Source organism: Cricetulus griseus, chromosome X (assembly GCF_003668045.3).
Source record: "Cricetulus griseus strain 17A/GY chromosome X, alternate assembly CriGri-PICRH-1.0, whole genome shotgun sequence".
NCBI classification, from domain to species: domain Eukaryota; kingdom Metazoa; phylum Chordata; class Mammalia; order Rodentia; family Cricetidae; genus Cricetulus; species Cricetulus griseus.
The window spans coordinates 73,986,036-74,130,214 of record NC_048604.1 but is presented as its reverse complement, the minus strand read 5'-3'; the positions used below and the strand labels follow the sequence as shown (position 1 = coordinate 74,130,214).

At 41.6% G+C, this 144,179-nt stretch overlaps 2 protein-coding genes and 2 non-coding genes across 4 annotated transcripts; 2 read left to right on the top strand and 2 right to left on the bottom strand.

Moving 5' to 3' along the window:
- Nucleotides 1-13,930: 13,930 nt before the first annotated feature.
- Nucleotides 13,931-14,395, bottom strand: LOC100753142 (10 kDa heat shock protein, mitochondrial). The gene has a single exon (XM_027431899.2). The coding sequence runs from the start codon at nt 14,355-14,357 to the stop codon at nt 14,049-14,051; it is 309 nt and encodes a 102-aa protein (XP_027287700.1). The 5' UTR covers nt 14,358-14,395; the 3' UTR covers nt 13,931-14,048.
- Nucleotides 14,396-40,649: 26,254 nt separating this feature from the next.
- On the top strand, nt 40,650-40,759 carry LOC113837547. The gene has a single exon (XR_003488191.1). It is a non-coding gene; the product is annotated as a U6 spliceosomal RNA (small nuclear RNA).
- A 21,193-nt stretch (nt 40,760-61,952) lies between these two features.
- Msn (moesin) lies at nt 61,953-134,053 on the top strand. The gene is made up of 13 exons (XM_027431851.2): nt 61,953-62,168; nt 109,034-109,117; nt 117,170-117,265; nt 118,912-119,186; nt 120,572-120,655; nt 121,543-121,689; nt 123,448-123,544; nt 125,747-125,910; nt 128,280-128,410; nt 128,652-128,812; nt 129,832-129,924; nt 130,808-131,032; nt 131,984-134,053. The coding sequence occupies exons 1-13, from the start codon at nt 62,157-62,159 to the stop codon at nt 132,146-132,148; spliced, it is 1,734 nt and encodes a 577-aa protein (XP_027287652.1). The 5' UTR covers nt 61,953-62,156; the 3' UTR covers nt 132,149-134,053.
- LOC113837544 lies at nt 117,388-117,522 on the bottom strand. Its single transcript, XR_003488188.1, has one exon.
- Nucleotides 134,054-144,179: the final 10,126 nt, after the last annotated feature.

Genomic DNA, 144,179 nt, shown 5'->3' with positions numbered 1-144,179 from the left:
GGTCCCAAATGGATACTTCTGTTCACCAAGAACACCCATGAATCACCAGAAATGTTTTAGATGGGAAGCTATTTTTGGTCAGGTTCTAGGTTTGAGGAGGAAGTGACACACTGGTAGAATTGGGAGTGGCGGGGGGAAGGGAAACAAAGGAAGACATAGAAGACAAAGAGCCATATAAGAGGATCTGTATAAACCCTTCACCTTGGAGTTAATATCCAGAACAAAAGCAATCATTCAAATAAATCAAGGCAAGTGCAGTATTGAGAGTTGATCATTGTCTCATAGCAAGATGGTAGCAGCACCATGACTCAAATCCAGGACTAGAATAAAGGTAGTCCAAAACAAAATGGCTGGGTTGGGGAATTAGTTCAGTAACAAAATGTTTGCAAAGCATGTACAAGGCCCTGGATTCAATCCCCAGTACAATAAACTAAAAATGGCCTGGAGTTTGTTAGTGTGCCTTTTCAGGAAGAACACCAAACCAGTACATTGTCTGTCTCAGAGGAGGCATTAGCATCAGGGAATTCAGTCCTCCTCACATCAGCATTTCTTTGAGGACTAAAACACCCAGACTAGACTAGACTAGTGAGCTTGTCTAGAGTAAGTTAAAGTCTGCCTGTAACACGATTTTCAAGGTAGATTTTGGCAGCCTTCACAGACAAAGATACTTTTGGTGTGGGCCTTAACTGATGAAAATATTAAACAAAATTTCAATGGCAAAAATATAGTTATCCTTTTGGAGATGCAGCTTATTTGCTTGCCACAATACCTTAAAGCCCTGAATTCAGTCTATAGCAACACTTAAACTTGGGTGTGCTGGTGCATAATAATCTCAGCACTTAGAAGATGGAGGCAAGAGGGTCAGAAATTCAAGGCTATCCTCAACTAAGGATGATCTGGGATATATGGAATCCTGTCTCAAAAAAAATCTACATTGGGTAGAATTTTGAGAAATGGAGAAGGGGGTTATGTTTTCTCAAGGGACTACTACAGAAGGCAGAAAAGTATGGGATGGATATTGGTTGAGGATCTAGGCAAGGTTCAATCAGCCTGCTGAAAGACAAGGATATTAAGAAAGTTCACAGGGTGCTGGGTGTGGCGGCACACGCCTATAATCCCTCCCAGCACTTGGGAGGCAGAAATAGGTGGATCTCTGAGTTTGAGGTCCAGCCTGGTCTACAGAACTGGTCCCTGGACAGATGTCCCAAAAAGAAGAATGAGGAGGAGGAGACAGAAGAAGGAGGAAAGGAAGGAAGGAAGGAAGGAAGGAAGGTAGGAAGGAAGGAAGGAAGGAAGGACAAGGAAGCCCCAGGTTTTGGTCACCCCCATGAATGTCAGGTATCTGAGTTGGTTTATGCCAGCAGTAGGGAATAAAAGAAAGATGGAGAGGTGTTGAAATGATTTAGCATATGAAGCTGCCTGCCAGCAGTACTGATGGCCTGAGTTGTAGCTCTGGACCTGTATGGTTAAAAAGAGAGAGAATTGACTCTTGAATCCTGTCTTCTGACCTCCACAACTGAGCCACAGTTTGTATGCATACACAAATATTAAACAAACAAATAACTAAATAAATACATATGAAAACATTTTAAAAGGAGGATTTGGACCAGGAATGAAGCAAGAGCAAGGCTGAGTTTTAGAAACATTTCCACTGGTAGGCAGCTCCATGGGAGTTGGATTAGAGGGAAAATACTGCCACTGAAGAGCTCTGATAACAGATCTTTTCTATAGTCCAGGGAACAGACAGGTGAATGTCTGATATGGTGTGGTGGGGTAGATATCAATGTAGGAAGTGAGAGAGATAGCTTCTGTATAGAAAATGTTCTATAGTGTTTGTTAGGAACATTGGTAGAGGAGGAAGGAAAGAAATGAGTAGGGTACCCTAAAACACAGTCGACTGCCACCCCCATCCTTAGACTGCCAGACAGCTATCTATATTTTTTTCTAGCTTTCTATTGGATTGTGTTTGCTTCTGCTGCTGCTGCTGCTGCTGCTATTTCTGTGCTGCTGCTGCTGCTGCTGCTGCTGCTGCTGCTGCTGCTGCTGCTGTGTCTGTGTATATATACACATGCATGCCATTTTTTCTTTGTCTTCCAGTGTGCTCAGGTAGCCTGCTGCTGGTTAGGTTATTAGTCTGCATCTGAGTATGGATATCCTTTTTCAGGCATCTAAATGAGTCTATACCTTGCTCTGTGTGTGTTTCACCTAGTCCATGCTTTAATTGATTGGCTCAAGGAATTGGTTCAAATTGCCTTGTGCATCTTTGGCTGAAGAAATCTTTTTTCCCCAAAGATGCCTCCAGATTCTGTTTGCTCTTCTGGAGTGTGATGAATTTCATTGGTTATAAGAGATATTTCCAATTGTCTGTGCTCCATGGCACAGCTACAGCTTGAAATTCAATCATCGCTGGCTGCAGAAATTACCATAATACATTTGGCTCGATTTTCCACACAATAATTTAAGACTCTGCTGCCTCTTCTTTATGCAAATCTATCCAACTAAATGACACCAAACTGGGGAACATTTTTTCAAACCAATCTCTTCCAATGAGAACACTGTAATGCCTTGTGAGATGAGTAGGCAGGAGAGGCTAGAGTCACAAAAGACCCCACTTTGGAGTACAATTGGATTCTCACAGAGGACTGGTCTACACAGACTTCAGGTCTCATCGAATTCAGAGCATCATTTTCATTCCAACTTGTGGAATAGACAATGTTGAAGGCCAGAGGAATGGTTTAAGTGTTTAAAAGCACTTGTTCTTGCAGAGGACCTGGGTTGAGTTCCCAGCATCCACATGGCAGCTCAGAACTGTCCATCAGTTTAGTTCCAGGATTCATTTGATACACAGACATACATGGAGTTGTGGCACATGCCTTTAATACTAGCACTAGGGAGGCATAGGCAGGGAGATCTCTAAGATCAAGGCGAGCCTGATCTGCAGAGTGAGTTTCAGGACAGCCAGGGCTACACAATGAAACCCTGTCTCAAATTTAAAACAAGGGAATATTTTATTGTGACTACTCTTGTCTCCTATACCTACCAGCTCTACCAAGTATATCGGGCTCTCAATAATTACTTTTTTGCCTTGAATTTAGTTACATCAAGACCCAAGGAGATGAAATTATCTAAGTTCTACCAAAGGAATTAGAGTTCAAACTGTAGTTTCTCAGTTCTCTGTCAAGAACTCTTAGAACTATACTGCCCTACATTGGAAGAGTTAAGGTCCATATCTCTGTCAGCACAACTTAAACTGTTCTGACCACATGTGGGACTGAGTCCCCTTGTCCCTTCCCCTTGCTGGGCCTCACTGCTCTCATCTGCACCATGGAAATATTAGGCAACAGTTTTGTTTCTAGAAACATGTGAACGATCAGGGCATAAACCTGTGAGTCGTAAACTAGGATGAAGAGAGGAAGAAGCAGTTAGGGCTTGTCTCAGAAACTATGTGTCACAACCTCTTTTAACTCCAAGTCTCCATTAAAAGAAATAAAACTTTTCCGGTTTGGGAAATCTTGCTCTAACCCATAAGCCTTCAGGCCTCTGAGAAGTGGGACTACATATCCGCTTTGCAACCTCTAATGCCTTATACGGCTAGAAAGGCCTAAGTGACTGGCTAGGCAAGTGAGGGAATTGTTGGCCTGGAGAAATTTCCCAGTTCCGGAGGATCTAACTCTAGTGAGGAAGGGGGTGACTGCCACTCAGCCATGGGCAGATTGGCAGGCTGGGCTGAGCCTGCATGTTCTGGAAAGGCCAGTAATGATGTCATGGGACTCTTTGGGCTGCAACAACAGGAAACCACTGAATGTTTACATTGGCTCCCAGAACCCAGGCGGCCTGTTTTTTCTTCACTTCCTCAGTCTATCTGTTTCCTCTGATTCAAATACTATGAAGAGTGGCTCACTACCCAGGCTAGGAAAAGCGGAAGGGAGGCCAAAAAGAAAGCCTCCTTCCCAGTCTAGAGAGCCAGATGATTGGGAGGGGAAGGCTGGATTTACCCTATCTGGGGCTCTGCCAAGGGCAGAGCTTAGGGCAGGGGAAGCAAAGCAAATGGGATGTGCTCAGAGTACTCCATGAAAAGCAACTTCAGAATTCTCCTTAAGAACCAAGTTCTAAACTTGGATCCATTTTCTCTCTTCAAATCATGCCACTAAATCTTGCTTATACAAGTTACTTGAATCTATTCTAAGCAACTTGGGACTTGACTGCAAAGTGCTGCATTGTGCTATATGACTGTCTGCTTAGTGATGCGATGCAAAGGTGGAAAAATAGAGCTAGGATGTACCTGAGTTGTTACAGTGCTTTACTAGTGTTTGGGAAGCTCTGGAGTTAACCCCCAGTACCACAGAAAATGAAGTGTGGAGGTGCACGCTTGTGATCACAGAACTCAGCAGGTGGAGGCAGGAGGATCAAGAGTTCACAGTCATTCTTGGCTACATAGTGACTTCAGCTTGAGCCACACGAGAACTTGTCACCCTGTAAAAAAGATGGGAAACATAATTCTTGCCTTCAAGGAATTGACAAGACCTCTATAGAGTGGAAGTGGGCATTGTGTCTCCTGACTGTTCTGTTCATCCCCAGTGTTGTTGTCCCAGTTCAAGATCCCCCATTTTCATACAACACTGTCCCTGCAAACAAAGTATTTAATGGGGCTTCAGTTCCAGAGAATTAGAGTCCATGATGGCATGGCAACAGGAACAGCTGAGAGCTCACATCTCAAGCTACATTCAGGAGGCAGAGAGCACACTGGGAAAGACATGAGTCTTTGAAACCTAGTGCCTGTCTTCAGGGACACATCACCTTCAACAAATCCACATCTCTTTGCAGGCTAGTTTCGTGTGAACTTGATACAAGCTTGAGTCATCTCAGTGGAAGAAACCTCAATTGACGGAAAAGTCCTCTCCCAGGGAAGTACTTCTTCCAACAAGGCTACGCCCCCTAATCCTTCCTAGACAGTTTTACTGAGGATCGAGTATTCTAATATATTAATCTAAGAGGGCAGCCTTGTTCAGAACACCAGAGACCATTTCATTCTGTAGATTGCACAGGCTGACAAAGTGAAAACTATCTGCTTTACTGCAAAGAACTTTTGGATGTAATTCCAAGTGTCAGTTCTTGTTTGCTCTGCTTTGTGAAGTGTTATCTAGAAAATCTACCTGTGTCAATAGCCTCAAGTGTTTTCCTCATGTCTTATTTTGGCTTCAATAGAGTTTTGATTGGTCTCCATGGCTACTTGAGGTCTTTTGTGCTCTCAAATGAATTTTGAGATATTTTCTCCAGTTATGCAAAGCTAATCTTGGTATTAAACGTCCCCCACTGCTACTCTGAGGCTGTTCAACAGTCTCTTAATGATTCTTCCTGTTTCCAGTTTCCCCCCCATGCCTCTTCCATATTATACTATAGCTATTCTTATTCACTCTTCCAGCTTCATACTATCCAATCAAGTCTTACAAACAGTAGAAGGGAGGTTGGAGTATAGTTTTGGGTTTATATGCATATGTTACCACTCACCTTTGACCATGTAACACTTGGCTGCAACCTCATCTTTTCAAATCCTTATGTCTCTAGTCTCATCTTCTTCATTGGCAAAATGATAAAATGAAAAGCAATAATGTATGTATAAATGTATGATAATACATACCAGCACTCAGAACACAGAAGAATTATGACTTCGGTGCTATCCTGAATTGCATGACAAGGCTCTGTCTCAAAAAAACAAAACAAAACAAAACAAAACAAAAATGTATCACATTTCCCAGGCCAGTGTCAGCATTTTGATGAATGACCATTTGAATTTATATCCCCCCATATCTACCTGGTTATTTTCTATAACTGTTCAATGCCATTTGAAACATCTCTTTTACCTTAAATGCTACTGTAACTGGTAAGAACCCGAGTCTACAGGTGAATCCATCATCCTACTGAGGCCACTTAAGGGAAACAGTATGCTTAAAATTACACAGAAAATGAATGCCAGAGCCATAACTATGATTTATACGTATAAACTTACTTCACTCACACAACAAATCTTGAAGGTAGATACTATTTTTGGACTCATTTAATAGATGGACAGACAGACTCAGGTAGAATATATATATATATATATATATAATATATATATATGTGTGTGTGTGTGTGTGTGTGTGTGTGTATATATATATACATATATATATTATATATATATATATATATATATATATATATTCTAGTTCATGCAGCTAGAAACAACAAATCCAGCATATGAATCTAAATAAACTGACCCCCAAGCTCATTGCTTCTATTTCTCTTTATTATCCAATTTCTACCTTCCTCCATCCTCACATGCTGATTGGCCTTGAGAAAGTAGTTCTCATGTCCAAGACTAAGAAATTTCCTATGTGTCACTGTCACAGCAGGCTACAATCCTCTTTAAGCTCAGGTTCAGTGACTGGTATGATCAACAATTTAATAACTAGATTTTAGCTTCATGAGGACAGATATTGTCTATCTTAGAACTGTCTCATATGTCTAACCCACTTTCTTGAATATTGTTCTAATTTATTTTTTCCATTCATTTGCACAAAAATTTAAAACACAATTTTTCAGCCACTATATAAGGATCATGAAGTTCCCAAAAAGAATTAGGAGCCCTTCTCTTACCAGGCATCAAATGCTTGCATTCTCAGCACTCAAAAGGCTGAGTCAGGAGGATCACTAAGAATCAAATGCCATCCTGGGCTACATAAGGAATTCAATGACAACCTGAGTTATATAGCTATACCCTCTCTCAAAAAGAGCAAAAAAAAAAAAACAAAAATTGAAAAAGTGCCAGACCCTCATCTCTCCTCTCTCTCTCTCTCTCTCTCTCTCTCTCTCTCTCTCTCTCTCTCTCTCTCTCTCTCTCCTTCTTGGCTGCCTTCATAATATAACAGCTGCTTCACACTCCAACCACCACAGTTCCATACCATAATGGACTGTATCCCTTAAAACCACAAGCATAAATAATCCTGCCCCACCTAAAAAATTCCCCTCTCTTGAAACATTTACCTTCTAATGAGACACATACTGAGTATGAACCTAAGCTGTATTGAGCAGTTCACTCATTTGTTCAACAAGCACCTATTGAATATTTTCATAGGATAAGGTGCATGCTTCCTTTTCTCTGAAACAACTCTGTGTAAGACATACCACCACCAGCTTCACTTTTCTAAGACCAACATTAAAGTTTAATCAGTGGCTTATTTTTTGTCAGGGAGCTAACAAGGAGTTAAGTTCATGTAGTTTGACCAGAAAGTCTGCCAATTTACTCATCATACTATAACATAATGCTTTTGATAGGCCCTAAAATATTACACAGAAACTCCTGCAGGGTTACTAACTTAGAAGAAAATGTTAGAAAAATACAGCCACTCAGGCAGCTCCCAAACTAGATCAAATCTGATACAGCCTGTTTGCACTCTCAATCCCTTATGGTGATAGACTAGACTGCATATCTGATTTCTCCTTTATAGATGAGACCAGGGACATGGAATAACCTAAAGGCACATTGACAGTGAAGAATGATCCTGATGCCTTCATATTCAAAGGACCATAAATAGTGTAGTGATGGTTAACCCTATGAAGGGAGAGTGCAGTGGTGGCCACAGAAGAAATGACCACTTGTTACTATTAAACTTGGAATCCTAGGGAAGGTCTCACATTTATACCTTATCTAGCCACAGGGGAGTCTTTGTCTTTCCCTTACTTCTAATTATTCTTTACTGTGGGCAGAATATCTTGAAAACAGGAGGCATGGTAGAAGGTTTTGTGGCTAAACTATTCCTATTATATAACTAGATATAACAATCTGAAAATAAAAATTAGACATAAAGCCTGGTGGTGGTGGTGCATGTCTTTAATCCCAGCACTCAGGAGGCAGAGGCAGGAGGACCTCTGTGAGTTCGAGACCAGCCTGGTCTACAAGAGCTAGTTCCAGGACAGCCTCCAAAGCCACAGAGAAACCCTGCCTCACCCCCCCCCAAAAAAAGAAATAAAAATAAAAAACACAGGACGCCTAACAATGAAGTAGAAGCAGGATACAAAGGCAAGTGGAAAGGAATGTAGCCCTCACAGACTGAGTTTACTTGAAGTACATCGCAGGGCTTTTCCTGCATAAGCACCTCTGCTCAGTGGTTCCAGATACCACAGTATAGAGGAGACAGATAAGAGAATAGGAGGATTATCAATATTTGGTTATAATCTATCTGAGGCCTGTCAGTGGGAACAAGACTGTGTAGTATCTGTTTATGAGTGGAATAAAGACAGGTTGGCATGGAAACAGGACAGGCTTGGGGGAAGAAGAGACAAGGAGAATCTAACAGATTGAGTGAGGAATTACTATTCCCATTGTGTTGTTAGACCATAGCTGTGATTGTATATTTCTAAGAGGTTGTTTTTTTCTTGAATGGGTGGGCAAAAATACGTGGATTTTTCATAAGCATGTCCAGGGGAATATGTATGAGTATGTATGTGTGTGTGCATGAAGTGATGGAGTGTATCTAGATGTACATGCCAGTTTCTTTTTGTTTGGGTGGGTTTTGTTTTTCAGTGTTCTTTCTTTTTTCTGAGACAGACTCTCACATGACTCAAGCTAGCATCAAGCTCTCTATATAGCTGATGCTAGTCTTGAACTCCTGACCCAAGTGGTTCTACCTCTGGAGTGCTGGAATTACACATATATGTTACCATGTCCTGCTTTGTATTTTCTGTTTCTGAGACACTCTCTAAGTATGTCTTTGTTGGGTCAGATTTTCCTGTCTCAAACTCTCAAGTGTTGGTATTACAGATTTATGTAACCAAGTTCAGCTTTTCATTTCAGTTTATTTGATGGGTGCAAAGAACATAAAATAAAGGTACTTTTTGTGAGGAAATAATAAATATGAGATAGACAATAGGAATGTGGAAGTGAAGTCCGGCTATGGAGTGTGTACAGGAACTATGGGATGGACTAGGGCTTCCTGGGATCCTCTGTGACCTTAGCCATGTCTAAATCTCAACTTCTCTGATGAAAAATGGCTATAAACCTTACCCATACATAGAACTATGTCAACATCCAGTAAGTTGATCTTGGAAAATGTTGTTTTTCTTTTTATGTTTTTCCCCCTTTGGGGAATATTTGAGGCAGAATCTTAGGTAGCCCATGTTGGCTCTGAACTTCTGTTTCTTCTACATTCACCTCCTAGCATTCTATGTCTCTCTTTCTCTCTTTCTCTGTATGCATATCTGTGTGTAGCACAGTGTTGATTAATCAACTTTGAATTTCATTCATTCTCTATTGATCATGTGGTCTCTACTTTATCTAAATTGCAGCCTTTGCTATATACATCCTTCTGTCCATCAAAGTGTAAAATCAACCTATTCATTTGGTATCTCTTGTCTTTTTGCTTTTCTTTTTAAAATTTGGTGATCTCTCTTTGTGGTCAAGAAATTCACTATGTAGATTAGGATGGCCTTGAACTCACAGCATTTGTCCTACCTGAGCCTGCAAAGTGTTAGAAATATAAGCATGTCTCACCTCAAACAGCTCATTCCATATATAAATATGGATATATAAATATATTTCTCTTTTATTACTATCTTCATTTCATCTCCTAAACTTTGGTATAAATTGCATTTATCCCTACTGAAAAATATTAGTTCTTTGAGAATTTTGTGGAAAGAGTTTTGATTCTAGTCAGTTCCCTCCACCAAGTCTTCAAAGATCCACATCCTTCTCTATTTACCCAACTCAGTCTGGGTTTTTGTTTTGTTTTGCTTTGTTTTGTTTTGTTTTTTTTTTTGGTAAACCCCTCAAGAACAATTTGTGCTGACTAAATATTCTTTGATGTCAGGAGTGACAGACTAGAAGCTACATTCTTATGAAAAACTGACTCTTCCTCTCCCAGAAGCTAAAAACCCTCTGTAGCTTAGCAGCTAAGGGTAAGATTTAACACCCAACTCCCCTCTCCATGTTGAGATTTATTCTGGCATGAGCTTCTACAGCTCTTGTGTATGCTGTCACAAATCATGTGAGGTGGTCCTTGAAGTCATCACTACCTCTGACTCTTGTACTCTTCCCACTCCCTCTTCCACATGATCCCTGAACCTAGGGAGGAGGGGATGTGATATGAACGTTCCATTTAGGGATGAGCATTCTGTGATCTATTTTCTAAACCTTGGCCAGTTGTAGGTATTAAACATCACCTTCAAAAAGAAGCTTCTCCGAAGACAGTTGAGAGATATGTTAATCTATGAATATAGCATTAAGTCATTGAGTTTAGTACTATGATCATTTAGTAATTCTCCCCTAGGGCCTATGACCTGTCTAGCCATAGCACTGGACGCCCCAGAGTCTGTCAAATGTTGGTTTCATCTTGTGGAATGGGACTTAAATCCAATCAGAGAGTGATTGGTTATTCCCATGATGTTCGTGTCACTATTGCACCAGTGGGCATGTCTAACAAGACTGGTCATGAATGTAACTTTCAGGGCTCACAGCAGGTGATACTAATGATCATTTTTCTCCTCTAGTAACATGCATAGTATTTTCCAGCACTATGAAAGCTAGCCAGGAAGGATGAAGCTTCCAGGTAAACACCATTTTGTTTTCTCTCTGTTCTAGGACTGAAATGTGTGGTGTCTTCATCACTATGGTCTTAACTCTCAAGTTCTGGAGGGTGACCAAGAACATTGGCAATACCTGCATTATTTGGGAATCTGTGAAACATCATTGACTGAAAACTTCAAAAGAAGTAACTCATTCCTAGCTCTGGATTCTTTGTTAGGCTGTGATGTCTAGTAGGTGTATTTTTCCCCATTATATGGTAAATCCTTTTATACTCTTTATATATGAGTGTGTAGGTATAGTTTAGGAAGCTTCTACAATCGGAAGTTTCCACATGACTTTTGCAAAAGGTCTTTAGTGTTATCTTCCCCATATTCACTCCATTACCCTGCCCTCCCGTCACCCACCCAACTTAACCCTCCTTCTTCCATTATTGTCTTATAATACTTTATAACAGGGCAATCTATCTACCTGCATTGAGAGCCCCTCCACATGGACCCTTAGTAATTTCTTGACTTCTATGGCTAAAGCAAATGAAACATACATATATGAAGACTCAAAGCTAACATCAACAGATGAGAAAAAAACATGTGATGTTTGCCTTTCTGGGTCCGGGTGACCTCACTCAGAATGATTGTTTTCAGCTCCATGCATTTACCTGTGAATTTCACAATTTAATTGTTAATAGCTGAATAGCAATGTCAGTTCATAAGTTGATAGGCATATAGGCTGCTTCTAGTTCCTGATTATTGTGAATAGAACAAAAATGAACATGTCATTTCTATTCCTCGTTTTTCCATTGTTGGAGGATGTGTCAGACACAGGTTCTCTATATATAACCCCAGCTATTCTAGAACTCCCTATGTAGACCAGACTGGCTTTGGCTTTAAAACTGCAATTAGTCTCACATCACACACACACACACACACACACACACACACACACACACACACACACACGCACGCACGCACGCACGCACGCACGCGCACGCATGCACGCACGCGCACACAAACACACACACACACACACACACACACACACACACACACACACACACACATTTGGTTTCCACATATTTGCAAGTTCTTAGTTATTCTTTCATTATTGGTTCCTAGTATCATTTGCTGTGGTTGAAGGAGATACTTTATGTGATACAAATACTTAAAAAAAAATCCATGTAGGCATGTTTCATGGCCTCACATCTTTTACCCTAACTTGGAGAGAGTTGCTTTATTTTATTCTCCCTCCATGTATGTCTGTACACTATACAAATGCAGTGCTGGAGGATGTCAGAAGATGATACTGCATCCCCTGGATCTAGAATTCCAGCTGGTTGTGAGCTGAGCCACCATCTAGCCATTGGGTATCTACCCCTGCTCCTTTAGAAGAGCAGTCAGTACTCTTACTCACTGAGGCACCTCTCTACTCCCCAGGTTCTTGTGTTTATTTTAAAGATGTATTTTTATATTATGTGTAAGGGTGTCTTGCCTGGATGTATGCATACGTAGCACATATATACCTGGGGTCCATGGAGTCCAGATGTTCTGGAACTGAAGTTACAGACAGTTATAACCTGGCATGTGGGGGCTGCAGCCTAAACCTGGGCCATCTGGAAGGATAGCAAGTGCTCGTAACAGTTGAATCATCTCTCTGTCCCCTGTTTGTTGTTGTTGTTGTTTGTTTTGAGATAGAGTTTTACATAACCTGAGCTGGCCTTGAACTTTTGTATACCTGAAGAGACCTTGAGAAGACCCCTGCCTCTACCCACCATGTGCTGGGATCACGGACATACACCACCATGCCCTAGAAAATGTACTATGCACTCTTTTTTATGACAAATTGTTTATTATACACATACATACTTCTAATGTCAAGGAACAAAAGACAAAATGTCTTTTGGCCAGAGCATTTCATTTTTACAATTCAGAATTTTTCTAGCTGGTAAATTTTGATGTTTAAACTTTCCCAATAGGAGAAGATTCCCATTTTTTAAACAGGTTTATACTTTAATTTTTTATTTTTTTTATTTTTATTTTTTAGCTTATATATATGTATATATTTATATTTATATAAAAGAGCAATAATGGCAGTATGTTATGCATCAATAGCAGCAACAGCTTTTCCAGGTTCTGTAGTCCTTTGAACAAAATTGTAGAGACATCCAGCACACTCCATTTTTAAAAAAACAAAAACAAACAAAAACAACAAACAAACAAACAAACAACAACAAAGTAAAAAACAAAATCCCAGAAGACAGCACAGTTCTGTTACTCTTGTGGTACTTGGCACCATTTTTTTTAAAAAATTAGTTTCTCAGTCATCATCTGGGAGGAAACCATTCTGAGCAACATCATTGAAAACAGCTCTGATAAAGCATGGTCACTACTGTGTATCATAAAGCAGGTCCACATATGAGTGAGTATGTATCATGTTTGTCTTTTTGTGATTGGGTTACCTTGCTCATAATGGTTTCTTCGAGTTCCCTCCATTTTCCTGCAAATTTCAAGATTCCATTGTTTTTTTCTGCTGAGTAGTACTCCATTGTGTAAATGTACCACAATTTCTCTCTCTATCCATTTTTCGGTTGAGGGGCATCTAGGTTGCTTCCAGTTTCTGGCTATTACACTTAATGCTGCTATGAACATGGTTGAACAACTATGCACTCTTAACAAGGCTATGTATTTTACTGTCATTAAGTGTAGTGATTTGTATATTTCTATTAGATTACCTGGTTTATGGTGCTATTCAAATCCTTTATTTACCCTGGATGTGGCAGCACATATCTGAAATCTTAGCAGTTTAGATATATAAGCATGATGATGGTAAATTTACCACCAGCCTTAGCTAAATTCCAGCCATACTGTAGAGAACCTACCTCCAAAAAAAATTATTTCCATATTTATTTTTTGTCTAGATGTTCTGTTATTGAAAGTAGGATATTGACTCTTCAGTATGATGAGGACAGGAAGTACCTGCCCTGCTAAGAATATCATCAGATCCTATTGACCTTTTCACCTTCTTTGACCCTTCAAGCTTCTGAATAAAATCATTTGACTTAAAAAAATAAAGTGATTTGAGTCTTCTGTTAATATAGCAGAACTGTGTGATTCTCTTCTCAGGTTTCTCATTTTTATACTTGGAGGATTCAGTTGTTTATTTAGATATGATTATAAATTCTATGTATTCTTTGGTTATTTCTTTTGAAAGATGGTCTCACATAGCTCGGCCTTGAACTCATTATATATCCTTGAAATCCCGATCTTACTGCCTTCAGCATACAAGTGTGAGAATTATAAGTGTGTAGGCACCATGGTTGGCTATTGTGTGTTATTTATGAATTTTACTTGCCCACATATAATTTTATTCTTTATCTTTTTTTAGGCATCATCAGTTTATTATAAAAGGGAGGCACAGAAATTATTTACATGATGAATAGTTCAGAATGTCGGCGGAATGGGCAGCTTCATGTGATACCATTTCAACAGTGATTTCAGTCCGTATATTTTCCAAGAATGTCAGCATCTCTAAATAAGAAATAATCCTTGCCGTCTAGAACTACTTTGGTGCCTCCATATTCTGGGAGAAGAACTTTGTCTCCAACTTTCACACTGACTGGCTGAATCTCTCCACCCTTTTCTTTCGAGCCTGATCCCACAGCCACTACTGTTGCTTGCAATACTTTTCTTTGAGACTTTTCTGGAAGCATAATGCCACCTTTGGTCACAGTTTTGGCGGCACTCCTTTCAACCAATACTCTGTCAAAGAGCGGTAGAAACTTTTTGAAAGCTTGTCCAGCCATGACTCGCGCCGCCGCAGCTCAGACTCTGCACTCGGGCCACCGCTGCAAGGAGAGTCTATTATTTATCTCTTATAGTAGGTTTTGATTTGTTTGTTGTAAATGGAGGGGGTGCTTTTGCTTCCCAGTTGCCCAGTCCCGAATAATCACACAAAAACTTAATATGAATTACAAACTGTTTGGGCTAATGCTCAGGCTTATTGCTAACTAGCTCCTACTTTTAATTTTCCATTAATTCTTATATTTCCAAGTGGCTTGTGGCTTTACCTGTGGTATAGTATATCTTGCTGCTCTGGCAGCTGACTGGTATCTGCCCCTGACTCTGCCTTTCTTCTTCCTTTATCCCTGCATGGATTTCCCACATAGCTATATTTTGCCTTGCTATAGGCCAAAGTAGCTTTTATTATCAACCAATGAGAGCAACATATATTCACAGCATACCAAGAAGGGTTATCCCACAACATTTTTGTTCTTTATCTCTCATAGTAGGTTTTGATCTCTTTATGTTTTTGAGGCAGGGGTTTACTTTGTAGCCTGTGCTAGAGTCAAACTCATAATATTCCTGTTTCAGCCTCCTAAGTGCAGGGATACAGTCATACCCCATCATATGCAGCCTTATCTTTTTATTAATACATTTATAGTATATCTTCTTGGCTTGGGAATGTATCTCACTGGTAGAATTTCTGAATTGTGTGATGATTAGTTTTAACTGTCAACTTGCCACAACCTAGAATCATTTAGGAAGAGAGTCTCCATGAAGGACTGTTTACATCAGGTAGTTTGTGGACATGTCTGTGAGGGATTGTCTTAAATGTCCTAAGTAATATAGGAGGACCCACCTTATATGTGGATGGCATCTTCTGCTAGTTTCTCAGATACAAGAACATGGAAATATGAGTTTTTAGCTTTTTTATTTTGTTTATTTGCTTCCTTATCTTTACTCTCACTGTCCAGTTCACCTTCATTTGCTGCTATTACTGATTACTTTGCTAATACCAAAACTCTCTTTTTTGGGTTTCCAACATCAACTGAAGACCAGCAGCTCTACAGGAACTGTTCAGGCCTTTGCCACAGATTGGGACAGCTGAGGTACCCAGCCTCACAAACTCAACAGCTACCAGATTCTCAGCCTCTCTGAAATAGCCACTGTTGTACCAGCTGTATCATTTCTTTTTCCTTTAAAGAACCCTTTCTAGGAGCCCAAGAGACTTTCAAAATGATATAGTTGTTGCCTTTGGTTGCCTGCCAGAGGCTGACGGTATGTCTTTGTTACTGAAGATGCCATGTGCTACAGACATAGGAGTTGGAGGAATCAAACTGGAACAGATCTGGAATCCTCCTCCCTGAGGACTAGCTCTCATAGTATTTGAAGAAGATATTCAAGAATACAAGAAAGAAAAGTAATCAATAGTATTACCCAGCTGTAGGGTCTATGAACCACAATGATGATCAGAATGGCAAATTATTCTGAATGGTGCAATAGTGGCACTCATCTCCTCGGGGTAACCAACAGCTACCTAATTGGACTCAAGGCCCACTCAATAGAAGGGAATTCAGTTCTGGTACTGTGACTCTCAGAGAACCTACTACTGCCACTTTATTAGACTATCAGAATTCTTCACTGAATTACAAATACTTATCCTTAATTCCACACGTAGGTGTAGTTTTCCCCTCATATCAAAGAAGCTTCTTTTTGAAGCATATGGAGACTAGTACCGAAAGTCACAACTGGTCAGAAAACAACTGAATATGGGAATGCTGAGCCCCAATTGATACATCTATAACACAACCCCTACATTTGAGGCTCAGAGAATATTGTGAAAAGTGGGGAGAAAGATTGTAAGAGTCAGAGGACCAAGACATCATATATACATCAGATATACACAGAGATATAGATATAGATAGTTTTCTATATATGACAGGAAAGTTTCAGTCATGAAATCTCAATAATACACTTGCCTAAATAAGACCTACACAATGACACCAGTTGACATATCTATGTGAATGGGAGAAGTCTCACAAGGTCCTACCCCTAGATGAAGAGCTACAAGAAATTAATAACTTGGGAGAGGGAGAATCTGTCTTCTACAGGACATGCTCCTTGATAGGTTATTTACTCTGTGTGTGTGTGTGTGTGTGTGTGTGTGTGTGTGTGTGTGTGTGTGCAACAATAATAAAGAAGAGGTCATAAATTTGAGACAAAGTGGAGAAGATATGAGGAATAGTTAGAGGGATAGGTGGTTGGGGATAAATGATGTAAATTCAGTACTCATGCACAAAATCCTCAAAATAAAAATTTAAGAATCTTAATACACCTAACATGTGGCTTCAATCTCCACTACTGTTAAGTAAAAAACAAACTATATATTCTTCCAGACTTGCTTCAGCTATTTTCCTGTTTTCTTTCTTTTTCTTTGTTAAAATTATATATCTTCATTCATTCATTCATTCATTGTGTCAGTGTGTATGTGTGGGTGAGTGAGTGAATGTACATATAGCATGATGTAATATAGAGGTCAGAGGGTAACTCTATGGAGTCTGTTCTCTCTCTCCACTAGTTAAGATCCAGAGATCACACTCATTGTTCAGGCTTGGTGGCAAGAGTATTTACCTGCCAAACCATCTGGTCAGTCCTATTTTTAAAAATATTTTTGGTGTGTATGTACGTGTGTGTGTGTGTGTGTGTGTGTGTGTGTGTGTGTGTGTGTGTGTGTGTTAATGGCAACTTTCAGGAGAAGGTATGCTCTTCCCATTATGTGGGTTCTGAGGCTTGAGCTAGTGTTGTCAGGCTTGACACCATGTAGCCTAACCCACCAAGCCATCTCACTGTCACACACGTTCTCATGTTTTTGTTTAGATCTTTAAAATGTGAAATACAGTACTTTTATAGACTTTTTCTAGGGAGTTTAATATTTGGATTTTTCTCAAAAATGATTGCGATGGATTTGTTGTTTCTTTTGTTTTGTGATAGTATATTTTGTTTTGCCTGGAATGGTCTCAAACTCCCTCTTGTGTTAAAAAAGTCCTCACGTCTCAGTCTCATATAGCTGGAAACACAAATATACAACATTGTGCTCACCTCAATTTAACTGATAAAATTAACCATAAAATTCAATCCCTTTTTATTTTCCTTTCTTTTTTTATGATACTAATACCTCAGGACTTTGAATAAGCTGAACAGTTACTCTAACAGTGAATACCTAGCTCTCTTTCGCCAGTCTATTTCTTTTTCCCTTGCTTTTTAAAAATTATATGTTTCAGCAGCTTTCAGTATATGCCCAGATTTCTATAACCATTACCAATATGTAAATTTGAAATAGTTTCATCACCCCAAGAAGCCCTGTTTATATTCATAAACTGGACATAATCATCTATACCTGTAATTCCATCACCTAGAGGATAGAGGCAAAAGTTTAAAGTTATCCTCAACTATATAACAAGTTCAAACTACCAATAATAAATACAGAAATAAAAAATACAACTGGAGAGCCAGGTATGGTGGCCTATGCTTATAATCCCCCAATCATGAGGTAGAAGCAGGGGGGGTGGGGGGGAAGGGAGGATATCAGGAGTCCAAAGCCCATTTGAGCTGCATGAGACTCTGCCTTAAACAAACACATAAAATTAAATGAAGCCAAGTGTAATGGGTCACATCAATAAGCCCAACACTTGGATCACCATAAGGTGGAGACCAAATGGGGCTATAAACTAAGCTCTAGCACAGCTGGGCTACAGAGCAAGACCCTGAGTCAGAAAACAGAAATAAGGCTGGGCATAGTGGCACATCCCTGTAATCCCAGCACTCAGAAGTTTGAGGCCAGTCTGGTGTACATAGTGAGCTCCAGGTTAGTCAGTCATATAGAGTGACATCCTTTCTTTCCAAATAATAATACTAAAGGCTAGACATCACTGTAGTGATTGCATATAATCTTAGCATATGGGAGATGGAGACAAAGAATCAGACATACAAGGTCATTGCATTTTCTACAGTGGTGTATCTACTACAAGTTTAGATACAAACTCCCACCTACACTCCTGTAAACAAGCCTAATGAAACCCATTGAGTCGCACATATACAAAAAAAAACATGAAAGAAAGTATAATGAAGCTAGTTGTGAAAATAAAGAGGTTAGTAAAAAATGGAAGGAGGCAAAAGAGAGTAATGGGGTGTTGTGATGAAAAAGGCATTATATACATGTATGAAAACATTATAATGAAGCACATTATTATGTATAATTGATTTACATTAGTAAACTCATTGAAAACAAAAAGTAAGTTCATTATCATCTTTGACTATCATGTGAAGCCAGCCCAGGCTATATGAGGCCCTGTCTCAAAATATAGGGTTCAATGAAAGGTGGGATATGTGTTGGAAACTAATCCCCAGTGCAACGTCATTAGGAGGTGAAGCCTAATGAGAATTGATTAAGCCATGTAAGCTCTGCCATCATGGATAGATTAATGACATCATTGTGGAAATGATTTTGCTATAATAGGAGGAGTTTTGGCATTCTTATCCTGTCTCCTTTGCCCTTCTTCCATGGGTAATATAATGACTCTTAATTTTGTATTTCACGGCCTCCTGAATCCACAAGTCAATAAAGTGTTGTTCATTATAAATTACCTGATCTGAGAATTCCAAAATAGGAACATGAAATGGACTAAAATAAGGTTGATAATACTCTAGTTGCAGTATAAGAAACTGTCAGAATGTGAGGGTACTTGCTTGCAATCCTATCACTTGGGAAGATGAGGCAGAAGAATCAAGAGTTCTAGGATAGCCTATGCTACATAGGGAGACTGTTTCAAAAAAGAGACAATAAAAGGAAGAAACCTCCATGGTGGGAGAGAGGTGGGGAGACAATGTAGAAAAGATAACTGTTAAACTATTTTATAATTAGTGTTTTATTATTGTACATTCACACTAAAGACCTACGAATGACTCTGTTTCTTTGTATTTTTGGTTTTATTTGTATTTTTCTTTTTATTTTAGCCACTCTGACAGATGTGTCGTGATGTCTACTGTGTAACCTGAATTATTTCAATGGGACTTGGGCTAAATTTCATATCACACAGTAAGACAAAAGTTAGTTATAATTATAAGTACATGAATTGAGATGACTATGACATAATGTAGTCCTGAAACTACTTACCATTTCACAAAAGACAAGACCTGGAAACAATGCCAATTAGTTTGCTTAGTGGAGGAGTCAAAGTCCTTAAATTATGGAATCTTAGAGTGGGGATGAAGGACGTTTAGGAAAGATTTCCCAGGAGTGATGATCCTTAGAAGAGCCATGAAGAACAAGTCAGTTTAGCAAGAGAAGGCAGATGTAGAAACATTTCAGGCAAAAGTACATATTGGTTTATTACAGTAGTCAGAAGAAGATTACAATGTCTGTAGGTTGAAGAGGTAGAGATAGGAAGAAACCAGACATCACACTGGGGAATAAGCAGTCATGAATCAAGCAAAGACTTGATGTGTTACCATAGCTATAAAATCCCTCAGATTCTTGGCCAAGGTGTAGCTTTTGGCAGCATCCCTCATCCTTCATGCTTTCTTGCTCCAAAGCCTGCTGACAAGATGTGAGCTCCTTCCTGGGTCCCTGGTAGAACACTTAACTTACCTTTTCCAGAAACTTCTGTTATAGTGTTTCTAACAGACATACTTCCTAATTCTTTGTAAACCATCACCAAAGCCCCAAACATAATTTCAAATAACCATGCCTCAGTTATTGTTGAATATTATCATTTATTTAATGTGTGTGTGTGTGTGTGTGTGTGTGTGTGTGTGTGTGTGTGAGAGAGAGAGAGAGAGAGAGAGAGAGAGAGAGAGAGAGAGAGAGAGAGAGAGAAGTCAAAAGATAGTATTTCAGAGTCTGCTCTCAGGCTTGGCGACAAGCACCTGTACCTTCGGAGCCATGTCTCCAACCCTCGTTTTGGTTTTTGAAACAGGGCACCCCCTTATGCAGCCTAGGCTTCCTTTGAATTTAAGATCCTCTGTCTCAGCCTCCTTAGTGCAAGGATTATAGGCACTCTATTCATTTCTTTTATCATTTAATTTATAATTTTTAGTTTAAATCTAATTACATTGCTTCTCCCCTCCTCTTGCTTCCCTCAACGCTTCCCAGGTCTCCTCTCTTTAGCCCCTCTTAGACTTCACACCTCCCTCTCATATTTCTGCCCTTTTTTCTTTGATTATTATTGTGATGAGCACTCTGTTCTTAACAGTCCATGCTAACAGTAAACTCAGTTCTCTAGTCTTGGATTTGGGGAGGGGATTGTTTATGAGACAGGGTCTCACACTGAAGCTCAGATTGGCCTGAAACTATGTACTCTGGCCTCACTATGAACTCATGCCAATCCTGCTTTAGCCTTCTGAGTGCTGGGTTTACAGGCCTGCACTACTACTATATCTATTTAAGGATTTGGATTTGAACACCAACAAAACAAACAAATCAAGCAAGTCCAAAATGGTGATGGTGATGCATACCTGTAATCTCAGCACTTAACTGCTCCATGTTTGGGACCAGTCTGCGCCACATAGTAAGTAAAGAGATAACTGGAGCTATACAGCAACACCATGTATCAAAAAGCAAATCAAAATACACCAAAGGCTTGTACACGCTAGGCAATTACTTTACCACTGAGCAACACTCCCAGCCCTATAGTGCTTTAGAACCCTTGTCTGTGTGTTTGTAGTATACCTACAGTTTTGTGTCAGTGACTGATGGTAGCATTAGGCAGATACAAGGGTTGCTTGGGTTTATGGCCATGTTTACCTTTTCGTCTGAAGATGGGGAACTATCAACATCCCTGGAGCACTGGACATTCAGGGCTCAGATTAGGACTTCACTCACAAACTGGCATCAAACTCACTATTCTCTAGCCACCACCTGAAATGCTGATAAACATTCACAACATTTCTGATTTGGTCTGTTGGCTTGATTCTAGGGTTTAGGATGGGCAAGGAATCGAACCTCCTTTTTTTTTCTAACTCTTTTGTTCCTACTCTCCCTTGCTCCCCTGTCTTTCCCTGATTATATCCCTCCCCCTTTTTCCTCTCTGATGTTTTCCTTTTGTATTTTTGAGGCAGAATTTTTTGCAGCTTGGGATGGTTATTAACTTGCTAGGTTGCGGAGGAAGATGATTTAGAACTCCTAATCCTCCTGCATTCATTTCTCTGATCCGTGGAATTACAGGTGGGCACCACCTACGTGGTACTGGGAATTGAATCAAGGGCATTGTGCATATTAGGCATGCACTCTCCCAACTAAACTACATCTCCAGATAATCTTTAAAATATTTTAAACATTTTATTTATTTATTTGTTTGTTTACATATATATGTGTGTGTGTGTGAGAGAGAGAGAGAAAGAGAGAGAGAGGAAGAGAGAGAGAGAGAGAGAGAGAGAGAGAGAGAGAGAGAGAGAGAGAGAGAGAGAGAGAGAGACTGCATGTGTGTGGAGGTCAGAGAATGACTATCGGGAGTCAGTTCTCGCCTTTTGCTTTGTGAGATCCAATGATCTAACGACAATCATCAGTCAGCCCTTTATTTTTGCTTTGGAGACAAAGCTTCACCTCTAAGACTGCCCTGTAGTTAACTATGCAGCCCATTCTCAAACTCATAGCAATCCTCCTGCCTCAGCCTCCCAAGTGCTGTGGTTACAAGCATGCACTATCATACCCAGCTCTAACTTATTCTTGTTCACTGCAGTATTGTGGACACTGTCATAGCAATTTTGTTTGTCTCCCTACCACTCTATCTTTTGTCTTGTACTTCAAATTCCATTGTCTGGTTTTTTGTTTGTTTGGTTGGTTGGTTTGTTCTGGACTTCTCTGTTCATGAGTATCTCAGCCTGTCTTTTCCCATCACAGAGTGCATAGGGACCATGAGAAGTGAACAGTTGAGGACTACAGAGATAGCTCATTCAGTAAAGCAGAAGGGCCTGAGTTTGATTCCCGGCACTCATGAGGAGAAAAAAAAAACCTGATAGAGTGGTGATATCTGTCTGTGTAGTCCTAGTGCCAGGGTGGGCAGAGACAGGAAGATCCCTGGAGCTGACAGGCTGGGTTAGTTCTCTGTTAAATCAGAGATTATTTATGAGAAACAAGGTGGAAGACTCCTGAATCATTTATTCCTGAGTTTGAACTCTAAAAGCAATCACACCCTCTTCAGCACACACACGGGGAGAGAGAGAGAGAGAGAGAGAGAGAGAGAGAGAGAGAGAGAGAGAGAGAGAGAGAGAGAGAAGAAAGAAGAAGAAGAAGAAGAAGAAGAAGAAGAAGAAGAAGAAGAAGAAGAAGAAGAAGAAGAAAAAGAGAGGAAGAAGAAAGACAGAGGAATGGAACGTGGGCGTGGTGACCTGCAATCCCACTTCTCTGAAGGTAGAGGCAGGACATTCAAGTTCATTCTCTGCTAAGTGGTGAGACTGAGACCAGCCTGGGCTACAAGAGACCAAGTCTCAAAACAAAGCAAAAAACCAAAAAAGGTAAGCTATTCTCTTTGTAGTGAACTTAAGGATGAGACTTAGAGCTAAATTTAAATGTTTCGGGCTTGGGTGTGGCTCCCCGGAAGACAATTAAGGAAAATCCAGGGAAAACTGGTTTGCTCAGTCATGGGATGGGAGCCTGGGTGGGAACTTGGCAGCCTGTGAGTTCCAACATTCAGTCTGTGTCCTGGCTCAGAACACTCTGACTGAGGCCTTGAGGCTATTTTTGGAAGCTTTCAAAATATCCCAGAAGGTGGGTCTGCCCCACCCCCATTCAGCTTGGGATGCCAGAGGATTCATTGAGCAGAGTAACTGAGGTCTGTCCCTGTACTTTTTCCTAAGTTCCCAGTGGCCACTGGGAAAAAAAACATGTTAACACTACCCTAGATTTGGGAACAATGGAGGTGTGGGAGGAGCAGATGTTGAACCAGAGTATGTGAAGGAGGTGAATAAGGTGCTTTAATTCCAAGAGCCGAGGGTATTTTCGAAGGAATCCTGGAGGTCAGATAGTCTCACTTCTTCAATATATTTTGCATTTTTAATTTTATTTGTTTTAGCTATTCATGCACGAACAGAGGACAACATGTGGGAGTCAGTGCTCTTCTTCCAACTTGTGGGTCCCAGGAATTGAACTCAGAAAATCAGGCTTAAGCAGCAATAACTCCTTCCTTCCCATTGAGTCTTCTCAAACAGCCTCATTTATTCATTTATTTAGTTACACACGCACGCGCGCGCGCGCACACACACACACACACACACACACACACACACACACACACACGATAGATGTGGTGGTGTATGCCTTTAATCCAAGCACTTGGGAGGCAGAGGCAAGTGGATCTCCATGAATTAGAGGTCAGCCTGGTTTTACAAAGGAAGTTCCAGGACAGCCAGTGCTGTTTTGAAAAACAAAACCAAAAAACATTCTAACAAACACACTCACATTTTGGTTTTTGAGAGAGGTTCCCATGTAGTCCTGACTGGCTTTGTATATGCTATGCATCCGAAGATAACCTCAATCCCCTGGTCCTTCTGCCTCAGGCACCCAGGTTCTAGGATTACAGGCATGCATTGAGAAGCCTGGAGGTAGAACTATTTATATCATTCTTTAGAGAAGGATAATAAGCCTAGCGTGGTAATTTCCACCTGTAATTCCAGTGTATGCAGGAGCTGAATCAGGAAGATCATGAATTCCAGGCTATCCTGGACTAAGGAGTGAAACTAGACTTGGAAATTGAGTATTAAGGTCAATGGTGGTGCACTCATGCTATTGGCAGAGAATTTGATTGGTGAGGGAAAAGCTTACCAAGATTCCTTCAACTCTCTCAACTCTGTCATAGTTTGCTGTCTCTGGTATAGAGAGCTAGATTATTCTAAGACCGACCTTGTTATTTCTGGTTTCCATATTGATCAGAAAGCCCTAACAATGTGAATACGGTGGGGGGAGGTGAGAGGTAAGTGTTACTCTTAAATCTGTCCCTAGCTCCCTTTACCTATTGTGTACAATCATCCTAATCAAGGCAGACACACAAATCTTGTGATTCAGTCGCCACATACCCTTTCTAACTGTACTTACTTGCTTTTCTCCTCGAAACCTTACATATTCCTGACCCACCTTGACATTCCCTAGCTGCCTCTCCCTCCTGCCACTTCCTCCTTGTCTTTTTCCACCCCCGCCTCTCTTAGGAAGGAGGTAGGAAGCAGGATATTCCCCTTTGCCACTGTCTGGAGGCAGCCTGGTTTACATTGCAACTTCCATCCCGGCAGAGCTACATAGCAAGATTCTGTCTGCAAAATACATAGTTAAGTTAATAGAATGCTTGACTAACATGAGCACAACTCCGAGTTCCGCCTCCAGCATTGCTGAAACTGGGTGTGGCAGTGAATTTCTGCAATCCCAGAACTTTGGAGATGGAGGTGGGAAGCAGATGGAGAATTGAAGGACATCCTTGGCTGTACAGCAAGTTCAAGACCATTCCAGGATACATGAAACCTGTCTCAAAAGGAAAAAGTCTTCACGCTTTCCAGTCCTTGCTCCCATCCAAAGATAACCACTTCCACTTCTCTGGCCTGATCCTTACCACTTGTCAAAGACTTCCTTGCTCTTGAAAAACATGGATCCCTATACTAGGACTTACCTTTGTTCAATACATTAGCTGAAAGCTCTTGTCCAGTTGCTTTAATTCTTTCCCTCAGTTCTTTCACATGCTACTTAGTTGTTGCCTTCTCAACCAAGTGCTTTTTGCTTTCTCTTACCTGAGTTTGTTACTGCTGTTACTTCTCTTAACTCCATCCTTGCTCTAGCATTAGTCACCAGCTAACTTATCACATAACAGATTATTTTATTTGTTTATTATCTGTCTCCCCTGTGAGACTATAAGTCCATGAGACTAGTTATTTTTCATTATGACAATTGCCCTAGTACATGTTGAGAACCTGCTACATCGTGTGTTTTTTTACAGATTTATTTTATTAATTTTAATTATGTATATATATTTGCATGAGGATGCGAGTGCTGGTACTTGCAGAGGCCAGAGGCCTTTGATCCTCTTGGATCGAGAGTTACAGGCTGCTATAAGCTGCCTGACACGAGTGCTGGGAATTGTACTAGGGTCTTCAGCAAGCACAATATGCACTCTTAACTACTAACCCATCTCTCTAACCCTTACGATGGTTTTTCTAAATAAACTGTTAATGAACATAATATAGTAATGTACTCTTTTCACTTATCCCTGTACTTGGCAAGTGGAGGGAAGACAATCACTTCAAGGCCAGACTTGGAGTTCTGGGTCACATAGGGAGTTGGAGGTCAGTAAGGGCTACATAAAATCCCGTCTCACACACAAAAAATGCAATAAAATGTCAAAATATTGACTGACTGAAATTGAATAGATAATAATTCAATAGATTATAACCAATTCTTTTTTGTTTTGTTTTTCGAGATAGGGTTTCTCTGTAGGTTTGGAGACTGTCCTGGAACTCTCTTTGAAGACCAGGCTGGCCTTGAACTCACAGAGTTCAGCCTGCCTCTGCCTCCCGGAGTGCTGGGATTAAGGCATGCTCCACCAATGTCCGGCCTGTCTAGCTTTTTTTTTTCTTTTTCAAAATAGGGTTTTTCTGTATAACTGTTCTGACTGTCCTGGAACTCTTTATGTAGAGCAGGTGGGCCTTGATCTGCCTGCTTTGCCTCCTGAGTGCTATGATTAAAGGCGTGTGCCACCACTGCCTATCAAAATATACCCTTTTATAGTTTATGTATTCTCATACTTCCAGTTTATGTAATATGCTGTTCCTTCTGTCTAGCAATTAATTTCTCCCATCTACACTGTATGTGGACAGTTCCACACCTTACATTTCAAGTCTTAGCTTAAAGGCTCTTGTTCCCTCTCTCTTTCCTCCACTTCCTCTCTGTGTGAAATTTTTGCTTCTTCAAGCTAGGTTATATGCCCCTTGCTTATTTGAGAATAGCATCACTACTGTTGTATTTATCATCCTATGCCTGAATTATCTATTTACATATTCAATTCTCCTGAACTGTAGTAAGTAACCTAAAGAACCAGGAATTATGGAACGTGACATTTCTGATGTCTACCATAGTACCAGTAACTGTAATTAAGCTGGAGACAGAATTGATTTCATTCCAGCTGTGCTATTTCTGATGTGTGTGACCTTGGTTAATTAAGTCTCTTTACCTCCTGGATTACTCTAGTTTGGTTTCAGTTGCTGTGATGAACACCATGACCAAGCTGTCAGCCAAATAAACACTTTCTTCTTCTAAGTTGCTTTGGTCATGATGTTCATTGCAGCAACTGAAACTAAGAGAAATCAAGGCAGGAACCTGGAATTGAGAACTGAAGCAGAGACCATAGACATAGGCTGCTTACTGGCTTAAAACAAAAATTAGGCAGTGCGTGAGTCCTAATTTAATGCCTTATAATATGGCCATCATAACACTTACCATATAGTGTGATGAGGAAACAATGAAATAACTGTATACAAGAAAATACTATGAAAAATACATAGACCTAGTGGAGCACTTGGGAGGCTGAGAAAAGAAGATCATGATTCATGTACCAGGCCAGCAAGAGCTACATACTGAGATGCTGTCTCAAACAACAATAAGCAAAATGAGAGGTTGATTGTTTTTGTCAACTTGAGACAAGCCAGGGTCATCTGGGAAGAGGAACCTCAACTAAGAAAATGCCTCCATCAGATGGTCCATGAGCAGTTCTAAGGGGATTTTTTGATTAATGGTCAATATGGGAAGGCCCAGCCAACTGGAGTGTGTGATCCTGAATAGTATAAGAAAGCAGGCTGAAAAAAACAACAGAGAGCTAGTCAGCAAGGAGTGTTCCTTCATGATCTCTCTTCAATTCCTGCTTCCAGGTTTCCTGCCTTGAGTTCCTGCCTGACTTGCTTTCATGATGGACTGTGATGGAATGTGTAAGTCAAATAAACCCTTTCCACCCCAAGTTGCTTTTGGTCATGTTCTGTCGCAGTAGAAACTTAACTAAAACAGAAATTGGTTACAGAATGTAGGTTATTGCTGTAGCAGTTCTGACCATATTGTTTCAGGGAGAACTGTGGAAATGTTTGACTTTGGGTTAGAAAAGCTGTTGAGTGCTTAAAGTTTTAATGAGACATTCATTCTGTGGCAGCTCAGAAGACAGGAATACTAAAAGAAATGCATGGCTTTTGAAAATGACAGAGGCTTGACTTGTGATGTTTCAGAGGGAAGTAAAGACTCTTTCAGGGACATTTGTGTGATATTTTCAATTAAGAATCTGTGGTTCTCGTCAGCTAGAACTGAAGAGAGACCAACATCACTAAACTGAAACATTTGCTTTACTAAGACAATTGCTGATGGTTGGTTGGAAGGGGGCTGAGAAACTAGTGGTCATTAAGATGAAACCAGCAACTGCATGTAGTGGTGAATGTCTTGAATTCCAGCACTTGAGAAGCAGAGGCAGTCAGATCCTTAAGTTCAAGGCTGGGTTGATGTATACATAGATAATTCATTCCATGACACTCAGGGATACTTAGCAAAACCCTGTCATGGAAAAAAAAGAGAGAGAGAAGGCCAGCATCATTGATATGAAAGGTTATGGAAGTATTTCCTCAGGGTCAACACCAAAAATTTGTAGCCCAAGATGGTCAACAATGCACCTCAACCTGGCAGACGAACTTGGTAATATGTAAGTTAACCTGGTGGTACTGGTTTTGAAGGCATGATAGGGTCACAAAGGGCAGCTGTGGGTCAGGACTGGAATCCCAGAAGAGAAGGCTTGGTGAGGTCACTGATGAGGGTGCATCCTCAAATGTAGTGGAGACCTCAGTATACTGTAGATACCAGTATCATGAAATGAGTGCCAAGTACAACAGCAGCTGTAGATTGGAGTCGCCCTGAACCTATGAGAAGTGTGTACTCTGAATGGCACAACCAGAGACGTGTAGCTGCCCAGGTCCTTTGGATCCCAGAAGACTTTGAACAGCTCCCAGATGTCAAGCACTAAACTTTTTACAATGTTGAAGTTTAGTTTTGCTTTGATCTGGTTGTGATTGTGCTCTGGTTCTTTCTCATGGAGTAAGAAAGTATGTAACTTATTTTATATTTTAAAGCAGCCCACAGTTAAGAGACTTCGGCTATTTTAAGCAGATTAAACTTTCAAAGTCAATTTTTAAAATACTACAGGACTTTTAAAAGATGGGGACTCAGTAAAATTTTATTTTATTTATGTTGTATGTCCATGGGTGTTTTGCCCACATATATGTCTGTGTACCATGTGTGTACAATGCTGACAGAATCCAGAAGGCTATGGCTGCTCTGTAGTTACAGGTGCTTATTAGACATCATATGGGTGCTGGAAATCAATAAGGTCCTCTGGAAAAGCAACCAGTGCTTTTATCCACTGAAACTGTCTTCATCCAGAAATAATGGGATAGTTCAACCTCTATAAATCTTAAAAAAATGTAATACACATAAATGGTCAAGTGCATGGTCTTCTTGTTCTGGGGAAGTCTTTTTAACAAAATCCAATACTACTTGGTGTCAAGACCAGGCTGGTGAAACCCACAAAAACAGCTGACCTGAACAAGGAGAAGCTCATGGTCCCCAGACTGATCACTGGGAAACCAGCATGGAACAAATCTAGACCCCATAAATGTGGGCGTCAGTGTGGAGGCCCCGGAAATCTATGGGGCCTCTTGTAGTAGATCAGTACTTATCCCTAGCATAGGAATGGACTTTGGGAGCCCATTCTACATAGAGGGTTACTCCCTCAGCCTAGACACACGGTTGGAGGAGGGCCTAGGCCCTATCCCAAAGGATATGACACTCTGAAGACCCCCCATAGAAGACCTCACTCTCCCTGGGGAGCAGAAATGGTATGGAATAGGTAGGGTGTTAGTGAGGGGCAGAGGAGGAGGGAAGAGAGAGGGAACTGGGTATGGCATGTAAAACAATCTTGTTTCTAATGTAAATTAAAAAATTAAAAAAAGAAAGAAATACTGAAAAAAGCCCCTAGAGACTAGGTATGAATGGAACATATCTCAATACAATAATTGCCATACCTAGATATTAGTGCATCTCTCAACCATTATCAAAGATACTTATTTTTACTAGAGATGGTGATTAACACAGAGATGCACAACTGGCCAAGGTGTAGAAAATAAGAGCCTCCCACCTTACATAGAACATCTCTACAGCACACTTTACTCCAAAGGCTCAGGGGTCACTGAGGAAGAGGTGGTGGGAAGACTGTAAAAGCCAGAGACTTGTGTCCTCTGCACAGAACAGCACAGTTGCACATTTGAAATCAGAGTGGTTTTGACAGCATGCACAAAAATTGTACAAGCTCAAGCTCCCTTCTTCAGGAAGGTGAATACAAAGTCCCACCGCTAGGCAAGACCTATTAGCAAGTGACAAGTGCTGTGAGAGGGAGAGTCAGTTTTCTTTGAGTTTTACTGCTGGTAGATCAACACCATCCACTGGAAGGCCATACTTTCATGACTATATGGCTAACACAAATTGTCCTTGATAGGTTAAAAATGGATGACACAAAATTGGGTGGACTGTGAAGGAGGGTGAATCAGGGAGAAGTTTGGGGGAAGGGTAAATGTAATCAAAACTCATTGTACAAAGTTTTGTGAAACAGTTATAATTTTCTTTTTTAAAGAATTTATTTATTTATTATGTATACAACATTCTGCTTCCATATATATCTGCATATCAGAAGAGGGCACCAGATCTCATAATGGATGGTTGTGAACCACCATGTGGTTGCTGGGAATTGAACTCAGGACCTTTGGAAGAGCAGTCGGTGCTCTTAACCTCTGAGCCATCTCTCCAGCCCCCTAGTTATAATTTTCTTAAGAAGAAAAAGAATCCATTTAGAAGAAGGGCTTTCAAAAATTTAATCACAATTTTCTTACAAAGAAAAATAATCCATTTAGAAAGAGGGCTGGGAAATCAAAGTTCTTCGAATGTTTTTTGGTTGGTTTGTTTGTTTTTGTTTATTTCTGTTTTGTTTGTTTGTTTGGTTTGATTTGGTTTTTCAAGACAGAGTTTCTATGTGAAAAAGATCTGGCTATTCTAGAACTTGCTTCATAGACCAGGCTGGCCTCAAACTCACAGAGATCTGCCTGCTTCTGCCTCCTGAGTGGTGGGATCAAAGGCATGTGCCACCATGCCTGGTGAATAGAAAGTTCTTAAAAGAAGAAATACTGATGATTAATAAATACTACATTAAAAAGTACTCAGCATCATTAGCCATTAGAAAAATATAAATTTAAACTTCTTTGACCCCCTTCCCATCTTTTGGATATGTCTGTTGCAAACATTAACTCATAATACTTGTGGTTACTTGGACAAATTTGCACAAAAAAATCACACTATGTTTAGGGAAATTAAGCTTAAAACCACCTTAAGTTTCAGTCTCACCCTAGTCAGAATGGCCATCACTAGGAAGACAAAGGACAACAAATGCTGGCATGGATATGTAGAAAGAAGAACTCTCACTTTTACACTGTTCTGAAGCATATAAGATAGTGCAAACACTTTGGAAATCAACCTGGAGATTTCTTCTGGACATGTTCACAAGGTACTTTATATCCTACTATAAAGATGTTTTCACAACTATGTTCATTGCCATTCTATAATAATAATCAGGCCAGGTGGTGGTGGTGCATGGTTTAACCCAGCATTCAGGAGGAGGAGTCAGGCAGATCTCTGTGAGTTCAAGACCAGCCTGGTCTACAAGAGCTAGTCCTGGGACAGGCTCCAAAGCAACAGAAAAACCCTGTCTCAAACCCCCTCTCAAAAAATAATAATCAGGAAATGGAATCAACCTATATATCCATTAACTAAGGAATGGCTAATAATTATGTGGTACATATATTCAGTGGAATGTTAGTCATATGTAAAGAAAGATGAAATTATGAAATTTGCAATGAAATGGATGAAACTGAGAAAAATTATACTAAGTATCATCCAGGCCCCAAAAGACAAATTTATGTGTTCTCTCTTATTTGGGCCCCAAATTTCCAATCTTTTGTTTTTGTGTTTAACATGAAGTATATTTGGAAGCCAGGAAATCAGAAATAGACCTTGATGCGGGGAATGCATTTACAGAAAGGAGGTAGTATAATAGAGGTGAAGTGAATGTAGAGAGGGGAATACTGGAGACACAAGGGGTCAAGAAGGTAATAGAGTTGTGAGGATGGGAAATGAGGGATCAAGGGAAGGGTTAACCAAGATGAGGTTTCCATGGAGAAGCTGCATGGGAATCTTTGATCTTGCAACCCAAGTAAAACATGTGTTATATGAAAGAACATGGGGGAGGGGATGCTGGAAGCTAATGGTTTAAGTAGTGAAATGTGTGAATTGAGGTATCCTGCATATTGGGTCACACTCCCTCTAGAATCCATTGGTTTGTTAGCTGAAAATCTTAATGTCAGGCATGGGATACCACCCTGAGTTATTGGCCAGAGAACCCCCAGAGGCTCATAACACAATACAAGCTATTGTCATTGCTCTTGGTTCCCTACTATAACTTGATGGTAAAGCATTACTGGTGAAGGCACCACACAATTTGGGTACGAAAAAGAGAGAAATCAAATGAGAAGTGAGATGGAAGCTTCTTCCTTTAAAAACAAAAATATTTAAAATTTTAAAATTATGTGCCTGGGTGGGGGAGTACAGGTGGCTATGGGGGCCAGAGGGATAGGAGCACCTGGAGATGGAGGTAGAGGCAGTTGTGAGTCACTGATATGGGTTATGGGATTTGAATTCAGGTCCTCTGCAAGAGCATTGTTTTAGTCAATGTTCAATTGCTGTGAAGAGACACCATGACCATAGTAACTCTTATAAAAGAAACCATTTAATTGGGGCTGGCTTACAGTTTCAGTCCATTATTGCGGTGGTGAGAAGCATGGCAGTGTGCAGGCAGACATAGTGCTCGAGAAGGAGCTGAGAGTTCTACATTTGGTTTGGAAGGCAGCAAGCAGAGGGAGCCACTGGGCCTGGCTTGAGCATTTGAAACCCCCAAACCTACCCCTGGTGACACACTTCCTCCAACAAGGCCACACCTACTCCAACAAAGCTACACCTCCCAGTAGTGTCACTGTCTGGTGACCAAACATTCAAATCTGAGCCTATGAGGGCCATTCTCATTCAAACCACCATAAGCATTGTGCACTCTTACCAGCAGAACTATCTCTCCAGCCAGAAGCTTCTTTCTTGCCGCATTTATATTTCCAGAAAGTGCTATTCCATCCACTAGGGTAGAAAAGTCATTAACAATATTAACCAACTATGGTTGACCAACCCTGCATGTTACGCTGACCTGTTATGCCTTATATGTTCATTGGTGCAATTGTGGCATAGTATTTGGGGACATCCAAGGACTTTCTGACTGGATTTGAGGCCTATTCCATAGGAGGGAATACTTGCATGGCACTTATAAGCCTGGTTAAAAAGCCCATGTCTTAGTCATGGATCTTAGGAAGGAACCCACTACTTTTTGTTAAATGGTTTGCTAAATGGGCGTTTAATTAAATTGTCTTCTAAGTGTTTATGTTTGTACTCATATATTAGTGCTGCTCTTGATTTGATCCAGAGAAGCTTCTTTCGGTAGTGACAGCTAATGCAGAGAGTCATAACTGGGCAAAGTGTTTAAAATAAATGACTATTGGGTATTCAGTCCTGAATGGAATATCTATATCATCCCCCATCAAAGCCTAGGGAACACTGTGGAAAGAGGAGACTGAAAGATTTTTACAAGATTGAAGAATGCTGTGAAACACTCTCTTGTGGAAATGATAACCGTGTACTCATGAACTTTCAGCAGCTGAATTACTTACATAAAAAAGTATGAAAGTAGGAAAAAGACTACTTGTTGGGGAAAAAGGGGGTTTCTGCAGGAGTAGGAAGGAAGTAAGAATGGGTAATGGGCTAGGAGTTGGTGGTGCATGGCTTTAATCCCAGTACTTGGGAGGCAGAGGCAGGTTGTTCTCTGTGAATTTGAGGCCAGCCAGGCTGGTCAGTTCCAGGACTGCCAGAGCTGTTACACAGAGAAACCCTGTCTCGAAAAACAAAAATGGGGGCTGGGAGGGTGTGAGAAAGAGCAGGTCATTGGTGGTGAATAATTGGTGGTAATTAGAAGCTGTGCTTCACCCCACTCCTCCCTCTCCAAACCCTGCCTGCCTCAGAAAGACCACCAAAAGTTCAGGCTCATCCCCTCAAGATGAAGACTGTGCCTACAGGGTATTTAAGCTCCAGTCCCTAGACCTGAAATGCTATTTATCCTCCTCCCTCCTCTGCCTTACTTCTAGGGTGCTTGAGAGTCACCCTAGAGTTCTTGGCTCATTAAACCTGGACTTTTAATTTGGCTTGATCTGTCTTATTGCATCGGCCAAGAAACCTAGTACTGGGGTTCTAAAAATACCTATTAAATATGATTATAATATATTATATACATGTATAAAATTGTCAAAATTACAATAAAATATGGTATATACATAAAATGGACTTATATTCAAACAAAGAAAAATTAAATTATTTGATTTTTAGGAAAACGAATAGAACTGGAAAATACTATATTAAGTTACACAATCCAGGCTCATAAAGACAAATATCCTATGTTCTATTTCATATGCAAATTGAGGTTCTTATATTTAATATATATTGTTATTTAGTATATCTAAAATGTATGCAGATATGCATATGCATTTAGGTGTGAATGAATGTATGTAGATTTTGGGAAACTAGAAAGGGGCTCATGAGAGGGAGAAATAGGCCTTACAAGGGGAGGTTTTAGAACACACATGACATGAAAGTGGAAAAGAGAATACTGAGGTTGGCCAGGCCCTCCTAAACCATATAAACTATTTCCTTTGGCCTTGGTTTCCCACCAGAATTATATAGAATGATCTTTCAGTCAAAGTTCATAGAGAAATAAATCTAGATCTGGCCTGGGAGTTTTCTGCCTGCTGGCTAGCTTTCATAGTGCTGTAGGAGGCCACTGAAGGAGAAAACTCATCAGTTATTTTACCTGGTGGCCTGCCCTTCATGCTACAATACCAACTTGCTAGGAAAGATGTACCTACTCCTGAAATGATGGCAGATATGAGGTAACCAACTACTTTCTGATTGGATTTGAGGGCCTGCTCAACAAGAGGAAATATCAAGCCTGGTACTGTAAACCTGGTCAAAATGCCATGGCTGGGGAGATCATAGGCTCAAGGGGTAATGTTGCTTTGTTGTTAGTTAACTGTTGCTTATGCTGTTAATAATGTTGCTTAACTGTTGCTTTGCTAAATGGACATATTGTCAAACTGTCTTCTAATATTCATGTTTGCACTCATAGATTAGTGCTGCCCTCATCCTTGGTCAGAGAAGCTTCTTTTTGCCCTGGATAGTGGTTACTGCATAGACTCATAACTGATTGAAGTCCTAAAAGAATATGAGATTTGTAAATTCTCAGCCTTCCCAATGAACATATAATCAAAGTATGTATATGAAATTGTGGAAGAATGACAGTTTTTTTTAAGGAATAAAAAGATTGGGCCTATGGGGAGGGATTCAAAAGTAGTTAAGGGTTTCCAAAAGAGGGAGAAACATTTTCTTTAGTGATGTATAACCCCTCCCACACACTCCTGTAAACAATACTAATGAAATTCATTGGTTACCAAAACAAACAGAAAGATATGGAAAGTAAGATGAAGATCAGATAAAAATAATGTCAGTAGGGGAGGGAGCAGAACAAGAATGAGTAATTTAGTGTGAATATGATCAAAATGTATTGTAGGACATATGAAAATACCACAATGAACCCCATCATGTGTAATTATTAAATGTTAACAAAAACTTTTAAAAATTGGTGTTTTATCTGGGGTGCAGGAAGGGGATTCCCAAGCTAAATAAAGGTGAGGAAAGGGTACGTTTTCAATGACTTCCTACGAGCATGCTGGTTTTTCTTTTGTATTTTGAGACAGGTTGTGACCTATAACACTCCCTCCTCAGACTTGCCGTGTAGCAGAAGCTGACCTTGGACTCCTGTTCCTACTGCTTCCACTTCCCAAGTTCTGGGAGTACGGACATATGTCAGCATGCCAAACCTTAAAATGATTGTTTTCACTTGAAAATATGGTCATTCTTACTATTAAGGAAATAATGAAAATAAAGAGAAAGGGGATCTTCTTTCAGTCTTGTGTGTTGATAGGTGTTAGAATGACATGCTAGTGTTGGTAGGCATGTGAAGATAAAAACACAACAGCTGAGTCAGCACACATCTCTAATCCCAGTACTCAGGAGCCTGAGATATGAGAATTACCTCAAACTCAATATCAACCTGGCAAATTCCAGGCCAGCTAGGGATGTATACTAAGCCTCACCACAAACAAATGATACCCAACAAATAGTGTTGAATGGTAACAGCACTTGATTGACCACTACTTAGAGCACAAATTGTAGCTGGGCGTGGCAGCCATCACTCAGGACACTGAAGCAAATCACTGAAAGTTTTTGGCTAGTCTAAGCTAAGTAATAAGATCCTATCACAAACACTTCCCTCTAAAAGAGACGATTATGACATGTGTTCTTGTGCATGTGTGTGCGCGTGAGTGTATGTGTTATCTTGCAGTGTCAAAAATAAATATCATCTCTAGAAGAGACATAGCAGTGCATTTCTACATTAGGCAGATTTCTTTAGGATGCAGCTTATTAAAAGGCATGCAGATAAATGACAAATTGGAATCTATCCAGAGGAAAGTAAGTAGACTGGGTGGGAATGGAAATCAGACCAGGAAACAGCCAAAGGAGCTGGAAGCACAGAGGATAGGAATCTTAGGAAATTTATTCGAATTTAAATAAAAATGCTCAGCCAGGCATGGTGGTCTACACCTTTAATACCAGCAGCACTTGGGAAGGAGAGGCAAGCCTAGTCTATAGAGTAAGTTCCAGGACAGCCAGGGCCAGGACAGTCAGGACAGCCATAGAGAAACCCTGTCTTGCAAACCCCAAAGAAAAACAAACAAAAAAAACCCTCTATGTTCCTGTATTGAAGGACTCTGAGCAGACAATCAAGCCACCTGGAATTATGTAAGACGTCTGGCTGGAGGTGAAGAGTGAGCATTTCTTCATTAGAGGCACATAAAAAGAATCAGGAATTTAGTTAGATGATTTATTGGTCCCTTCCCATTTAATTTTTGAGGCTGAGCTTTGACAATGTTGTGGACTTGTACTCCTGCCTAAAGAAAGGCAAGGCTAGAAGGGCTAAAAATGAAGCTCTGTGGTCCTAAATGAGTTAGAGCAAATGCCACTGTAAGTCTGTAAGTCTGACTTACTATCCCTGGCCCTTCAAAACAAGCCTTTCCCCACTTCCTGGACCCAATGTCCATTCCCTTCTCCCACCGTCTCCAGCCTGTAGAAACGTCTAGGTTCTAGCAGGAACTTGGGACTCTTGTACTCTTCTTCCCTTTGGGGTCATTCTAAATTGGTTTCATTATTAGGCTGAAGACAGGTAAGTGATGACCTAGAGGGTGGGATTCCAGGCGAGCTGTATCCCTTTGAAGCAAAGTCTGGACTCTCATTGCTGCTTTGTCCTTTGAATCTTGAATGCTTTCCAAAATTATTTTGCAAAAATGCCAATAATTACGGGAAAGGGATCACCTTAAGATGCCAGGAAAAGGGATGGGGGAGGAGTTCTGCATTCTGCAAAGTGCCTTTCCTAAGTGTCTAGAGGAAGTTTTGTATGCTAGGAGGCTGGGCAAAGCAAGGGGCAGAGGAGATCTTCAGAGAGGAGGGGTTTTAATAAAAAAATTAATAAAAGTATTGTTTTATGTAATCAGATTCTCCTTAGACTTTATTAGATTTCAAGATTTATACATACATACATATATACATACATACATACATACATACATACATACATACATACATACATACCCACCCCATACTATCTCCACATTCTCAAGCCCAGCTACAGAAATGCAGGTCACCTAGTGCTGCTTCCAGAGAAGTGTGTCTTTCATCCCTCATCAGAGAAGCTTCTTTTTTGCAGCAGACAAAGACCATTACAGAAAACCACCACTCATCAAGATGCAGAGAGCAGCTGATTATGCACCAAACTGATACATATGCAACTAACCTCTACACCTAAGCTAGAGAACACCCCAGCAGAGTGGGCATGAAGACTATAAGACTCAGAGGACCAGGAAGTGTGCTGGGAAATATTGTCTCCTAGGAATGTCAGGGAAGCTATGCCCTTAAACTCTCAGTAATATGCTTGCCTAAGCAAGATCTGAATAATGATAACATCAAGTTGGCATGCCAACATAGATGGGGGAAATCTCACAAGGTCCCTAGATGAAGAACTACAAACAATCTGCTGAGAGATGGAGTCTTCTCCAGGGACAAGTGGTCATCCCTAAACACATCAGCAACACTGAGTGAGCATCTGGTGTTTATAAATTTATATGCAAATAAATAGTATACATATTATTAACAATAATAAAGAGTAAGAGGCCATATTATTTGAGGGATATGGGGTAGGGGACACAGAAGGGATTGGAGGGAGAAGCAAGAGGGAGGAAATGATATAAATGCAGTACTCATCTATGAAATTCTCAAATAATAAATTTAAAAATTCCACTGTATATGTACCACATTTTCTTTTCTTTATTTTTTTCCTTTTTAAAATTTGAATTAGAAACAAGATTGTTTTACATGTCAATCCCAGTTCCCACTCCCTCCTCTCCTCCCCTACCAACCCCCCTCATCTACACCCTACCTACCACATATCCTTTCTGCTCCCCAGGGAGGGAGAGGCCTTCCATGGGGGGGGTCATAAGAGTCTATCATATCCTTTGGGATAGGGCCTAGGCCCACCCCCGTGTGTCTTGGCCCAGAGAGTATCTCTCTGTGTGGATTGGGCTCCCAAGGTCCACACCTATGCTAGGGATAAGTACTGAACTACTACAGGAGGTCCTGTAGATTTCCGAGGTTTCCTCACTGAAACCCATGTTCCTGGGGTCTGAATCAGTCCCGCTGGTATCTCAGCTATCAATCTGGGGACCAAGAATTCCCCCATGTTCAGGTTAGCTCTTTCTGTGGGTTTCACCAGCTTGGTCTGGACCCCTTTGCCAATCACTCATTCTTCTCTGCAACTGTATTCCAGCTCAGTTCAGTGATTAGTTGTGGGTGTCGGCTTCTACTTCCACCAGCTGCTGGATGAGGGCTATCAGGTGGCATATAAGTCAGTCATCAATCTCATTATCAGGGAAGGGCATTTAACGCAGCCTCTCCTCTGTTGCTTAGATTGTTAGCTGGTGTCCTGTGTAGATCTCCAGACATTTCCCTAGTGCCTGATTTCTCTAAACCTAAAGTGTCTCCCTCTATTATGGTATCTGCATTCTTACTATCTTCTATTCTTCCCCTGACTCAACCTTTCTGCTCCCTCATGTCCTCTGCATCCCTCCTTTTCTTCCTTTCACATTCTCTTAGCTTCCTCCCCCTCTTCCCGTGCTCACAATCTTTTCTTTATTTTTTAAAATTGTGTGTGTGTGTGTTGGTGTGATTGTGTTTGCTTAGCAATTACAAGGCCCATTACAATGTGTGTGTTACACACGTGTGTGTGTGTGTGAGTGTGTGTGTGTGTGTGTGTGTGTGTGTGTGTGTGTGTGTGTGTGTGTGTGTGATACAGGGCAGTGGTGTGTGTGGATGACAAGAGGATCAGGTCATCCTCCACTATAGGTTACAAAGTGAATTGGAGGACAGCCCGGGATACATAAGACTATGGCAATGTTTTGTTTATGATCTAACAAACAAAGCTTGCCCGAAGATCAGAGGGCAAAGCTAGCCAGACTAGTTAGCCTCAGAGGACAGGCAGTGGTGGTGCACACCTTTAATTTAGGAGACAGAGGCAGACAGATCTCTGTTAATTCAAGGTCACCCTGAGTTATAGATCCAGTCTAAAAACAGAAAGGTTATCTCAGCACTTGGGATCCCACACCTTTAATCCCAGCGCTAGAGAGGAATATAAAAAGGGAGGAGACAGGGGATCAGTGCAGGCTGAGGTTTGCTGGAGAAAGATGCAGTCTGGAGATACAGTCTGAGGACAGGATTGCCTCTTGGGTCTAAGCATGGGTAGAGATAAGAATTCTCTGGATGTTTTGCTTCTCTAATCTTCAGCTTTAAGCCAGTATCTGCCTCTGGGTTTTTTTTTAATATGACCATGTCTCAAAAGAAACAAACAGAAAACAGACTTTCAAATCCTATGCAATAGGCAAATTTGAATGATTGTTTAACCAACACAGAATGCAAGCATCTGAACCTTAAAACACACCAGGTATGGTACCACACACCTGTAACCCCAGCACTCAGGAATCTTGAGATGGGGGTATCATGAGCTCAAGTTCTGCCTAGGATACATCACAAGACCATGTCTCCTAAAACAAAACAAAATTCTAAGTTGTCCAAGCACTCGTTAGAATAACCACTTTCTTTTTGTCAGTTTTCTATTCTGTGAAATGAGGTGAACCTTTAAATGTTGCTCTATCTGCCTCTTTCACTGTCTGCTAGAAAATGGACTATTTGTGAAGGGGCTTAGTGACCTGTAAAACACTAAGTAGACTTCTGGGTAGAACATTTTAAATAATAGGCCTTTTACTATGCTGAAAATGTCACAAGATGTTTTCCAGTTACATCTGAAATATCTATTGCGGGGTGGCAGGCTAGTTCTTGATTATTGTTCTGGTTAGTTTTTTGTCATTTTGACCCAAGCTAGAGTTATCTGCAAAGAACCTCAATTGAGAAAATGGCTCCATCATATTGTCTGTAGGCTGATCTGTGGGGTATTAATGATTGATGTGGAGAGGCCCATCCTACTGTGGGTAATGCTAGCTCCATGGGGGAGGGGGGTCTTGAGTTGTGTGAGAAAGCCGGCTGAACAAGCCAGTAAGCAGTGTTCCTCCATGGTTCTGCCTCAGTTCTTGTCCTTTTTTAGTCCTTGGCTTGGCTTCCCTCTATGATGGGCTGTGATCAGGACATGTAAGCCAAATAAACCCTTTCCTCCACAAGTTGTTTTGATCACATTTTATCACAGCAATTAAAACCTTACTAAAACAGTTATGTATTTCTTCTCATCTGTAAGTATAATTACTTCTTCCCCAACATTAAAAAAATCATATGATATCAGGGCTTTCAGAGTGTAGCTTAATAGTAGAACACTGCCCAGCATGTGCAATGTCCTAGGTCCCACCCTGCTAATATAATAATGAATAAATAATTTTAGAATGTCAGAACTCTAGTGCTAACTTCCACAGCACATATGCTAATATGGAAACAATACAGAGAAGATTATTAGCATGGCCCTTGTGTAAGGATGACAAGCAAATTTGTGAAGCATTCTATATTTTTCTGCAATCTACAGTGTCAGAGAGGCTAGATAACAGCAAGGGCCCAATTGGGGAGGCATGGATCTCCCTGGGAAGGGGAAATGGAATAGATATCCTGGGTAGACTGGGGTCCAATGTGGATTGGAACTTGGGAGATTGGGTTGGAGGTGGGTGGGTGGATGGGGGGATCATGTAGAAACCTGGTGCAAAGGAAACTTCCATGAATCTACAAGGATGGCCCCAGATAAGACTTCTAGCAATAGTGGGCAATTGCCTGAACAGGATCTCTCTTGTGAAGACTGGTGACTACCTCAGTTTTCATCAGAGAGCCTTCACCCAGTAACTGATGGAAACAGATGCAGAGACCCACAGGTAAACATTAGGCTGAGCTCAGGGAATCTTGCTGAAGGATTGTAGGAGCCAAGGGTTCAAGAATATCACAGGAAAATACACAGAAAAAACTAACCTGGCTCATAGGAACTCACAGAGTCTGAACCAACAACCAGGGAGCCTGCATGGGACCAACCTAAACCCTCTACATGTATGTGACAGTTACATAGCTTGGTCTATTTGTGGGACTCCTAACAATGGGGCAGAGGCAAGAGGAAGGGAATGGGAGGAGAGGTAGGAGGGGAAATGGAGGTTGGGATGTAAAATAAATAAATAAATAAATGATAAAACGAATGTCAGAACTCTAAGGAACAATGTATACATTTCAGTCCTATTGTACCATCCAACAGGTGGATAAGGGGCTGTGATCATAGTTCAGTGTTAGCATATGCAAAGCTCTGAATTAGATCATCAGCATGGCCATAACAACAATAAAGTCAAATGGATAGATAGATGGAGACCTTGAAAAGTAGAGTAAATGATGCAAGATCCCAAGGTTTATCAAAGCCAGGACCTGGGTTTCCAACTCAGCACTCTTGGTGCTTTGCTCCTTTCCAGAGCTGTGTGTCACTCCCCAGTCACATCTCTGAGTCCACAAATGTACACTTTCTTCTGGAGGACATTGTGTTTGACTTCTACAAGTGCATGTAATGTTGGGGTTTGTTTTGTTTTGTTTTGTTTTGTTTTGTTTTTGGAGACAGGGTTTCTTTTCGCGTAGCCCTGGATGTCCTGGTATTCACTCTGTAGACCAGGCTGGCCTCAAACACACAGAGATCCACCTGGCTCTGCTTCCTGAGTGCTGGACTTAAAGGCGTGTGCCACCACCACCTGGCTACAAACACATTTTTTTGTGTGTAGGAAAAATAAAGAACTATGGGAGCTCAAAGCAGGGGAATGGAATTAGGCCTGTGGAGGCACCTGTAGTTGTGGAGTACTTCTTCGGTGAGATGAATCTAGGAAGAAATGCAATTTTTTTCCCTAATAAACATGGGAGGATATTCTGACACTGGGAACAACACAGTTACCATCTAATGGACTATCAAAATCAGAAAACAGGATCTCGTCAGTTTAGCTCAGGGGCTTTAGGATGTGAGTACCTATATAGGAGATGCGATTGGCCATATTTTCTCTGCTAAGGAGTTTGGGTTTTCGCCTGCAGGTGTCAGAATACCACTGGAAGGTGTTAGGCTAAGGTCAGGCATTTAATGATTTATGTTTTGCATTTTCATAGCTATATCTCATCCTCATGGCAATCTTTCTACATCAGCACTTCAAGTGTTGGCATTACAGGTAGATGCTGCTGTAACTGATTAGTGTGCTTTAACCTCTGGTAACTCTGGGCCAAGCAGAGGGATTATCAAAATGAGTAAGGGAGTTCCAGACCTGTTCTCAATCTCAGAAGAAAACTGATTCTTCTGTCCCAAACCACTGAATACTGTAGTTGACACCCTGTGTTGACTCATACTCCCAGACACGGCTGGTAGGAAAGCCAGCCCCACCCTTCTGTCTGGGCTGAGCCATGTAGAATTTGGGCCCAAAATGTGCTTTCTAGGCAGCTTTAGGTCAGGACATCAGGACTCCCCTGGCTCTGACATGCACTATTCTCTCAAGTTTTTTTTTTGTTTGTTTGTTTGTGTTTTTTTTTTTTTTTTGCTTTGGTCCTTATTACCATCTATGTAAAAAGAGCTCTCCCTCTTATCTTCTGAGCTTCCCATGACATAACTCCCCATGGCATAGTTCTCTTTCTTTTTGTCTCATTTAATTTTCCTAAATCATGTTTCTGGGTGTGTAAGCATTATGGTACCAGAGAGCAGGGAGTTTCTGTAGGCTATGGGTTTGAGGGTGGAGTACTCCTGGAGGAAATTACATTTGACTTGTTTTATTAAGGGTGGACATTTGCATTCATTTCTGACTGTGGAAATTATATAGCTAGCTGGAATTATAACCTAAAATAAACCCCTTCTCTCCTTGTTTTTTTTTTGGGGGGGGGTCAGGCTATTTTATCACAGCAACAGAAATGAAGCTAGGACAGGTTCTGACATATGGCAGGTTTTGAAAGTCATAAGAGGGGCAGAAAGACCATGCAATGAGTAAAGACATCCTATGTGGCAGAAGAGAGAGCTAACACATCATGCTGTCCTCTGACCTCCACATGTGTGCCTCCGTACACACACCCCACCCAAAAGAGAAATAAAAATGTAATGAAAAAATAGCTTAAGTTCCATATGAGGAAATGAGGATGTGCATAGCTTAAGTGCAGAATACCTAACTAGTGAATACAAAATTCTGGGTGGAATCCTAGGATCTTCTTGAACTTTCTGTGGAGCCAAAAATGCCAGTGATTTCCTGGTACTCCTACATCCTGGTGCTGGGATTACAGGCCTGTACCATCATATCTGGCAGCACTCAGGAGGCAGAGGCACGTAGATCTCCATGAGTTCTAGGCCAGCCTGGTCTACACAGCAAATTCTAGAGCAGCTGGGGCTACACAGTGAGGCACTGAATGAGAGGAAGGGGGAGAGGGGAGCTCAGTTTAAGGTCATCTTTAGCTTACATAGTGAGTTTCAAGAGAGATGGCTGTACCTTATGACACTCCCCTTTCCACCAAAGAAAGGCACATGCCTGAAATCCCAGCATGCCGAAGCTGAGGTAGGAGGATTGCTTATAGTTCAAGGTCAGCCTGCACTCTATAGTAAGTCCCAAGCCAACCTGAGTTATTTATAGAAATCCTCTTTCAAAAAGGGGAAGATTTTGAGCAAAGTACACACATTCATGAAACTGAAAAACATATAAATTTCAAAATAAAAATATAATGAAAAAAAAGATGGCCTCAGCCATAGAATCCCGACCTGGGTTGTACAGCAGCAGCCCCTCCATAGGGCAGTTTCCACCAAGTAGAAGGACTGCATGTCTGCTATCTAGAACCCACACTCTTTTGATCACTTTGCTGATGAAAGTAGAGGTAATGACCCATTTCTGAAGATTACTTTCATAAAAGAATTCTTGCACTCAGGAGGCACAGGCTGGTGGATCTCTGTGAGTTCCAGGTCAGCCTGGTCTACAAAGAGAGTTCCAGGGCAGGCTCCAAAGCTACAGAGAAACCCTGTCTCAAAAACAAATTTCCAGAAATTACAGAAAGACTTTCATTACTGGAATCACTGATGACTCTGACAAAAAGAAAGCTAGTGAAGGGGTTTGAGAGGGAATGTGCAATGTCACAGTAGTTGAGTCTCCAGAATGTGTGAACAAGTATTTCTGAAACAAGGTGACCAGTTACAATAACATATGCCCCTTCCTCATGGAGTCCTGGACCAGTTCAGGACAAACAGAAGTTACTCGAAGCTCTCTGAATCTTAAGTAAGGGTTTTCTTGTAATGACTAAATTGTTTTTCTGTCCCTTGTCACATGTTTCAAAATTTCGTGTCTTGTATAATATAACCATTTTACATCCACTTTTAATTTATACTAGTGGAACTCCATACAATAAGGTGAAAAGAGAGCCTTCCTTCCAAGTTCCAGTATGTCCTCTTTGTACAGTACTGCCTGGTCTGGTATTCACTAATGGTTTTGTTTCTACCTCCGAAGTGCTGGATCACAGGTGTCCATCAACATGCCATTCCGTTTCTGTTTGTTTGTTTCAGTTTTTAAAGTTTGTGGTGGAAAATTGAATACAGGGCTCCATGCATGCAAAGCAAGCATTCCACTAACTGAGCCATATCTTCAGTCTTTTAAAAATATATTTGTTTTAGTTGTGTGTGTGTGTGTGTGTGTGTGTGTGTGTAATAAGAGAGAGAGAGAAAGAAACAGAGAGAGAGGGAGAGAGAGTTCTTTATTTATGTGCGTGCCTGCTTGCTTTATTTATGTGTGTGCCTACATGCATGTAGGAACCTTCTGAATCCAGAATACAGTGTCAAGCCCCCTAGAACTAGAGTTGCAAGTGGTTGTGAACCTCTATATGGGTTCTTGGTACAGAGCAGTAAGCTCTCTTAACTAATTTCTCCAACCCTCATGATCTTCTTTTTCTAAAATTAATTTTTTTGAGATCATAATATAAGTACACCATTTTCCCTCTTCCCTTTCTGCTTCCAACTTTCTCACACACTCTTCCTCTTGCACTCATTCAAATTTGTGGCCTCTTTTTCTCTAATTATTGCATATAATACAACATATATATATATATATATATATATATATATATTATATATATATATTATATATATATCACATCCGTGAAGTTCATTAGCCAGGTGGTTTAGGCAAATCAATGAGCTTCAGGTTCTGTATGAGTGCCTGTCTAAAAAAAATATGGTGGATTGAGTGAGAAAGAATCCTGACACTGACATATGGTCTCTACATGTACAATATACTGGTATAAATACCTAAACTCACATGTGTAAAGTACACTGAATGTGGTGATTTGAATAGGATTGGCCCCCATAGGCTCATATATTTTCATGCTTAGCCATTAGGAAGTGGTGCTACTTAGAGGGATTAGGAGGTGTGGCCTTGTTGGGGTCCATGTGGCTTTGTTTGAAGAAGTGTATCACTGGAGGTTGGTCCTTGGGGTTTCAAATGCTCAAGCAAGGCGCAGTGGTTCACTCTGCCTGCACCCTGAGGATCCTGTTGTAGAACTCTCAGCTCCTTCTCCAGAACCACGTCTGCTTGCATGCCACCATGTTTCCTGCCATGACAATAATGAACCAAACAGATCTCTGAACTGTAAGCCAGCCCCAATTAAATGTTTTCTTTTATAAGAGTTAGCATGTTCATGGTATCTCTTCACAGCAATAGAAACCCTAAGTTATTGAACAAGTATATACACCAGATATATGCATTCAAAGGTTTTGTAAAACACCACTAAATATAGACAAGAGTAGTGGTGCATGCCTACAATCACCACATTTGGGTAGCAGAAGCAGGGAATTTAGGAGTCATCTTCAGTTATATAGAGTTGGGGGCCAACCTGAACTAAGATCCTGTCACACCCACAAAAAATTCTGGGTATGATGGTGCTCACCTGTAATCCCGGAAGGAGAAGCAGAAGGATTTCCATCAGTACAGGGTCAATTAGAACTGTACAGTGAGACCCTGAATATATATACAATCTCCATCCTCAAGGAGGAGGCTTTCAGGTCAGATCCAGCTCAGGTCCTCTGGGCCCTGTGTCTGAAGTGCATGCTGTCTTCAGCACCAGGGACTAACCTTCCACCTCAGAGCAGCAGTGGAGAGCAGAAGCAATAGTCTGTAATATTTTAGGAGTCTCTTGCACAACTCTGACCAACAACTCAAAAGAAGGCTCCTCATGACAGGTGTTGACATTTTTTGTTAGAGAGTCTTTGGCTCTTGAGGGAGGGATTGTCAAATCAGATGGGAAAATTTCATTTAAACTATGTGTGTATATATACACACAGTCTTTCGTGCATTATAGATTTTTAAGTGGATAGTTAATAGTATAATTCCTTATGAAATATTTAGACATCCCAGCAGTTATGTTTTACCCTTCTTTTCTGTATTTATTTCTTCCCCCTCCTTAATAAAATCCCCCACTCAGTTTTACCCCTTTCCCTCTCAGATCACCTATACCCTGTTGTTCTTCTCTCTATTGCTCCTCCTGACCCCAGTGATTTCTTTTTACTTTCCTTGTTTCTATAGTTATTCTAGGTTATATACCCACATCTAAAGACTTGGTACTAGGGACCTCAAAGTAATAATGAACACACAACATTTGCCTTTCTGGGCCTAGGTAACCTCACTAAATGTGATCTTTTTTAGTTGTGTCCATTTACCCGAGAAGTTTGTGATTTAATTTTTTTATAGCTGAATGGTATTCTATAATGAATCATGCACAGAATTTTATTATTTGCCCATCAGTTGAAGAGTGTTTGAGTTGTTTGCATTTTCTAGCTATTGTGAATAAGCAGCAAGAATAATGGCTGTATGGTCCTTTGAGAATATGCAAAAGAATGGCATAGCTGAATCAAGTAGTAGATTTATTCTTAGCTTTATGATGATTCTCCATACTGATTTTAAGAGTGGCTGGACCACTTTGCAATTCCATGAACACTTAATTAGGGTTCACTTTCCCCAGTGTCCTCTCAAGTGTTTGTTGTCAGTTGTTTTGTTGACCTTAGCCACTCTGGATTGGGTAAGATGAAATCTTAAAGGTGTTATGATTTGCATTTCCTCAAGTGCTAGGGAAGATGAACATTTTTTAAAAGATATTTATTAGTTATTTTTATTTCTTCTTTCTAGAGCTGTCTTGCTCATATCCCTAGCCTTTGTTTTGATTTGTTTTTTTGTTTCTTTTTTTTTGGGGGGAGGGTTGAGTCAGGGTTTCTCTGCATTGCTTTGGAGCCTGTCCTGGAAGTAGCTCTTGTAGATCAAGTTGGTCTTGAACTCACAGAGATCCACCTGCCTCTGCCTCCCAAGTGCTGGGATTAAAGGCATGTACCAACACCACCTGCCTAGCCCATTTTTAGTTGATCACTTGTGGATTTGGCTCTGTTTTTTGAGTTCTTTATATATTCTGGATATGGAATCCTCTGTGAGATGGACAGCCGGCAAAGATTCTTTCCTAGTCTGTGGGCTTCTTCACTCAATTGATTGTTACTTTACCTGTGCAGATACTTTTTAGTTGTAAGAAATACCACTTGTCAATTAAGCATTCTGGGCATAATGAAGTCCTATTCAGAAATTCCATTCCTATACCTTTATCATATAGGGTACTACAGTTTTCTTTTAGTAGTTTCTGTGTTTCAGGTTTCACACTTAAGTATATGATCCATTTGGAGTTAGTTTTTGTGTAAGGGGATAGATACAGGTTTAATTTCATACCTCTGCCCATGGACATGGAATTTTCCCAGCACCATTTGTTGAAGATGCTTTCTTTTCTCCAGTTTGTATTTTTAGCATCTTTGCCAAATATCAGATGGCTGAAGTTAGGTATGCTTGTATTTGGGCTTTGATTTTGTTCTATTTATCTATATGTCTGATTTGTACCAGTACCATATTATTTTTTGCTGTGACTCTGTAATACATCATGAGATCTGGAATTGTAATCCTTCCTGCATTGTTCTTTTTGCTCAGGATAACTCTGGGTCCAGGGGCTTCTGTAGTTCCATATGGATTTTAGGATTTTTCTTTCTATTTCTGTGAAAACTGAGATAGGAATTTTGATTGGTATTGTATTGAATCTAAAAAGGGATTTTGATAGAATGGTCATTTTCACAATATTAATTCTACTAATCCATGAGCATGGGTTATCTTTCGATTTTCTGTGTCTTTCTTTGTCTCTTTCTTCAGAAGTTTAAAGTTTTCAGTGTAGAGTACTTTATGTCCTTTGTTAGATTTGTTCTTGGATATTTTATTTTCTTTGAGGCTATTGTGAAAAGAAGTAAACTCATAATTTTCTCTGCATGTTTGTTTTGGGTATATAGAAAAGCTATTGATATTTGTAAATTGATTTTGAATCTTGTCACATTGCTGAAATTGTTGACAATTTCCAGAAGTTTTCAGGTATTTTTTTTCAGGGATCTCTTATTATAATATCATGTTATCTTCAAGTAAGGATATTTTGACTTATTCTCTTCATATGTGTATCCCTTTAATTTTATTCTCTTCCATTATTGCTCCAGCTAATGATTTGAGCACAATGTTAAAAAGTAGTGGGGACAGTGGGCAGCCCTATCTTGTTCTTTATTTTAGTGGGGTAGCTTCAGAGTTTTCTCCACTTAGGATGATGTTGTTTGTGTGCTATTTCTACATAGCTTTTATTATGTTGAGATATGTTCCCTGTAGTCTTGCTCTCTCTATGACTTTTTCTTCTCTCTCTCTCTCTCTTTCTTTCTCTCTCTCTCTGTCTGTGTGTGTATCTATCTATCTATCTATCTATCTATCTATCTATCTATCTATCTATCTATCTTCTTTTTCTTTTAGACAGGATTTCTCTGTGTAGCCCTGGCTGTCCTGGCACTCATTCTGTAGAATAGGCTGGCTTCAAACTCAGAGGTCCACCTGCCTCTGCCTCTTGAGAACTGGGATTAAAGTGCACCACCATCCTCTGGCCTCTCTCTATGACTTTTATCATGTTGCATTTTTATCAAAGGTTTTTTTCTGGATCTATTGAGATGATCATTTGGTTTTTTGTCTTTAAGTGCTCTTATGTGGTTTATTTCCTTGATTGATTTGCTTATGTCAAATCATCCCCAAATATCAAATTGGTGATGGTGGATAATCTTTTTGATGCATGTCTGTATTAGTTTTGAAAGTATTTTATTGAACATTTTTGAAACCATGTTAGTTCATGATATTAGTCTGTGATTTTCTTTGTTGTTGTTGCTCTTTACCTGGTTTTGATATTTGATTGAAACTGGTTTCATAAATACCCTGTGGATATATGGTGTGCATTTGGGTAACTCAGGCTAATATCAGTATGTGCAACTTGACTGCAAATTTATTTCCTTCATAAAATGTAATATAACATATTCATTGTTTTTGAAATCTCAGTTCTAAATCTCTTTAAAGGAGCATTATATTGCCTACTTCTGGAAATCAGTTATTTAACAAGTAAGCATATACTAACATACATTAGGAAGGCTGTAAGAAGTACCATAAACAGTCATGTTGACTCATTTCTGTAATCCCAGCACTCAGAAAGATGACACAGGAGGATCATCATAGATTCCAGAAAAGCCTAGTTTACATAGTGAGTTCCAGGATATCCTGGGCTACATTGTCTCAAAACAGCAATGAAAATAATAAGTGCCAGGAAGGGAACAAATTTTCCTATTGCATTTAACATTTTGTCCTTTGTCAAAGAGAGAAATTCTATTTGAGAATTAAGGAGCAAGTACGGGTGGCTGATAGTGTCTGTGATGCCAGCATCTAGGAGGTAGAGGAAGAAGGATTGGGTGTTCCTTGGCAATTGGTAGATTTCAAAGCTAGCTGAGGCTAAATGAGACCCTATCTCTAAAAGCAACATCAAGAGCAGCAAAACTAAGTGGTATTTAAGCTATTGCAAGAAGAATAGAAGGGAACAAGAAAGGCATGTCACTGTAAGCAAATAGAAGCTGTCTATATATGTAGCCTTGCCTAGAAATGGGAAAACTCAGGTGACAAAAATTTCTGCAAGAGTAAATAATGCATCTAGACATGGTAGCTGATACCTATAATTTCATCACTCAGAAATTTGAAGTAAGAGAACTGGCATGAGTTAGAAGCCAGTCTGGGCTACCTAGTGAATTCCAGGACAGCTACAGTATAAGACCCTATCTCAAACAAAAGTAAAACATACAAAAAGGATTAAAGAGTAAATGTGCTGATAAAAGAGTAATGTGTTGAGTATATCCCCAGTACAATCTAGGATGCCAGAGCCTCAAGGATAGGAAGGAACTCCCTTAGGCCAATAAGACAGTCTGTGGCCCCCAAGGCGTTCTGTGTTGATCTAATCCCCTGAAAAATGGAAGCAACTAAAACACTGGAGCACCAGAAAGCTAATTAATACAGTTGTGGCTTAGGAGTGCAGCTAGGCAGTGGGCGGATCTAGACAGAGGCTTTGGCCAGGGAATTAAGATGATCTCATCTCTGTCGCAAGCATCATCAATCAGGAGGCCTGGCAGTAGACAAGCTTCTAGAAGATGAAAAGAAAAAGCAAGCTACAGCCCTTTCCTTTGGGAGCTTTTGTTGGTATCTAGACAACATGCTGCAGTAGAAACAATAACCCTTCCATTTCCTGAGCATATTCTGCCTAAGAGAAGCCCATGGACTCCTGGACCTCAGATTGTGTCTCTAGCAATGTTAGGCACATAGTCTGGTCTGTGTCTTACTAGAAAAATCCACTAGTCAGTCTCTGCAGCTTTTCCCCTGCCCCAAATATTGTAGTTTCTGTATTAAGATATCTTCAGCGCAGAAGATACAGAACAAGGCCATTCATCATTTCTAGGAACTCACTTGATCCTCATTTCAGAGAACACTGGCTTGAAAGTCTCGACTAGTTTTCCACCCTGCAAAAATTCATTCACTTCTGTTACCCTTAGTTTCCTCATGCATAAAATTGGGGCATATGCTATGCTAAGCAGGGTCGTCCTATAGTTACTGTGAGCTTTAAGCTAGCCTTTGTTGCATTGTGAGTTCCCAGCCAACCTGGGCTATAATGTGAGAAATCGTATCAAAAAGAAGATATAATAAAGCATCAATATCAACGAAAAAATAAAATAAATTGGGGATGGAAAGCCTAGAAGATGGTAAAGGTGTGATCTTTGCATTATTGTTCTTTTTGCTTGGAGACAGAGTATCACATAGCCCAGGGTGTCCTGTAACTCACCATGTGGCCCATGGTGGCTTTGAATTGCTGATCTCCCTGCCTCTGTCTCCTGAGTGCTGGCTTTATGGAGGTACACTAGAGCTATGATCTCTTCGGGTTGTCATTTCTAGTTTTTAGAGAGTCAGTCATTACATCGAATGAGCTAAACATGGGATGTTTTCTCTTCTTTCAAACATTCTGACACATAAGATTGATGGCTGGACAGCTATAGACCAATTCAATGGGGGTGAACATTTAAGTCTTTATTTCTTTGAGGAGAGTAGAGCCAGACCTCTTAGACTCCACAAACCCAAATTTTTGGAGAAGGGGAAGCTGAGTGGTTGGGAGCTGTATGTAAGGGGAAACTAGAGGACTGGTCCTTCTCTTCCCCTGCATCATTGCATTGCCAAGATGCATGCTTTAGAGTCTCACTAGAGAAGGGCAGATACACATGTGCCTGTCTCAGAGGACACCAACTGTGGAGGAGAAGCCTCTGTTTTCCTTACTAAGACAGCCACCACACGGGCTCACAGCCGCACACATGTGTGACTGACCTGAATATAAATCTGTACAGTTGGCATAGTGAGAAGGAAACAGAAGTCTTTTTTTTTTCTCCATGGATTAGGTCTCATAGTATATCACAGAGTGGTCTCATGATTCCCCTGCCTCAGTCTTCACAATATCTAGCACTTCAGATATGAAGCACCTTGCCTGGCATGGTAGAAACTCTTAATATGAATTAAGTAATGTTTTGATCTGCATTTCTTACGAGAAAAACTGTACAATCCACAAGGATAATCCCAGCAAGACTCCTAGCCATAGTGGAGAGGGTGTCTGAACGGGCCTTCCCCTTTAATCAGATTAGTGACTGCCCTAATTGTCATCATAGAACCTGCATCCAGTAACTGATGGAAGCTGATGCAGTGACCCACAGCCAGGCACTGGGCTGAACTCCTGAAGTTCAGTTGAAGAGAGGGAGGAGGGATCATAGGAGCAAGGGAGGTCAAGAGTGTGATCAGGAAAACTACAGAGACAGCTGACCTGAATTAGTGGGAGATCAAAGACTATGGACTGAGCCGGGCGTTGGTGGCACATGCCTTTAATCCAGCACTCGGGAAGCAGAGGCAGGAGGATCTCTGTGAGTCCGAGGCCAGCCTGGTCTCCAGAGCGAGTGCCAGGATAGGCTCCAAAGCTACACAGAGAAACCCTGTCTTGAAAAACCAAATAAATAAATAAATAAATAAATAAATAAATAAATAAATAAATAAATAAAAAAGACTATGGACTGACAGCTGGGGAACCTGCATGGGACTGACTAGGCCCTCTGAATGTGGGTGACAGTTATGTGGCTTGATCTGTTGGGGGGGGGGGCTGGCTGTGGAACCAGGACCTATCCTGGGAGCATGAACTGGCTTTTTGGAGCTCAGTCCTCATAGTGTGACACCTTGCTCAGCCTTGATACAGGGGGAAGGGGCTTGGTCCTGCCTCAACTTGGTATGTCAGACTTTGTTGACTCTTCAAGGAAGGCCTTACCCCCTCTGAGTAGAGGATTGGGGGGTTGGGAAAGAGGGGAGGTGGAGGTGGCAGAAGGAGAGGGAGGCAGAACTGGGGTTAGTATGAAAAATGAAAAATAAATTAAATAGAAAGGAAAAAACCAACCAAACAAAATCTGCAATGTTTTCTTACCCCAAGGCTAGGATCTAAGGAATGACGCAGAGACCACTGCATATCAGATCTACCTGGAAATACATAGCTGGCCCAATAGCACACAAACAAACAAATGCGCATACAAACAGGAAAACCCAGGGGCATATAGATACACATGATCAAGGAGAGATATATCTGAGCACTATTGATTATACCTGCAATACATACAGCTATGATCACCATTTTCCATATGCAAGTACTTTATGGTTGGTAACACACATCTCATACATCTACTTCCAGCACTGTTGAAGTGGAGGCAGGAGGATCATGAGTTCAAGGACAGTCTGACCTACACACTGAAAACCTGTTTACACACTTTAGCTGTCAGGCGTGAGAAACCAATCTCAAACCAACAGGGAGACTTCCTTTTGGTTGGTCAGCTTTCATAGTGCTGAGAAGTGCTATGTAATATAGGCTGCAGTATAGAGAATACATCAATGGACTTCCCCAGCCCTGGACCTTACATGCTGCAATACCAACCTGTGCCAGGGGTTCATGGCAGATGTAGGGGTAACTGATAGATTTCTGATAGGATTTGAGGCCTGTTATACAGGAATGTATTCATCCATGACACTGTAATCCTGATAACAAAAGTCTATGACTGGGGAGGTTATAGACCCGAGGGTAGAAGATGCTATTGTTATTTTCCTAAGTGGTCATGTTGTCAGATTAATTTCTAAATACATGTAGACCTGGGATCTATAACCTTTGTCAGAGAAGCTTCTTTTAGAAGTGGGCAGTAATCAATGTGTTGAGAAGAGACGTGCCCATCACTAAATGGGAGATCTTTATTGACTTTCCACCAAGGCTTAGAGACCATCAAGGAACCAGAAACGGAAAGAATGGAAGAAACAGGATGGGGAAGAGTTCTGTGAAATGCTGTCTTTTCGACATGACATAGCTATTGCAGTCATGAATTCACAACAGCTGTAGTTACCCACTAGAATTAAGCAGGCCAAAACTCCAACATGAATGGTGTCCTAGCTTGGTTTCCGTTGCTGTGACAAAACACTGCCCAAAAATAATGTGGTAGGTAAAGGACAAAACTGGGTTATTTCCACTTATAACTTATATAGGCCATCATGAAGTCAGGGCAGGAACTCAAGGAAGGAACCTGGAGGCAGTGACTAAGCAGAGGCCATGGAGGAATGCTTTGCTTGTTTGCTTCTCATGGTTTGCTCTACTACCTTTCTTATATATCCCCAGCCAATGTGCCCAGGGATACAGTGGGCTGGGCCCTACCACATCAATCATTATTCATGAAAATATGAAATAAATTGTCTTTTATAATAAATTCACTCTTATGTGGATTCTAGGATTAAGCTCAGGTTGCCAAGCTTGCATGGCAAACACCTTTACCCACTGAGCCATGGCCCTTTTTGTTTTGTTTTGTTTTGTTTTGTTTTGTTTTGTTTTGAGACCCGGTCTCATGTAGCCCAGGCTGGTCTCAAGTCACTATGTAGCCAAGGATGTCCTCCAATGAGCATCTGTGCACATGGCAAAGCACATGTTCAAAGGTCAGAGAACCACTTGTGAGATTTAGTTCTTTCCTTCTAACATGCAGGCCCTAGGTATCAAACTAAGCTTGTTAGATTTCTTTTAAGCACCCTTACCCATTGAGCCATTTTCTTGGCTCTCTTTCACTCTGTTTTCTTCTCCTACTTCCTCTATCTTTACTTTGACCCTCCCTCCCCTCTCCCCGAATCCTCCCCTCTCCTCCTCCCTCCCTCTCTTCCTCCCTCCTTCTCCTCCCTCTCTCCTTTGCCTTCCTTCTCCCTCCCTCCTCTCCTCTCCTCTTCTTCCTTCCTTCCTTCCTTCCTTCCTTCTCCCTCCTCCCCTCCCTCCCTCCCTCCTCCCTCCCTCCTCCTCCCTTCCTCCCTCCTTCCTCTCCTCACTTCCTTCCTTCCTTCCTTCTTTCTCTGTTTTATTCAGTTGTTTCATTTTATTTTATAATTGAGATGGAGGCCACATATAGCACAGGCCTGCACCCAATTCACTATATAGCTAAGGATAACTTGACCTTCTGGTCCTTCTGCTGAAATTGCAAGCCTGTGATGGCTGGGATCAAATCCAGAGTTTCCTGAATGCTAAGCAAGCATTTTTCCAATTGAACTACATCCCAGCTCCCTTTTAAAGCCTATATGTATGTGTGTTCCATGTACACATTTGGTGCTCTTTGAGACCAGAGAAGTAGTTGGCTCTGGAATTGGAGTTACAGGCTGCTAGGAACCAACCTGTGGGGACAGGGAACTGAACCAGGGTCCTCTACAAGAACAAGTACTCTTAAACACTGAACAATCTCCCCAACCCCCCTTCCTTTTCTTTTTTGACAAAGTTCTCATAATATAACTCAAGTTGGCTTGGAGTATTCTATATTGCCCATGATGGCCTCAAAGTCACTGCACTCTTCTGGCCTTACCCTTCTGAGTGTTAGGATTATGAGCTCATATGCGTCACTATGCCTGGATTATTTTATATATTATTTTAAAGGTAATTTACATGGGCTTTGTGGTACACACATGTGATTCTAGCACTTGGGAGACAGAGGCAGTAGGAGCACTGCATGTTGAAGGCTATCCTTATCCACATATCCAGTTCCAGGCTAGGAAGGGCTTCAGAAGAGTATTCCAGGGGCTGGAGAAGTGAATCACAGGTTAAGAATACATACTGCTCTTCATGAGGAACTGGGTTTCGTTCCCAGCATCTACTTCCAGCAACACACAACAACCAATGGAACTTTGCTGAAAACAAACAACCACAAAAGAATACCATGCCCTAATTCCACCCTCCATCTACCACACTAGTTTATGATAACTGAAAAACAATCACAAATATCAAATGTATACATTGAGAAATAAAAGCTCCCCTTTTCTTTAAAAAATATTTTACTTTTACCTTTAAAAATTACTCTGTGTCAAAAGAGGACCTAGGCCCTCCTCCAAATGATGTGATGGATTTTGATTGCCCCACCCCCCATGGAGGGCCTCACTATCCTTGGGGAGTGGGTGGGAGTTGGTGGGGGGCATGGGAGGATGGGAGGGCAAGGGAATGGGGGATTCATATGTAAAATAAGATTGTTTCTAAAATAAAAAAAATAAAAAAACCCAGTGGCTAAGCACTGCATAGCTACAGCCATAAAAAAAATTACTCAGTGTATGTATGCCTGTGTTTGTGTGTGTGTGTGTGTGTGTGTGTGTGTGTGTGTGTGTGTGTGTGTGTGTGTGTGTTGTGTGCAGTACCAGCAGAAGTCAGGACAAGGCTTCAGATTTCCTGGAGCCGGAGTTATAGGTGGTTGTGATCTGCCCAAGATTCATTCTGGAAACCAAATCGGGTTCCCTGGAAGAGCAGAATGAGCCTTCAACCACCAAACCATCTCTCTAGCTCTCTTAATCTTCTCAATACCTCTGCTGCTTCCAGAGGTAACTATTGTTATGAGATTGCCATTCATCTTTCTCCTCTGGAGACTTATAATTCATAAATGGTATCATATCATTAATAACGTTCTGTGACTTAATAATAGACTGAAAAGTTATTTTATAGTAGCTTAAGTTTTTTTTTAAAGGCTGAACAACCTCTTGTTGAATTGATTTACTATTTTTGTGTGGCACCACTGAGCTACATTTTCAGTATTATAATAATGTGTTTAGAAGCTCACTAATGATTGCCATTGAGATTGTTTTAATTGTCATAGTATGGCAGTGAATGACCTTGTAAATTCCTCTGTGCACAAAAGAATGTTTCTCTAAAGTACAATAACAGCTAAGCTGGGACAGTGTGTGATTTGTTGTTGTTAGGAATTGAGAAAGTAGTAAGGAGACAGGAGAGGCTGTTCCATTGATCTTGTCTCCAAACAGGAGAAGCTGAGGAAGTACAAAGTAGAACCTGCCATTAGAAGGCAGCTATACTAACTATTGTATCACCACTATCACACCAACTTTTGCCCTTAGAAAACCAAAACAGAATATATTCTAATAAACCTGCAGGGCTACAAATTAGAACAGCTGCCCTCCTGGAATGGAGGGGAAAAAAAGAACAGCAGTTGACAAGACAAAGCCAATGTGGAAGGGAGGCCTGATGAGCACTATGAGCTGACTGTGCGTGCTAGAGGAGCTAGGAGGAAGCAGAAAGTACAAGGAGGGAGCAGAGCCTGGGGAGGGCTTCATGTAGGCGAGGCCCAGGTGGCCCAGGGACAAGAGGAGCACACTGCCTGTGGCCACGATAGCCTGGCTGGAGGGCAAGACCTGTGCTGAGGAGCTGTGGGAAGAAAAGAAGGCTGGGAAGGGAAGTGTGTACATCACAGTGTGGGCCACCTGCCAACTCTGAGGACAGGTCCAAATTCGCCATTTCTGAAGATCACCATGTTAACCACATGGAGGATGGCCAGGCCAGGGCAGCCTAGAGGCAGGAAGACCAGGGAGGCACCTGTTTTCACAATTCAAAACAGTGGGTTAGGGAGGACCTAGGGTACTGTTGGTAGACACGGCAGGGAGGAAGTTGTAAAGGACAGACACACAAAGAGCACAGCTTGGTGACCAACGGGAAGGGTCCAACAGAGGAGAATTCAACAAGATGATACTGTGCACACAACAGATGCTGCTAACGACAAACCCACTGACAAATACAGAGCTGCTGGGGAGGATGAGGGTGAACACACCTCACAGAGCCTGGCCCCTGAGAGGTAGCCACTGGCACTGTGGGACACACAGCAGGATGGAGGGATGGGGCACGTCCTTCTAGAAGTGTAGTGTGACTATGCATGTTTCCCAGAGGTAGCACAAGCAGCGCATGCAGACTGGTCACATATGGCCGGCCACTGGTCTCTGGGGACAGGGCTGGGATCTACTGACTGGACTGGGGCTCCCTGTTGTCAGGACTCATTTCATATTGCAAGAGGACACTGGTTGAAACTGAATCAATCGCCTGGCTGGGGGAAGCTCCTGAATTGCTTACAACTTTATGTGAGGAGAGGCCAGGAAGAAACCCTACCCTCTCACTGTCGTCCATTAGTGGGATTAATAATAAATATCCCCAGGCACTTGGTGTTGGCAAGACGCCTTGTCACTGCTGCTTATTACCCATCCGCTCTCCCTAGCTCTAGCCTGGCCATTAGGAGCTGTGCTGATAGGAATCATAGAATGCACCTTTCTGCCTGTCACAGCCTGGGACTGAGGTCACGGGTTTAGGGTGGTGGAAAGAAAGTAGACTCAAATTCACACGATCCAGGCCCAGCTTCTTATCTTATTATTAAGAAATCATGTGATTTTCCAAAAGGTACTTCATTTCCCAGACTCTCAATCTCCTCATTCCTAGCTCGGAAAAGTCTTTTGTGACATGATGTGAGTTACTAAATGGCTTCCCTAATACTATATGATAGATAACATTTTCTTTGCTGTCACTCAAACTGTTTTTTGTTTGTTTGTTTCCAAGAAAAGAGTACCCTGTTACTTTGATTTATATTTTCAGCCATATTGTGTTGCAGAGTGAGCTTTTTCTGTTGAGTTAACAGTAGTATATTCTTTTATAGTACTGTCTACCTACAGAATGTGCACACCTACACACACCACATCCACCCATCAACAAGCGTAAACTCATGCACCAAAAAAAAAAAAAAAAAAAAGCTGGGTAGCATGTTAAGGAGCTGAGTCAACTACTTAAAAGGTAAGAGAGGCACAGGAATCCAAGTGGAGAGGGAGAGGATGCCTTAGGGTGGGGGATGGTAGAGCAGTGAAGGAAGAATTAATAGAGAGCCTGAGGGAGATAGGTGGGATTCAATCTAGGGCAGGAGAGATTGCAATAGTGCAAGTGTATATTTTGATGGTCCGAACCATAGAACTGTGGCAAGTCTTTTCCAGCCAGACTATAAGGCTGATTTATGTAAAAGTGTGCCACAAGATCTCTTGCTGATCCCGGAGCTCACTAACAATGTTGGCTGGCTTGCCAAAGAGCATCTGGGATCTACTTGTGTCCGACCTGTCCTCATGAACCTCCTTGCCAGGCTATTAAGGGGATGGTAGAATTCAAATTCAAGTCGTCATGCTTATCATGCAACCATTTTCCAATGGATCCAGCCCCTACACCTTATTTTTAGTCTCCTGTCCCTTGATTATGATGTCTCCAGCTTTCTTGGACACTGGGTGTAAAATGCTTCTGCACTGCATCTCCTAATAGTGGCCCTCACCTAGCTTTCCTATTTGATAACATACTTGCCTAACTTTCCATGAATGATAGGAATTTTCCTCGTCTAAAACCACAAATCTCTACATGCTCTTTATTTCTCCCTGGGGAGCCAATCTCTGTGTGGATAGCTAGACTTTATTCTCATGTAAATTTTTTCCACAAAGACTGGCATAAACCAGATCACATCTAAACTTAATTGTAGGGATTAATCTGGTCTGAGAAAGATTGGTGTAATTCTCGGGTCATACATGATCACAATAAGCACTTGCATGGGGGAAGAACAGAAATATTGACAATGTAAACATGGAGTGGTATACAAAGAGGTTGGAAACTAAGATGAATTTCCCTTCCCATAGTGAAGAACCGCAGAGCACCACAGCTGCCTCTACTTTGCTCTGGCAATAGGGAGACCATTTCAATTCTAACCTCCCAGTAATGTCCACAGTAACCATCACCACTTTAACCAACTTCTGTCTGGTCAAGTGGGAATGTGGGGCATTCTTTTTCACTTGTTCTTTTGTGCCCCTGATTTTAGCAATCATTTTTTCACTTGTACTATTGCACTCTCTCCTCCCCGAGGTCCAATCCTATCCATCTCCCTCAGACTCCTTATAACTACTTCCTTCACTCTTCTACCTTCCCCCTCCCTATGGCATCCTCTCCCCCTCCGTTTGGATTCCAATACCTCCCTTACCTTCTTAGTAGTTTACTCAAGTCCTTGACATGCTACCCAGTTTTTCTTTGTGCATGTGCTTGCCGGGAGTAGATGTGGTGTGGCTGTGAGTGTACACATACACATGGAGGTTAGGGAATGACATACTGGGGATTTCCGCTTTCCAGAAAGTTCAGCTAGTCTACATTGTGCTTATTTTATTTTAGGTTATTTATTTCAGTGCCAAAATCCTTTAGGCTCTAGGTGAACATGAATGAAATAATCAGTAAGTTCCTTTAACTTTGTGTGCTGGGGGGAAGGTCCATGGGCCATGTCAGTATCGAGGAATATGATTGGCTATTATTTCTACACCTGCTACCAAGGTCTTCTGAAACGAGCTGCTCTTCCTTGGGGCAGATATTCAGGTTTTGTCAGGGAAGGCTTTCCCCCTCCAGCCACTATCAATGAGCTGTGGTATCAGTGACAGAAATGGAGGCATGTTGACTCATGAACTCTGTTAAGTTGTGAGAGGAGGAAATAGGACTGTTAAGTTCCCAAGTGGAAATGCAAGACTTCACACAACCATGTTAATGTTTTTTTTTCTGAATAGGCTAATTAGTTCTCCTTCTTTTATAATATTTTAATGGGAAAGGACCTTGGAAACCCAGGAGTTTGGTCATTGTTACAGAAGGGGGAACTCAATGCCAGAGAGGGAAGGGACTTACCCAAAAGAACACAGAGGACACAGGATGCATTAATGGTAAAACTGTGATTTGAAGCCAGGTGGGTGCTGTGGTTGCCCCCTTCCAAATGCCCTTGCCACAACTCTGTAGTTGAGTCCCAATCATTGAGGCATATAGTACTTTACCTCACAAAAGACACGCAATCCATGCTCCTGCTCAGTTGCCAGAACAAGAGGGTATATCTCATCTCAGAGACTTATACCCTTATCAAAAAGTGAATTCAAATCTGGTGTTGGGGCACACACCTGTAATCCCAGCACCAGGGTGGCAGAAGCAGAAGGATGACGAGTCCAAGTCAATGGACTACTGATACTACCGCGTGTTAAAAAACGAATGCATAGAAATGGAGGCACACACGTGAAAGTCAGTAGACACAGTAGGATTATTAGTTCCAGACTAACCTAAAGTAACATAGTAGGACTGAATTCAAGACTAACCTAAACTACATAATATGTTTCAGGCCAGCTCCAAACCAAAAAAATAATCAAAAACCCTTAATGTGCCAGGGTGGGGCTAAAGAAAGGACCAGGGTACTTACTGGTCTGAGTAGAGTTGAGACTGGGAATACGAGGAAAGAAAGGGAATTTAGAAGACAGATGTTTGGAAAAGATTTCGAATCTGAAGATCACGAGGCCCAAATAATGTAGAGGAAATGTGACAGGTGATACGAGCCCTATAGATGGGAATGAAGTGTTTAGGAAGAGCTGAGGCAACTTAGTCCAGAGAAGTTTCCTGAGGAGTAGCAGAACTCTGGGGAGCTGCTATGGACAACAGAGGATTTGCTGTGTTCCCAGGGAGCTTAGATGAAACATAGTTGGAAGTCACAGAGCAAAAGAGTTCAAAAGTACCCAGGGGGAATTTTCTAATCAGCAAGGATGCCTAGAGAGGGTATAGGGCAGCTCTCATGGGCAACGGGTTCCCCAACAGTGGTTAACTCACAGTCAAGGACTGCATAAGCATCTGCTAGGGTGTGGCCCCCCACTAAAGCTCTGGCTCAGTCTGGGGGCGGAGTCTGAGGGTCGAAACTTGAAGGGCTAAGGACAGTGAGAAAGGTGGGAGAGGGCAGAGTGGGTCTGGATGGGGAGTGGGAGTCCTTGGTGTGTTTGGGCCCCAGCCTGGACCCCCACGTGGCCGGAGTGGCTGCACTGGGCTGGGCCGGGCTGGGCGGGGCGATGCCCAAAGCGGCGGGCAGGCGGGTGGGAGGGCGGGGAGAGGCGCGGAAGCCCGGCCACATAAAGGAGCGAGCGGCGCAACGAGGGCGGCTCTTTCCTGGGTGGGGTTTGTAAAGTCGTGGCCCGTTAGCAGGAAGCGGAGCAGTCGCCCAACTCTAGAGTGGGACCCAATCTGAGCAACCGGCTCTCCCAAGTCCTTGCCGAAGTGTACCGCGCGCTCAGAACAGCCCGACAGTTTCTAGCCAAACTTCACCAACTCCTCCGCCTTTGCCGCCACCATGCCGAAGACGGTGAGTGCTGGGGACAGGGGCTGTCGGTCCCGAGGGCTCCAGTTTGACCCTTGCAGTCCCATGGCTGTGGGCTTGCCTGGTCACAGGCCTGCCGGGGATGCCGGGCTGTCCCTCAAGGCCCTAAGAAGGAGAGGATAGTGGGGTCCTGGTTTGAGTGTTCTAGAGGGTGAGGGGGTGTCCGGACTAGAAGTGTGGATAAGGAGGGGCCAGCCTTTCTCAGGGTCCAGTTCCCCGCCTCTGGGATGAGGCAGTGGAAACTCAGGGTTATTGGGCACTGGGAAGAGGACTCTACTTCTGAGAACATTGTCCCGGCCCAGGAATTGGCGCCTTTCTGGAGCAAGGCTATCACTGTCCCAGAAGAGCCCCATGGTAACCGAGAAGCAGGGAGGAGAGAGGAAGTTGCTCAGGGCGGATCCCGCACGCCCATCCACCTTTCCCATAGCCGTCCGCCCTTCTCCCCTACTCCTGCTCTGCCCCCTTAGACCGCTCCTCAGTTCAAACTGCTTTCCCCTGGGAGATGAGGGGGATGTAGATGGGACTCAACAACTAGGCTACTTCCTGTTACCCAGGGGTGCAAACACTTCACTAGGCACGAGTCTGTGGAGGGGCCCACTCAACCTACTGGAAGAGAGGGCAGGTTTCTCTTCCTCTACGAAATCCCTGATAGACACAGTGCCTCTCTATCCCCTTAGGACTATTCTGTGAGGTATGGGTTTTCTCCTGTGGGGGCCACACCTATCTAGTGTAGTGGTTGATTAGAGATCTGGACTCCACCCCACTGGCTGTTGCTAGAAGAGCAGAAGCCTCCAGGGAGTGAGGCCTAGGGGGGCCGGATGCCCAGTAGGGAGGGGTGGGGGAGGGGTGTGTGCTTGACTAATGAGCTCTGCTTGCTTTTGTGCAAGTCACGCCAGGTCCTTGTTCAAGAAGGCCCGATGTCCACCGTGGCTTGAGTCTCTTAGGTGAAGGAGCTTGCTGGGCTCCTATGTTGTATGTTCCTAGCCCATCCATCTCCCTAGGATTGCCTGAACCTGGTGGAGCTGAGATAGTGACTAGGATGCTTAGGAAGGGATGAGGGCCCCTGGGAGGAGAGGAGACTGGATAGATATTGAGAGGTCTTTGTGTCTATACTGAGGTTTAGTTCCCACCATACTGTATTCCAGCCTCACTACTGAGCCGGCCTTGCCTTCTCAGAACTCTTGTCCTTAAAGAACACAAAGTTTTTTTTATTATTTCTTAATTTTTTGAGACAGAGTCTCATGGTCTTACGTAAAATTGTACTTTATGAGTGTGTGTGTGTGTGTGTGTGTGTGTGTGTGTGTGTGTGTGTGTGTGTGAAATTATACTTGGTTCGCCTCCTCCATTGCCCTCCTGTTGTCTCCTTCACCCCAGGACTTCTAGCAGGTCTCTTTCCTCCCCTCAGTCTGCCCTTCTGTTTTTAAATCACATGTATCCTGCTGCTGGGCTTTTAACTTAGGCTGGCCTGGGACTCACCATGTAATGCAGATAGGTCCTGAATTTTTGCCAATCTCCCTGCCTCCGTCTTAGCAATGCTGAGTTTATAGGCTTGACAGCCACCACACCTGGCTTGCTTTTTTTTCGGTAGAGGGTCTTATCCTAGCACAGGCTGGTCTAGAACTCTCTTTGTAGCCTGAGGCAGTCTTAAAAACTCTTGGAAGTCGTTCTACTTCATCCTGCCAAGTGCACGGATTGCAGGTTTGAGCCACCATCACACTCGGCTTCCACTCCTTCTCTGTTGTGTACTTAACCATTTCTAAACTGTGAAAGATCCAGAATGGTAGTGTAAAATCAAATGCCTTCATTTGTATTAGCCATGGTCAGTTTTACTGTTATAACCAATTTTTTTCTAGCCGGGCCAGACTGCTTTAAATCTGTTGAAATAAGTCTTTCTTGGACTGTTTTCTGGTTGCTACTTTCCTTAGTCTGGTCTTTGATGTTTCTTGAAGCAAGGTCCTCCTACCTTGTAGCACAGGCTGGCCTCCAACTCTTGCAATCTTGACTCAGCCCTTGGGATGCTAGGATCATAGGCTTTTACAATATGACCAGCCTGTCTAGCCTTCTGGAGAGACGACAATTCTAAATGAAAATGTCTTTCCTAAGACTGGCGAGGTGGCTTAACAGGTAAGAGCTCACACTGCTCTTTCAGGTTCAGGTCTCAGCACCCACATGGCAGCTTAGAACTGTGTGTAACTCCAGATCCAGGAGTCTGACTCCCTCTTCTGGCCTCTTGGGCATTAGGCACAAATGTGGTGCACATACATACATGTGGTCAAAACGCTCATGTACATAAAATAAACAGACTTTTTTTTGAGAAGGCCTTTCCCTTTCACACCCATCTTTAACTTAAGAAAAAACAAAAAACAAAAAAAACTCAAAAACTTTGGAAACTCTTGGATTCCCTAAAAAGAGATTGTGATTTTTTTGTAGTTTTGGAGCCTGTCCGGGAACCCTCCCTGTAGACCAGGCTGGCCTTGAACTCACAGAGATCCCCCTGCCTCTGCCTCCCGAGTGCTGGACTTAAAGGGGTGTATCACCACAACCTGAATGAGATTGTAAATTTTTAGGGTTTTGAGTTTTTATTTCGAGCTTTATGATTTATTGTGTTATAATTTATCTATTTGCTTGATTGGTTTTATAAAGCAAAGTCTCACGTGTACCAGGCTAGGCTTGAACGTCCGTCCAATCCTCTTGCTTCTACCGCTCAACTGTTGGGATTTGAGGCATATGCCGCCATACTTGAACAATTACCAATTCCAGTTTTTCCCCATGGTATAGATGGGGAAATTGAAACTCATATAGGGAGGACTGACTATAACTGATGCAGCATACCAACAGGAAGGCTACAACCTGAATCTAGGTCTTCGGGAGTCAGACTTGGAAAACCTGTTTGGTTTACTGGGGTTTTAGCTTTAGATTATCAGCAGGCCAGGGAAAAGTGATCACTGGTCACTTGATGGTATCATCCATGATAGCAGACACAGAGCCTTGCTTCTTGAAGTATTTGAAAATGTCTGGGTCTGCATTCAGCTAAACTTTAACAGGGGCTAAGAACTGTTTATTTACCTGCCATTCCTAGCATTGCTTGAGCCACTGAAGTGGCACTAAAGTGGTACTTGGCAAATAGGGGGCAGAATTTCAGGCTTCTAACCCTTGAACCAGCCCTGCCTGTAGACTTGAGGGTGGGGCAAGGCATCAGGAATGAAGGTTGTGTGAGAGGCTTCTGCCTCTATCCACTGCCCTGCCCCCAATATGTTTCTCTTTTTTGGAGACAGGTTCTTGCTATGTAGCCCTGGGCAGGTCTATAAAATAGGCTGTTTTTTAACTTCAGTAGTCTTCTTGACTCTGCCTCCCAACTGCTGGAATTATAGGTGTGAACTACCACCTGAGGCTGTTTTGAGAGAAAGTATTGCTGTGCAACCCAAGTTGGCCTTGATTCCAGGCCATCCTACTTCTGCCTCTAGAATGATGAAATTATATAGTCTCTCCACATTAGGATATTATTTAACTTAATATTATTGTTATTATCAGTGTGTGTGTGTGTGTGTGTGTGTGTGTGTGTGTGTGTGTGTGTGTACAAGTGGAGGTCAAAGGGCAAGTTTCAGGCGTTAGTTCTCTCTACTGTGGGATCTGGGAATCAAACTCAAGTGGTTAGATTTGGCCAGTAAGTTGTTCACCCTTTGAGCCATTGTGGAAGCCACTTGCCTTATTTGTGACAGGGTCTCTTGCTGCACAGTTTGGATTTGAACTGGATATATAGCCAAGGATGACTCTGAACTTTGCATCCTCCCACCTCAGCCTCCCACATACTAGGATAACAAATAGGTGTTACAGTGTCTAGCTTTTCTCCACTTTTTGATTTTCTAATTTGATGAACCCTTTGTGAAATTGTAGATGGTAGAGAACAGAACAGGAGCCGTCTTGGGGATTTTGTTTTGCTTATTCATGAAAAATCTCTTGCACAGGGAGGAAAAAGTCAAGGCACAAAATAGCCTTTACTCTCATGTTAAACTTGGGGGGAAAGGCTGCTCTGTGAGTCAGTGACGGTGTGGTATTGACTATTGCATTATTTTCTAAATGTCTGGAATGGCAGCCTCTAAGGATAGTGTTGCCAGGCATGGTAGCTCATGCTTGTAATTGTAGCACTTGAGAGGCAGAACGATTGTAGTGAGTTTGAGACCAGCTTGAGATCTAGAGTGAGGGTGTCTAAAAACTTTCCCCTGCATGTCTTTTCTTTTGGTCTGTTATTTTCATCCAACTGCTTTACTAGATTGTGGAGATGGAAGGGACATTTAGAGGTCTTTCCCCATGCTTCCAAATCTAATTCTCTATGGATGAGAAGTGATGACAGCTACAATTATTCTGAACTCTGTTCTAATACTGTTGCTTGGCAACCGTCTTTCTTAGGTCCCATTGTATATTCCTGGGAGTCCATCCCCACCCCCACTGGAATTTCTAGACTCGGGGTCCCTGGAGGGGGTGGGGACTGGCTACCAACAGTACTGTCAGGGTTGGGCTTTTCATAGCTCCACTGGCTCTGATCTTTGAAGATTGATTTAACTTTGTCTGATCTTTGAAAGATAGAACTAAGTTTATTATGTGCTTCTTTCTTAATTCCCAATCTTTTCTCCCTGCTTCTCCACTTCTTTCTTCTACCCTCGAAGAAGGAAAACAAACAAACAGTACAAAGGTGGTCTTCTTTGGGGCTGTCCATTGGTCAGGTCATGATGAGGATGGTTTTGCATAATTGACTGGCTTTGCTGTTCATCCCTCTTACTTCATGCTTGATAGAGCTGAAAAACTTTTCAATTCCAGGTTCTATTTATGGTAGAAAAAGCCTTAGTTTGGAGGGTTAGCTCAGCATTTCATGAACTTGGATGGCGGGTGTTGGGAAATAGAAAGTAAAACTGAGTATTTGTTCTCCTTCTATATAAGGAGACGAGATGTTCTTAGATTTTTTAAATAAATTGGTGTGTGTTATTTATATTTTAACAAATAAAAAAAATTCCTTGAAGTCGGGTGGTGGTGAAACATGTCTTTAATCCTAGCACTCTAGAGACAGAGGCAAGCAGATCTCTGTGAGTTCTTAAGCTAGCCTGGTCTACAGAGCAAGTTCCAGGACAGCCAGAGCTACACAGTGAGACCCTTTCTTAAAAAACTAAAAAAAAATTCTTGAAAGTGTTTCTAGGACCTTTAAAGAAATTTTGCCCAATAACTGAAATTCTAAATCTTGACTGAGTCTATTCACAAAATTAAGCAGATATCTTTTAAAAATTTGTTTCTGAAATCCAAAATTTCTGTTGGTTCAGATTGGCCTGGGATGTTTGAGCATCTCCTTACTCAACCTCCTAAAAATATCTTAAGTTGTCGTTTTGTTCAATGTACAAATATATACAATTGTGTTAGTTTAACTTGTGCTCATCGAAGTTGTTTTACAGCAGCAAACTTGAATGAAAATAAAGAAAATATAGTTGTAAATGATGAAGCAAGTCTGGGCATGGTGTGGTACATGCCTGCAATCCCAGCACTTGGGAAGTAGAGGCAGGATGATCAGGGTTATTCCCCACCAAATAATGGGGTGACATGAGACCTTGTCTCAAAAACTAACAGAAAAGTTATTCACAGTAGGCCATTAGCTAATTCCTTTCTGTCGGCTCTCAGTATCTCTTCCAGTTTGTTATAAGGTACCTGTGCCAGTAGTAGGTAACTGTAGGGACCCGTCTAACACTGATATTCATGACAGCCTTGGTGGTACAGTGGTATATAGCATTGGCTTTCCTGTTTTTATATGCATTCCTTGAGACATTCTTCTCTGTGCAGGGGGTTCTAGAGATATAGGGTTGATAGTGCTTGCCAAAATCTGTTACGTTGTTTTCCTATGCTTCTGAAGCATTGTTTGTTGAGTACCAGTTTAGAATGTAGAGTTTTTGGTTCACTTCATTAGATCCTGCCAATAGTACTGGCATAATTACTCTTGGCTGTTTCTCTGTTGAGTCCTGAGGTTTGGGCCATTTTGTAATTTTCCTTATTGAGGCAAGAAAGAAACTGAGACTACATTGTGAAGGTGGTAAGTTTATTGAAGAGCTCTAGACAAACAGGAAAAGCTTTATAAGAGTTGGGTATGATGGCTTATGCCCGTTAATTTCAGCACTCTGGAGACTGAGGCAGGAAGACGCTGTGAGATTGAGATCAGTCTAGGGCACATAGTGAGTTCAGTGTCAGCTTCAGTAACAGCAAAACTCTGTCCTCGTAAAGAAATAAATAAAACCTTTGTAGGCTTCTCTTCCTCTCTTCTCACATTGTACAGTGCCTCCTGCATCATAGATTTCCTATAGTTTTACTGACAGTTAGGGAGATACTAGGTTCCTTTTTGAGGGGAGAGCAAGCTCTCTTGAGATAGGTTTCACATAGCCCAGGCTTACCTTGACCTTGTGCAGAGGAAGGTGATCCTACTGCTTCCATCTCCGAATACTGGGATCACAGGCATGTGCCACCACATCTAGCTGGAAGTTATGAGGTTCTGTCTCAAATTTATTTCTAAATATATTTGAGTCGTTATATATATTGCTAAATATTTAGATGATGAAGATAAACAAATCTTCTAAGGTATATACTACCAATGAGCTGGGGACTAGGTACTATGGGGTGCAGCATTCCAAATAAATGCTTCTGTACTTGGAGCATCCCAGAGCCTCCTCAGCCTTAAGATACACGTTATCTAGTTTTGATTTTTTTATTTTTATTTTTGGATAACCAAGGTTTCTTACAAGAGTATGTTGAGCTACAGAAAATCTGAGCTGGCCTTCTAGTTCAGTGTTTATATTTTCGATGAGGACACTGAAGCTTACAATAAGAGATTTGAGTGAGCTGATAATCGGCTAGGACATCTGGCCTGATACCATTATAAGGGAGGATGCTTAGTGTTTTCTGACTCAGCTGGGGGTGACTTGACCATCGTGTTAGTGACTGCACAGCAGTCCCTAGGGACCTTTTTTTTTTTTTGGTTTTTCGAGACAGGGTTTCTCTGTTGCTTTGGAGGCTGTCCTGGAACTAGCTCTTGTATACCAGGCTGGTCTCGAACTCACAGAGATATGCCTGCCTCTGCCTCCCGAGTGCTGGGATTAAAGGCATGCGCCACCAACACCCGGCTTCCTAGGGACTTTTAAAGATGAAGGTGGTTCAAGTCCTGGACTTTTCTTGGGAACTCCGTAGCACTTCCTAGATAGGTGTTTTATCTCGGCTGTAAAGGGTGGTAGAAGACATATGGTTGAAGGGACTTGGGGGGAGGATATTTGCCCATTTTCCTGCTTGAGACTAGGCCTTACAGTCCTAAGAATCATATTTTTTTGAAAGGGGATTTCTTGTCCAGGTTGAACTTGATCTAGTTATGTAGCTGAGGATTACTTTGCTAATTCCCCTGCTTCCATTCCATCTCTCCAACTGTTGGATTATAGGTGATCACTACCATGACTGAGTTTTTTGAACCCCTTACATCTCTCTCTCTCTCTCTCTCTCTCTCTCTCTCTCTCTCTCTCTCTCTCTCTCTCTCTGTGTGTGTGTGTGTGTGTGTGTGTGTGTGTGTGTAAGCATGCCCACATGTGGCATTGTTTATGGCATGTATGGAGGTCAGAGGACAACTTGTAAGAATTAGTTCTCTCCTTCCACTGTGTTGAACTCAGGTCATCAGGCATGGTAGCCATTCATGCATTTTTTATAAACACACATAGCATTTTCTATAGATTTTAATATGGAGTTTACTGGGACATTAGTGGTGTCTTAAAGAGGTACACACTTGGGGCCAGTGGCTATTCTGGGTAGGAAAGTGATAGGACTTTTGTAGAAGGGTGTAAACCAGGTGGTGTTTGGTCAGTGCCCTTTTTGAAATAGTCCTTTCTTCATTGGCAATCCTTTTGAAAGGACTGTGAAGGATACTGTACCTTGAGTTTTCTGAAACTGGGTGAATTGATTCTAATAAAATCTGTTACTTTTCTTGCTCAAGTACGTTTCTAAATGGCTCCAGGAGATGTTTTAGTGAGTGAAGTGCTTGCTATGCAAGCATGAGGAGCTCATTTTGTATTCCCAGAACTCATGTTAAGGGTACAGCTGCAATCCCTGAGCACCTAATTCGAAAGGGGGTGGGCAGAGACAGGAGAATTCTGGAAGCATATGGGCCATTTGGCCAGGAGTAAAGTAGCAGAAACAAGAGAGATGATCTCCTAAATAAGGTGGAAGCCTAGGACTGATAACTGAGGTTGTCTTCTGGTCCTCCATTTTGTGGCATGTGTGCAGACACAGAAACACATATGTATGTACTCACACCTACTTGCACACATGATGAAAAATGGTTTCTTCCTTCATGTTTCTGTTTGAACTAAGTCAAGAAATAGAACTCACTGACGACTTTCTGTTCTCCCATTGCTTTGTTATGAGAGGAGGCCTGTGGGGGAAAATAGAGGGATGAGTTCTCAGTGTGTGATTGTGACAGATGGAGGAGTATGATGATCCTTTCTTTTTTTTGAGACAGGGTTTCTCTGTGTATCTCTGGAGACCAGGCTGGACTCGAACTCACAGAGATCCGCCTGACTCTGCCTCCTGAGTGCTGGGATTAAAGGCGTGTGCCACCAACGCCCGGCTTCCAGGTTTTTTTTTTTTTTTTTTTTTTTTTTTTTTTTTTTTTTTGTATGATGATCCTTTCTGACCAGAGCCCACCTGCAGCATGGTCACCATGAATTCGGAGACTAAGAATTTGGGGTAATTTTCCAAGTACTGCTCTTTGGGTATACATGACAACAGAAATAACAGATACAATACAGTTTTCCAATTTATTTTTCTCTTGTGGAAACTGGCTAGAAAATTTGTGTGACTGAAAATTTGTATGGTACTGATTGAGGCAAATTATGGGAAGAGTTGAGGTTTGAGCATTTGGCAATGCAGGACAAAGTAGAGTCCTGGAAAATTACATCCTAGATAAGTATTTGGGAGATTTTAGGGATCAACAACTGTAAGAGGGAATAAAGCTTATCCATGGGGCATGGTCAGCATTTTCTTCTCTTTAGTTCTGGTCTCTCTTAGAAAGATGGAGGAAGTCTCACTATTATTACTTTTTGAGATAATGTTTTACCATGTAGACCAATGTGGCCTCCAACTCACAGAGTTCTGCCTCCTTTTGCTTCTCGAATTCTGAGATTAAAGGCATGTGCCACCAAGCCTGGAAAAAGCCATGCTATTCTTAAGATAGCTGAAGTAGTTCCTTCTCTTACCATTTTGCTCTGGTTTACCCCCATCCCAGGGTTCAGTTCTTTTTCAAAAATCTCAGGCTGTGTATTGGCACTTTTTAATTAATCTGGGAGATGGGGTTGGAGGTGTCAAAGGAACATTCAGTATGATTGTAATTAGTTAGGTTGCATAAGTCTTTGATATCTTCAAGGGTTTAGAATAAGCTAAACACTTTCTAAAATCATAATAATTGACACTTATGAGAGACTGACAAACCTAGAAATGTTATTGTGTTAAAACCAAAAATTATATGGCCTTTTTGCCTTGGATTTTCTTTTTTCTTCCAGCATGAAAATATCAGCAATTTCAGAAATATGTAGAACTTCCTGCCCCAGGTTCTTTATTGCCCTTGGTCGATGGGGCATGGTGAATCTAGCATACACTCGGCAAGAATATTGGCCAGTTTGCTTCAGTGTTATTTCCTTCTCTACATTGGGTACTCGGAGGGTGTTCATGAAGCCTTTCAGATGGGTCTGGGATCAATTTAGCCTACTTGCCTTTCTGCAACAACCTAGGCATTTTCTTATGATTGGGAGTTTGCCTCCTGGCCAAAGGCCAGTTGCCAGAGGAAACCAGTGACTAAAGGCTTCCTCCCTGTGATGTCATCTTCTGGAACCATTCCTCACGATTCCCTACGAGTCAAGTGACCTTATTTGGCTATTTTCGCCCCCCTCAAAACCCATCTCACCTCAGCTAATCTCCTGTTCTTCCTAACAGGGACTGCCTTCCTCAAGATTTTACAATTCTACCTGTGAACTTTTCTCCTTAGTTAGAGCCCTAAGAGGGGGAGGAGAAATGGGAAGTGAGAAGGATGAGAGAGAGCCAGTTCTGGAATGCTTGTGATTTCTCCACCCTGCTTTCTTATCTTTTCTCTCCCTCTTGTCCCTGCATAGTTACCCCTCTTTAGTTTCTGACCAAATTTTCTGACAGCTTAAGTGTGGTCTTTCTTGGCCTGAAAAGGCATAGGGGGTGGGGTAGGGCTAGGGCTAGGGCTCTCAGCATCTGAAAGTATTCTTTTGGAGTAGGTAAAGTCTTCCAATTAATAAGGCCAAGTCTTGACATGTTCGTGTTGTATGCCTAGGTTTTACTTGGCTTTCTCAAGCTGAGTCCAAGGTCCACCTGCCTCCTCTTTTTCCCAGTCCTCGGATTAGGTTAGAAGAGTAGAGCAATTGATGCATAAAGCTTCAGGCACTTGTCCCATTGCTTTTTTCCTGACTTAAAATTTCTTTTTTAGATGTTTTAATTTTATTTTATGTGTATGAATGTTTTGCCTGCCTTTATAATGTGCACCAGTTGCATGCCTGGTGCTTGAGGTGGTCATAAGAGGGCATCAGATCTACTGGATCTGGAGTTAAGTATGGTTGTGAACCACCATGTGGGTGCTGGAAACTGACCCCTGGTCCTCTGCAAGAACAGCAAGTGATGGCTAAGACATCTCTCTAGTTTGTGTCTCCTCTTTTCTGCTTTTTAGTAGAAACTGTACAGTGGAAGCAGTAGTAGGCTGAATCAGGATATCTGATTTTAGCCTCTGCCTGGGTGACCTTGGACAAATAATTTTTATGACTCTAATTTCTTTATATGTGAAAGATAGTCTGATAATGTGTTTACTCTTAAAAAGAATAGAAAGATGATGTTTGTGTAACAACAGAGAACAGTTGAGTGTTTGAAGTTGTCCTATCCCCTATTAAAATGACATTGAGGATGTTTTCTCCCCTAGATGTCAGTATTAAACAGACTCTTATTTCCAGGAGCTCTGCTATGGGGACTATGACTATTGACAGTAAACCTTGGCACGGCCTTTCTGTCCACTCTGAAGATAGATAAGAGTTGCTGGCTATTTTTGGTTATTGTTGACTCCAGGGAGAATAGAATACCCTTAGAATGGTCATACTTCTCCCAGGAAAGGGATGACCAAGAAACAAAATGAGATCTTATTTCCCCTCTCTTCATGCAACAGCCATTTTGGGGCTATGGGATTACTTTTGTTTTGAACCTTAAATTACTAAGATTTCCTCTTGTCTGAGTCACTGGCGTCTCTGCTGCCCTTGTAGAGGGAAAACTCTATGTGTATGCATTGGGTGTAACAAAGAAGAATAATTTCTAGCCAGGGAGAATATGTATGTATGTATGTATGTATGTATGTATGTATGTATGTATGGTGTTGGGCTTTCAACTGATCCTGCATTATGTGTTAGAATATTGTGTTAGACCTATAGATCAAAGGTGATGAAACTATGAAGTTGTTTTGAAGGTATGTTACATTGATACACCATAAGAAAGGATATGCTTTTACTTCCTCCCTATCTCCTCTGTCTTTGGACCAGTACTTGCTTGTGAATCCCATGTTGTATTTTATCCTTTTAGAAAGTGGCCCTTAACATGAACCTCACCGACTCTGAAGTATTGGTAACTGTCTTCCTCCTTTTAGAAACAGTTTTCTTAGGTAGTTTACCTAGAGATGACTTACTTGTGTAAAGCTGGATAGTGCTGTTTGGAAGAAGTTTCTTTCCCAACATGGAGCTAGAATGGTTTCTGGGTCATAAGGGTAGTTTCTTCTTTGTTGGTAATTCCCCATTCTTCCATGGTCCCCACATGGGATCTACCATTTGCAAGTGGTAGATCAAAATGGCTTTTGGTGAGATAGTGCAGGCAAGCAGGTCACTAAAGGAAAGTAACGCACAGTTAAACAGAAGAAGAATGGCCTTATTTTTGTATTTCCTTTTTTTGTAAAATGTCCCATGGCATATGAGAGTGTTTAGCACACACAGAGAACAATCCTTCAAAATATAACTTTAACATATTAGTTCTTATTTATATTTCTTGTCATATGTTACATTTATAGCTTAATTTTTCTATGGCACAATGATTTGTACATAAGAACACCTACTCTTTTACCCATCACTAAAAAAAGATTGGATAAATGCACATTTAGGATTATGTTTCTCAGTATTTTCTCAATATTCTTGATACTCCAAACTGGCCTATAATTTACTGTGCTGTCCACACTGGCCTTGGACTTGGGGAAATTGTCCTGTCTCAGGCCCCGAAGTCCTGGGAATATATAGATGAACATCACCAGTCCTGGTCATTGTTTTTTAAAAAAGGACATTTTGGTGTGGGGTTCTAGCTCAGTTGGTTGAGTGCTTTCATTGCATGAAATAAGGCCTGGGTTTGATCATTAATGCTTCATAAGATGTAGTGATATATGCTGTAATCCCCAATCATTTGGATGGTTCAGGGCCTAGGACTGAGTGCAAGATGATCTTTAGTTTCAAAGTAAGTTTTAGGCCAACTTAAGGTACATGACACCTGAAGTAAAAACAAAGAATATTTTAATGGGTTTTATAAAATTCCATACAATGACTATGGTTTTTTGTAGATGTATTGAGCTGCCAGATTTTTTTTTACTTTAGTAAAATTGTAGATTTAAAAGCTTCTAGCTCCCCTTACCTCAAGAAGTGGCTATTTCCAGATGAAGATTATTAGAGACATACAAAATTATAGATGAACTTTACTTGGGCCACCAGCTTACAAAAAACTGACACAGAGACTTACAGTTAATTATGAAAGCTCACCCTAAAGCTTAGGCTTGTCCTACTAGCTCTTATGAGTTAAATTAGCCCATTTATATTAATCTCCCTTTTGCCTTTCGGCTTTTTACCTCTCTTCCATCTCCTACCTCCTGTTTCCTCTCTGTGTCCTCTGCATCTCTCCTGAACCTAGATTCATTTCCTCTTCTTTCTCTGCCTGGAAGTTTCGCCTACCTCTTTTTGCCTAGCTACTGGCCACTCAGCTCTTTATTAAACCAATCACGAAGGTGTCTTGGCAAGGACATATCTTCTCAGCGTACAGAAATATTATTCCACAACACAAAATTTCTTTCTTTTTTAATGTGTGTTTGATACAGGATCTCTTACTGTCAGTCCATTGTGGCCTTAAGCTCAATCTGTAGCCAAAGATACAAGGATGACTTTGAACTCCTTATCCTCTTGTCTCCATCTACCAAGTACAGGATTGCATGCCTGTACCACCTTACCCATAAGTCTCTATGCCCAACTTGTTTTTGAGATAAGATGTCACTTTGTAGCTCAAGGTGGCCTAACATACATGTAGCCAGGATGACCATTTTCTTGCCTTAGCTTCTTGAGTAGTAGAATTCCAGGTGTATGCTAACATATTCAGCATGGACAAACCTTTAGAAAGATTTTTCATCAGCAATAGACAAGGAGAAGGAGAAGCAGTAGCAGTGTATGTAAGGGATTCTGCATGAGACAAGGGAGGCACGGGTAATATGCAAAAGTGTATTTGTTATAATGAAGTGTGTGTGAAGGGGCATAGTGGTGCATTAGCAGCTATAACGAAGAAGAATCTGAATCAATGCATAGAAAGCCAAGCTGTTCTGGTCTTGATTTACATGTACTTGACTATGCCACCCCACCATGATTTGTTGTTGTTGTTTTGATTTTGGTGGTTTTTTTGTTTGTTGAGACAGGAATTCATTCTATAACCCAGGGTGACCTGAAACTCATTAGGTGTAACAGGAGATTGGCTTCATGCAAGTTATCTTGCTTCAGCCTCCCAAGTACTGGGGTTGTAGATATGAGTAATAATGTCCTGCTACTCAACAGTCTCTTAAAGCTCTGTCACTTGTGTGAATCCTATCATATCCCTTTCTGAGTGCAGAGATGTTAAAGCTTTCCTGAGGCCCTCACAGGAACCTCATAGCCTAGTTCTTTTTACAAGAAGTATGTGCAACATGGTTCCAATTAGTCCAACATGGCTCTGCTCAAGAATGATTACCAGTAGCTGGAGTGGGAGGTACTCCCTTCTTAGCTCTTTAGTAGCAGGTGAGTGGTGCTAGAGAAGAGTTCCTAACCCTTTTGGATAAAGGTAGAAGTATTCATAGAAGCTGTGGCAAAACTGGGACCCTTCCAGGTCATAGCCAGGTTAGCCATGTATTGTTAGAACATTTTTATGTCTGTCAACTATTACATATTTTTAAGAGTTCTGCTCATCCCAGCTGTTATGGGCAAACAGTTTATGAGAGAACCATTCAAGCTGAGCTCAAGGTCTTTGGGGGATAGATATTCTTTTTCTTTCTTTTTTTTCAGTAGAGTGTTGTGTATGTTAGCCTGACCCAGAACACTAGGTGTAACTAAAGGTGACTTTGAATTCCTGATCCTTCTGCCTCCATCACCCAAGTTTTGGAGTTACAGGCATGTGCCACCATGTCTGGTTTATGCAGTGCTGGGGATTTGACCTAAGGCTTTGTGCATGTTGGCAAGTACTCTAACAATTGAGCCACACCCCTTAGCCCTGGGTAGATATTCCTGATATAACATGCTTTTTGTCTTTGCCATATACTACACATAGCTTTTTACTGCTGTTTTGGTTATTTGTAAACCTGTACTATTCCCTAGGACTTTGTGTCTTGCAAAGAAGCATGATATTATCTGTGGATAATATCTCGGTCAACTGCAAAACACAAGAGGAAGTCTCTTATTCAGAGTCTTAGAGTAGGGCTGGGGATATAGCTCAGTAGAATTCTGGGTCTGATCAGTAGAGCCCTGGGTTTGATGCTTAGCACTGTACAAATCATGCATGGTGGTATGCACATATAGTGTTAGCATGTAGGAGGTGGACACAGGAGGATCTGAAGTTCAAGGTCATACTTATATATATTGAGTTTGAGACCAGTTTAGGATAGGTTTTATGACCCTGTCACAAAGCAAATCACAAAAGTCATGTAGTTAAGTCAGTTGCAGAAAAACTGTTTTTGAAATTGAGACCAGTCTCAGAATTGTATTCTTCATATTGTATTAGCTTCGTTGAAAGCACTAGACTGGTGGTTCTCAACCTTCCTAATGCTGTACTCTTTAATACAGTTGCTCCTGTTGTGGTGATCCCCAACCATAACATTATTTTCGTTGTCACTTAATAAATGTAATATTGTTCCTGTTATGAATCATAATGTAAATATTTGATATGCAGGATATCTGATAGGGTACATTAAAGGGATTGATACCCACAGGTTAAGAACCACTGCACTAGGGTGTAAGCCAAACCCACTAGAGTGGTAAGCTTCATGAGAACAGAGACTGGTTCCTACTACCCATTACATAGTCTCCACAGCATAGTAGACACAGACTAGGTACTCAAGAAACGTTTATTGAATAGAGACATTTAGTATTCATTAAATAGATATGCCTGCAATCCAAATAGCTCCATAGTCCACTGGGAAGCACGTAGGGTAGATTTATTTGGGCCCCGGCAGAGTGGAGTGTAATAGTGCCAAGGAATGGAAAGATATTGTCCTTTTTGTGTACCTTACAGTGCCCATTTATCTGTGAGTGTTCAGCCTGATCACAGTCAATTTCCACTCTCCCTTTCCATGTCTTCACATAGTAGATTTCATGCCAAGGGGGAATATTGAAATAAAAGCTTTTAGTGGATCCTAAAAGGCAGCTGTGTGAGCATTTCAATCTGCCTTTGTGGAGCAGCCCAGAATTTGTCTGTAAAGTACATATTTGAGGCATTACCTAGTGTAAATTTTTTTGGTATGTGTAGTGCTCATTATGGCACAGCCAGTAGGCAGGACTGAATTATGTAATAATATCTGAAGAGGTTAGGGCAAAGCCAGGCATAGATGGGTTGGTTAAAGGGAAACCCTGGAGATCATCTCGGAGGACCCAACAATGATTGCTAATAGTTAATTCCACAACTGCCTGAGAGTCCAGAGCTTCGTATTTTTGCAGATTTGGGCATGTTTTAGCCAAAACAGAATTCTTTTATGGGAAGCAGAGAGGGTTATTTTTTCCTACTCAATTCTGAGATAGAGATGTGGGTAACACTGGAAGGCATAGTATTAAGCTCAGTATGTAAGCTTTCATGCCATAAAATAGAGCCTGTGAAGGTTAACTTGTTTTTGTTCTGTTTTGTTTTGTTTGTGAGAGGGGGTCTTACTATGTAGTGTTGGATGTCCCAGGTCTTGGAATGCAGACCAGGCTGGCCTTGGACTCACAGAGATCTGTCTGTCTCTATTTCCTAAGGACTGGGATTAAAGGCATGTGTGACTACACCCAACAGTTACCTTATTATTATGGGACCTTTCCCATTTGGATTTAAAGGAATTTTCCCATCTGTTTTACAGTGCTGAGCTAGACATTGTGCCAAGAATATTAATAGACTTAAGACTGTAGGATAGATTTAAATAGAGATTGTCTTTATTTTACAGTTTATGACTTTACTTTTTGGCAGTACTAGGAATTCAACCTAGGGCATCGTTTTATGCCAGTCAAGTACTCTGTTTCTAAATTACATTCCTGGCACTCTTTCTGGTTTTTATTTTATGATATACCATTCTTGAGATAGTTCACATAGCCCAGGCTGGCCTTAAACTTGCTGTATAGCTGAGGATGTCTTTGAATTTATGATCCTCCTGTTTCTACTTCCTGAGTTCTGCTATTACATGCCTGATATATATTTTTTTATATTTTGGAAGGTCTCACTAAATTAAACCGAAACTCTCTCAGTAGGTCAAGCAGACTTTGAACTTGAAATCCTGCTGTTTTAGCCCACCCACTGAGTAGGTCCGGTTACAGGCAAAGGCACAGATGTGGACTTTTCTTTTTATTTTCTTTTCCTTTGTTTATTTTATGTAGCCCTGCCTGTCCTAAAGTTCTCAATGTAGTCCAAGTTAGTCTCGAATTTACAGAGATCCACTTGCCTCTGCCTCCCAAGTGCTGGGATTAAAGGTGTGCACCACCATTATTTTCATTATGAAATGACTTAAGTTATTTGCTTTTATTAAAAAACAAACCACAAACAACAAATGACCTCCAGCCAGGTATGGTGATTTACACCTGTAAATTTAGCACTGCTGAGGCAGGGAGAGGCGGAAGGCCAATAAGCTGAGAACAAACTAGTTTACATAATGAATTCCAGGCCAGCTAAGGCCGCTTAGTGAGACCCCCTGTCTTAGGGTTTCTACTGCTGTGAAGAAACACCATGACCACAGCAACTCTTATGAAGGAAAACATTTAATTGAGGGTAACTTACAATTCTGAGGTTTAGCCCTTTATTGTCATGGAGGAAGCATGGTGGCATGCAGGCAGACAAGATACTGGGGAGGTAGCTGAGAGTTCTGCATCTGCATCCTCAGGCATCAGGAAGAGAGAGTGACACTGGGCTTGGCTCAGGCATTTGAAACCTCAAAGCCCACACCCAGTGACACACTTCCTCCAACAAGACCACACCTCACCTCCTAATAGTGCCACTGCCTATGAGCTTATGGGGGGCATTTTCATTCAAACCACCATACCCTCATAATCAAACAAACAAATGAAAAGAAAGACAAAACTGAAAAATAGTCTGTCTTCTGTGCCTTACTGCTCCTCTAGAGGACCACTTTTAACCAATGTGAATGAAGACTAGACCTTTCCTTTATTTTTTCTTTCCCCTTCTTTTTTTTCTATTGAAACAAAGACTCTACATGAAGCCCCAGACTGATCTTGAACTTTTCATCCTCCTGTCTTAGCTTCCATTTAATGGATTACATATGTGTGCTGCAAAATCCTACTAATGTAGGACTATATAAAATAACTCACTCACATGAACCTTTAAGCATGCATGTGGCATCAATCTGTATTGTTCTTCAACTTGCTTTGTTTCCATATATCTTAGGGAAAAAAACTCCATAGGTATAGGGTAGTTACCTTGTCAAATCAAGTTTTCAATTTTGAATGGGCATATTAATAAGCAAACTAAGAAATAGGTGGAACTCTGTACAATAAAGAGCCTATATGTTTTCTCTTTGTTTCTTTTTGATTAAAAAATTATGTGTCTCTGTGTGGGTATGCACTTTCGAGTACAAATGACCTTGCAGTCTGGAAGTGGGTATTGGATACCCTGTAGCTGGAGCCACAGGTGGTTGTAAGCTATCCAATGACTGCTGGGAACTAAACTCAGATCCTCTGGAATAGTAGTATGTGCTCTTAGCTGTTTAGCCATATCTCCAGCCCCTGCCCTCAATTTTTAAAGATTTACTTATTTTTATGTGCATTATTGCCTGCATGCATGTTTGTGTGAGGGTGCCAGTATCGCCTGGAGCTGGAGTAACAGACAGTTGTGAGCAGCCATGTGGATGCTGGCTTGAATCTGGCTTCTTTGGCAGAGCAGCCAGTGCTCTTAACTACAGAGCCATTTCTCGAGCACCTTTTTTTTTTTTTTTTTTTTTTTGAGGCAAGGTCTCATGTAGTCCAGGTTTGGCCTCCGATGTGCTATGTAGGTGAGGATGACCTTGAATTTAAGAGCCTTTTGTCTCTACCTTCTCAGTGCTGAGGTTGCAAGTTTGGGCTACTATGCTGTGCATGGTCCATACTCTTTATCAAATGGGAAACAAAAAAATGTATCATGAGCACTTGTTTGCCTAGGAGAAAAGTTATATTGACAGTAGGATTTGTGGACCTTTCTGCTGCAACAAAGGATATTGAGAGTTGCTTCCCTTTCTATGCTCATCCTGGAGGAGAAATTGTTGTGGTTTCATGTGCATTTAAATGGTCTTAGTGCAATGCATGTTGGTAAGGCAACTCACATTCCTATGTGTAAAATGGCCTCTTCCCTCTTTTGTGGTTTTCCAGTTTGGAGTAGTTTATTTCTAGGCAGCACCTAAATGAGACTGCTGCAAGACGAAACTGTGAGATGAGAGAAACAAAAGTGAATGCCCATATGTGTGATGGTGGGCACTTGCCTGTGCAGTGTCCCCAAAGAAGACCAGTAAGAAGGCCTGTCAATTAGCAGTCAAACAATTAAATCTCCTCTTTTCCTCTTTTTAATTTGCATAGTAGGGATCTGTCTGTTTGGTAGAGTGCTTACATGTGCCCGAGTCAACCAGTTGAAGGAGATGGTAATGTGTACACAAATGTACAAACAAACAAATATAAATAAATCTAGCCAGTTTTGTTTTTTTGAGACAGGGTTTCTCTGTGTAGCTTTGCAGTATGTCCAGGCACTCGCTCTGTAGAACAGGCTGGCCTCGAACTCACAGAGATCTGCCTGCCTTTGTCTCCTAAGTGCTGGGAGTAAAGGCGTGTGCCACCACAACCTGGCTAAATCTAGCGTTTTGCTGCTGGTACTCATATTAAAAACTTGTAATTTGAGATCACTGGTCATTTGAAGATGTCAAGATAAGAGAAGAGAAGCAGAATTACCAGAAATGCTGTCTTCTTTCTTCCCACTTGCAGCAGGCCCACCTCACTCCTCCTGTGTTTTCAGTTGCCAGGGTTCTACAGTGTGTGGAGTAGAGCTTTCAGCTTGCCTACTTTAGTCAAGCTGCCTTGACCACCAGAAGTTGACCCTGACTGTTCTGGGCCTTCATGCCACTGTAGGCATTATTGTTTTCCCTTTTACACAAACAGGAAGTGAGTTACAGACTGAATACTGGAACTTTCTGACTTCTTGTGAAGCCCAGAAAGCAAAGGTCTGAGATCACTTCCCAGAAAGAGACAGGGAAGGGCATTTTCCTTTTTATCTCCTCTCCTCTCTTCTCTTCTCCTCCCTTCTCCTCTGTTCTCCTCTGTTCTCCTCCCCTCCCCTCCCCTCCCCTCCCCTCCCCTCCCCTCCCTCCCTCCCCTCCTCTCCTCTCTCTCTCCTCCCTCCCCTCCCCTCCCTCCCTCCCTCCCTCCCCTCCCCTCCCCCCCCTCCCCTCCCTCTCCTCCCCTCCCCTCCCCTCCCCATTTTAGTAAGTAGCTGTAGCTGGCCTAGAACTCACTATGTAGCCAAGGCTGACCTTGAATTTCTGATCGTCCTACTTCCAACTTCTAAGTGCTAGGATTGCAGGTTTGGGGTATTCCTAGAAAGAACAATGTGTTGGGGTTTTTTGTGTGTGAGTGTGGTGTGCTAGGGACTAATCCTATGGCTTTTTAGATTCTAGGTGAGATAAACCCTAGGAGGGTGTCTATGTGGTTTGTTGTTTAGCTGTATAAGATTTGCATCCAAGGTAGCAGCTGGCATTTATCATGGGCCAGGCTTGTGGGAAGGTCAGTACTTCTATACTGTCTGTGTGACCTTAGGGTAGTCCCTTAAGTTCATTCAGTTTTGTATTCTCCTATTGATAAAGTGAGGGTGGTCATGCTTGCCTCAGAGTTGGATAATGTCAAATTGGAAAGCTCTGTAGAAAATTAAGCATATAGGATTCAAGTGCTCAGAAAAGTTTCACTCATGTTTTAATGGCCTATGTTGACAAAGGCAGTAGAGCATGTCAGATGAAAAACATTCAGGTCTCCATTAGGAATGGTTATGAGATTTAGACGGGTAATGAGAGAAAGTTCACTTTGGATCGGCTTATTCATAGTCCATTTGGGATCAATGAGGCATTACTGTATAATCAGCTTTGAACTCTCTACTGCCTGTCCTAAGCCATGTGGCCACAGGGCATGTAAACTCTGTTGGCTCTTTGAAGAGATAGTCCAAAAAAGATGTAATTAGTCGAGTAAATATGCTCTCTCTGATTTCCAGTGTAAAGTGGTTAGAGTTTGATTGCTATATAACCCCTTGTTGTGTGTGTCTTTTTCTTTAAAATAGGGTATTACATAACCCTATTTTAGACTAGGTTGGCCTCAAACTTCTGGTGATCCTCCCACCTCTGTCCCCCAAGTACTGGGATTATTAACTCATTGTAAATTGATGTGGATAAGTGATCTTAATCCTAAAGAAAATGGCAAAATTTGCTAATCTAGAACAAGGACCACAACAGGCTTTTTCTTGGGAGGTCATTTGTACCCTCACTGACCTATCCTTCTAGGCTGTGAGTTGGTAAAGTTAAGAGGTAGAAATTAGGAGGTAGACATCCTAGACCTTGTGTTGAGTGTGCCCCGTACGTACTGTGTTTCAGGAAAGGTTTGGGTAATTCCTCCCTATACTCTCCTGGGATTCAGCCTTTGGTATGAAGAGCCAAGTTCACAAGATCTTAAAAGCCATTAAGATTCCTTTTAAGCAAGATCCTTTAGCTGTTGAGCAGCTTAGAATGGGAAATTCCAAGGTTAGGAAGCTGAGATGGAGTTCTTCTAGGAAGCAACTGTCTGCTTTATAATCAGTTCCCTATTTAAAACAGTCAAGTCAGATATGAATTAGACACACCCCTTTTCAGGTTTTCTGGTATTGCTCTATAAATATTTTTGTGTTCCCCCAACCTTTTTGCTTTCTTACCAGGTGTTCGATTCCTTTTTAGATATATAGGGTCTCATATAGCCTAGTGCTGAGATTACCAGCATATGCCACTACCTGGTTTAATGTGCAGTTGGGGATTGAAAGAGTCCAGAGACTTCATGTTGTATCCAGAAATCCTACCAACTGAGATACATCCATCCCCAGCCCTCTCACTGGTGGTCTAGACAAGACAACTAACACCAGCACAAATGGTGGTAATTCTTTGCATTTGCCTATGCTTTGTAGTTGTAAAGCTCCACCCCCTTACTGTGCTTAATAAATCACTTGATTCTTACTAACTTTTCTGTCATCATTAGGTTAGGATTGTATCTTCATATAGGGAATTCAAGGCTCACAGTGGGTAAGGAACTGAAAAGATTATCTAATTGGTCATGGGAACAGATTTCAAAGGTGAGGGCCATAAGTTTTGGACTCTGCAGGATGCCATGTAGGAAAGGGAGATAAACATTGCTTCATATAAAGGACTGGATTTTCTCTCTAGTCGTGGTTAGGTCAGAGTTCTGAGATTTGCAAGGAAAAAAAATCACTTTTGACTATTTGGTCCTTTCCCCATTCTAGTGACTGCTGATCTCCCCCAATTTCTCTTAAAATCTTGAATCAAAAATGAAATTAAAAATGCAATTTAGAGAGAATGCTTGCATTTGAGACTTTTGTGCAGTTGGCCACCTGTTACATTGTTTGTTTTCTATCTGCTTGAGGCCTGGCCTGATTCACTTTGCAGTTGTCTTCTGGTGTCACCCATCCTCTTGCTGGTGTCAGACCACTGCTTTCAAGGCTAATTGCCCTTTCCATCTGGTTGAGCCAGTAACTTCCTGGGATTTGTTAGGCACAGAGTTGTCTCCTAGCAAGTGAGGAATATTTAGCCTTTGCTTAGGCCTACCCAATGTAGCATCTTGTACCTTAATAGGAATGTGAACATTGACTTAGTTCCGACAGAATTTAATGTAACTCAGATTGGCCTTGAACTCACTATATAGCTAAGGGTGACCCTGAACTCTTGGACCTCTACTTCTGCCTTAGTTTTTCAAGTCCCGGCATGTGCTAACATTCCCAGCTTTTTCCCCACTCTTTTGATTCACTATTATTTCTCAGAATCCTTTGTAAAAAGATAGATGGCAGAGACAGATGCATATGCTAGTGAAAATGCATTTTAGTATTTTTCCTTGTGGACTCAGTGTAAGGTTTAGAAGGGGGAATTTGGTGCCAGCATAGGCTTGCCTAATGTGTGTAGCCTTTGGTTAGATCTGAACCACTGAAAAAATGAAAAGGAGTGGGAGTTCTGGGTTTGGTGGCACATGTCAGTACTCCCAACCTTAAGAAAGCTGATACAGGAGGACTGCTGTGAGTTCAAAGCTGCCCTGGGCTACATCATGAGCAGCTGGCCATACAGGACTACATACAAACAAAGCAAAGCAAAGCAAAACAAAACAAAAATAACCCAACTAACAAATAAACAAAAAAATGTGATGAGGATCTGAACTCATGACCTTAGTGGCCTAAGAACTGAATCTGGAGAACAGCTATTCTCAACATAGTAGGAGCTGAACTTTGTATGGAGGGAGCTAGGCTTCCTGTCTTTGGACCCTGTGCCCGAGAAACTCGAGTTTGCCTGTGCAGTAGGTCTTGGCATGTGTGTAGAAGTTCATGTAGGCTCTAGCTTATATGAGTTAAGACTGGCCATAAGGATTTTTGTCTAATTCCCTATGGGATTCCCATGTTGGGTAAAAATTGAGGTAACTGTATCTCTAATAGGAGCCCCTCTTTATTATTTTCAAGAAACAACCAGAGAAAGGAGAGTCCTATGTCAGTGGACACACAGCATGAATCGAGTTGAGATAAGCTAAAATTCTATTCTGTTCCTTTCATACTTTGGTACCTGGAGGTAGAAGTGGCCCTGATAGCTCAATTGGGAATTCTCTAAACTTGGTCAGGGATGTAGGAGATGGGAGTTGCAGCCCTCAGCCCCAAAATGCTGAAGGAAGGTATGGGGTTTGAAGCAACTAAGTAGCCCCAAGGGAGATGAGTAGCTCTCTTTGGAGAGTGAGTTCACTGTCTGGGCATGTTGCAGAATTGGGCCAGGGTGGGGGTGGGAATAGCACAGGATGGGAGGTGAGTAATGCTGTGGGCAAAGGCATTCAGTCAGTAGGAACATTACAGGCAGTTGGTGAGTAAGAGCCCAAGGACTTGGTGACTTCACTCCTGGGCTCTGTATAGAGGTTCTGGGATGGCGCTCTTGGGAATTGAATACTGTTTGTTTTCTACTTCTGTTTTACCTAGATAGCCCTTATACCTGACTAGGGAGTGGGGCCACCCGTAGATCTACTAGCTCCCTCCCTGCCTCTTCTGCTGTGGTGCATTCCAAGTGCATCGAGCCCTTACACATATCCTGGCTCTATTTCACAGCATTGTCTGTGATGGTTTTTCCACTGCTTCATATGTGGTACCCTGATTAAAGAATACACTTGTCTTCTTAGGGTCATGAGAGGATGGTTAATATGAAAAATATGCGGATACCTTAGGATTTATTTTCTCTAAACAGCTTCCAAGGGAGCTACCTCTGGCTTCTCTGTACCCACTTCTCTTCCTGTCACTTTCTTGAAGCTGACTTCATCATGTAGCCAAACTAGCCTTGAACTCACACTGTTCTTTCTCAGTCTTCTGAATGCTAGGATTAAAGGCCTGTGTGATACCATGTCTTCGTCTGTCTGCCTGCCTGCCTGTCTGTCTGTCTTTCCCATAGGAAGGACAGTTGTGAAGAACCAGAGTGAGAGGTCAGAATGTGGACATGTCTGAATGATGGGTTTCCCTTTAGTCCTTTGAGAGAAATTCCCAACCAGATCACGAGTGTCCTGAAACTGAATATGTAAAGACCAGTAAAAGTGAACCACACAAAACCTTCCCGCCAGTGGGCTAATGAACTGAACATGCAGTTCTCAAAAGAAGCAAATGGCCAATGCATGTATTTCATAATTAAAAATATTTATGTGTGTGGATGTTTTGCCTGGAACTGCAGGTTTAGATGGTTGTGAGCTGCCATGTAGGGGCTGGGAATTGAACCCAGGCCTTTGGAAGAACAGTCAGTGCTCTTAAGTGCTGAGCCACCTCTCCAGCCTAGAATTGATTTTATTTATTTTTGTTGAACTCTCATCACATTTATTTATTTATTTATTTATTTATTTATTTATTTATTTGGTGTATGCAGGGTGTTACTGGGAGGCATGCATACCACTGTATGCATGTGCAAGTCAGAGGACAACTTGTGGGAGTTGGTTCTCTCTTCTTTTTTTTTTTTTGAGACAGGGTTTCTCTGTGGCTTTGGAGGCTGTCCTGGAACTAGCTCTTGTAGACCAGGCTGGTCTCGAACTCACAGAGATATGCCTGCCTCTGCCTCCCGAGTGTTGGGATTAAAGATGTGCACCACCAATGCCTGGGGATTCTCTCTTCTATGTGGGTCCTGGGAATTGAACTAAGGTTGCCAGGCTTGGTAACAGGTATGTCTAATCTGCTGAACCATCTCTGTTGCTCACGAATAAATTTTAAAAAATGTCCATTGTCCTTAGCCATCAAGAAAATGCAAATTTAAACCATTTAGAGATTTCACTTACCCCAGTCAGAATGGTTATTATATATTTATGTCAATTATGTCAAATGGGAACAAGTGGTGGTGAAGACATGGGGTAAAGGGAATCCTTATTCATTGTTGGGAGTGTAAACAGTACCATCACTATGGAAATCAGTGTGGAGGTTTCTCACAAAACTAAAAATAGAACTACCATATGACTAAGCAATATTGCTTCTCTATACAGCCAAATAACTTTTACATTCTACTACAGAGATACTTTTACATCCATTTCAAGGAACTCTTATTCTTTGAGATTTTTGTACGTTTGTACAATGTATATTTAGCATATCCATCCACCACTTCCTGTGCTTCACATCTGTGAGGCCATGTATGCAACAGCCATACCACGTCCAGAAGTCAGTGTTTTACAACCCTCCTTCGTAGACATCAGTTCTTAATTCTTTTCACCCTGTTTTCATCAGTGTTCCCGAGACTTGGATTGGAGGAGCTTGATAATGATAACTCATCCAAGGCTGAGCACTCGGTGATGTTTATTTTTGGTACTTTGACTAGCTATGAGTCTCTGCATTAACTACTAATCACTGCAAAGAAAAAAGGCTTCCTTGACCAGAGTTGAGAGCGGTTGCAAATCTACGGGTATAAATACAAATATTTAGAATGCAATTTGACAGTATGACCATTTAGCGAAACCCCATAAGTAGTTTCCACTCTAGGGTCTATGATTGTCCCGGGCATGGACTTTTGACCAGGTAAATGGAATCCTTCCTGTGGAGGAAGCCTTATTCATTCACCAGTTGGTTAACCCCTAGAACTGTCATGCCACTCACTATTTTTTATCAGTGGGCACATCTTTTCAGCATGTTAGTACTATACCATATGGGAGTTTAGCACCGGGTAAGACCATTGCTTTTGTTTTTGTGTGTGTTTGTTTGTTTGGTTTTGGGTTCTTTTTTGAGACAAAGTCTCTCTACATAGCCCTGACTATCCTGGAACTCACTATGTACACCAGGTTGGCTTTGAACTCACAGAGATCCTCCTCTCTGTGCCTCCCAAGTGCTGGGATTAAAGGCTTATTCCTGCACAAAACACGAGACAATTGTAGATCCATGTTTATTGCTTGCTGTTCATGATAGCCAAGAAAGAACCAGATGAATGGAAAAGTAAATTGATATATAAACAATGGAATTTTATTCAGTTGTATGAAACAATGACATTATGGCATTTGCAGGAAAATGGGTGGAACTGGAAATCCCACTTAAGCAAACTACTCATATTACATGTTTTCTCTCACGTGGACCCTAGGTTTTAAGTTATACATATATGCACATGAGTGAGTGTGGGTATAGGTCATAAAACTAGAAAGTGGAAAAGATCGATCTTAACAAATGTGCAGAAGGGGGGAAGCAGAAAGAGGATAATAGAATATATGTAACATGAAAGCAGAAGGGAAGCTAGTGGGAGGGGCTTCAGCAAGAAGAGGACAGAGGTTAGGGGCTAAGGAAGAAGTCAGCAGTAAAGGGACAAAAATAGTACGAATAAAAATGCCATGATAAAATTCATCACTTTGTATGGTAATTTAAAAAAACATAACTAATAAGGAAGTATTGTTGGCCTGAGAGGTTGCTCAGTGGTTAGAGCACTTGTTGCTCTTTCAGAGGACTTGAGTTTGATTCTTAGCATCCACATTAGGCAGCTCACAACTGGCTGTACTTCCAGGTCCAGGGTATCTGAGCCTATAGCCATGGGCACCTGCCTTCGTTTACACATTCCCACGTGCAGATACATACACCTACACATAATTAAAATTATTCTTCTTTTCAAAATTTTGTTAAGAAAAAAAAAACAAAGAAGAATATGTAACGGACCGAAAGACAGTTGTCAACTACCAATAGACTGTGTGCTTTAGACTGTCAGTTTAATATATATCCATTTTGTTCCTGAGAAAGATTCTCCCTTTGTTGCCCAGGGTGGTCTCAAAGGGTCCTCCTACCTCATCAGCTGAGACAGTAGGCTTATACACCATGCTCAGCTTATATCTATCTACTTCTTAGATATTCAGAAGTCCTTTATAGTCACTTCTATCTTGAGCCAGATACATTGTAGGGCTTTTAATTCTGAATTATGATTTGTCTGCCTGCTGCAAATTATAAATCATGTTGGTTGCCAACTAAGGAAGCTACTCTGTCTCCTTCTGGGGTACAGTTGGAGGTCATAATTACCTAAGGTTGGAATTAAAACTGGATCTTTGGAAAAAGGAACAAAAGTCCTGTGGATACTGTGTTCCCTCACCTCACTCTTTCTTTGTACACACTTGCTTTTCATTACAGGTGGCCCCAAATCTGGTAAGTATGCATCTGCTGATTATAGTAATTAGAGAGATTTGACAACAAACATGAGAGTCCAAAGCTGTATTCAGTGTGGGATTCTAGGACTCCAGCCAGCATTCCCTCATGTTCCTTCTTCCACACTCCATCCTTGACTGTTGTTGAGTCACCTAAAATCTAACCTGTCTCTTTGAGAAGGGACTTCCTTTGTGTTGTTGTGGGACCACTTTAAACAGAAGGAATACTGAATCCTTTTGTGGAGTTGTGGGAGTGATACCCTGGTGTGTGTAGTAGTAGGCCTACCCTGCAAGGGAGACATTCTCACTTCCTCTATAATCCTTTACTCATTGCACTTTGTTTAGCTGCTGTATGGGCCTGTTTGAGTGGTTATATCGTGCTGTGTCTTTGGGAATCTTATGGCGGGAGTATGGTTCCAAGGCCATGTCTCTGCCCTTTGAATGTCAGGGTTATAACAGTTGTTGACCCAAGTCTTCCTAGGAATGCATTCTCTTCTCCTTGCTGCTGTATCTGCCTCTTCCAGACATACCTAGAACCATAGGTGTTCACCTAGTCATGCTACTAACCCTGGGAGACAAGCCACGGGAATTCCAGACCAGTGGTTACACCCAGGGCACCAATGAATGAACAAGTCTCATCAAGGCTTCTAAGTCTTATCCTTTTCCCAAGTCTTGCACCTCTATCCCAGGGATGGAGTAGTTGCCAGGCATATGTAAACAACCTTCTGCTTGTCAGAACTGACACATACTTGTGGGGAGTGAGTGAGTGAGTCAGGTTGCTGTTAATGATTTTCTGGTGACAGTGGAGATTATACTGACACTTCTTCAAGATCAGGGTATGGGATTTGGTCAGCATTAAGGTGATTTGAGGGGAGGGAAAGTGGTAGCTATAGATAAATGAAGTAGGCCTATTTGTAAATTAATTCTCAACTGTTGGTCCTTGGTGTAGCACCTTGACTTGATACTTAGTTTTCCAATTGTTAAAGTTCAGATTAGTAGGGATGATTACTTCATTAGATTTATGAGAAAAGTACATGAATAGGAGATGATACCTAGCTAACTGCTTAATAATGTTATATTTACCTAACTCTCATCATGGTTTACCTTCTACATATTTAAGATAAAAGAATTTTAGGACTCCAGTTATGCACTGCCTCTAATACTATTTATTACTATTTTATTTTTGTGTTGGTGTGGGTGCTTGCATGTGTGTGTATAGTAAGTATATGCTCATGCCAAAGAGAGTCTTTGATCCTCTGCAGATGGTTGTGAGCCGTCTGATGTTAGTACTGGGAACTGAACTCAGGTCCTCTATGCAAGAGCAATTTAACATCTGGGCCATCTTCCCAGATCCTTTGTTTCTAAGTTTAAGTGTGTCCTCCTCAACTGCAGTAGCTCTGTTTGATTTTCTTTCAATAGGGGGAGAAACTGATATTCGAACCAATGACATCTCATATGACTGATCTGTTTTGCAGTGGACACACCTCTCTCCAAGTCCTCTGCTGCTGCTTTTCGGGTGGAAGGGTGAACACTTTGAGCATCTGTGGGTGTTTGTCACTTGGTGAAGAGGAACCCCAGATATGCAAGCTTAAAAAGTCCTAGGATGAGGGAGTGGGGATGAAGAAATCCACGAGCTGCAAGGTAGAAAGGGTAGTTGTGGTGTGAGTGAGACAGAGAATGTGCAGAGGAGACAATGATTAGAGGAACCCTTACACAAAAGGGCAAAAATAGCTTGTGAAATCAGTGACTCCCTGATCCTCTGAAGAGGTCAGGCAGCCTTGGCTGGGGCCCACGCCCAGGCCCTTTCTGGGTTGGTAGATTTCATTTCCTTTTTCTAAGTGTGTGTTGGGGGGGTTGTGAATGGGTGAGGGTTGAGCACCTTGTCTTGCTTGCCCCTCAAGACCTGTCTGTAGGAAGACAGGTTCTCTATATGAACCGGAAGTGCATTGTAGTAGGCTCCTTAAATACTGTAAAGTAGTTCTTGTGTGAGCTGTAGGTGTTAGGTTTATAATGCTAAGCTGGTTTCTCAGAGAAGCAGGAGAAACAGCCTCCTCTATGTCTTGTACATTAGCCCAATCTGTCAGGCTTTTTTCAATAATAATTCTTTTTCTGCCTGTGACACACCTCTTTCCCACATCTGATGAATTGGCGTATAAAACCAGGTTGGTGAGAAGGTTTCTAATTTATTTTCTTCTGATAGATTCTGGGAAGGTCTGTGAGATGCGGAAGGAGGCTTTAACATTTAACTTGATGCCCTTTTGCAAGGTTTTCATTTATCACATGTATCTCTGTGGCATTTGGAAGACATGAATTGTTTTTCTTTGCCCTGGATCCTTCGTTTGGCCTCTGCATAACATTACAAGTTCTTTTTCATTTCTTTCTTGGGATAGTTTTATCCTTCCAAACACATTAGCTTTTTAGAAATGTACTTAGATGGGCCAGTGAGATAGACTCTTGCTGACAAGTCTCATGATTTGAGTTTGATCCCCAGAACCCTCGTGGTGGAAACAGAGAACTAACTCTCAAAGGTTGTCTTTGGACCCCCACGTGCATGCTGTGGCATATGCATGTGGACAGACAGACAGACAGACAGACAGACAGACTGACACACACACACACACACACACACACACACACACACACACACACACACACACACGCACGCACACACGCACACACGCACACACGCACACACACACACACACGTTATATTACATGTCTAGATATTTCCATTGTCTAGAAATCTCCCTTGTGTCTCCACATTGCCCTAGATGCCCCTTCTTTGTGTTTTCTATGTTGCTTTTGATGATCTTAACCTCTACCCTTGCTATAACGAAGGACAATTCTACATTCACTGATCTATGTACTGCCTTCATCTAAACAAACGTTTCTTTCAGCAAGATATGGTGGCAAGTACTTGTCTTTCCAGAACTTGAGTCAGGGTGAAGGGTGGTGAGTTTGAATCCAGCACCCCTATCATACATGTGCACATGCATGCGTGTGTGCATGCGTGCGCACACACACACACACACACACACACACACACACACACACACACACACTCACTCACACACACTATTGTAGGAGTATGGGTCGTTTTTGAAATGTCTGAAGTAGGTTGAGAGGTAGCTTTAGTTAATCTTCCAAGTCCTGTTAGAATTATTATAGACTTGTAGAGTTTTATTTGATTGTATGCCATGTCCATACACTGCTTCCAGGGACAGGCCTGACTAGGGCAGCCGGGAAATGAAGAAAAGAGAAATACACAGGGACACAGAAGTAGTTCAGATCAGTTTGTTTGGGCTCTCAACTGGAGAAGCCACAGCACCTGGAAGCTCAGTGTATTTACTGTATAGATTTGAACAGAGAGGCAATGTTAATGCATACAGCTGAAGGAGGCTTAGGCAGAGTTGTTATATACAGATAAACAAGGAGGCAGGATTTATGGCATAGTGCTGGATCAAAGCTTCTCCTTTAGGTAATCTCGGTAGTCTCTGTAGAAGAGCAATCTTCAGGTCATGATTACGGGGTCGAGGATGCTATAGTGGACATTTTCTGAATACACTGTCAACATTCGAACTCAGAACTCAGTCCCCAGAGGGAAGGCTTTGTCATTTTCTTCTGAGACTTACACTACAGGGAAGGCTTCATCATTCCTCCATGGTTCTGAGGTGGTACTCATGTCAATAGCATGCGTTCACACAGTCAGGGCTTCCTCTTGTCCCTAAAATTGCACAATTGGGTGTGTTGCTTAGGTCATTTGAGAAACCGTTGGTAATTTCTGGAGGGATTCTTGCGGGCCTGTTTTCTGTTCCTTTCTGAAGACACTGGATGAATGTTAAGCTAATGGGAAGGATGTTCTTGTTCTACACTAAGAACTGAGTATCTATCTATCTATCTATCTATCTATCTATCTATCTATCTATCTATCCATCCATCCATCCATCCATCCACCTATCTATGTTTAACTGAATGGGTTCATGGGCATTCACCTCTGTTCTGGAGAGTGTAAATTTACGTAGGGGCTGGGGTGCTAAAATGTTGCTATTATTGATGGATAGTCTAAACAGTTTTTACTGGTTTCAGTAAATCGATGGATAAACTTGTAAGCTTAGAGGAGGATATGGCTTTAGCAACTCAAAAGAAAACAACAACCCCCCCAACAAAAACAGCTCTTAGAAAGGTCACCTCAAGCTATGGATTGATCAATAAGCTGGATGCCATGTGTTGTCCAACTAAGCCTCCTCTCTCCCTTTCTGTTTGCCCTCACAAGGGCCTTTCCCAAAAGTAATCATCGCACCACAGGTTCCTACTGCACTCTGATGGAAGCAGGTCTTTTTTTTTGAGAATCTTCATTTTCTTGAGTCCTCTGTGGTAAACTTGCCCTTTTGGTGCAGTCAAGAGTTGAACTGCGCTGCAAGCTTAGGTGTGGAGGCAGGAAGGCTGTGTGAGAGTTACGAACAAGGCGTTTAAGCATGGCAAGCTTCAGTCTTCCTCAGAAGCCCAGCTGGAGGTGCCTGTTTCCCCAAAGGCTGGTGTGTTCAGTGAAGCAGCACTGGAGAATGATATCTGATTTCTGACTTCTGACTTCTGACCTTGGAGCAGTGAGGAGGACCTCCCTAAATGTGGAATGTCCAGCCACATTCTTTAGTATATTTATAGGCTTGGAAGGGAAGACAAAGGAGAGCCAGGGAATGAGCTGATTAGAGAGAAAGGAAGGCATCAGCAGTGAGTGGGGCTCTGGTACTTCTTCATAACTCTCTAAATTTGTTTGCGAGCTGCTCTTAGAATTTCAAAGTCCTTTTTTTTTCTAAGTTGGCTAACACCACTCTAGACCCTTTAAGTCATGCTGCCTTAGCAGAAATGCCAGAGCTAGTATTTCGGATTACTGTGAGAGACTCCTGTGACACTTGGGAGCCTTTTGAAAATAGAATTTTACTGTGTTTTTGTGTCTTCTGGTTCACTGATCAAAGAAGGGACGCTGGCACATTGTCTTCCGGTCTTGGAATGTAAACGAGGTTGGCAGTTTGCTTTTTGTTCCCCAGAACGTTCATTTACTTTTCCTGGAAGCAATTTGGGCTATCACCTTTTATCGTTAAGAATGGATCCTTCAATGTAGCAGGTGCTCTCAAGATTATCTAGTCACTCTTCCTGTCCCTCTGTGAAAATAGGAGATTTACTTCAGATTATTTAGCCTGGTCAGGCAGAGAACTCTGGCGCCCTCGCCAGCCAACCAGATCCTCCTCCGCAGAGGGGAAGTGTGGTAATGACATTATCTTTCCCCAGGCAACCACGTGTTCTCTGAGAACAGGATGTGGGGAGGGCTGGGGCCCAGTCACAAGGTGTGGGGGATGGCTCTGGAAAGTGGGCTGGCATGTAGCCATGAAGGTTGATGTTGGCTTCCTTGGCTTTGAGATTAATTAAAAGCCCCTATATTCATTCACAAGTGTTCACTCATGTGTATACCCCACCCCTACCTATGGCATGGCTTTATTCTTACCCTAAGAAAGGCATACCAGTGAAACACCTGTGTATATGAAGTCCTGATCTTTGACCTGCAGTTCAGTGGATGGGCCAGGTCTGCTTACTGTACCAGCCCATTCTTAATTGTTCCTGTCATGGTAGCAAGGTGTTATTGAAGAGTTTGGCCCTAGTAGACATTGGGGTTGCTTTGCTGCTCTTTCTCAGGGCCCTAGATCATTTCCTACCCTCAGATGGTGCCTTAGTTTGCTGAGGTAATTTGCATGTTTGGTTTCATTTTAGGCCTCATCTTCGCCCTGCCCCCACTGCTTCTGCTGGGTACGAGGAGATGTACTGCTGAGGGTGGGGAAAAGAGGATGTAGCTAGCTTCCTGTGCAAAGGAGGGTGGGGCTGCCGCCTTCCTGCTTGTCTGCCCACCCAGCTGCCATTCACTGCCTGAAGAGTTCAACTTGGAACGAGCAGAGGCCAAGGGGGTCTACCTGACATACTGACATGGGGATTTGCTCGCTAGCTCCTGTTTTCTGTGAATGTACCTTTGGAGGCCAACTAGTCTAACACCCATATTTCAGGCAGGGAGATGGAGGATCCAGAGGGTAGCAATAAGGAATTTGTGGCAGAACTAGGAGACCAGACTTGGAACTCTCCATCTTCCCAAGAGGTTGGTCCAGTGCCTTTCAAACTGGCCAAGCTTCCTGGTGAGCCATAGCACCCTATGTGACAACTTACTGCTATTGGCCACTAGATTTCTTGGATAAAGTAAATGATAACAGGCATGCTTTTGACAGAAGGATCTTTGTAACATTAACTAAGAGAAATTGAGATTGGCAAATCACAGTCAGTATACTGGAAGCTGTGGAAACTCATGCTCTGGTTCTATCTCCGAATCTGCATTACATGCTTTTTCCCCCCAGAGAAATATGCTCATTATGTCACCCAAGCTGGTCTTGAACTCATGATAGTTTGCTACAGCATGGTGCCTCCATAAAGCCTAACTAAACAAATTGATTTTTACCTCACCGAACCTCTGTTTCTCCCTTCCATGAAAAGTTGCATCTCTGTCTTGTCTTTGGTGTTCTGTTTTTTTTTTTTTTTTTTTTTGCCTCTTAGTTCTCAGAGCATCCAAGAAGAGGAATTGGTGTTTAAGGTCTTCTCATTGCCTGAAAATTCCCCTGGGAATGAATATGTGTGGAATGCTTACAGGGCAGAGAATTCAGGAAGATTCTGACAGGGGCCTTAATTAGAGCATTTGGATCAATATGTTTTGACTACTGAGGTATCTGTGCCTCCTCCCACTGTCTGGCTCTTAACTAGATGGAGGAAGGTTGAAGACTCTGGACAATAATTCAAAGGTTTGACACAATCTTCTTATTAGAATTTCAAAGTATCCTCCTTCTTTTTCTTTTAGTACCTGTTCTGTTAGTTAGTAACTTCAAGGTCCCTGAATAAGGATTTGAGCCAGAAAACATTTTGGACCTAGAGACAGCTTGGTCCTGTGCTCTGATCTCACCAGCATCTGTGCCAGAGTATGTTCTTTAAACTCAGGACGTATCTCTTGAGGCACTTGTTGAAATGTAGATTCCCAAGCTCCCCCTCAAGAGTCTATTATAGTAATCTTGGGTTGGGATTCTAGGCATCTCGGTTTTTGACTAAGGGCAGAAATGATGTTTATAGCTGTCAAGGGCACCATCTCATTAGCACCAAACACCATGTTTGCTACATAGGTATCATTTTGCTCATTTTACATGTGGGGAGACTTAAGAGTTCTTGGCTCATTGTTGGTGGAGCTAAATCTTATACTGATGTTTTTAGAATATAAATACATGTTCTCCCAACTATTGAGATACTACTTTAGTTTGTGGGTAGGGAGGAACAGATGTTGTCACCATGCTTTACAAACAAGGATATTAGGATGTAGAGTGATATAGTGGCTATAGAAACACAGTGCCATCCTTGATCTTTTGGGTGTGGGCTGTGTTTGGCCTTGAAGAGCCTTTTACTAAACTGCCAGCCTAGATGTCTTCTGGTTAACTTACTTTCTGTATTTCCCTTCAAACAGAAAGTTTCCTAGCCAATTTGTCATCATGAGGCTTGTAAATTTGTCAGGGCCTTGGAATTATCTTGATGGCTCTTAATTTCGGATGGCCAACCCAAGAATTCAAGATAGCTGGCCAATTTCTGACCCAAGAAGCCAGAATGAGCAAGGGATTCTTCCAAAAATTTACCTCAGGTGATTCTATTGAGTCATTTTAAGCCTAATGTGTGATTGTTGTGACACCAGCTGAGAGATTTAGGAGATCTTGGGATGTTGTATTGAGTGGTAAGGGTTATCAACATAAGACATTACAGGACAAAAAATCTCAGGCAGAATTCAGAACAAGGAAGGAAGACAAGGCAGCCTTTGGAGAGCATAAAGTAGCATAAATGCTCTGCTGTGTTCATTAATCCTTTATGGCTCTGTTTCTTGGGGGGGGGGATTTCCCATCTCTCCTAAGAGAGAGAACATTAGAATTCCTGAGCCAGGCTGTGTGGTGCATGCCTGCAAACCCAGCACTAGAGTGGTGAAGGGCAGGAAAATGAGGAGTTAGAAGTCATATTTGGATACATACCAAGTTTGGGGCCTGCAGAAACTATGGGAGATCCAAATAGATTAATAAATAAGCAAATAAATAAATGTGGAGATAAATGTGTCTCACTGTTGTATATGGCTTCACATTATCTAGGTGAATTAGAAATGTCATTACATTGTAGAATTTGTGCAAAGAAAAGAGTCATAGAAGGTTCTTTGGAAGTCTTAAGAAGCCTCTGGCCTTCTGTAGTCAAACAGACTTTTGCTTTAAGTCATCCTGACCTAGAGGATGTTTGTAATGATAATGGCACAAAGGAAGGGGGTAATAAGCATCATAATCTATTTATGATAGGCTAAGTACTTTCTCATCTATTACTTAACTTTAATCTCTCAGTAACCATGTAGTAAGGTTGAAATTAGTAAAGCCACTTTATAGAATGTAACCTTTTGTTTTGGCAAAGCTGGGGCTAGAAGTCTGGTTCTTGAGCATACTAGGCAATTACTCTACGACTGAGCTACACCCCATCTCTGGAAGTGAGTGTTAGAAAAGGTAAAAGAGATTCCAAAACCTCTTCCCACTCTTTTCTACTTTGCTCTTGAGACCATTATTCCTTGGAGTAAACTCATTTAGTATTGTGGGTTTCCCTTTCACCAGGTTTGGATGTCTACTCTCCACCAAAGTGGATAGGAAGTCAACACCAGCCTAGCCCTGGTGTTGAAAGCAGTACTTTTTTATTTATTCCTTTTTTCATTTATTTTATGTACCTACCATAGTTTCCCCACCCTCTTCTCCTCCTGTTCTCCAACCCCCACCTCCCATCCACCTCCTCCCCATCCACTCCTCTATCTCCAGTCAGAAAGGGGCAGGCCTCCCATGGGTGTCAACAAAGCATAGCACATCAAGTTGAGGCAGGACCAAGCTCCTCCCCCTGAATCAAGGCTGGGTGAGGCAACCCAGTATGGAGAAGAAGTTACCGAAAGCCAGCTCAAGTGCCAGGGACACGTCCTGATCCCACTGCTAGGAGCCCCACAAACCGACAAAGCTACACAACTGTCACAACCATGCAGAGAGCCTAGGTCGGTCCCATGCAAGCTCCCCAGCTGTCAGTCCAGAGTGAGCTCTCACAAGTGAAGGTCAACTGTCTCTGTGGGTTTCCCCATCATGAACTTGACCCACCCTTGGTTTGTAGATCCCTCCTCCCTTTCTTCAGCAGGACTCAGGAGCCCTGCCCAGTGCTTGGCTGTTGTGGATCTCTGTGTCTGCTTCCATCAGTTACTGGATGAAGGCTCTCTGATGACAATTAGGGTGGTCATCAGTCCTATTACAGGGGAAGGCCAGTTCTGGCACCCTCTCCACTATTGCTAGGAGTCCTAGCTGGAGTCATCCTGGGAGTTTCCCTGGCACCAGGTTTCTTTCCAACCCCTAAATGGTCCCCTCTATCAAGATATCCCTTTGTTTACTCTCTCCCTCTGTTCCCCTCCCACCAGGTTGGGTGTAAAACTGCTTTTTGACTAGGCCTGTAAGCCTCCTTCTGGCCCTTGAATAGTTTACTGATCCTGACTTTAGCACAGGGCTTTAGAGACACAGGCCTTGGCAGGAATCTGATGAGCAGTTGAAGGAACCTAAGCTGGTGCTTGGATCAACTGCATTGTTCTTCAAAGATGTGATCATGAAGGTTGAGGTATTGTGCTCCTAAGAAGGGGGAATAGAGCCCTCTTCTGGTACCCTGGGCAAAGCCAACATCTTCTGGCAGCCAAAAATGGTCTGTCTCCAGTCTCCAAATAACTTCCTGTGAAACTTGCTGGCAGGAGCCTGGGTCAAGCAGGAAGCTGACTGGAGAGAGTGAAGCCCAGCTGGGTGTGGCTCCCCATAACAATTTCTCACATTTGGATGCTTATTTTACTAGAGATGGGCTCGCTTCCTTTTCAGTTCAGCACTGTCAAAGTTTTATGGGAATTGAAGGACTCTGTTATTCTTTGCTACCTGGGTATGAACCCATTTCTTTTAGTCTTTATGTCTATGCTTCCATGTTATTATGAAAGATTTTTGTCTCCCTAGAATTCATGGTAGTGGAAATCTCAGCATGAAGGTTAGATCTGCACTCTCTTGCAAACTAGACTTCCAAATAATGCCAGCTTTGAGTTCCTAGTGGAAACATACTGAAGCTGCCTCCTTCACATAGCATCACCAGATTCAAAGCAGCAGGTGTGAAGGGTCTCCTACTTGTAAGATCCAGGATGGCATGAGGACTTATTAAATGTGCTATGGGATCAAGAGCCAGTTTATTTTAAAATAAATGTTATTATTTGTGGTGCTGGAGATGGAACACTGCTCTTCATTAATCCTTGGCAAGCCTAAATGCTCAGATTTTAATCTCTGCATGGTAGCTGGATGACACTGGGCCAATGCTTCTTTTCTGTATCTCAGTATTCATATTTGTGAACTCTTGGACTTGAATCAAATGATCACAGAGGGCCGTTTCAGGTCTTATTCCACACTGTTGATTGTTTTGGAGACTAAAGGTAAGAAGCTCTGATAGGAAAAATCAGGTGAATTTCAGAGGAATGACCATGCTAAGGACACTGTGGGGGACCCCTTGTGCCTGGAGGAAGATCTGAGCTGTAGCTGGTCATTTCTAGGGCATGTTTTGATTAATGAGCTGCTTTTGATAGCGAGACATAGACAGACAGACAGACAGACAGACGGACGGACAGACAGACAGACAGACAGACAGACACACACACACACACACACACACACACACACACACACACACACACACACACACACACACGGAATAGTTTCTTTCCTGACTTTCATATGAGAGGAGTAAAGAGGGTCATGATTTGGATCTGGAGCTGACAAAAGCTCCTGAAATCAAGGCTGCAGTGAGAAAGACATTGTTGCTAAGATGACATCATTGTTTCTGACTTGTGTCATCTTAGGCCTCCGTGCTGAGCTCTTCTCCCACACTGATAAGGTGGTTGTATTCTCGTTGCTGAGAAGGTTTAGTGCCCCAAACATGGTAACTGAAAGAGTAGCACTCCAGTCTCTAGTGTACTCTTGTCTGTTGGTTGAAATGCTTCTTGGAATTTTTGGAGGGCAGGGCTGAGCCAAAACAAATGAAAGAGACTCTTGTCTTCTATGCCTTTTTGGAGCAGCTGGAGTGGTTGGAGGACTAATGTTGAGTCATGAAGGTATGGGTGTGGGCCACTCAGGATTGGTGTGGTTCTCTTTTATAAAATCTATGGGGAACAGACTCATGCATAGGAAAGGGTAAGCCCAGGCAGGTCTGGGAAGGTTTGGGAATAGTTCAAAAGAGAGCTAAGGGGATAATTGTATCAGGTGCCATTTCCATATCACTAAGAAGAAAGCAGAATGAGTTGTTGCAGAGAGAGAGAGAGAGAGAGAGAGAGAGAGAGAGAGAGGAGAGAGAGAGAGAGAGGGAGGGAGGGAGGGAGGGAGGGAGGGAGGGAGGGAGAGAGAGAGAGAGAGAGAGAGAGAGAGAGAGAGAGATAGAGAGAGAGAGAGAGAGGCATGGCAAAGGAATTCTGAAGTTCCTGGGCTAGAGAGTCAAGGCAACTTCTGTTTTCTTCTTAGAGAAAGATGTGCTTGAGGCTTGTCTGTTATCCTCAGGATCAAAATAGGCCATGCCTGCAGCAGGAAATGCTGGGGGAAGGTGGTTCAGGTGACATTGGTGACTCTGCCCAAGGAAGAGATTGTAGTGCTGGGGTTGCCCTAGTAAGGCTTGTACTTCCTCTGGCTCCTCTTCTCCAATTATAATGGTCTTCCTCACATTATCAGCCCCCCCTGAAAGCCCAGAAAGAAAAACCACTCCCTCAGAGTTCAGAGATGGCAGGTAGTTGGTGACGTTGAGCTCAAACCCAACCGGTCTGCCCCAGGGAAACAAGGGAACCCTATCCAAGCAGTGTTTCTCAGATGTACCCAGGCATCCTATGCTACAGTGTGTGGGCTTTGGCAAAGAAGTTACCAAGGCAGTGTCTGAAGAGAGCAGTGAAATTACCACGACTAGAGAGGTGGGTGGAGTTATGGAAGGAGCTCCAGGAATGTCCAGAAGACCCGCCTCCACCAACTGCTAGCAGAGGAAATTTGGCTTTAGTGATGTGAACCGAGCCTGTGGGTGATGGGGCTGGCACAGAGTTGGCATACAGTAAGTGTTCTGTCACCTGCCCCTATATACTTCAGTTTCTTCACTTGCCAACCGACGAAAGGTATGCTCTTGTCTCTAGTGAGTTAACTAGTGATTATTTCTCTCCCCTTCTGCCCTGGGGGGATCTATTTTATATAGTTAGGAACACACAACAGGTGGGGGCAAGTTATGGCCAGACCACTTTGCTATGCAGGTCTATGCTTACCTGGGTGATTCTGGCTCCAGGGAAAGGGGGGGGGTCTTTTATTTGAAGCTACTGGACACATAAAAATGTACTCCAGCAACTGCTGCCAAGACAGAGGCAGCATGTGGCCTGATTATGTTTTAGGCTAACTAACATGGGGTGAAGGAGGGACCCTTGTTGAAGGCTTTAGATGGGCAACCACCAAGATGAGTTAATTTGCAGAGAGGCTTCCTTCGGGAAATATCTATGTTCAATTGTTCATTAAGCATCAATGGATTTATTGTTCTTGGACTAGAGGTGGGAGGGCCAGTGTGTGTGAGAGGATGACACACTCTTGAAATTCGTACTTATGGTTTTTGTTGTCTTGATCCTTAAACCCTTCTGTTCTCCATAGATACAGTCTTTGAGCTCAGTCTATGCCTGCATATTCAGGCCCAGCTTAGGCAAGGATTTAGCGGTGTAAACAGTTCTCTTTTCTGCGAATTATGCTTTAAATTGCTAGTTTACCCAGATCAGCTCCTTTATTCCCTGCCAGGGATTTTTTTTTTGCTGGATTTGGAAGCTTCAATTTCAGGGTTTAAAGAAAATTTCTGTGTGTATTTATGTGTGCATGACAATGGAGTACAGAGGTCAGAGGACATCTTATGACAGTCTGTTCTTTCCTCCCAACATATAGATTCATGGCTTTGAACTCAGGCTGTCAGGCTTGGCACTGGGTACCTCTACCCACTGGGCACCCTTTTTTTATTAACTTTTCCAAACAAAATACCTCCCTCAATGAAAAAGAAAGGTCCTATGTCCAGAGGGCTTTATGTGACATGGGTCTGGGCTGTAGCTTGTCTTGTGTTTTTGCATCTCAAGATTATCAAAGAACAAACCAGCCTTAATTATTACTAACTATTAATCATCCCCATCAATTTATCTTACTCAAATCTCCTTTCCTCACTTTTGTTTTAGTTTCTCTATTTTGAGTCTCTTTTCCCCAAATCAGTCCTTCCTTGGAGATCTATGAAAAACCACCTTAATATGGTTCTTAATTTGCACAAAAGATTTTTCTGTTCTGCTTTTCAGGGACTTCCCTATGTATTACCATCGAAGTTCTTTGGTAATTCAGTAATTGCCTCAAGGTCAGAGAAGAGTTCTACAGTTCTCCTACACCCATCATTCTTTAAACACTGTGCTTCTTCTGTATTAGGTTGACTGAAATAAATTTCTAGGAAGTCCCTTAACCAGAAATCCTTCTATCCATGAATAGTACTTTAAACAGGAAAGGACCTATGAATGCAGATACAGTTGGCCCTCAACCAACTGTGGGTTGAAAATATTTGGGGAAAAACTGCATCTGTACTGAACATGTGCAGACTTTGTATGATTATGTCTGAAGCAAAAAAGAATAGTGGCTATTTCCATAGCATTTACATTGTATTATAGCATTTGTTTATGTTGTGAGAAACTGAACCTGGGGCCTTATGTATGCTAAGCCATGGCTGTACTACTGAGTTACATTCCAAACCCTTATATTTGGTATTATAAATTATTTAGAGACGATTTAGAGAACCCAAGAGAATGTATTTAGGTTATATGCAAATATTATGACTTTTTTCAAGACACATGAACATTCATGGAGTTTAGTATCCATGGGGGTCCTGAAAGCAGTCCTTTCCTAAGGAATGCCAACATTTGTTTTCACTAAGCTCTAACTTAAGATTTATCCTTTTAATTATAAATATAAGCAAAAAAAATGGTAGCAGCAATACCTATGATATTGTCATCAGTGTATGTCATAAGATATTTGGTTATTCCAGATATCCCAAAATATCATTTAAACATAAAATTAAAATTGCAGCAGTGCAATAGCTATGTTGTACCCGGAAGACATGTCACCCCATCCACCTCCTGGACTGTTGACAGTTAATGCTTATTGGAGGAGTAGTGTCACTCTTTTAAATGACATAGCCAGAGATAAATAAATAGTCCTTACTATATTCACAAACTTCTGATCCATGCTTGGGCAAGGAAATCAAACTAAACTTAGTGGACCAAACAGGAAAAAAAGAAGACATAGAAACAAGGACAGGGATTCAAGAGTGCCAGTGGGAGATAGAGGTGGATGAAGGGTGTGTAAAATGACTAAAATTCATTGTACAAGTGTATGAATCTGTCAAACAATAAAAAGATTTAAAAAAAAGAAATCACAGTAGTAACTATTAAGACCCACTGCTAGGTAACGTTATACAGTATATAAGTCCACGTTACTGAATTTGACATCCAATTCAATATAAATTGTCTCCTTGTATTTATTTTATGCCTTTAAAAATATTTTGGCAAGTGTTCCATTGCCTTTGTTAGATTGGCAAGGCTGGTACCTGCCAAAAAATGGTAAAGAAGTAAAATGTCCTCTTCTCTCTCTAAATGTACTTGTGTTTAGGCTGCCTGTTCCTCCACTCCTGTACTATCCATGGAGCTTTGTGCATGCTGGGTAACTGCACTACCACTGAACTACATCCTTCCCCTATATCCATCTATTTTTATCCATGAATAGCCATGTAGCCAACATTTCCTTTGTGCCTACTTATAATTACAGAGATGTAATTCTAGATTAGAAATGCATATTGAGATAAGAATAAACTAATGTATTAGAAAGGCTAGTATTCCCCATTCCATCCTCTCTATATAGTCATTGTTTTTTGCTTGTTTGGGACTTTTTTGGTATGTATATGTGTGTGTTGTATGTACATGCTTGTGTGGGTATGAACATGTATAGAGGACAGAGGTAAAATATCAGGTGACTTCCTCTATCACTTTCCATTTTATTTACCGAAAAGGGTCTCCTACTGAAACTAGAGCTTATTGATTGACTAAGCTGATTGGCCATTGAGCTCAGGAATCTGCCTCCCTCTGCCCCTTGCCTTGCTGGAACTGGAGCCATGCACCACTGATACCAACTTTTATGTGGGTACTGGGGATTGAACTCAGGTCTTCACACTTGCAGAGAAATAATTCTACTAGATGACCCATCTCCTCATCCCCATTGGATAGTTTGCTGTCACTTTTCACCCAGCACAAGGTGACTTGAGGGTGTATTTAGCATGGCAACCCTTTCCTCACAAATTCCAGCCTGCTGGGCCATTTTCTCCATACTCTATGAGAACTCATTGCTGTAGGGCTCACTAGATTGGCAGGATGCATAGGGTAACACCAAGTGAGCTGGCTAACCTTAGCTTACCCTCACAAGGCACTTGCTTTACTTGTTCCTGCCTTTGCAGCCTTTCCTGTCTCATTGTCAGTCCTGAAATAGATTTCCTCCCCAAATCTCTGGTGAGATTTATTTACAAAGTTATTTCTTGGAGCCAGGCATTGGTGGCGCATGCCTTTAATCCCAGCACTCAGGAGGCAGAGGCAGAGGCAGGTGGATATCTGAGTTCGAGGCCAGCCTGGTCTCCAGAGTGAGTGCTAGGATAAGCTCCAAAGCTATACAGAAACCCTGTCTCAAAAAACCAAAAAAAAAAAGTTATTTCTTGGGTCTGGTATTTATCAGAATTATTTAACTGGCAAAATGGTGTCTGCCTCCATGTTGGTGCTACCTGACCTTCATGCTTGGGAAAAGCCCAAAGATACAAAGACTTAATATGGTTCAATATCATACCTATTCCATGGGGATCCACATCGTTGGCAAGTCTTTATTTTGGTTTCCCTTCAATAGTGTGAATTTTTTTTTGGTAATTTAAACAAGGGAAAAAGGACCCATCAGTTTAGCATTCAGAAACAAAGCCTAACTAGTACTAGGTCATTATTCCAGTTATCTACATATACATTTTATGAAGCTGAACTCATACATTGAATGAAATTTTGTTTATAGTTTTATTACAGTTGTGTATATGTGAGTGTGTGTGTGGTGTGTGTAACATGGGTACACATGGAGGTCAGAGGACAATCTACAGAGTTGCTTCTCTTCCTCCACCATGTGTGTCTGAAGGCTTCGGTTCAGATTATCAGGCTTGGTAGCATGCACCATCTTGATATCCTCAAAGCATGATACTTTATAGGACCATGTAATAAGCCATCATTTGGCTATGTTGTATAGCAAAATATCTAGTAGTATAAAATTTTAACTTTTTTTCCCAGTGGAAGCCTTCCATATTTTGTAAGAGGAAATTAACATGTTGGTTTAAATAGTAAAGTCTGGATATAGACCTGTATTCAAACTCCCACATACTAGCATTGTGATTATGTGTCTGTGATATAATATATATCTATGTTCTGATCCCCAGTGTAGAAACAATCACAGAGTGACTGTTACTGTGTTAAGAGGGGTAGTAGATATGAAATACCTAGTAAGTTGTATATCTAGGTACATAAAAGTGGTTGTTTATGTTAATATATTTACTAGTACCACCACTGTCAAGGTTTTTACTAAAGAAAAATCTCCTTCAAAATAAAATCTCAGTTGTCATTGGCATAGGCCAGGGAATCTATTTCAAACATTGTGACTACATTGTCTAGTGCTAATGAAATCCTACGTGGCTACCTGATATGCTCTCGTTTTAATTAAAAACAAACTTCTAAGGATTTCTTTAATTCAACTTCCTCTGTGCAGAGGTATTTTCAGAAAGTGGGACCATCTGTCTCTGCATATCAATGATTGCCCACTTCCTTGCAGTTCACAAGTTCTTTCCATTCCCTTGGAAATATGGTAGGCCACTTAAAAACCGTCATCTTATGGCCAAATACATCTTGGCGAATGATCTTGTAGCTTGTTTCTTTGAGTACCCATCATATATCAGGAATTGTGTGAAGCACCAAGAGTACCAGAGATAGCAGGAAAGAAATAATCTTTGCATCCTGACTTGTGTCTCCTGAGTAGCAACAGAGTCTATGAGGTTGATTTCGGTTGAGCTTTCATCTCAACCTGTAGACAGCATAACTCCAACTTGCTAGTAGTCTGTATCTGTGCTGTTGGCCAGAGATGGTCCTGGAAGAGGCAATATAAACACATCAGGAAAATGGTGGACTGTGATGCACTAACTAAACTGTTAGCCTCTGAGATTGTGTAAAAGCTTCGATTATGGTGGTCACTGGCAGCTCTCACTCCCCTGCCTTAATAAGCTGTTACTTGATATTTTTCCCTTTTCACTTAAAATACAGAATATGGTACCATTTTTTCACTTAAAATATTTTTCATGAAAATATAATTACATCATTCCACCCCCCACCCTTTTTCCTCCTGCCTGATAGTTCGGTCAGTGCCTGGCTCCCTCTCTTTGCACACATTCACCTCTGCTGATGTCCCTTTCCTCTCCCTGGAGAGAACAGTGAGACACAAATACAGGAAGTGTTAGCACAACAAGGCAGTGTATAGAACCACAGACTTCATTATTAGAATGATCCTTAGCTATTGCTTTGATTAGCTGCTCCCTCATCCCATGCCTGCCTGCTTTTGTGCAGACGAGGGAAACTAAGGCCCCAGAAAAGGATAAGAGATATTCATGTTAGTAAATGGAGCCCATTACACTGCTGCTAGGCTTGGAACCCAGTTTTAAATTTGTTTTTTTTCTTCCACAACTGTTTATGTATAGATATTATATACCTGCACACACATTTTGGTCAGATTCATTTTGTCTTTCTTACCGTCTTTACCTTCAATAGTTGTTGTTGTTGTTGTGTATATGCCCCACTGAATTTAATTAGGGTTTCTTGCATGAGCATGTGTGGGAGGTTACTTACTTGAGCAAGGACAACTTTCCAGTGGCTACAGCAGAATGATCACCCCACAACACTTAATTGGCTATAGCTCTTTAGGGAGGGATGGAGTCTCATTAGCACCTGCTCTATTCACGTTAATGTGCCGAGTATTGTGCAGATCTTGTGGAACTATTCAATATTGCTGTGAGTTCATAGACAATGTTTACAGGACTCCTCTCCATCCTCCAGCACTTAATATTCTTTCTACCCCATCTTCTATGATGTTCTCCAGGCTTTGATTTTGAGCAGGTAAGTGCAGATGCCTTGTTTAGGATCAAGCACTCAAAACTCATTTCTTCTCAGCACTTTGACCAGTTCTGAGTCTGTCTTAACTGAAAGCCATTGCAAAAAGAAACTTCTTTAAGGTTCAGAGTAAAATTAGTTTATGGATATAAGCACACATTTAGAGGCCTGATTGACTCCATGCCTATTGAGTAAATCAATAGTAGTAGGCATCCCACTGAGCATATGACCTCCCCAGTCATGGGCTTTTGAGTAGGTTTACAGTACTGAGCATGACTTCCCTCCTGTGGAGTGGGCCTCAAATTCAGTCAGAAAGTGATTGGTTACTCCCATACCCATCATGCTTCTATTGCAGTGCTTCACAACCTTCCTAATGCTGCTACCCTTTAACACAGTTCCTCATGTTGAGGTGACCCCCCCAACCATATAATTATTTTCATTGCTACTTCATAACTGTAATTTTGCTACTGTTATGAGTCATAATGTAAATATGTCTGTGTGTTCTGAGTCTTAGATGACCCCTGTGTGAAAGTGTCCTTCAACCCACCAAAGGGGTGTGGCACATTTTGCTTAGAAGGTTGATGTTGTAGCTTGGAAAGTTCACAGCAGAGAAATTAGTGGTGTGTTTTTATCCGTGCTCTACAACTATCTACTAGTGCCATAGATAAGCCAGGCTATATACCAGAGGTAAGAAGAGAATGCTGTGGGCTGCAATTGGCTGGTGTAGGTGGGGAAACACTTTCTGGAAGAAATAAAGTCAATATTTTCTTCCTCTTTGTAGTAGGATGATTTGCCTTCTTGTTTGCTTCTTGGTGAAGCATTGTCTGCGGCTGTGTTTTTATCTTCAGTAATGTGGTTGAGAATATGGTTAGGCTATGACTTATGTCAATATTTTACCTTTCTTCACACCAGTTCCTTATTTACTCAGTTTCTTGGCATTTGGATTTCTTTCTCCAAATTTGAACAGAGACATTTGTTCAATCCCCTATTGAGCACAAAGCCAGAGAACTAATTTGCTTTCTTTCATCTCATCCTAGATCAGTGTGCGTGTAACCACCATGGATGCAGAGCTGGAGTTCGCCATTCAGCCCAACACCACTGGCAAGCAGCTGTTTGACCAGGTAAGGGAGGACCTTGTTCCTTAACCACTTGTTCTGCCAATAGGTCTCATCACAGTGCAGACCACCTATTCATCCTATGTTTTGGAAAAGGTCTTTTTTTACCTGCCCTTCCAAGGAAGGTGAAAACAAAGGCTGGCTCCAGACTTAATTTAAAAAGGAGGGAAAGTTGAATTTTGGCAACCTGAAATCTAAGTCTCATTGCTCTAATGCATCCTGTTCTCCATCCTGAACAAAGGAGACAGGAGACAAAGGGTGACTGATTCTATGCTAGATTTGTTGAAAATATGAATATATTTTTCCTTTCAACTTTTAAAGATGTGCTTGATTTATCTATCTATCTATCTATCTATCTATCTATCTATCTATCTATCTATGAATAAGTCTCTTTTTAAAAGCTCAGGGTGTCCTTGAACTTACTATGTATCTTAGGCTGGATTCTAACTCAGAATCCTTATTCCTCAGCTTCCCAGTGTCCTCCATGTTCCTCCATGCCTGCAAGTTGTCCTCTTACTTACATATGCAGGCTGTGGCATGTGTGGCCATGCACATATGCAAATATGAAAGCCGGGTGATGGGGGTGCACGCCTTTAATCCCAGCACTTGGGAGGCAGAGACAGGTGGATCTCTGTGAGTTCGAGGCCAGCCTGGTCTCCAGAGTGAGTGCCAGGATAGGCTCCAAAGCTACACAGAGAAACCCTGTCTCGAAAAAACAAACAAACAACAACAACAACAACAAACAAACAAATATGAAAGAAAGGGAGAAGATTGATGCTTACTTTATAGGCCTTTTGCTTTTATAAAAATGTAATACTATTTTTTAAAAGATTTTAAAAATTTTTTATTATGTGTACAGTTATCTGCATGCGTGCTTGCACACCAGAAGAAGGCACCAGATCTTATTACAGATGGTTGTGAGCCACCATGTGGTTGCTGGGAATTGAACTTAGGTCCTCTGGAAGAACAGCTAGTGTTCTTAACCTCTGAGCCATCTCTCCAGCCCATAAAAATATAATACTATTTATATCTTTACCATTATTCAAAAAACTTAATTACTGTGACATGTAAGGTTGCACAAAATCCCATATCACAAATGGACAAGACAATAGGAAAAAGCAAATAGCTTGGAAGAAAGTATTATATACAAGCACATGGCAGAGTAGTAAATGATGGCTTCCCTTTTAATACCACGATCCTTTTTGTCTCATTTATATACTAGAATTGGGAGATAGGCTTGATGATCTAATTTTGGATTTAGTTGGAACTTACTCCTTCTCTGGAGTTGTGTTTTTGTTTTGAATGGTGTAGGGTAATCACTGATTGTTAATTTGTGAAAAATATAAGTTAGTCTCAGGCACTTCTAAACACATAAGCAATGTGTTGACATTCCCATAGCTCACAAGTGATTTCAAGTACTAGTTTGCAACAAGTGAATGCATTTTGATTATATTAAAGTTTTCATGTGGGTTATATATTAGAGAGCTTTTAAAAGGACAGACTAGTGAATTTGAAAGGACACTGGATAGAAATGAAAAAATTCTGATCTCTAGCGCTTGCTTGGCCGCTAATGTTTTGTTTCATGCAAACATTTCTTTGGGCCTCAATTTCGTATCTGTAAATGGTTCTTTAAATTTGATTATCTCTTAAAAATTTGTCTCTGCCACTTTTTCTATGTATCTTCTTCTCCCTCTTCTTTATTGCCACTGTTTAGAGTTCAGACAACCTTTTTCTGTAAAAGAAGGAAAATGCCTCATTTGAGTTGGTATGAGGAGACAGAACATCTCTTCTGGATGAGCTTCTATCAGTCTGTAAGACAAACAGAGGAGACATGCACTATACCACATAAGCTCCTTGGACCCTTGGTTTAGATAGTATGTTTTTAGGAAGAGATGCTGAGGGGAGAGAATCAGTCATGGTGGATTTTACTTTAGCCTCATCTTAGACTCCTTCCTTCTAATTCTCCCCATGCCCCTCCCAAACCAAATGATCACTATACCCTTCCTTCCCTGCTCTTCCCACTGGGGTTTGACCTGCTGAAGACATGACTTAGAGCCTGAGGCAAAAAAATAATCTGTGGGCAAATTTGTATTAATTTCAAAAAGGCTTTACTTGGTAATTCATTGTTAATGTTGGTTTGCTTTATGTATCATGCCTGTAGTTCTGTAGGAGGCCCCTATGGCTTTGAGCCCTGGGCAGATTGGAATGGTAATTGGTGAGGGGCAGGGGAAGGAATGAGGTGTTGGTATATAATAACTCTGGCTGATGTGGTACTTATTATGTAGTCCAGGCTGCCTGGAACTTAGAGCAATCTTCCTGTCTTAGCCACCTCACTCCTGGAATTACAGACATGTGCAAGCATTCCTGGCTGGTATGCTACTCTTAAGGTTATTGCCTCCCAAACAGAGCCCTTAAGAACTTTTAATCTTTCATAATCATCGAGAAAAGGACTGAGAAAGAAAACCAGATAATTTATCATCTAGATGAGCAATGTCTTGAGAACTATCCCTGGGTGCTTTAGATAAAATTTCATTTAGATTAGAGTGACTCTGAAGTTGGGTGTTGTAGCCTGTAATCTCTGAAGATAGAGGCAGGAAGATCAGGAGTTCAAGTCCATTCTCAAGAGTATAGTGAGCTTTCATTGAGGCCAGCCTGAGCAACAGGAGATCCTGTCTCAACAGACAAATGAACAAATGAAAAAGTGACATTGAGTTCTATTATACAACATGATGACTGTTGTTAGTAACAGTACATTCAGTACATTATATTCTTGAAAAATGGTGAATTGGGTTGGAAGTGACACATATGTGAGGTTTTACATATAGCTGGGTTCCTTTATCATCACAATGATCTTGTCCCTAAGAGGACAAAGAACATAACTTGTCATGTCATTAGCAAGTTGTGATGTGGAGTTTCAAATATAGTTCTGAACAAACATTCTCCCACTTCAATACACTGGGTGGGGCGAAGGAGGGTGCTATAACTTGGAGATGTCTCAGAGAAGATGTGTTTTCTGTCCATAAGTCCACTGAGGGGATACTATAGAAAAAGAGTACAACCAACCTATAAGGTCAGAAGGGCCAGAGCCTTGATGTCACAGGGGAAAATTATTGGAGAAAGTATCTGAACTTGACAAGATACTAAGCAACTATCTCTCTTGGGTTGAAAGCAAATGAGGATGAGAATCTACAGAGGGCCCTGTGCACAGGTGGTGGGAGGATGTGAGCTCTTCCCTTTTGATAGCTTGATAAAAGCATGGGGAAGAAATCCATTATACCTGACTTGGAGACCCATCATTCAAGGACGCCCTTGTGGAAGAACTGGGGCTCGAAAGGAATTGACTAAAGCTCTAGGGCTATTCAGGAGCTCAGCAGGCATCTGGCTTATGACCAGAAAGGAAGTAAGAGAAAGAGGAAGCATATTTCTTGGCACCCAGTGATAAATAACATGCAACAATGGGAAACTATAGCTTGAGGAGGTCCAGGGCCTGGTGGGAAATGGGAATGGAGCCCACAATTGCTCCCACTTACTTCTGTTTCTTTTTGTGAGTGTGCTTGCTGCCAGGAAGGAAAAAGAACATATTTTGCTTCAGGCATGCTGCATTTGCTTGCTTAATCTCTTAAGGCAGATTCTTCAAATGACTTCATCTTGAATTTTGTACATGCCACTAGGTGGCAGGGCTACCACTATGCATAACACTCTTCTTGCTTTTTGAGATTATAATATAATTACAACATTTCTTCCTTCCATTTCTTCCCTCCAAACCCTCCCATAGACCCCCTCCCCACTCTCCTTCAGATTCATGGACTCTTTTTTCACTAATTGTTGTTACACACACACACACACAGAGACAGAGAGAGAGACAGAGAGAGACAGAGACAGACAGACACAGAGAAAGACACAGACACACACACACACACACACACACACACAGAGAGAGAGAGAGAGAGAGAGAGAGAGAGAGAGAGAGAGAGAGAGAGAGAGAGAGAGAGAGAGAGAGAGAAATCCTGCCTTCTCAGCCATTCTAGTAATCGATCTTTTAAAGAGCAAATGCATGGGAATGTACTGGGAATTCAGTTGAGGAAACCATAAAAATCACAAAACTTTATGACTCAGTAAAATACTTAAAACTGGCTGACTTTGCATTAGGACTTATTTTTTCTGGTTTTATAAGATGATTAACATCTATTATGACACTAACATTGGTAGTATCCCCATTACAGATGAGGGATTGAGAGGAATTGAGGGGAAAAGTTCTGCTTAATGTCATATAGCTAGTTATAAGGAGTAAGTGGTACAGCTCGAGCCTGAACTTGGGTAGATTCTCCTTTTTCCCAGTGCCTTCTGTTAGTTATGCCCTGTGTGAGCTCCCTTTGTTTAGCCTACTCCCTAAACAGAAACTCGGCTGAGTATCATCTGTTCTGTGAGGAAGATGCTCACTGGAGTTCAAGCTGTGTTGAGCAGAAGAACCAGAGGTTGTGGTAGAGTCTTACAGATTTTTCCAGTTAAACATCGATTTGCTTTTAGGTGGGTGGTGATGCAGCTGCTGCTGAGCCGGTAATAGAATCTTAGTGCACTTCAGATGTCTGGGCACTGATGTGGTTTTGCACATAATTTTTCATGCTGTATTTTTCCTAAGGCTTTGGCCTTGCTTATGATGCAGCTCTGGGATTCTGAGATGGCTCATGATGTTGCTGGCTTGTTACACAGATAGATACAGTTAGTATGCGAGGAAGGTACCATGTGGCACCGACTCTTGAATTGACTTCTGCAAGTAAAAAGAAAAAAGAGGTAAATGGGATTCTGTCTTACACCCCGAAACTTCTAAAAATTAGCAATGATTTTCTTACAGGCAAATCTTTTTCTTTTATTGGACTTCAATTTTTTTCTTGGTAGTTTTTTTTTATTACCATCTATAAATTACATGTAATAATTGGTTTTCTTTCTTTTTTCTTGTTATTTTTCAAGACAGGGTTTTTCTGTGTAATAGTAGCCCTGGCTGTCCTGGAACCTGCTCTATAGACCAGGCTAGCCTCAAACTCAGAGATTCACTTGTCTCTCTCTTGAGTGCCAGGATTAAAGGAGTGTGCCACCATGCCCAGCTTGGTATGACGTTTTCAATAAATGTACTTAATGTATTTTGATCTATTCACCCCCTCTTACTTTGATTAGTCTCGATTCCCACTCCTGCCAATCTCTTTCCTCTTCTCAAATAGTCCCTCTTCGACTTTCATGTCTGCCGCTTCCCAACCAGTGAGTTTCCTTATGGCCCTTTACAGAAGCATGGCTATCAACTGATAACTGCCAGTACATCTTCCAGGATGGGTGTAGCATTGCAAAGCCCTTTCCATGATAGAATGTTAACTCAAATCTTATGTAGGTCTCATGTGGGCAATCACAGCTGCTGTGAGCGAGTTCATGACCGAACTGTCCAAAGCTGATAGTAGTTCTTTTATGTGGGATGCACACTTAATTTGAAGGCAGTTTGATAGCACATCACTGGTCTTCTTCACCTTACTAGCCTATGCTGTGTGAACCCTGTTTACTCTCCACAGTCTATTTGGGGAAATAGTGCTGAGTACAGAATCCAATTCACAGTGTCTAGGTTTTTTGTTTTTGTTTTCTTGTTCACCCAAAATGTGTTTCTTGGGACAGTTTCCCACTCATCTTTTATTGATGATGCTTTGGTGCATTTCTCGCTTCCACCATACTCCTAGGCATATTTCGTATAGTCATTCACTGTGTTCCACTGCTTAAGGCTTTCTCAAGGACAGCCCCACCTGAAATCAAAGTCTTATTTACTATAAAATTGGAAGTGAGTAATTTTTGGCCCAATTTCCCTGTTCTTGGAATTGGAAATGGAGCCTGTAGTTGTTTGATCAAATGGACCTCATCACTCCATGGACCATAATTGTCGATTTCCTTGTAGCCTGTTGTCACAGGTCATTTCTTTTGTCTTTGTTCTTTTTCAGTATCAGTTCTGACTTCAGACTGTATTTCCTTCCTCACATATCCTCACTTTGGAGCTTGAGTATTGGTTGAGAAACTGTTCATCTCTCCAAGCTCAAGAGCTTAAGGAAGTGGAAAATTCATATCGTTTTGATTTCCCTATGCTCCCAAAAGAAGAGGCAGTGTTCCTATCAAAATCCCCTTCAGTCCTTGGTTTTCTGAGTCACCACAACTAGCCTCTTGGTTTAGGTAAAGGCCAATTGTTGCTTTACCAGTTCTGTTCCTTTTATGCCCCACTCTTCAGGACCTAAGCATTTTAGCCTTTCAGTCTGTACTGTCTTCACTGGGTCTTTTTCTCTCCAGGATCTGAATGTTTCTGCAACGTTTCTTCTTTCAACCAGTTGCATTTCATTTGGAATTCTGAAACCGCATTGGAAAAAAATCAGAACTCTTAGTTGGCTCCTATGTTAAACATAGGATAAGAAAGAGTTTTAAAAATTTTCCCAGAGCCATCCCTACATGTGAAATCATTTAATAATTGTTCCCCCAATTAGATAATGAGGAAGCTGGGGCTATTAATGTCATCAATAAAGGACAGCAGTGACACTAATGACTGCCAATTCAGTCAATTATAAAGACTTAACTCTTTCATAAAAACCTAAAGGCCTAAATTGGGGAGCTTCTACATAGCTGGACCAGTGGAAGTTGCTGAAGGGACATAGGAACTCTGCCCTCCTCCAGTTGCATCTCTGCACCTTTTCTGTTTGTTCATCTGTGTCTTTTTAAATGTGCTTCCTTTGTTAATTTGAGACAGACATTCGATATGTTGCCCTGGCTGGCCTGGCCTGGGACTTGCCTTGCAGACAAGGCTGGTCTTGAATTCACAGAGACCAGAGACCATCCTGTCTCTGCCTCCTGAGTGCTGAAATTATGCACAGCTCCCTCCCTCCTCTTTTGGCACAGGATCTCAAGTAGCCCAAACTGGGCTCAATGCTGACCTTGAACTTCTGATCCTCTTGCCTCCACCTCATTCCTCTTGAGGGCTGGGATTACAGGAATGCATTACCATGCCCTATGTAATACCCTTTATATAGAATGGAAAAACAAAAAAAAATGGCAAAGCATAATATATAAGAGTACCCCCAGAAGGATATAATACAGGAGTTAACCTGAGAATCTTTGTCTACAGTCTCTAATCCACTCTGGGAGCAGTCAGCTATATAGCATTATAGGAGAAGGGAAATAGTAGCAGAAAGTATGAGAATTTGCTTGATTTAGACATACAGCATAATGTAAATCTTGACTCTGTCAATTACTATCTGAACCTTGGGCATGCTATTTCATTTCTGGACTTTTACTATTGCTATCTGTAAAGTGAGCATCACTGTACTCGTGTCAGAGGGTTCTTTTGAGAATTGAAGATGCTAATGGATATAAGTTAGGTTATTGGTGTGTACCAGTGTTCACAGTAGCACTTAGTGGGGAAAGAAGCTGATATTAGTTCTTTCTTTTTATTTCATTATTATGCATTAAGCATATGTTAATTATAAAAATCATGGATTTGTGACATTTTCATACAAGTGTATTATATTTTGATTATAATGACCCTCTTTTCATTCATCGGTCCTTGTCCTTTTCCTAAAGAGTTTTCCTTCTACTTCTGTTCTTTTTTTAAAAATCTAGACTCCTTGTATGACAGTAATTCCTTTAAAAATACATTTTTCTTAGTTATTTAAGAATTTCACACAATGTATTTTGATCATATTCACCTACTTTCAGACCCTCTCCCTCCCAACTTCATGTACTCAGTTTTTTAACACACAGAGTCTAATTAGGCTTGCCAGTATGTTCATAGGTATAGAGTCACTAACTGGAGTATAGGAAACCTTCTAAAGGCCACATCTCTGAAGAAAACGGACTCTTACTGCTCCAGAAGCCATTAACTGCCAATAGACATCAGTTCTTGACTGTTGCTTTAAGTGTTTTTTTCTTTCTAGACTGGCAGTACCTTAAACCATTATGGGTAGATGTAAGTTGGCTCCACCTTTATGTTCTTTAATTTCTGCCACGGGATAGATATTAAGCCAGTGACTGTTTTGTTTTTTCCAGGTGGTGAAAACAATTGGCTTGAGGGAAGTTTGGTTCTTTGGTCTACAGTACCAGGACACAAAAGCTTTTTCTACTTGGCTGAAACTCAATAAGAAGGTAATCACTTAACTGCTGTCAGAAGTTGTTCCAGCTAATAACATTGCTTGCTAGCAAACCTGAGATACTTAGTAATATATTGAACTATAAAGGAAATGGTGTTTAGAGTGTTAGTTTACAAAGTTACATGGAGGGGAACAACCAGACTTAGCCAGCTGTCCTAAGTCAGACAACCATCATGTTTATGTAAGATTGTGTCATTTGTAGACAAAAGGCTTTTTCTACCTGTCTGCTTGGTTGGTTCTGCAGCTTTCATCTCTCCCACCCTGCTTTTTTATTTTGAGAAAGGGTTGCTTGTTATAGACTGGTCTCAAGCTCTCTATGTAGCAGGTGGTGGGTGACCTTGAACATCTGATCTTCTTGTTTCCACTTGAGTGTTGGGACTGCAGGTAGCCCAACACCATGCTCCTACTGATGACTTTCATCAAAATATAGGCAGAGAACTCAACTGAGGTAAAGTTGTGTTTCAACTTTGACTTCTGAGCAATATGGCCACCCAAAAGGAGTGCAGAGGATTCTTTAATTTAGACTTGTTGTGGACCAAAGCTTCCAGTGGTTTAAGGTGAGATCCCTTTCTCGAGGTCTGTAGGACTGTAAGAAAGAGCTGAAACTCCTTAAACATCTGCAGACACCTGGCAGACTTCCTTCTCCATACCCCCCAAACTGGTTGACTTTGACTTTACAAGTCTAATACTGTGCTGTGGCTCATTTTGCTGACTGTATCTAGAGGCAGTTATCTCACTTTTGCTTATAAAACAAAGATCTTGTTTTATTAAAGCATGGAGACTTTGTAGAATTACATTTATTTACTATGTATGTGTATGTGTGCATGCATGCATGCCATAGTAAACATTTCAGTTCTTTCATTCATTTTGTTGTTCCCCAGGATCTAAATGAGGTCATCAGCCTTGGAAGCAAGTGACTTTACTCTCTGAGTCATGCTGCTGGCCCCAACAGTAGCCACTTTTGCTCCACAAAGTAGGAGCCATTTTCAGGCTTTAGAAGGTCATGTGGTTACTGTCTAACCCAGCCAACTCTGCAGCTTCAACCAGATGTGCTGTACTGCAATAATTTATAAAGTAGGAGAATACTTGAAAGAGGAGCTTTAGGGGTAGGGGAGATTCTCGGCTCAGCTCTTAAGAGCACTGGCTGTTCTTCCAGAGGATCTAGGTTCAGTTCCCAGCACTGACTTTGCAGCTCACACATGCCTGTAACTCTAGTTCTGGGGGATCTAATGCCCTCTTCTGGCCAACCTAGGTGCCAGCCATGCACTTGACACAGCACCCGCATACAGAAAAATTATAAAATACAATACATTTTACACAAGAAGCTTAAGAGAGAGGAGTATTCTTAAACCTAGTCCCAGAATTTGAAATCATTGAGCTGTATTGTCAGGTAACAGTGGCTTCTGTCATCAGTGTGTATTAGAAATTTTAAGAAGAAAATTTCCAAGGGGAAGTAATATATGTAAGATTCCTCAGTGACTTCTGTGTTTTAGTTTAGTTTAGTTTTGTTTTAAATTATGAGGAGAGTCGCAGGCTTTGGAGATTACTTGAAATTAAAATGAGCACTCTCCCACTACCTTAGACACTCTCCCATCACCAAAATCTAGTATTTGAGAGCCTACATAACCTTGTTCCTCCCAGGTGACTGCACAGGATGTGCGGAAGGAAAGTCCGCTGCTCTTCAAGTTCCGGGCCAAGTTCTACCCAGAGGATGTGTCTGAGGAGCTGATCCAGGATATCACCCAGCGCCTGTTCTTTCTGCAAGTGAAGGAGGGCATTCTCAATGATGACATCTATTGCCCACCTGAAACTGCTGTGCTGTTGGCCTCCTATGCTGTCCAGTCTAAGTATGGCGATTTCAATAAGGAAGTACACAAGTCTGGCTACCTGGCAGGAGATAAGCTGCTGCCCCAGAGGTGAGGTGGTACCCTGGTCTTTTGGCCTGGGTAAAGTGGATAGGGGGTAGCAACCAAAAACTGGCTAATCCCCACTCCATATGGGGTGCCAAGTTTCTTTCCACTAGGTTCTGTCTAAAGACTGTTGTGCTGCTCAGAGAGACACATTTGCATATAGTATTGTATCTTATTGTATTTCCGGTCCCCAAACAGCAGTTTTCCTCTTTCTATCCCTGATTTCAAAGCTTCATTACCCTGGAGATAGGTGCTTACGTAGAACCTAAGATGGGTTGATTTGTTTTGTCCTCCCCCATTTTCATTTCTTCTTCACTGATGAGATTTTATTTTAGAAATTCACAGGAGAGAAAGAGAAAAATATGCAAGTCACGGGTACCATTCTACAGAGTTTTCTGATTTTGTAAACTCCAAAGGTGAAAGCTCTTAAACACTTAATGTTTTTGTTTTAACATCATGTCAATGCCAAATAAACAAAGCAAGCGGTTTCTTTATTTTCTGGCTCAGGAAGGAGAGATAACAGAGGTACTCTCTCTGATTTGCCCCATCTCTCACATTTGAAGCAGAACTGACCTGGACAGCCAATGTCCTGATTCTTCTTTTTTTTTTTTAACCTTGGAGGTTTTATTTCATTTTGCAAAAGCTTTTGGATTAGAACAGGAGAAGAAAAACTAAGAAAGCCTGATTCTGGGATCCTTAGTGGAACTGGAGCTGTGGCCTGTACACATGCCATCAGAAGATATTAGAGATAGTAATTGTGCCCTAGGAAACTTTTGCAGTCAGTGTCATGATGTCTGAGCTGGCATATTTTAAAACAAGCTTTGTTTAACAATCTGGTAGAATTATGGGTCAGACCTATTGGTTTCCTTCAGAGTAGTTTGGGACTACTTCCTTGCCCTATATCCAAGGTGTCTTATGAACACCAACTCTTGGCCCCAAAGGGTGTTGGAGAGAATATCCCTGCCTATCTGTACTGTTAGCTCCCCAGCACAGACTCCTGATGTATTACTGTTGAGTTTGGAGATGCAACACATTATTAGCTTTGTGGTTAAAGGAATAAAGAGGGCCTGACCTTTAATCCCAGCACTTTGGAGGCAGAGGCAGGTGAAGCTCTCTGAGTTTGAGGCCAGCCTGGTCTATGTAATCAGTTTCAGGATAGCCACAGCTACATAATAGAGAGACCCTATCTCAACCAACCAACCAAACAAATAAATAGATGAATCCCTGTCTCAGACAGATAGATAGATAGACAGACAGACAGAAGTGGAATGAATGAATAAAGAGGGTGATTCCATTGTCCTGTTTGGTCATCTGTTCTTGGAGCTCTTTTAGGAAGTTCCTTGTGTCTGCTTCAGTGTCTGTACTTTTCTGATCATTCATTGTCTTTCTAGAGTCTTGGAGCAGCACAAACTCAACAAGGACCAGTGGGAAGAGCGGATCCAGGTGTGGCACGAGGAACACCGAGGCATGCTCAGGTAAGCCTCTCCTACTAGCTTTCCCTCCCTCCCTCCCTCCCTCCCTCCTCCCTCCCTCCCTCCCTCCCTCCCTCTCTCTCTCTTTTTCTCTCTCTCTCTCTCTCTCATGCATGTGCCTGTGCACCATTGTTTCATGCTGGGGTGCACATGTGGAGGTCAGAGACAACTTTTGGGAGTCTATCCTCTTCTTCTACTCTACCATGTAGGTCCCAGTAACTGAACTCAGGTTGTCAGACTTGATGGTCACTGCCCTGACCAGCTGAGCCATTGTACCAGCCTTAGAAGTTTTTTTGGGAAATGATCTCAGTAAGTAGCCTAGCTGATCTTGAACACACAATCCTACTACCCCTACCTTCCAAGTACTGGGGTTACAGACATGTTCCACCACTCACTACATCCTAATTAGTTTTGACTTCAGTGAAGAGGAAGAAACATCAGGAACTCAAGGAAGTTTCTGGGCTACCTAGTGATTCCACCCCTAAAAGGAAATGATAAAGGAACTCACTAAACATAGTAAAAGTATTTGATGCTTGAGGAACAAATGTCATTTTACCATCAGTACTCTGTCTAAATTCTGCTAGGAATGCACTTCTGTAAGAGGGTGTCACAATGGAAAAGAGGGAGAATAGCTTCCATAAAGCTGATATTCCTGAAGACAAGGGACAGCCTCTCCTTATTCTTTGGGCTCCTGTCAGCAGATTTTATTTAACAGAACGGATGCATATTTTTGTTATTCATCATTTCCTTACATTCTATCTATTTCCCAATCCTGGGAGCAATACTGTTGTCGGAAACACAGATCAAGCTGGCTATTTTTTTATGTTGCCAGGTCTGATGTGGCAGTGCTACTGTGTGACAGTTCCTCTTTTCCATTCTTCATCATATAGGGAGGATGCTGTCCTGGAATATCTCAAGATCGCTCAAGACCTGGAGATGTACGGTGTGAACTATTTCAGCATCAAGAACAAGAAAGGCTCAGAGCTATGGCTGGGTGTGGATGCCTTGGGACTCAACATCTATGAGCAGAATGACAGGTATACCTCAGACTTCTTTAAACATAGGTGTCATCCCTTACCACAGAGCAAGTCTAGAGCATTTGAGTCACAGCTCAATTATTTTTCTACCTAATGAAGTCCAGCCAAGATGTTTGTATAGCTTCCTTAATCCTCTGTTAACTAGAGTTATTACTATTATGATGGTAGTCACTAGCCACATCTTATTATTGAACATTTGAAATGTCATTACAGCTGAGATGTGTCATAAATGGAAACTACATATACCACACTTTGAAGAACTACTATGAGAAAGAAAAATGTGTACTAATCATCTTTCTATACCCATAACAGAATTCCTGGGAGAAATCAACTTCAAGGAGAAAACATATAGTTTGGCTTGTGTATTTACTTGATACAGTTGCTTTGGGCCTGTATTGAGGTAGAATTTCATGGTGGAGAACATGTAGTTGCTGACCTCATGGCAGCTGAGAAATAGACAATGAAAGAGGAAGGGATTGGAATCCCGATATTTCCTTTGAGGATATGCCCCCAATAACCTACTTCCTCCATCCAAGCCCCATTCACAAAGCTCCGCCATCACTAATAATGCCATTATCTGGGAACCTAGCCTTCAACAAATGAGCTTGCCAGAACTCATTCTCATTTAATATCTAATATTTAAATTATTCTGGGTATGGTGGTGCATGCCTGTTATCCTAGCACTTAGGAGGTGAATGCAGAGAATCAGGAGTTCAAGGCCAGCCTTGACTATGTAGTTAATTCAAGGTTTTCTTAGTATAGGGCTGTTAATGTTCTGATGAAACACCATGACCAAAAGCAACTTGCAGAGGAAAGGGTTTATTTCACTCACTCTTGCATATTTATCATTAAAAGCATTGATCACAGGAGCTGAAGCAGGGCAGGAACCTAGAGGCAGTGGCTGATGCAAAGACCATGAAGGAGTGCTGCTTACTGGCTTACTCCCCAGACTGCTTAGACTGCTTTCTTATAGAACCCAAGAAGACCAGCTCAAGGATCACACCACCCACAACAGAGTGGGACCTCAGTAACTAATTTTAAAATACCTTGTAGTCAGATCTTATGGAGGCATTTGAGGTTCCATCCTTTCAGATGACTGTAGTTTATGTCAAGTTGACATAAAACTAGCCATCCTGGGCTATGTGAGACCTTGTCTCATCTGTTTCCCATGCAAAAATAATTCAAACTACAGTGATGTACAAATGTACTTATATTTTTAAATGTGATTTATAAGTACAAATGATTGTATTAGGATCTATAGGATTAATTAAGCCTTTACAATTGGATCATCATATTTCCAATAGCTACTAGAACATTTGTAAATGTGACCCTTCTGATTTTTGGATTTTGCTGAGCTAGAGTCTATGTTGTGAGGGTTCATAAAGTTCACGGCTCATGATGCAGTGACTTTTGGCCTATAAGTCTTTCTGTAGTTTAGTCTTTGTTTATCCCCACCCCCTAGTGTGTGCTCTTGGTAAGGATGAAATTATTAGATTATTGTTCCATTTACCACCAGAATCTGAGTTTATTATTTACCTTCTCGAAGTTAATGGTTTTATGTAGAAGGTTCTCAGTTAAATTACTGCAGATCTTCTGGAAGGTATTTGCTTCTGTCCCAAACAGAACAAAAGAAACAGCAATAAGTAATAACAGTAGGGAGAAGTTTGTGTTAGGGGATTGGTGGTAGTGAAGGCAAGGCACTAGGTCTGTTTTCTTGCTTTGTCATTGTCATGATGTTATTGGCCTGTGTTTCTGCAGACTGACTCCTAAGATTGGCTTCCCTTGGAGTGAAATCAGGAATATCTCCTTCAATGATAAGAAATTTGTCATCAAGCCTATTGACAAAAAAGCCCCGGTGAGTGCTTCCTCCTGACTGTGCATGGCAGGCTTTTGCCAAGGCTTAGATAATTCAAAGAGCAAATAGGTCATTGGATATGTCTGTATCTCTATATTCTGTTGTGTATAACTTGTACACAACGGAACAAGAAGCACAAATGGAAAAGAAAAAGAGGACATTGATGCTGAGAAATGGCCAGGCGATATCCTTTATTTGGTTCCTCTCTATTATCAAATTCCCTTTGTGGGTGGGTGAGGTGAGCTACAGGTCTTAAGTGCTGCTGCTTTGCCACTGCCTCACTTTCCGAAGTACCCAAAATGTACTCCTCGTGTACTTGACTCCTGTTTAATTGTGGAAAGAAAGGCAGAGCCAGAAGTTCACATCCAAAGGTGACATTCCAAATTTACCTTTTAAATCTTTTAAGAAAAGAAGATTAAACATTTTCTTTATGCATATTTCTTTACTCAAGAGTTTTTAAGGCAAAGTTTTGCTCTAACCCAGCCTGGCCTTAACTTAAAGTAACTCTCAGGCTTCAGCCCATGAGTATTAGAATTACATACATGCATTATCATATCCTCTAAAAGGTGCCCTTTAATTATTACATTTAACTTGTTAATTAATTTAGCATGTGGCAATAATAATTAAAAAAGAGATCATGAGTTTTGGGGAGTCACACAAGTAGGATGGAAGCGAAGCGCTCATGTAAGTATTTCTCAATAAAATAAAAATCCAGCTGTAAACAAAAGCTTTTAAAAACAAATAACAGTCAAGATAATTGATGCTTAAGAAATTTAGATATTTGTGTACTTAGTTAGCTTTCTTGTAACTAGAACACACTTTTTAGAGATTACAGAAATTCTGACACCTATGGTGTACCTACCTATTGACTAGAGTGTTTTCTATCCTATAGGAGGCCCTTTTGGATTCATTTGAGAACTCTAGTTAGACTTCAGGTAGTGAGACATGACATTGTCTACTCCCTTAAGAGTTAATCCAGGCCAGGCGTTGGTGGCACACGCCTTTAATCCCAGCACTCAGGAAGCAGAGGCAGGCGGATCTCTGTGAGTTTGAGGCCAGCCTAGTCTCCAGAGCAAGTGCCAGGATAGGCTCCTAAGCTACACAGAGAAACCCTGTCTCGAAAAAAAAAAAAAAAGAGTTAATCCAGTTGGGCTAGTCAATCACTAGGCCAAGGAAGTACCTCTCCTTGAAAAGTCATTCAACCTTAAGCTAAGGTAAAGAAGTAGGAATAATTATCTCTTTAATGAGACAGTGTGGTTTTCCTTCCCCGAGTTACTACCCCATAGTTTAGTCCCTGTTAGTTACCATGAGGTTCTTTTGGATGTGCTTATCTTACTAGCTCCTGATGCAAAGGGACATAACTCTTCCCTTCTCTTCTGTGGTTGTGTTTCAAATGCTGACCAGAACCTGCATATGCTTTCTCTGGTGCCTTGGACTTTTTCACACTTTGTGTAAAGATCTCCTTGCAATATGGCTACTTTACCACCATGTGGCTGACTTCCATATTGGCTTAACTCAAGGCCCTCTTAAGCTCCTGTGAATTAATAATAAACTTATTTTGAAAACTGAAAAAAAAATACCATAGCAGAAGAAGACACTTCTGATAAAGTATTTTAGGGTGCTATTTTATTTTTAAAGATTTTCAATTTCCCATGTTTATTTTGTGTGGAGGAGGTGAAAGGATACACACTCCATGATGCCCATGTGGAGACCAGAGGACAACTTGTTAGAATTTGTTTTCTTTCTCAATGTTGTTTTTGGGTATCAAACTCTTATTGTCAGGCTTGGTGGCAGGCACCTTTAGTTTGTGAGCCATCTTGCTGGTCCCAGGCTGCTTTTCATGATCAGAGTTGGTAAAAATGGTGATTTTGGTGGAAAGAGTACTTGATGTCAAAGATAAGAAACATGGGTTCTAGCCTTAAGTCTACTACTTCCCTGACAACTGACTCTAGGAAAAATGATTTTCTTACTCTGGTAATTAGGATTCCCACTGCAATGCAAATGATTGGATTACACAGTCTTTCCAGTACTTTTGGGTTTAGCTTAACAGAAGCCAGTCACTTTCACCTTTTTCTCAAGACTTTAAAAAATGTATCAGTTTATTATTCTATTACTGGTGTGTATGTGCATGCATGTGTGTGCTCCAGGGCGTATGTGAGCCATTTTGTCAGCCCTAAAAACTCAATGCTATTTTCCCTCCAGGACTTTGTGTTCTATGCTCCCCGGCTTCGGATTAACAAGAGGATCTTGGCCTTGTGCATGGGGAATCATGAGCTGTACATGCGTCGGCGTAAGCCTGACACCATTGAGGTTCAGCAGATGAAGGCACAGGCTCGGGAGGAGAAGCACCAGAAGCAGATGGAGCGGTAGGTGCCATAGTGTTGAACTTAGTAGTCCTAACTCTACTGCTGTGGTAAGGAAGTTTCTAAAAGCTTCCTAGACGGCTTAGGGTGTGGTATCAGCCCAGAACCAGGACTTGTGAACTGTGGAGGGGAGGAAACTCCTTAAATTCAGTGTCAGCACAGACATTTTTGTTTCTTAGAAACAGGCACCAAAAGTCTGGGATTTCAGAGGCTTCTAGAGGGAGGAACCTCTTCCAGTACTCTCCTATCCCCACCGGCCCATAGTCTACCTGAGAAATCTATTCTATTTCCCCTTCCCAAGGAGATCCAAGTGTCCTCTCCTTGAGCCCTCCTTGTTACTTAGCTTCTCTGGGTTTGTGGATTGTAGAATGATTGTCTTTTACTTTATAGCTAGTGTCCACTTATAAATGAGTGCACATCATGTTTGTTTTTCTGGGTCTGAGTTACCTCACTCAGGATGGGTTTTTCTAGTTCCATCCATTTGCCTGCAAATTTCATGATGTCATTGTTTTTAACAACTGAGTAATACTCCATTGTGAAAATATACTGCTGCATTTTCTTTATCCATTCTTTGGTGAGGGACATTTAGGGTGTTTCTAGTTTCTGGCTATTATGAATAATGCTGCTATGAACATGGTTGTGCAAGAATCCTTGTGGTATGGTGGATTGTCCTTTGGGTATGTGCCCAAGATACCAAGATATATCTGGGTCTTGAGGAAGATTAATTCCCAATTTTCCGGGAAATCACTATGTTGATTTTCAAAATGTCTGCACCAGTTTTCACTCCCACAAAGGTGCTGTAAGTTCAAGGCCAGCCAGGAATAAATAGTAAGAACCTGTTTTAAATAATGAAAATGGAAATAAAAATGAGCATGTATTTTTTTTCACAATGAACCTGGTTCTAATACATATAGATATATATTCATGTGTCAACATTAATTATATACGTGTATGTATATACATATGTTTGTGTGTGTGGCTTGTGTGTGCGTGTGTGTGCGTGTGTGTGTGTGTGTGTGTGTGTGTGTGTGTGTGTGTGTGTATACATATACATGCATGAGTTTGTGGGTACTTGGGTGCATGCGCACCACCCACAACTAAGGTTGACTTTTCCCCCAATACTGGTGTTTGGACTCAAAGCCCTGTGAATGTCAGGCAAGTACTCTATCATTGACCTATGATGACAGCCCAGAGTTCTCATTATTAAGAAGAAGAAAAAATACCAAGATTTGGATACAGTTTACTGAACTAGAACATACTCTGCAGGACCTCACAGTCTAGTAACACAGAGAATGAAGGAAATACATACATGTATGTGCTCACACTGTCTTACTTACATAGTCTTGAGATACAAAAGCTATATTATTAATTCCCTTAAATATTTATTGAGCAGTAAAAATTTCCTCATCTTATGAAGCTGTCATTCTAGTAGGAGAAGTTTTTAAAGATAGGGTTTCTCTGTGTAACAGCACCGACTGTCCTGGAACTCACTCTGTAGACCAGGCCGGCCTCGAATTCACAGAGATCCACCTGCCTCTGCCTGTGGAGTGCTGGGATTAAAGGTGTGCACCACCACCATCCATCATTCTAATAGAAGACAGATAAAATAAACAAATTGTTTAGCATATGCAATAGTGAAAAGTGCTATGAAAAAGTGTGTGCCAAGCATTCTGAAGGTCTGAGCGTGAGGACATGTAGCCAAGGTCTAAGAATGCTTCTTACGGGTTGGAGAGATGTTGGCTCAGCATTTAAGAATGCTTGCTGCTATTGCAGAAAACCCAGGTTCGGTTCCCAGCATCCACTTGGCAGCTTCCAACCATTTGTAACTCCACTTCCAGGGGATCTGGCACCTTCTAGATTCTGTGGGCACAGCATACATATTGTGCACTTATATATACAGGAAAAACACACATAAAATAAAAATAAAGTCTTTAAAACAAAAAATGATGCTTCCTTGAATAGGTAGTGAGGGCAGAAAAAGCAAATACTTATCCTAGATCGGCAACAAAGTCTGGAAAAAGGGAACCTAAAGCTGGGGTTGAAGGAAAGCAGAGTTAGGCCTAGTTGTCCAAGACAGAGTGCAAAGGTTAGTAAATAATTTTGCAGATAGAAGAAAGAGCAAAGCCATCTAGTTGGTTACTTGCAGTACCAGCATTCCTCTTTAGGTTTCAGGAATTTGAGGTAAATGGACTGAGCATAGAAATCTGTGGGGCAGTGATATGATGGTTAGATGGAGGAAATCGAGAATGGTCCTTGTTCACAACCTCTGCCTTACATTGGGAGGCTGGGGGCTAACAGACTCAGGTCCTGGAAACCTTCAAGATACCATGCAGCCTTACTGTCCTGTTATCATTACTCCTTGTCTTCTCTAGTGCTCTGCTGGAAAATGAGAAGAAGAAGCGTGAGCTGGCAGAAAAAGAGAAGGAGAAGATTGAACGGGAGAAAGAAGAACTGATGGAGAAGCTGAAGCAGATTGAGGAGCAGACTAAGAAGGCTCAGCAAGGTGAGGTTTAGAGTCACCGTGGAGTTTCCCCAGAACCTCACCCTAAGGTATATACATTATTCCCTGAGCTGCACAACAAGACTCCATAGTCTAGGTGTGGCCACAGAGTAGATAAAGAATTTTTCGGGAAAAATTTTGCTACCATTCCCTACTGTGCCATGAAGTGGACATTTCCCAGGAAGCAAGTCAGTGTGCCATCTTCATCTCTGAGCCCTCCATCAATTTCCTCCTTTTCTACCAGAACTGGAAGAACAGACCCGTAGGGCCCTAGAACTTGAGCAGGAACGGAAGCGTGCCCAGAGTGAGGCTGAAAAACTGGCCAAAGAGCGTCAAGAAGCTGAAGAAGCCAAGGAGGCCCTGCTGCAAGCTTCTCGGGACCAGAAGAAGACCCAGGAACAGCTGGTAAGGTGGCATCCTGGGCTGGGGCTGTGTGCATGCATTTTTGGCTTGCCCCCTTACCAGTTTATAAATCTCTTTGCTTGTGTAACTGAGTCTTTCTAACTTGTTTGTATCCAAAAGGTCTCCAAGAATTCATTTGAAAGCAAGCTGACTTATCACTAGTATGGCTCACAGTCTTCCATAGCCCTTGCGTTTCATTTACTTTCTCATATAGAGATCTGATCCTGTAACCTAAGAAAGGAAAAGGAAGAGTACCTATCATGTGTTGTTTTAGCCACATTTCTTCTTTCCTTGCTTTCTTTTGTTTCTTTCTTCAATAGCCTCATGGAATTAAAGCCTAGACAGAATAATGTGACTAGACAAGGAAACTGGGAATCATGGAGGCTGGGAACTTGTCAAAGGTCACAGCTGTGTTTGCTGAAGGATTACAGCCCTTTTTTCTCCACTGGAAAGATTCTTTCCCTCCAAACTATGGTTCTGTGACTTGGAATTTAAGAATCTAGGGCCAAATTTCCTTAACACAGTCCCTTTGCTTGTAATATTGGAGTGTTAGTATCTCTCAGGAGAAAGATGGCATGAGAAATTTGCTCAAGGCATAAGGGTATGCATAAACTTTTCCCCACTGCATAGATAGCCTTGTGATATTCATATTTATTTGTTCTGGTAGCAGTCTTGGTGGAGCCCTAGGATAGCAGTGAAGCCTTTGCTACTTCAAGCAGTGACTTCTAAGCTTTGCTGAGGTCCCATTGCATGTACATTTGGCAACATTAAGAGGGGAAGAGGGAAAGAACGGGAACAGAGATGACCAATTGTCTGCCTTAAGGAGACCTGTAGTCTAGGAGGGGAGCTGTGACTTATGACGGTGTAAAAAGGGTAGAGTAATTTGGTTGAAAGAGTCACCAGGGCAACAAGAAATGGTACAGCTAATTACCTACCAGTTCTGTAGAAGAACTGGGGTTACAGGCATCTGGACCCTGAAAACCCAAAGGTCAAGCCCTTACAGGCTTCTAATATGTCTATAGGCTTCAGAAATGGCAGAGCTGACCTCACGGATCTCTCAGTTGGAAATGGCCCGAAAGAAGAAGGAGAGTGAGGCTGTGGAATGGCAGCAAAAGGTAAGATGCAGAATCCAGAGCAAAGCACCGTGGGAAAGAGTACGTTATATGTTTGTATTCCAGTTTTTACATTTCCTAGATGTATACTCCCCCTTTTTTAGACAAACAGCTTTTCAAAGTCATTATGGGAGAAGGTGTTCAAAGCTTTCTCAAATATTTTAGAATTCCCAATATCCATTGGAAGTTGATACAATCACTCTTATTTTCTTTTTTCTTTTGAATTAGAAACAAGATTGTTTTACATGTCAATCCCAGTTCCCACTCCCTCCCCTCCTCCCCTAACAGCGCCCCCCCTCCAACTAAAACCCTACCTATCACATATCCTTTCTGCTCCCCAGGGAGGGTGAGGCCTTCCATAAGGTGTCATCAGTGTCTATCTTATCCTTTGTGATAGGGCCTAGGCCCACCCCTATGTGTCTTTGCTCAGGGAGTATCCCTGTATGTGGATATGTGGATTGGGCTCCCAAAGTCCATACCTATGCTAGGGATAAGTACTGACCTACTACAAGAAGTCCCACAGATTTCTGAGGTCTTCTCACTGAAACCCACGTTCCTGGGGTCTGGATCAGTCCCATGCTGGTATCCCAGCTATCAGTCTGGGGACCAAGAGCTCCCTGTTGTTCAAGTCAGCTGTTTCTGTGGGTTTCACCAGCCTGGTCTGGACCCCTTTGCCCATCACTCATTCTTCTTTGCAACTGGATTCCAGTTCAGTTCAGTGATTAGTTGTGGAATCACTCTTATTTTCAACTAAAAAAAATCCCCAGGATCAAGTCAATAAAGTTATTTGTACTAACTGGTCTCTTACTAGACTTTCTAGGTATGATTAGGTTATCACAAGCTACCTGATCTGACGATCAGTGCTTCTCTTTCTGTCACTGGACAGGCCCAAATGGTACAGGAGGACTTGGAGAAGACTCGTGCTGAGCTGAAGACTGCCATGAGTACACCTCATGTGGCAGAGCCTGCTGAGAATGAACAGGATGAACAGGATGAGAATGGGGCAGAGGCCAGTGCTGAGCTTCGGGCTGATGCTATGGCCAAGGACCGCAGCGAAGAGGAGCGTACCACTGAGGCTGAGAAGAATGAGCGTGTGCAGAAGCATCTTAAGGTATCCAGGCAGGCCCAACAGATGAGACTAAGTAATGACTCAATAGTTCATGACTGCTACTAGAGTTACGGTATACATGCTGTAGTCCATGCCTATAGTATTTTTTTCTTTCTTTTTTTACTCTCTACTCTTTTGGGTCTTTGCTCTTTGGGGGGCATGCCACTCAGCTCCCAAATAAATCACACAGAGGCTTATTCTTTCTTATGAATGCACGGCCTTAGCCTGGCTTATTTCTAGCCAGCTTTTCTTAAATTATCTTGTCTATCTTTTGCCTCTGGGCTTTTACCTGTTGCTATTTCTCTGTATCTTTTCTTTCCTTCTTATGCCATGGCTTGCTGCGTAGCTGGATGGCTGGCCCCTGATGTCCTCCTCCTTTTTTGCTCCTCAATCTCTTCTTCCCAGATCTCTCCTCCAGCCCTGCCTATCCTTTCTCCTGCCTAGTTATTGGCCGTTCAGCTCTTTATCAGACCAATCTGGTGTTTTAGGCAGGCAAAGCAACACAGCTTCACAGAGTTAAGCAAATGTAACATAAAAGAAAACAACACATCTTTACATCATTAAATAAATATCCCACAGCAGAAAGCAATGTGACACATCTTTAACTAATGTTCCAAAACACATGCCAGTGCTGAGTGGGAGTCTGGAACTGTGGCAAGTTGAAGGGAAGACATTTTGACTTACCAGTCACACCTGAGAGTACCTCATTTAGCTCTCTCCTACTTCCTACTACTCTCCCATCTTTTATTCAGAAAATATCTAGCTAACCAAGTTGCTACTGGAATATTTGGAATATTATGCTATTGTTTTACTCTCAAGAGATAGCTCTCATTAATCCATCCTATACTATGTGTATGTGGCACATGTTCATGTGTGTACAAGTGCATATGGAATGTATGGGTAGGAAAGAGGAGAAAAAAGAAGAGAAGTCTGACTCTGCTTGCATTCTCACAGGCCCTTACTTCAGAGCTGGCCAATGCCCGGGATGAGTCCAAGAAGACTGCCAATGACATGATCCATGCTGAGAACATGCGACTGGGACGAGACAAATACAAGACCCTGCGCCAGATCCGGCAGGGCAATACCAAGCAGCGCATTGATGAGTTTGAGTCCATGTAGTGGGCATTCAGCCTTCAGGGACCCCTCCTCCTCCTTCCTTGTCCCCACACTCCTATAGTTTTGCCTAACTAACACTGTGCTGGAGCCACTAACTAGAAAAGCCTTGGAGCCATGCCAAGCATTCAGTATAGCCACGGGACCAAATTTAGCCTATTTAGACCTTCAGTCTCCCCACTCAGATCCCTGGGCAAACAAATGGCCCACTGTGGTGCGAATGGAATCTCCGTCTTCTCTGGCACATTCAACCTAGCTTTCTAGAATAGGTAATTTTCCCCCAGCCTGAGCTCATTCCTTTTGATTGGACAAGCACCCCCCCCCACTCACACTTACTGTTTTCCTCTGGGACTCAAGTGTGAAATAGGTTGATAGCTAGTTCCCATCCCTTTCCTGTTTCTTCCAAGTCCTGTGATTTGCAAAGTTATGATATTGTGTGGTTTAGGGACAGAAGTAAAAAGTAGTGCCTTGGCTTTGTCATTCAGTATGTCAGCTGACCTAGGATTTGGCCTCTTAATGTCCATCCCTTTTAGAGTTATTTAGGCTTTGTAATGATTGGAGGGTAAAGAGAAGTTTAGCCATTCTTATTTCTTCTACCTCCTATGTTGGGCCCATTACTAATTCAGCCGAAATAAGCCTTGTCCCAGTGTTTAGGGACTCAGTTTCCAACCAAGGAGGGAATAAAGGGATGCAGGAAACAGTGCATTCGAGAGAGCACACTAACAACCTAAAAAGGCCCTTGCCACCGAGCATCTTGGGAGCCTTTCTTCTATCAGGTTAGGTTTATGGGTAAGGCTATCCCCATGTTAGTTCATGTTCCTGGTTCCATCTCAGAATCTGTTCCTGCCCTCTCCAGTCCCCAGATCTCTTCCAGCTAGGACAGAGAGGACAAGTACTCCCAAACCTAGCCAGTTGCACCTAAAGGTGTTGCCACCAAGGGAGAAATGCTTATACCTGGCTGTAGTATTTTCCCTGCCAAGAGTTCTAAACTCCTCCCCCAGATACACATTATGATGAGTAAGAGTAACTCTCACCTTTCAGTCACCCAGTAACCCTTCCCCATCTAACCCAGTCCAAGGTGGTGAGTGGGCCCTGCTTCTGACAAATCTCTAACCCAGGTCTCATCACTAGTTGTGCTGTCCCTTGGAGCTACATACAGAAAGCTGCTGGGTATTCTGGCCTTGTCCCTTCACACCCCCACACCATTTTCTCCACTTTGGAGCAGCTGCTTCCTCTTTTTTGTCACATGTGTGCTCTTCTAATTTTTTACCAGTATTATATATTCTAGTGATATCTAACTCGATATTGATTTCTACTTTTTTTTATTTTTTTGCTAACGCACTATTAGAGATATTAGTCTTGGGACAAGATAATTTTAGCTTCATTATTTTTACTACCCCCACCCCATGTCTGGGAAATATATACTATATTAAAAAGGATATTTTGCCAAAAACAAAATGTAAGAAGACTTCAGTATTAGTGATTTACCTGTCACTATAGGTCATACAATCCATTTAAAATGTACTTAATATTTGGTTTTATTGTTCCTGTTTGCCTTTTCCCCAGGGTTCAGTTCCCAAAAGGCTGTATTGTCCTTCAATCCAGTACCCCTAACCCAGATCCTCCCTCAGCCCTTGCCCCTTTTACTTAACCTTGGGGAATCTTATATGCATTGCTGTGAATTGTATTGACACTCGGTGAGCTGCCCTATATTGGCTAAATTCAAACCTGGAATTGTGGGGGCAATCTAGCTGCATTAAGGGCAATAACCCACCCCCACAGAGGCTGGGGAGAAGGTTAGAATTTATATTCAGGTTTTTTGTGTATTTTTATTTTTTAAATAATTGTTTGGAGGGGTTTATGCTCAATCTGTGTTCTATTTCAGTGCCAATAAAATTTAGGAAGACTTCATTGTGACTTGGTCTTTCTTTCTGAATATTTCATTGTAGTTTCTAGTCTACAGGCTACCTTTCTATCTTTTATCTCATTTTACCTTGATTTAAGTTCTAGTGGAAGAAGGAATATAATTATCCTCATTTTAATAGGAAGGAATGACTTTAGACATCACCAAAACAGGAGTAACCAGGTTAAGTCCTGAGATTACAGGTGTGATAGAGCTGACAAATCTATTCCTTTATTTTACTGCTTTATGCCCAGATTGTCCTGGAACTTACTAGGTAGACCAGGCTGGCCTGAGATTTGTGGCAATCCTGTCCCTACCTCCCAAGTACAATTATTATAGATGTGAGGTATCATGTCAGGCTTGCATTTGTATTATTCCAAATTACTATCTCACACTGTCTTTAATGTTATAGGAATAAAGGGTAAATTAGTGGTTTCCAGCAGTTAAGGAGCAAGGTTAAAAAAAAAAAAAACTGACCATGGGGTCTACAGCACTGTAACAGCAACACTGGAGGTCAGCATGGATTACACAGCGAGTTTCAGACTTTTCCCTAAATAAATCACAAACCACAAAGTAAATAAATCAATAGAGAAAAGGAACAGGGTAGAAAATATGCAGAGTAGAGCTTGTGTCAGAAGTAAGTGTGGCTATAAGAGCAGCACATTTCGTATGCCGTGTTCTGTATTATAACTGGCTCCATGATATCATTTTAGCAGTTGACACATGACGATTTTTAGGATGCCACTCAGAGAGCTGAGTCAAGTGTCTGTGTAGTTAGTGTCTTCAGTGTTTCTTTTTGGAAGATAGTTTTGTTTATATATGTACATGAATGTTTTGCCCACATGTGTATTTGTGCACTGTGTGCATGCCTGCCGCCTTAGAGAGCGGAAATGTGTGTCAGATCCCCTGGAACTAAAGTTACAGAAGGTTGTGTGCTGCCATGTAGGTGCTGAGACCTGAACCTGTGTCCTGCTAGAGCAGTCAGTACTCTAAACCTACTGAGCCATCTCCAACCCCACTTTATTCTTTCTTACAACTTCATATGAGTCTTTGATATGACTTAGCTTATAAAACTGAGTGGGAGAGGAGGAGGTTGGTGGGAGAGTGAACATGAACACAAGCCAACTGCATATATGAAAACATCATAATGAAACTTGTTATTTTGTACACTGTAGATAAACAGTGACTCCATGTATTTGCCAATGACACGGCAATACTATATACAATAATGTTTTTTTTTTTTTCTGGAAGCTCTCAAACTTGAATTAAGTAAATAAATGAAATTCCAGCATATTTATACAACATATTACTTGGAAATATAAGTAAATGTACTAGTAAAACACACATCTAGGTGAGCGCATAGACATTATGTTGTATAGAACAAGGAAAACATGAAAGAGGATATGTAGTATAATTCTTTTTTGATTTAAAAACCAAGTTATACTTTGAAAGAACAGCATATAAAATGTTATTAGTGCTAGAGTCCTGGTAATCCAGGTAAAGCCCCACAGCAGTATTAGAGCATGTGACTCCTTCACATTTACCGTCAGAAGACAAATCCACCATGGGTAATAAACACAGAGCAGAGATCCACCATTCAATACAATCCCAACAATGAGTCATTTCATGCAAAAATAGGTCAGGACTCTAAGTCAGCAGGCTGCTCTCTTGCTGTGTCTAATTAAAATTTTTGAAGCAGGAAGTGTAGTTAATGCTTGAAGTTTTAATTTCAACAAGAAATTCTGGAAATGCCGCAGCATCCCCAAGTGAAGGAAGGGAGCCAGCCGCATTGTCTATGTCTAAGAGAAACAGAGCCTGTTCCAAGCAGCGAGCAAGCGAGCTGTGTCTAAGAGGAAATGCTGCTATCTGTCCTTAGAAAGTGCCATCTGGAAGATGGGGAAGTGGGAGCCATGATGTCATTCCTCCATCTGTCCATATGCCCGTAAGCACACTTTAATCAACTGTCAATGACTGATACTCATATTTTGAATGGTAAAATGGAGGTGCAGCAGTAACAAGAAAGAAAAGCCACTCATAGAAATGGCAACATGAGATTCCACTGAGTTTTAGAAAGAAATGACCACACATAAACAAAAATTGGAGTGGGGAGAAAGCCACATCTGCTTCCCATCAGCAAACAGTCAAAGCACAGGACACCAGAGAGGCTGAGTTAGCTGACGGACGTGCCCGAGAATTTAAAAACATGCATACATCTGGATGCCTGGCTCAACCAAGACAATTCTCTGAGAAGCTTGAAATAATGTATCACCTGAAGTCCGTGAAATCTACATGCCTGGGAAAACGGAAACTATTTCAAGTGGAAGCCTGATTTGAACGATTTCTGTATCTCTAAGACATACTCCTCTGCAAATCTTTCCTTTCCAGTTCCTGCATGCTGTCTTGGATAAGATTAACAGAAAGACCTGTCATCTGCACAGCCCGGAGGCATTGCTCAGGGCTGCAGGCTTAAGGCATGCCCATCACCACCCTGTGCATTCCCAGGAGGAAGCAGGTCCTTTCCAAATGGCACCAGTTTCGGGAGCACTTAGCCATAGGCCTACAGTGCCCAGCATCCATGGCTACCAAATACAGCAGACCACTCACTAGCCCTCAGCCCTCAGCCCTCACTATTGTTTCACCAGCACTTAGAGAATCTGCAATGCTGTCAACCCCGCTGCCTGCTACCAGAGAGAAAATGACTCCAGTAGCTGCCATTCAGTTACGATTCCATTTATGTGGCATTCTAGAGCAGGTGTGGTTTCGTGGAGCTAGACTGGAGCTGGAGAGGAGCATTAAGGAAAAAAGTGAATACAAATAAATCTTTGTAAAGAAGGGGTCTTTCACCATGTTTGATTCTTCATCCTAGGCAAAAAGAAGGGGTTTAGAACATAGTAAGGGGTTTAGTTCATAGTAATAGGAACTTAAAGAAGCTATAATCTATTGTCTATTTTTCAGAAGAGTGTAGCTTGAGGAGCCTGGTTGTGTAATTTGAACCTAGTTCTACTTGTCTAATCCTGTACAAATAATAACTTCTTGCTGTACTGGGCTTTATATCTGCAAAGTAATAATATCTGTATACTTCAGAGTTTTGTGGATTATAAAATAAGTTATTACATGTCAGAAAAATTCTTTCACTGAAAAAGTTGGAAAGTAATACCTTATTTCTCAGTGTACATTTGGTGCATTTAAAATAGATGGCTGAGTGTAGAGTATTCCATAGTAAGTGTAGGGGCATATCCCAGAAAACTCAGAAGGTGGAAGCAGGAGGGTTATAGGTTCAAGGTCTACTGGGACCATAAAGCAAGACACTGTTGGAGAGCCACTGTTCTGAGGCTAGAATAGACCAAAGCTTGCATGGAGAGAGAAGGGACTTTTGCCTTGGTTTACAAAACTGCCAACCACAGATCCACTTGGAATTTGTTTCATGAGTATATTCTCTGGGTCTTACAGGCCTGAGTCAGGCCTCGCCTATTCTTACAATGTTGCCTTCATCTTTGAATTAGTGATAGTTTACCAAACTTAATTATAATGTCATATCATACAGCACCTACTATATGCTTTTACTAAAGATGGCCATGTGGTCATGTGCTTATATTCCATCCTGAAATCAGGAAGAAGTACTCTCCTGCATTTGACGTGGTGGTAGTGAACAGTCCCAGTCTTTCTTATGATACCTGATGTCCATATCATGACTCCCAGTCCCTTTTCATAGAATTATCACAGTCTGCCTACCAAAACAAATGTTGGGTAAATTGCAGAGAGATTAAGTACTTGAGCCATGTGTGGTTGTGCATACCTTATACCAGCACCTGAGAAGCATAGGCGGGTGTATCTGGGTGAGTTCCAAGGCAGCCAGGGCTACATAGTGAAACCTTGTTTCAACATACCACAACAAAAATAATCATATACTATTTTTGGTAATGTAAAGTGGTATCACCACTTTAGAAAAAAACTTGACTGTTCCTTAAAAACACTATAGGGTTAAAATGTGGCATAGGAGTAGGAAACTTCACTAGAATGCCTGAGACCCTTGGTTTACCCCTAAAACCTTCAAAAATTAAATATAGTTACCATATGGCTTTGCAGTTTCATAGTTGTATCCCCAAAAGAAGTGAAAGTACATGTCAATAATAAAACTTACATGGAAGAATGTGGGCCTTTCGGAATGCTTCTCCATTGCTGGTGAGAGTGCAAACTTGTACAGCCACTTTGGAAATCAGTTATGGCTGTTTCTCTAGAAAAGGGGAACCAGTCTACTTCGATATCCAGCAATTCCACTCTTAAGCATATACTCAAAGGATGCACATGCATACAACAAGGACATCTGTTCTTAACAGCATTATTTGTAATAGCCAGAACCTGGAAGCAACCTAGATGCCCCTCAACTGAAGAATGGATACAGAAAATGTGGTACATTTACACAACGGAGTACTACTCAGCAGAAAAAAACAACAGAATCTTGAAATTGGCAGGCAAATGGATGGAACTAGAGGATACCATCCTAAGTGAGGTAACCCAGTCACAAAAAGACAAACATGGTATGTACTCAATCATATATGGATATTAGACATAGAGCAAAGGATTACCAGCCTACAATCCACACCTCCAGAGAAGTTAGGAAACAAGGAGGACTGTAAGAGAAACATACATGGTCCCCCAGTGAAGAGGAAAGGGACAAGAGCCCCTGAACAAATTGGGGGTATGGGGGAGTGGGGAGGGAGTTAGGAGAGAGAGGAGGAGAGAAGAGGAGTGGGGAGGAGAACAGGCAGGATCAGGGAAATTGAGTGGGGAGAGGAATAGATGAGAGCAAGAAAAGAGACACATCAATAGAGGGAGCCACTATAGGTGTAAAGAGACATCTGGCGCCGGGCGTTGGTGGCGCACACCTTTAATCCCAGCACTCAGGAGGCAGAGGCAGGTGGATCTCTGTGAGTTCCAGACCAGCCTGGTCTACAAGAGCTAGTTGAAGGACAGCCTCCAAAGCCACAGAGAAACCCTTTCTCGAAAAACCAAAGAGAGAGAAAGAGAGAGAGAGAGAGAGAGAGAGAGAGAGAGAGAGAGAGAGAGAGAGAGAGAGAGAGAGAGATCTAGGGAATTGTACAGAGATCCACAAGAATGACCCCAACTAGGAACCTAGGCAATAGTGGAGAGGCTACCTTAAATGCCCTTCCCCTATAATGAGAATGATGACTACCTTAAATGCCATCCTAGAGCCTTCATCCAGTAACTGATGGAAGCAGAAGCAGAGATCCACAGCTACTGAGCCAAACTCCTGAAATCCACTTTCAGAGAGGGAGGAGTGATGAACAAAAGGGTCAAGACCACTCTGGAAAAACCCACAGAAACACCTGATCTGAGCAAATGAGAACTCATGGACCCCAGTCTGACAGCTGGGGAACCAACATAGGACCAAACCAGGCCCCCTGGACATGGCTGTCATCTAGCAGCTCTGGGCAGTCTGTGAGGCCTCTGGCAGTGGAACAAGGATGTATCCCTAGTGCATGAACATACTTCGGGATCCCATTTCCCATAGACGGATACCCTTTTTGCCTAGATACACAGGGGAGGGCCTAGGCCCTGCCCCAAATGACTTGACAGATTTTTATGATTCCTCATGGAAGGCCTCATCCTCCCTGGTGAGTGGATGGGGGATGGGATGGGGGGGTCAGTAGGGGGAATGGGAGGATGGGAGGGAGAGGGAACTGGGTTTGATATTTAAAATAAGATTGATTCCAATTCAAATAAAATTTATAAAAAATGTATGCCTATCATGTACAAAGATCTGGGTTCAATTTCCAGTACTACCAAAACTTATACACAAATATTAATAGTCAAAACCAAAGTGGAAAAAATTCAAAAACATATGTTAACTTGGACAGCTACAGGAAATCTGAAGAAGGCATTTTCTTAATGGTGGTTCCTCTTTCCAGATAACTCTAGCTTGCGTTGGGTTGACAAAAACATACCAGGATACCATTTCTCACATTCAGCTATTGTCAAGAAAACTGACGATGAATGCTGGCAAGAATGTGAGGAAAAACAATTGCAACCATTGCTGGTGGGAGTAAATCTAGTATCTCCAATGATGGAAGCCAGTATGGAGTTTTCTCAAAATATTAAAAATAGAACTATCATACGTTCCAGCTATACCACCCCTGGAGAGTATGTCCAATGAACTATATACTGTATTACAGAGAAACTATCACATCCATATACACAATGGGGTTGTACTCAACTGCAACTTGCAGGAAAATAGTGGATCAGGAAAGTGACATATTAACCAAGACTGAGACAAAAATCATGCCTGTTCTTCTCATACAAATACCGTGTGTGTGTGGGGGGGGTATAAATGTTGGTAAGTCCTAAAACACTAAAAAAGAGGCCAGACGAGAATAAAAAGGTGTGCAGAGGACTGGAGATAGGTAAAAGATGACAGGTTACATGAAAGCTGAAAGGAGAATGGCAACTGGATAATATAAGGGGAAGGCAGAGGGATGGAGACCAGGAAGGAGAAGGAGAATCAATTACAACAAATTTTGCATTGGAAAATTCTACAATGAAGCCTAATACTTTATGCTAATTAAAAATAAAATAAGTATGAAGTGCTTCATGCTGAAAGAATGTCACTCTAGTTAGCAACTTGACTCCATACATGGAAATGAAGAATACTCACACAAATGTGTATTCCTCTGTTCTTTTGAGTTTATTTTTTACTTATGTGTAAAAAGTAAAAACGGTGAGAGAGAGGAGAGAGACAGAGACAGAGGAGAGAGAGAGAGAGAGAGAGAGAGAGAGAGAGAGAGAGAGAGAGAGAGAGAGAGAGATTGTTGGTTTCTGTTCGCAGAAGCCAGAGGAAGGCATTGGATCCCCTGGAGCTGGAGTTATAAGTAGTTGTGGCATGTCTGCTGTGGATACTTGAAACTGAACTCAGGTCCTCAGGAAGGGGAACAAGTGCTTTTAACTACTGAGCCTTCTCTCTAGCCCCTTTGAATTGATTTAGGCAAGAATTATACAAACAACATGTAAATTATTGTAGTGTGGATCTTAGACATACATTAATAGAAATGTATACCATTAGTGGGGAAGGGTTGGAAGGGGAATAGCAGCATATAGGTGATATGAAGCAGAAAATGGAAAAACAGTGAGGGGGATTCTAACTGACTGGTGGGGGAAGGGAGTTCAATACAGAAGGAGCAAGGAGAGATATTAGCAAGGTTGTTTCATAAAGCCTCAATGCATCTTATTATTTTATATGTATGTAAAATCACACACAATACATATGTGCATATATACATATATAATATGCATATAATGTATACACATATGATATATATTAAGGGAAGTTATGTAACTAGGGCTGACAATGCTCCCTACAAGAACCATAGACTTATAAGAGCCCAAGTATGAGGCACAAGAAATATCCTTTAGAATAGTTGGTTTAAGTAGTCCAAGTGATGCCCCAAATAATATAGACTATGGCTTTTGCTCTTGGCCGCTTATTAGAGCCTGAAAGTAAAATCCTACTGCTGAAGACACTGCACACTTAGGACACAGTTTTCAGATGACTGGAGTTGGATAAAACCTGAAAGCTTCCTTCCTGCATCCTAGCTTCCTCTGTTACAGAAAAACAAACATACAAACTAGGGAAGTAATTAATAACCTTACCCAGCTGTGACACCTATGAATCACAACAATGATCAGCATGGCAAGATATACATACAGGTGCAATAAGTGGCACTCATATGTTGGTGGCAGCTAGTACTAGGAAAATAGTACTAAGAAACAATGTAATATATTAGGCATGAACAGCCAAAATGTATAACAAAACAACTGACAGCAATTGTAGGTATGGTTTTGAGGAGATAGTACCTAGTACCATTTACCATGCATAGTACTAGCAATCTAGCCAGCATCCTGGGCATGGATATTAGTATTAGAAGAGAATCTGTTATTATCTTCACTTTGCTAGATTAGCATCCTAATCACATTCTATATCTTACCCTTATAACTACAGATGCTGTGTAGATACCACCCCCCAATGCAGCAGTTTCTTTTTGCATCCAATGGAGATCATTACAGAAAACCACAAGTGGACACAATGCAGAGATTAGTGGATAATGAGGATTAAAGGTTCAATAGATACATGTACAACGAATCTGTGCATTTATTGTTCAGGAAACTTTGAGGAAGAGGGAGCAGAAAGATTGTTAAGAGCCAGAATACAGGAAATCCCCTGTGAAACAGCCCCTCATAGAAATAGCTGCAAGAAAAAGATCTGAACATTGGCATATTATTAGATATGCTAACACGGAAGGGGACTAGCTCATGGGATCCCACCCATGGATAAGGAACTATAAACCACTGATGAGAAAGTTAGCCTTTCTTGGGGAAGAGCCTCCTACTTTGTTGTCCAATACAGTGTTCGGCCTTGAAAACATATACACACAAAGAGCTAAAGTGGACTCAGCAGGTTGTATTTATATATTTCTATACATGGGGTGTGGGGGACTTGGGAAGGGCTGGGAGGAGGAAACAGATGGGTGAAATTGAACGAATTAACAATAAATGTAAGAGGAAACAATAGAGAATTTCTCTGACAAACAAAAAAGTTACACAGCATTTTATAGACTACTGTACAAAATAAAACAATAAACAATTTTGCAAGCATAAAAACTTAGGTGTGCTAATGAAAGATACATAAGTGTAAAAGTGATGAGAAGATGATGTACATTCTTAAAAACAGGTACAGAGCAAAAAGTCTAAATACATATGGATGTATTAGGTAATTGTGTGCATTCATTGCCCCAAATTCACTTATGCAGGACATTTGCATACTGTGACAGACAATATAAGGATTTTGATGAAACAGAATTTGCTTAAAGTGTAGACATCTCTGGAAATTTACTTTCATGAGAACACATGAATTGGAAATACTGCATATTAGTTACTTTTGTCATTGCTGTATTCAAATGCCTTACAAAAAAACAACTTAAAGGAGGAAGGGTTTATTTTTGCTCACAGGTTCTCCATGGAGGAAATGTGGGGGCTTGAGCTCCATCTAGTGGCCATGTATTGCTGAGTGACTTGTTACATCTCAGCCTACCAGGAAGCAGAGATCTCAGGCAAGAATGGGGCCAGTTGTAACCCTGTACCTACATCCCTATATCTGCAGCTGGGCCCCATGTACAAAAGAATCCACCAGCATTATTACAATCTCAAGAGCAAATGTTCATGGTCATGTTCAAGTTCTTTTCTTGGGACCGTGTGTGTGTGTGTGTGTGTGTGTGTGTGTGTGTGTGTGTGCGCGCGCGCCCTTTGTAGTTTTCTACTATCAGCAGGATTCCTGAGAAGAATATCAGATTACCTTGTGGATAAAACCAGATTCTGGTATTATTCTATAGTACTCAATGGGAAATATTATGAAAGTTGGTTGCCTTAGACATTGTTTTGGCTCTAACTCAATGGAGTCTACCTACACTATCATAATGAGTTTCTCTGTCCCTTTATCTGTGAGATATGTTGACAAGTGAAAACATAACAGGCTTGAAATTGGGTCCCATTTTCTTCAAGCTAGGGTAAACAACATCATAGGCTCAGGAATAACTCTCAATATGATTTTGGCAATCACATGGTCAAAGAGCTGGTTCATATAAAGAGAGACTTCTTCTGAGAAGAGAATGAAAGTTTTAAAAGGTATTCAGTAATATTTATCATTCATAGTAAGCTTAAGCACACTCATAATTACTCCAGAATTATTCTGAGTAAATATGCAATCTTTTACTGCTATGTCTTTAAGAGACAAACAAAAATAATGACCCCCATTAGTACCTAAAGACTGTAATGATGTTGAATGGATATACATTTTGCATGTAAGGCTAGAAATATCCCACATAGATAATAAATAGAAATTACATTGGTATACTCAGGAAAACTTTGTAATGCTATGACTAACGCTCAAACAAAGAAAAATTACATGAATAGTTTAAATTATAACCATTTTCTTAAAAATAATTTCCTTGTTAAAATGGAAAATACAAAAGTAAGAAGTAATTTTAGTCCAGGAAAGGATGTAGGACAATCTAAGCTTATTAGTGGGACAGACTTATGTATTCAGTAGAAACCAGAGTTACCGAA

What these genes read in the sequence shown, in the direction of transcription:
- LOC100753142 (XM_027431899.2), bottom strand. Translation starts at nt 14,357, where the DNA reads ATGGCTGGACAAGCTTTCAAAAAGTTTCTACCGCTCTTTGACAGAGTA.
- Msn (XM_027431851.2), top strand. An exon ending in GGCTGAAACTCAATAAGAAG is followed by an intron (nt 117,266 to 118,911) that starts GTAATCACTTAA and finishes TGTTCCTCCCAG; the next exon opens with GTGACTGCACAGGATGTGCG. An exon ending in GAACACCGAGGCATGCTCAG is followed by an intron (nt 120,656 to 121,542) that starts GTAAGCCTCTCC and finishes TTCATCATATAG; the next exon opens with GGAGGATGCTGTCCTGGAAT.